The sequence below is a fragment of the Paramormyrops kingsleyae genome, chromosome 2, assembly GCF_048594095.1.
Source record: "Paramormyrops kingsleyae isolate MSU_618 chromosome 2, PKINGS_0.4, whole genome shotgun sequence".
NCBI classification, from domain to species: domain Eukaryota; kingdom Metazoa; phylum Chordata; class Actinopteri; order Osteoglossiformes; family Mormyridae; genus Paramormyrops; species Paramormyrops kingsleyae.
Genome location: NC_132798.1, coordinates 28,254,477 through 28,398,655, shown reverse-complemented (window position 1 = coordinate 28,398,655; position 144,179 = coordinate 28,254,477). Strand labels below are relative to the sequence as shown.

Below are 144,179 nucleotides of genomic sequence, written 5' to 3'. Positions count from 1 at the left end.
TACCAGAGAAATAAACTACATTCAGTCACTAATAAAGGAAGAAGTGACCTGATCTATTTAAAAAAAAAACATGTTGAATGTGCTACAGAGAAGAAAGAGGAAGTTATTTTTTTTGTTGGACTGTTTAACATAAGTTTGTCAATTTTTATAGTAGATGTACATATCTAGATGATATAGGCCATTATTTACGCCCTATATCATTCTCTTACTATATTTCTTGTCCTTAATACAAAATGTTACAATTTTTATGCACATATTCAGTTAATTAGAATTTCCGGTTGATACTTCAAGGTCTTCTGACCTTTTAATCATCTTCAGTTTTTGGTTTGAGATCCCTCTCTTGTTGCCATCTCACCTTCTCTTCTTTTTGCTGTTAATCATGGTCTACATCTGCGCTTCTTCAGATAACTTGTATCTATCAATTACAAGAAAAAATGTTGGTACAGTTGTCTGGTAAGTGTAGTTAAAATAACATTTAATCCATTCTATGGATTCTTAATGGAAAATAAGGATTACTTCATCAAAGACGTTACATATCATAAAAACCACTTTGATTTCATACATGATTACACTTTACTTTCACTTGGATATGATTTTAAAATTTGAATTTTGGGATAAGTATGTAGCAGCATGCACAATCTTTTATCGCTTTTTCTATGTGCCAATTTTTACTTCATAAATAAGTCATGAATTAAACATTAAATGAAGAAATGTAACTGTAGTATGCAACCAGCTGGAATTTAAATATTAAAAGTACACAAAATGCAATCAGATCACTGTGAGTTGCCACTTAATTATAAACATATCTCATCTGCAGTGAAATCATATTATTACATGAGCAAACATGATGATGAAGAGAAGGAAGAGTATGTCCTCTTTCAAGTTGTCTAGATGCCAGAAAGTTTAGATGTGATAATCTCTTCTTTTGCCTGGAATTCTGTAATTTGTTTTGTGACTTTTGCAACATGTTGAAAATGTTAGTTTTGGTGTTAAATATCTTTAGGTAAACAGAAACATTTAGCCATTTTAGTATACTTTGAAACTTCAAAGTCCCCATCATCAACAAAACTGGGTCTTTTGCTGGACTTGTTTATATAAACAGTGTTTCTTAATCAAACTTTTAATATTACATCATCCCTGGGTCAATACAAGAAACAACAAATATTATCAATTCCAGACAACACAGCAGGCAGTTATAGCTTATTTGCTTTTGGTATACTGTTGGTATGAGCAGCACGGGTCTTGGCATAAGTGAAGGCATATTAATATTACAAAATAAAATCACCAGCTGCATTGGGTTCCAGTAAATTGTCACATGATAAACAAAATATTAACATAACAAATGGGAATTATCCGCAACTGTACCTGTAATGGCTGTATCTTATAACATTATTTAGGTAGGTAGAGACCAGCCCCCGATATTGTTATTCCTTTGAAAGTAACAAACAAATCATAACTGAATGCATATATAAGGTCTAAATGTTATTATAACATAACATAATAATCATATAAATAAACTCTAAAAACATACACATCCTATATTATATGAAGAAATTGTAGTTTATTGTCTTTGAAACACAGCTCATTCATATTTCATGATGTTAACTTTATATTAGAATTTTCACTGATTCTAAGTATTTTAATTGTCCTCTTTCATCTAAATCCATTTTGTTTATCTGATTTTTAAAAAGGTCATCACCGATACATTTCATGTTACTCAAACATGTTTCACAAACAGATAAAGAGAAGAGATAAGAGTGAAAAAAAATGACTCAGGGGGCTTTAAACATGCTTCTTTTCTCTTCAAAGTACCTCCTTGAATATGAATGTGAGGTTGTGTAAATAAATAAATCCAACTATAACATTGCCTTCCTATTATTAGAATTGCCATTGATACTAACAATATAATGTAATATAATACTAAGAGAAATATCACGTTGCCATGCTACTAATAAATAGCTACCATTCTAAGGATCTAAACATTTACACTAACCTCAGTAATTGCTATCTATTATGAATGAAAAATAACCTATAACAATAACCTTCCTAGAACCTAACAAAGAAAAACATATGTAAACGTTTAGAACTAAGTATGCAGACGAACATGCTCTTGTAGTAGACAAATCTTTAACTAACAAACAATTAAGCAAGCTAGCAGCTTATTATTTTGGATCATTCCTGGATATGTTAAGGTGGCTCAACATAAAATGGGGTGATTTTATTGTGTTCATTGCAGTTAACAGTAGTAATCATAGAGTGTAAGAAATTTATTGTCAAGGCTATTAAACATTTGTTGGTTGATGTCTTTTGATTTTCTTTTTTTAAAATACTCTTAAAATAGAGTTGGAATGGACAAATACATAAATTTGACAATATTTTTTTTAATCCCCCAAACCCTTAATCCAGCCCTTAGGATCATGTTCTATGACCACCAAGGATTTGCAGATTGCAGGCTTTTTTCCATTTCCTATTTACTGCTTTTACACACATAAATGAACCATTTAAAATAATAAATCATTAAATATAAGCACATAACACACAGAAAATATGCTGCTTCTTTCCTCATTTCCTTCTGTCTAATTGTTATACAGTTCCCTGTGGGTTGAAGCATTTGACAGTGCAAGATGCTCTTCAGACCCCTCCGGTCCTCTTAGAAGATACAAAACCTTTAGAAGAGAAGTGTGTATGTCTAATTTGAAAATTTATCTTTCTGTGAAAATTATGCATTACATCTGAAAGGACATGCTCTAATTTGAAAAGCTGACTTTCGAAAAGAAGTTCTGATTTTGCTAGTTGAATGGAACCTCACTCTCTCCCCATTTCTCCGCTTGCTATCTGCCTTGTACATCTTGCTCTCTTCAGTTCCCTCATCAAGTGCCATTGGACTGCTGCCTAGAGCTAGCAAATGAGAACTCTTCAGCAAGCTGTACAGATGGGAATGCTATTGCATCCTGGTCTCAATACCAAAGGTTCCTCTTTATGCTCAAGTGATATAGGCTGCTTAGATATTAACAATAATTATCAGTGTTTAATATGCTGTACATATGCATTGTCTGTTTCTATAGATGCAATCATCAGAAGTATATGATCAGCTAAAAATAAAAAACAAAATTTCAAGTAAACACCGCAATGCGCTAAAAACTGAGAAATATCCCGCATAGTAGCTCAGCTACACAAAAGATAAATAACAATGTTTTTACAAAATTGTTTTCAGATTTTATATCCTTCGAACATTTTAAATTGAGTGCTTCATTAATGAATAATCTGATGAATTATTTTTCAACAAGACTCATTGATCAATAGGTGGAAGCAGTAACTTTATACTAAAGAGTCAAATGAAACAGGATGCTGGTAATCAAGGACCTTGACCTTGTTGTCATAGAGTCCAGTTGTTCATTGTGGAGGCATGCATCCATTTCCCAACTGCTACCAATACGTATGACCACATGTCTAGGAGGACACTGAGGGTACATGTGAACACCACCCACACGAATAGCGGCAGACTCTGAACCACCAATGCTGTACATGTGAGACCATTATGCCACCCTGCAGGGACATATAGTACATCTTTGTGAAAACTGTGATTAATATGAAGTAAAACAATCCAAAGCATTTTAATGTGAAAACAATAAGTAATGCATACAATAAATAATAAAGAACCATCCATTTTCTGTACCCACTATGCAGGTTTGCAGGGATCCAGAGCCTATCCTGGAAGCTAGAATAAGCAGAGAATAACTCAGGACAAGGCAGCAATCCACTGCAGGGCACACACACACACACACACACACACCATTCGACAATGCCAATTTACCTTAGCATGTATTTGGACTGTGGAGGGAAACCAAACAAAACCCCATAGTAACACAACACAAGTAGACAGACAGACACTCAAACCATATGGTCCCAGAGGTGTGAAGCGACAGTGTTTTGGTTCTTTTTCTGCTGATGCACCATGGTGTTAAGTAAAGGTTCCCAAAAGAAGTTTCTCTAGGTAAATATAATGAAAGGGGGGGGGGTCTACTAATAGAGGAACTAAAGGATGCCTTGTACTTGTGCTGCACCAGCACCACTCCAGCCCACTCAAATCAACCTGTAAAAATAAGTCAGAAAAAGAACCACGGTCCTCAGAGGAAGAGTGAAAGAACAAGGGCAAAAATTGATTTGGCAAAAACCACACCGCTCATACTACAGAAAAATCAGTGTTTTAGACAGAACAGTCATCCCTTCACATTCATGAGGGTTAGGGAGGAAGATGCCTGTGAATGTGAAAATTCACGAATAAAACTTGTGCACATTATTAAGAATACAAAATCAATGGGACTGAAAAGTTATGCAAGAAACGTGTGTTTCCACGGTCACAAAGACAGCTAACGTGAGTGAGGCTGGTTGCCGAGACAAGGATGCGTGGCGGACCCAAGGCAAGACTTTTAAAAACAAATATATAGTATAAATAAATAGCATTAACATTTACATTTTATATGATTTTGTGTGATCCAAATCATTTTCAGTATTGTTTATTTATTTTTGGCTTACTCATCATCTGTGAGTTTGTGCAATCTTTCAGCAAGCTCCAAAAATATTCCAATTGCACGGCCAGCTTGCAAATAACCAAAACTCCAAATGTCAAATTCATGAATCTGGAGGGGTGAGTGTACAATACTTTGAGATTCCTTAGCCAGGAAGAGAATTAAAGTAATTTGTCCCATAAATATACTTAAGTACAATTCAAATGAATTATGAATTACGACACATTAGGACATCCATCTCATACAATATGGAGATGCTTTCATCCTCAATATATTTTTCTTGTCCTTTAATAAATTCATTCATGTGTACCCCAGAAAGGATGGATGGATTTATTTTATGTGTCAATTTAATGGATACAATATGGAGAAACGGGTCACACTTTGAACCAGTCCTGATTAACCAAAATGATCCAGAAATGTTATCCAAAAATATGCTTAGGTCATACTTCTTCTATATACAGTACATGTGTGTGTGTGTGCGTACAGTATGTGAGCGGGTATACCTTACCTTATGGGGACGCAATGTCCCCACAACGTGAAGAATAACCGTTTTTTCCTGGTCCCCATAAGCGAAAACTCTATTTAATAAAAATCTGTGACTGCAATGAAAAAAAAATAAAAAATTCTTATATTTTGCTTGGTTACTTATGGTTGTGGTTGTCATAGTTAGCGTTAGCATTTTTCCTATAGAAATAAATGAACGGTTCCCATAAAGATATGTTTATTGATATGTGTGTGTGTGTGTGTGTGTGTGAGTGTGAGTTTAAGTCAGATAAAGCAATGTAAGTCACAACATATTTCTGGTTTCAGATATACAGTATGTCCACCAAGTAGGTGTTAGTTTAACCTGATGGTATTCCTATGCATTGCATTTCTTTGTCTGAGGGCTTCCAGAGGTGTTACACCAACAGACTTTACTTTTTTTGTTTTCAGAGTGGATGAGCAAAGGGGCTGTGTGGAGCACGGGGGGGGGGGGGGATGGGGGGTTTCGCACCAGGAGAAAAATAATAAGGCAGTTTTACGGTGGATCGCTGAAGAATGAGTCCCAGGAGATGAGCTCTCCGTCTGCATTGTATTCATTTTGCAAAGTCTGCAGCTCAAATACTTGCATCCATTGTCTGGGTTTAAACTTGGTTCTCCACTTCCTCGATTCAAAACAAACACACACTCATTAACTGGAACCCATGTTCAAAAGCAGTTATGCACAATATAATTAGAAGCATCAATGAAGTTTTGACCATAGGAGGCAGCCTGGAGGAAGTGAACTGATATTCCCATATTGCTGAGAAAACATGGGGTGATGAAGTTGAACCTGTAGCATAATCACCAATAGATAATCTCCACTCCTACCTCAATCACACAACTTTAAAACTAATATAGGAACTCAAGTGTGCTTTATACTTATACTATTCACAACGACCCCTATGGAAAGAGACACTAAGGACCATATGACCTCGTCTCAATTTGGAAGACCGGGGCCCCACCTTGGTGGCCAGGTTTCTACCCCCCTGTGAGCCCACCACTGCACTGTAGATTGGCAAATCTGATTTCAAAGACATGGAATGTGAGCTCTCTGGTGGGAAAGGAGCCTGAGTTGGTGTGGGAGGTAGAGAGATATTGAGTAGATAGAGTCAGGCTCACATGAAAGCAAAGCACAGGCTCTGAAACCAAACTTTTGGAGAGGGGCTGTACTCTATTCCATTCTGGAGTTTCCTGGCTGGGCAGGTGTGGGTCTACTCATAACCCACCGGTTAGGCACTAGTACATTGGAATTCACCCCAGTGAAGAGAGGGTCAGCTCCTTTCAAATTTTATTTCATGGGATAGGCTCTGTTTATCCGGCCTTCTTGAAGACCTTAGATGAGGTGCTGGTTGGCTGGACTACGGTGTTTCAGTGGAAGACTTTATTGCTCATGTGGGTAACAACAGTGAAACTTGAAAGGGTGTGAGTGGGAGGAATGGCTTGCCCTATCTGAACGCAATCAGTGCTCAGTTATTGGACTTCTGTGCTAAACTGAAGTCACTGAAGTAGTCAAAAAACTCTTTGGTGTTAAGGGTCCGGGAGTGGATGAGATTCGCCCTAAGTTCATGAAAGTTCTTCATGTTGTTGGGCTGTTTTAGCCAACAACATGGATTTACTAGCTGATCTATGTTCCTACCCTTGCCTATGGTCATGAGATGAAGAACTTGGATATTCAAGAGGAGCTCAACGTAGAACTGTTGGTCCTCCACATCGAATGGAGTCAGTTGAGGTTGTTCATGCATATGTTTAGGATGCCTCCTGGATGCTTCCCTGGGGAGGTGCTTCAGAGCATGTTCAACTGGGAGGAGACCCAGGACAGACCCAGGATGCCTGGGAGTGCCTTGCTATTCCCCAGATGAGCTGGAAGAGGTAGCTGGGGAAAGGGCATTCTGGGCATCTCTGCTCAGACTGTTGTACCCATGACCTGCCCCTGGATTGCAGAAAATGGATGGATTGATGGACTTTAACACTAGAACTGGACCGGACCCTCTTCAATCTGGCATCAAACCTGGGCACTCGACTGAGCCTGCCCTCCTCACTGTTATGGATACTCAAAGAGCTGCAAGAGCTGTATCCTGGTCATCTGTACTGATCCTGCAGCCTTTGACGCAGTTAATCATTATATCCTCCTGGGTATCATTTCTCAACTTGGCATCATGGGGACTGCTCTGCGCTGGTTTGGCTCATACCTATCAGACAGATCAGTCCTAGTGTTTTGTGAAACAGAGGTGTCCAAATCACAGCAGATAACAACTGATGTTCCCCAAGGCTCTGTTCTTGGTCCCATCTTCTTCTCTCTTGGTATTACTTTTCTAGGTCAGATCATCTAGTCTCATGGCTTCTCTTATCATTACTATGCTGATGACATATAAATCTACTTGACCTTCTCTCTTGACAACACCACAGTCTCTGCTCAGATCTCTGCATGCCTGGTTGACATTGCAGTCTGGATGAGGGACCATCACTTCCAGTTTAATCTCTCCAAAATGGAGCTTCTTGTCTTCCCTACCAGCCCTACCATCCATCTTGACATCACTGTTCAGCTTGGATAATCCACATTGTCTCCATCAAGGTCAGCCTGGAACCTAGGGGTAATGATAGATGACTAATTGTTCTTTACTGAGCACATAAAAGTGCTCCCCTGATCCTTAAGATTTATACAGTATGACATCAGGAAGACCAGCCCTTTTCTATTAGACTATGCAGCTTAACTTCTAGTCCAGACATTTGAGGGCTCAGGGCTAGACTATTGCAACTATCTACTAGCCAGTCTACGAGCTTGTGCTATCAGACTACTGTAGATCATTAAAAATACAGCAACACAAATGATATTAATTGAGCCTAAATGTTGTCATGTCACAACCATCCTTGTCTTTGTTCATTGGCTCCCTATTGGCATTTGCATAAATTTCAAGTCCTTGGTGTTGCCTTACAGTCACCGTTCTCCATCAAAAGGCTCCTCAGGAACTATGTCCTATGTCACCATCTTTGGTCAGCAAACAAATGCCATTTGGAGCTCCCTCAATCATGTGAGAAATGCCACTCCAGACAGTTGTCTTTTATGGTTCCTCAATGATGGAATGAGTGGCCAAACCACATCATACTCCCTCTCCACCTTCAAGAAATGACTCACGATTCATCTCTTCCACAAATTCCTCTACTGGTCAAATGCCTTTACAGTATGTTCCTTGAATCTTCTTATGATGCATCTCTGGTGCTTGAATAGTCTTATTAGGTTCTTGCTTCGTTAGAAGTTGTTGTGTATCTCCTGCTCCAGTACTGTTTACCCTTGTACCTGGGCATTCACTGGAAGCTCAGCCTAGCTGCACTTATGCCTAAATGACTCCTTTACAGCATATATATTTTCACTGTACTATTTGCCTGACTTATATGTTGCTTTGGACAAAAGTGTCTTCTAAATGTGTAAAACATAAATGTAAAATATAATGTGCAATGGTTAAAAAAACAATAATAAAATCACAGCCAATCTAAGCAAGATCAGCAAGCATGTTTATGTGGCAAAAGTAGAAATAAGGGAAGACTTCCTGTCAATTTAAAAATTACGGGGATCCCAGGGATGACACCAGTTCTGTAGCAGCAAGTGATCGGGAATCAAGATTGCTGGATATCCATAGCATACATTCTAAAATGGAATTAGCGTAGTCTAAAATGGGATGCAACATAATGCTAAATTCCAGCATAATTTCTTAATAGACAGCCAGAAATACACTCAGTGACAAAAAAAGTTATGCACCCAGACGGAGCGGGGAAAATGAAATGAATCTACACATGGAGAAAGGTCATGTGACTGTATCACAATGATTATATTATCAGATCAAATGGACTACAGAGTTTGCAGTATGGGCATACTGCTGATCCCATGTCAGTAAGGTTTGGCACCCCCTCGGGCCATGCGGCGATACGGTGCGGAAGAGAATCGTTCAGCTGTTGTATCCTGTCCAAGCTGATCCCACACATGTTTGATTGGGGAAAGATCGGGGGACCTGGCTAGCCACTGGAGGACCTCAGCATGACGCAGGCAGTCCATAGACACATGTGCTGTGTGTGGACGAAGATTGTCTTGTTGAAAGACTGTACCAGGGTGCTGTCTCAGGAGGGGTAAGTCAAGCGGACACAGGAAGTCACTAACGTAGCGCTGTGCCGTCAGGGTCCCCTGAATCAACAACAACAACAAATTTATTTTTGTATAGCGCATTATCACAACATTACATCGTCTCAAAGCGCTTTACAGCATCCCCACCCAAAGCCCCCAGTGAGTAAGCCATAGGCGACAGTGGCAAGGAAAAACTCCCCAGAAGGAAGAAACCTTGGGAGGGACCAGACTCAAAGGGGGAGCCGATCCTCCAGGGGCCGGCAGGGAGAGTCAAATACAGTAAATTTTGAGACACAAACGGGGAGCAGGGGGGAGATGACAAGCCGGTGCCAACGCTCCCTCCAATCGCCAGGCAACTAGAAGGCAGGGAGCGGGTCATACAAGGAAAATGACACAGGCAGAATGGCGAGCTGGATGCACAGACGTCATTGGTAGAGGCGACGTCACATGTAGCAGGGTGTGCTGGACATCTTGATAGATTGAGGTCTCCAGGCAGCACCCCCCCGGAGAAGTAGGGGAAATAAAATATGCAATCAGTCAGAGTATGGGAGACTATAGGCAGTGCTAACAGTTAGGTGAGTGCAATATGAAGTGCAGTGTGCAAGCTCCGGCAGATTTGGCTGTGGCAGCATAAGTAGGAGGGAGAGGCAGGTGGGAATGCAGGCATGGGGAGTCCCTGAAATGACAGCACTCCAATCCCACAAGCAATTGTGAAGCTAGAGTGACAGCACTGTCAATTCAGTTTATCCAAAGCCAATGGCACCGATCCCCACCCAGCTCTACAACTCACACTATAGGTTTAACTGGGAGTGAGGAGTTAGCTAGAGCTAGAACTAGTGTCCCCATAAGCTAAACTAAACAGGTGTGTTTTTAGTCTAGACTTGAATATTGAGAGTGAGCCTGAAATCCGCACATCCGGTGGAAGACCCTATGGCTCCATGTAAACCCCCAATGCAACCCTTATCAAACTCTGTCAAGTGCTGGTAATGCTGTCTAATGCACCTACGAGGTGTCCTCTGTGTCTGCCGATTAGATGTGCAAATCGAATCATTTACATACTCATCGCTGGTCTGCACATGTGCCAAATTACATCCAAATCGGACCATTGCTTCAGTGTGATGTCACTGAGTATACTTCATATCTGAGAGACAATTTCCCTAACCAATATTCTCATTGCGTTTTTTTCTTCAAAATGTTTGTTCCACACTATCCACAACAAAAAAATATTATTCATTATCAAAGATTGATTTAAAAAAAAAGTGAATGGTCACCACTCAAAAAACAGCAAATAGAAATGTTGTTGGCATATATGGAAAAAATATAACTTTACAAGTCATAAAAAATGTGGAATGTGTGCATTAGAATTATAACAGCCAGTTATAGACAGTTAAACTGAGGGTGACTCATTTTCTTCAAGTTAAACAACAGCTCTAAACAATTGTGAGGTTTTCTGGTAGTAGTTTAAAGCAATGGGATTTGAGCCATTTGTTTTAAAGACAATATAATGTTATGTGCACATTTCCCTTTTTTGCAGTTCATAAGCCTGTTTTTGATTTCCTAAAACACTAATTTGAATCCTTACAAATGCTACTTTAAAGTACATAAAATCAAAGCATATTATTATTTAGGTAATAGAAGTGCCACAATTTATTGAAGATATTATGTTCTGCCACATGACAACAGGCGCAGTTCTCAGCAGAAAACACTGTTGTAAGCAGGTGTGGTCAGAATATCTTTGGGTGTAGGCTAAGAGGGAAGGAATCCTCGCAGGGGTAGACGGGAGTGGTCAGAAATTTTGCAGGTTTTGTGGCTTGGAGGAGACTGTCTTGCCTAGAATTGTAGGCATTAGATTCAACCCAGTTTCATTCACTGTCAGCTACCACTCCAGGGTCATTAGAGTTACTAGATTTCCCAATCAGAGTGGGGTTATGTTGTTGGAATTCTATACAAAGCTAAGCTTTTGCTCTTGACTCTGTTGAGCTTAGCTGTCTTTTTCTAGTGTAAGATGAAAAAATGCAATACATAGATACAGAATATTTTTCAAACTATAATGCCTGTCGTAAGTGTTAGTTCAACTATTTGATTCCATGGCTATCCAGCTGCAAAACTGGAATGAACTACAAAGACAGGCAGAAACCATAATTAGACAGTGTACTAAATAATAACCTTTGTGTTACCAGAATTCATTCCTTTTTGTTGATACAGGGGCAAGGGAGGGGACTTTGCTGTAATTGTTACATTTCACACTGGCATGAGACATGCAAGGATATGTAAGCATAAATGTGAAAACATAATTAAAAAGTAAGTGCATCTGATTGATATTCAGTGTCACCGTAAACATTTCAGTGAACTAATATTAAATTATTAATTTCCACAATAGTTTTACATATGCACAGATTTTGTTATATTGTTCACAGTAAAGATCTGACTTATTACTTAAGAATATCACTTTTATGCTTTATGAATGCATTATGAAGTGGTGCTGAATGTTCTATGAATGTTTTGCAAAGGCATTATGAGGGTTATGCTGAACACCTAGTGAGATCTTTCAAGACTGTCATAAATCCCATAGCGTCTTTGCCCCTGCTGTGGGCTCAGAAACACAGACTGTCGATTACCATGAACTGCAACCTCCAAGGCTGATTCCGAGGCACCAACACACACCCTGCTTATTTTGTCGTGTTCAACTGCTGCTTGTAGTCAGATAAAAAGACTGGAGTTTGTTGACAAAGGAGTACAGAGTCTAACACCTTGTCAGGCTCTTCTCCAAAAGCCAGGATTTTCATCTGCCTAAGAGACATGCTACATATATTCATTGTCGATAACACATAAGAGTTCCTCTTGAACATTTTGCCCTAATAGAGAAAACACTCTCAAGAAAAGTTTTAGTTTCTTCAGTTTGCTAGGAACTAACTATGAATAGACTACATTGCCTGAAAACATAGAGTGTGTTAAAAGCTGCCCCGATCTATGTCAAAAGCAGCACCGACTACATTTCTTGAGCAAGTCACATTCACATGATACAAAGAAAGCCACAAAATACAGATTTTTTTTTGTAACACACTCAACAGAAAGGCCCAACGCCCAAATGGTGGCTTTATGTTACTCAAGAGACGGCTGCAGCAACATTGTGCGGCTTGCCAAACCAAAAATATCTACTCTGGTCATTTTGTCTTTTGCTCCAGCTGCAAACTCCCTGAGCACTGTTTCCCTTGTTGCTACTGGGCGGAACCCAGATACTCCCAAAAACAAGGTGCAGAAATAACATTTGTCAAAGCAGCTTATCAGAATCAATGAAGGAAATTAGGAAATAAAAGTTATCTGCGTTTTATTATTCAGTTCAATTGCCTTTCCCGAATTACTGCACAAGAAGAAACAAAAATCTCCAAAAATTCTTCTTCTTCTTGGTTTAAGAGGAGACCATTGTAGGTGAGGATTTGATTCCTATACAGAATCTGTAGAAAGACTGTCCATAGCCAAGGATATCTTTTTCTTTTTTAAACTTGTATTTTCTTTGTTTGTGTAGCTGATGTTCAAATCTAGAGCATTATATGGTATTATATACTATGTATTATATTATAGCTAGTGTAAGAAGTATGTAAACACTGAGTAGGATCAGAGCTAACTTTGGACAAGTGGCAATTCCACCCTTTACCAAGACACCTCCTGTCTGTCTCACCCAGTCTTTTCTGCCAATTCAGCTTGTCATTTTGCCTTTTTTTTGGTGAACCGATAAATGTCATAGGTTAGCTTTCTTGCGAAGGTGTGGAAAAGTCCATCCTCAGCAATTTACTGCTATTCCAGCTTCAGACTTCAAAGTTGTTGTCGACGCCCTTACATATACTCATTGTGAACCACTGCATGCATTTCAGGGTTCCTTTCCCGAAATATGTTTCACTATTTCATTATTATATATGAAAGTTTGATGAATACTTTGTACTGTTGTAGTTCTTCACTTTCTAACAGAACATCTTGAAATTAAGTATCTGAGTCTAATATACATTATGAATCTAACTGGGTCATCAAAACATCCTTCAAAACGTCTGGCCTCACAGCATGTGTCTTTGTTACTGATTTTTTATACAGCAGGGAATGTCGCATCCACTATAGACCAAACTTCAGGGTAATAATTTCATTTTAGAGTTTTAGAGTAATAATTTACTTCTCTCGTAAAGTTGTAATTTACATGCAATTAATGTAATGTGGCCATAGCTAGCTAACTATGTTCAATATACAGAAGTGTCACACATATCATACAAATGAGAAAACACAACATCTTATAACTCATATAAGTAATTATAGATCATTTAATTTTCATTCATTTTGAAAAGTGAGACGAAGACCCTGCATTCAAAAATACCTAGACAGGTGTTGGCTTGGATAATATTTTACAAGCTAGTGGATGTTGTCATACGCCTGTCATATTAAATTAGCAAAACAGAAAATCTCTACAAATTAATACACTAAAACTCAGAATAAATAGCACAGTCAATCGAAACAATGAGATGGATTTTTTTAGCAGAACAAATGGAAACTTTTTAATCTAATTATTTGGATGATAGTGTAGAGAACAGAAAAATTGTTAATGACACCTGTCCACACAGTATGCACCTCTATTTAGTTTATTAAGATAAAACATGTTCATTGTTGACTCAGAAGGTAGTTCCAGTGCCTCACATTTCCAGGGTTGGATTCGTGAATCCCGTTTCCCCTGTGTGTGTGTTTGCGTGTGTGTGTGTGTGTGTACGTGTGGACCTTGCACATTCTCCCTGTGTGGTATGGCTTTATTCAGGGTACTCTGCTTGTGCTGTAATGTGATGCATTTTCCATAGCGTACAGTATGTGTGTTTGTGGGCTGGACTGATATCCAGCCCACGTCTGTACCAGCCTTGTGACCCATACTGTTTAGTATAGACTCCAGGCCCTCCTGTGACCCTCACCAGGATAAGCAGTTCAAAGATGGATGTAGATTGCTTCCTCATATTTAAAAGAGGAAATTTGATCCTGAAGCATGTCTCTGTTTGGTAAATGTTACTTTTAATCTTCAATATGAACTTGACAGAATGAAAAAAGAAAAAAAGCTGCAGCAACCATAACATCTTGGACTGAAATTTCTTCAGTTTATTGTTAAATTTTCATTTATTTGTTTTATATACATCAGCCACATAACACAATGAATAACTCAGCCTCCAACATCTGAGACAAAATTAAATTGCCTGGCTGTTGCAGCGCTCATCATCCAAGACAGTGTGACTGGCTAAGTTCCCTCTGAGGTTGGTGCCCTATATCATGTAGCTGTTCTGTGCCAGTACTGCAGAGGGCATGAGTACTTCTCGGAGCTCAAGGACAGCAATTTTGCTTTATCTCGGTTGGTATATGCAAATGGAATCAGTTGGTTAAGTTGGCGTCCCTTTGAGTACAGTTGAGAAACCACAGTGGTGAATCTCTGAAGGCACAACACATTGTGCCTTGAGGTGAATGAACTACAGCAGCAGAAGACCACATTGGGTTCAGCTCCTATCCCGAAGAGGACACTGAAGCTACAGTGACCACAGGCCCACCGGAAAAGGACAGTTGAAGACTGGAAAAACATTGCTTGAATTCTAATTTCTGCTTCCACATGCAGATGGTAGGGTCATAATTTGGTGAACCCAACGTGCTTTGTGTCAACAGTCCAGACTGGTGGTTGTTGTGTAATGATGCTTTCTTGGGATGCATGTCTTGGCACACATAGGGCCTCCTAATATAAATTAATATTTTTGCATGAGATTTGTTGCTGACCATGTGAATTACTTGATTGCCACAATTAACCCACCATCTAATGGTTCCAGCAATATACAGTAATGCATCATGTCACAAAGCACAAGTCATCTCAAATTTATTCCTTGAGCATCACATAGAGTTCAATGCCTCCCAGCCACCAGCATCTTTGGCAGGTAGTGGAGCTGGAGATTAGCTGCATAAATGTGCAGCAAATAAATCTGCTAGAATTACGTGATGCAGTTATGTCAACATAGACCAGAATCTCTAAGGAATGTAAGGAGTCTACGCGATAATTTAAAGTGCATTTGACAAAGATTTCAGGCTGTTTTGTAAATGCGTGAGCAGGGGGTCCTACTCAGTATTATAATGGTCTTCCCAATAAAGTGGCTGCTGAGTATATATTTTTTCCATTGTTCTGGGTAAGTTAGAACCTGGATAGGTTGTGTACCATTTTTCTCTTACTCTGACAAATAATGCCTCTTGGGTTATTTCAGGTCATCTCACAAGGGCTGGCTATCTGTAGAAGCAATTTAAATGTCCACTCTTCTGTCCTCTGGTTCTCAAAAGTGCCCCACAATGTACTGGATTGCAGCTGAAGGCTATGGACCCACCTCTATTTTCACCTCTAGTGTACAGCTATTTCCATCCTTTCCAATTGGAGCTTCTAAGACCCCCACAGTTAAAAGGTAATAAATGTGATTCTTAATATAAGTATGCTCCTTCTGCTTCATGTGGCCAAGGAAATTCTTGGCTCAGTATATCTTAGCTTCATAGGGATAACTTAACTCATGGGACTTCTTCTTCAGTACCCTTTTCCATGCAGCACTTACTTTTGCCTTAGGCACGGCAGCCAACAGGAAACCTGTTGGAGGTTCTACTCTCTCTGTAGGTAATGATCATAGATAAAACTCTCCCTCCCATTGTCTCTTTATCCCATATTAGTAGTTGTGCAATCTTTATGTCATACAGGTCTTCCTGCTTCTACTCACTTCAGCTTGACATATGTGCAATTCAAACACACACGTATATATATATTTATATATATATATATATATATATATATATATATATATATATATATATATATATATATATGATGGAATGTGCAATAACCATTCATAAATAGGCAGTGACCGTCACCCATTTGATGTCTAAAAGTGTGATGGTGCTGGGCCTTCGTTAAGGGGCCTATAATTCTGTTCATGATGTTCAGCCAGATCAAAATTTAAAATGGTATTAATGGTCATAAACTTAAACCAGTGTTCTTCCTCTCAGGGATTAACTTCCACGTTTTAATACCCACTAGCCAGATCGAGGATGGCGTACCAGGAGAACTGCTGCAGGCTTCTCAATTACTCTGTCATTTTAGAATGGACAGAAATATTCTCGTGTGATTGCTTTTAGCCTCAATTGCCTAAACAGTCCCCCTATGCTTCCTGACAGAAACCTCCAGAAGCCATTGACTAGAATGTTCTTTGGCAAACCTTGCGTCCAGCATAGAGTAGGTGACTTAAGTAAACCCCAGAGTAACCCGAAGCTTGCTAGGCCTCTACGGAACTAATGACAATTGAAGTTATTAGGGAGACTCAGCGAGGCAACTTAATTAGTTACGGGTTAAGACTGTGCAGTCAGATGAAAAAATGTCCTCCTTTTGCCCACACCATAATGTGATCTCACCAAGGCCTCCTGCTAGTCTTTCCTGCATCCCATTTATGGTGTAAAAATTAGTTCACACTTAGTTTCTGAATAAGTTTCTGAAATGCCTGCCCTAAATGCAATATGTGGACTTTAAAATGTAGGGGGCACTCTGTCACAGTGTCATACTTTATTGCAGCTGGCCAGTGGCACTTTCACATTTTCCTTTGCCATTTTCCCTCTTACTCACTACAGGGTTAATGTGAGCCAGAAAGCACAGAGCATGAGGCAGAGAATACACTGCTTAGGATGCCAGTTCATCACAGCGTACTCAATCACACACTAAGAGCAATTTAGAAACACCAGTTCACCTAACATGCAGGTCTGTGGAGGGCAGAAGAAAACTAAAGTAGCAGATGGTCCATGCAGATGCAGGGAAAATATTCAAACAGCTGAGAACCCAGGTACGAATCACAGTTCTATCCAATATGCCACAACACCTCCCACGTACTGTTTAATGACATTGAAATATAGGGCATCTTAGGCTTAGCCTGTTGTTAGGCCAACCATTAAAAGACCATTAACACTGCCCTGAAAATATAGACACTTTGGAAGTGTGTATTTGCAATGGGAACATAACACTTCAGCCAATGAAAAATGCAGGTAAAGCATTGTGGATTGAGGAACTTGCAATTTTATAAGAAATATATTACACAGGCAGCCAAACTGTGTAATGGATAAGCAGTATAGAAGGTGGATGGATGAATGACACAGCTGTTAATTTAACTTTAAATAATTAACTGTGTGGTTTCAAAGATATAAAACTACTGTATGTGACATATAAATAAGACCAATGGTATACTGACCTTGTACTGACCTGTTGAAGACACAAGTTAAAGTTATCCAATATGGCAAAAATTACAAGGAATAATAATAATAACAATTATTATTATTATTATTATTATTATTATTATTGGCCTTACTGCTATAAAGTTAACCCCATATTCACTCCTGAAAATAAGAATGGTACAGTAGTTGGACACTTTATCACTAACTCACAACAGGAATATCTGACAATTTCATGACATGCATAAGTCAAAATGAAATTATCCATGACTAGTTTCTGTGATATAATGATGCACTTCCCTTGCTCAGAGAGTCAAAGTGTTAATGTATACTAGAATGCCAATGGACTTTCTCGTATGATTTCCTCATCAAAAAAAAACATGTTTCTCTATTGAAATATGCCAAGGGAAATTTTGACATAAATAATATATTTATATCTAGTATTTTCATGTTTTTTTCATTCTTGGTGTCAAATAGAACCCCCAGCTACATTGTGTTTGGAATATTAAGGTACGTATAATAAATTATCTGTACATTTGTTTTAAGTGAACAGTTTTCTTTTTTCTCTGTAATATAATGTAGCTTATGAAGACAAGATTTTATTTAGCTGAATAATGCAGGTACATAACCTTAACCCACTAACCCACTGCTTAAGGAGATGCTACATTCCTCACAGAGCCCCTAAGGAATATAAGAAGTCTGTTCACACTCTTAGGTACCTCTCTGTCATGCAGAAAAAATGAGAGCGAAACCACAACAGACTGGGCCTTTCTTTAATTGCTCAATGCTGTATTTGTCATTACAAATATTGTGCCTGCCTCGTCATCCTGCAATATTTATTGGAAAATAGTGTGCACCAGCTATCCAGGAAGACAGCAGACAATTCATACCAAACAAAGACAAACAGCTAAGATTACATCCCTAATGGTAGAGGATTAAATGTTTCAAGTGTAATGGTGCTTTTTTTCTCACACACAGCTTCTGCTGCAATCCTAACTGTTATTGCCATTTCTGCAGGTATGCATTCACATTGTGTGTGTGTGTGTGTGTGTGTTGGTCCAGATATACCTTACTTTGTGGGGACAACATGATGAATACCTGTTTTTTTATCTCAATGGGAGCAGTTTCCATGGTTATAGTTAGCATTAGCATTTTTTCCATGGAAATGAATGGGCGGTCCCCATAAAAATATGATGCGTGTGTGTGTGATGTATTAGGGAACAATTGGTTTATCTATAGAAACACCTGGAATTCCAAGGTGTGCTAAACTTAGCTAGACAGTTAGTTTTGGTAGTTTAGGTAGTTTCAAAGCAAGAAAACAGAGACATTGATTGGTCCATGGGTTACTGTTAACCCGTTTGCCAGCACTAACTATCAGTCCCCATACAAATATTTCTGAGATCTTGCCAAAAACAATTGGCATTGATCCTTATGGTCAGGTTAACATTGTTTTCCCACCCCTTTTCTCTTTCTCTCTCATTATCACTCACAGTTCAGTATTTCTCTCTGCTTTCGCACAAACTCCTACATCCTCTGTGAGGAATCTGTGAGGTAAGTGTTGCATTTATGTTTGTGCCTTGTTATTTCAGCACATAACAGAGAAATTGAACAGCCCTTACCTAGGTGTAGAACCTGGTAAAACTATATTTTCTATCAAAACATAGATTTATTATTATTGTTGTTGCTGTTGCTGTTGTTGTTATTGTTATTATGCAAATATATGGTTCTTCTGTAGATTAATTAAAGATATACAAAGAATTTACATTCATCTATAAGTACGTAGTCAAAAAAAAACAAATACATGTGCAGTCAAATTCAATCTAATAGTGATAACAAAAACTACACCAGTGTACATATGTAGACATAAATGCTCTCCTAATTCAGGATTATCTCACCTGATGATCACTCATTAGTCATGCTTAAGAAAATCTGCATATATTAAACCACTATGATTCAAGGTGTATCAAAACAATGCATTCAATTATGAAAAGGAAATGCATTTCTGAAAATAATATATATTTTTGTTCTCTGTACATGTCATCAGTCTTATTTAGGTACCATATAATTGTCATATATTTACTATGTTATATAATGTAAAACTATATTTTGTATATTTGTAATATTTTTCGGCTATCACCATTTCTTTGATAGGAATTCTTATTCTTTCTCTGTGTATTATCTTGTGGGTTAAATACCAAACAGGTGGTATATTTTCATGCAGTTTGGTATTGTCCCAAAAGTTTTCTTTTGAAATATACTACTTGAACCACATGTGATGTCATGTACACGCCTTCCTTTGAAATAGACACAATGGATGTTTTGAAAGACTAATAAATTTAAAATATTTTGAATAAACAAACATGTCACTTGATCGGAAATGAAAGGATAACTGTGATTTTAAAGATCACAATTTTCATAAAAATCTAAAAAATTGTCAAGGTCCAGTGCTCCTTACAAGGTTTTACTGTGAACCTGAATTTCAATGTTGTTGTTTTTTTTTTATTTTTATAAATGAAGTATGAAAAAAATATAGAGTGAATTTTGAGTGCTATTGTTATATTGTGTGTCGGGACATTAATCCGATTGCTCATCCGTATCTAATGAATAAGCTTCAAATGTTCCCAGCAATATAGGGGCATAATTAAGTATCAATTGCAGGTTTCTGATTATCTTTTTTCCCCTCATCTGCTCATACTGGCACTCAGTCATTTGTAGAGCCTATGGCTTGGAACAGGTATTTTGGATGAAACAAAGTACATATGTTTCATTTTAAGCACTTCTTCAGATGTTTAATGAATCTGAAAGTTAAGTAATTTAGCAATTTGATTTGCCAATGGAAATGGGCCATCAGACTTGTAATGAGCTTCATTAGCTAGTCACATTGTTTCTTGGTGTCCATAATGAGTGCAAGCGCATCATCGCCTCCACTGTTGCTCTTAGGACTTCTCCGTATTTCATCTGTAAGCCACCCCCCGTATATAATGAGTCATTGTTATGAGTGTTTTCTTTGTGAATGAAGACAAATTAAGCCAAAATTAGTCATTATCATAAAATGAAATTTGCTCAGTAAAAGCTGCTGCTTCCATTTAATTATCAAAATGTAGTTCAATAAAAAAAATAAGATGCTGTACTGGATAGCTGCTCCCTCCCTGTTCTCTACAAAGCTAAGATATTTTAAGGCCGGGACATGTCATGTTATTACTTTTATTTAATTATTTAATGCATGTTTAAATGACATGTTAGCTAAGTGGTAAACTGTCTATTATTTCAAAAGAACTACACTCTCTAAATCATCCCAGAAAACATCCATGATAAAGTTGAACAATTAGGAATTATTAGATTTGAGTGGAGCATAATCACAGTTATTATGATTTTCTGCAGTCGTACAATGTATACAATATGAACAGAGCAAGCCAAATGGGATAAGGATAAAATAACATAACTGTTACGGATTACAAGCTATGGATGTATTTTTACATCATCTACGCTGACTTTTTTCATAGACTGATAGGTACTTTTACCTAACCGACCTTAATGTGCAACCCGGAGGGAAAATAATTGCTCTCCAAATCCATCTGCCTTGACCTTCTTCACTTTAATTGTTCCAAGAGCTGGCCTTTTATCATGGCCAGTGCTTGTTAGACCAAGGACTCCACTTCACCAGGAAAAAACATAACCAAACTAAAAAAAAATAATCCCCATTTAGACCTAAAAATATACACGGAACTGAACACAGAAGGAACAATATCATTTTCTGAGAAGCATATTTTCTCATTCTGTATTCTCTGTATTTAACCATATTCAATATCTGACTCTATAATTGAATTAGAATAAGAATTACTATATCAATTAATATGAATACATATTTTTGCTGAATACCACTTAACTACATTACTAAGAATGTGAGTATCTGAAATGTGAGAAATTCATTAATAAGTAAAGGTTACAGCCTAGACTAGGGATCACAGGATGCCAGTGACATGAGGGCATTGTAGGCAGAAAAAAGGGGACTGAAGAGAGTTTCAGGCTGGGTAGAGCACTCTTCTGGTACCCACCGATACAGCGTGATGGGGTGATTTGTCAGCCTGCACCACGGTGAGCAACAACGCACACGCAGGTCTCTAGACAGATTAGAAAATGACTCAAATTGTAGGGTAGAAAGGTATAATTGAAGATGGCAAAAGACTGAATGGTAGACATTTAAAATGACTGTTCTGGACTATTAAACGCGTGGGGCGTGTGGTTGGGGCCTTGGAGGGAATGTTTAAAATGATTGCACTTTCTGACAGAGCTCCAGGATAATGCCTGTCTCAGAGTGCTGAACGCTGCACCCAGGCAAACAAGCCGCGATTTAATCACGAGCACCACTGCTCCATGACCGTGACAGGAAGTAATTCAGGGTACACAAGACACCTCCTAATGAAGTCCTAATTAACGTGGCCTGTTGTTCCGAGCAGGAACTTTCAGTGTCGCACAATGTCACAGCCCCATTTTTCTGGCCATGACAGGGACCTCTGATCATGGGCCAAGTCTTGCCATTTCTTTAGACATCTTTATAGGGAGACAGAAATTATGGAGTGCTGAAAAGAGGAAGAGGGAGAGCGTAATGGTTTACAGTGTCCTAAACTGAATCAAAATGATTTTTTCCCATGCTTCTACTGAGATAATGTAGCGCTGCCCTAATGACATGCACTGTTGGATGTCAGATGTCTGCTATTATGTTTTGCTTTGTTTCATGAAAAATTTAAGAGAGAATCCTAAACTTCTATGTTGAAACATTAATAAATTTCACCAATATATATATATTTTTAAATCAACATACATTTATTGCTAAATAAATATAATTTTGACATGCTCATTTGACTCTGCTTGTCTATGTCATAATAAAGATGTTAGTTTACAGATTATGTGATCATGAAATACACAAGGAATAAAGTGTCATGCTTGTATTTCCTCTATCAGTGTATGAACAAAATTTAATTCCTGGGGGTATGAAACAATTAACAGATTTTTAGAAGTTTAAGAATAGGTGAAGCTAAATCATTTTGGCAAAGGTCAAATTTTAATAATCGCACAAAAGTAATGTCTAGCATGGGATTTACAAGTTCTCTATCAGCTACAAGTGTAACAGACAACAATTTATGGAATGAATATGATTAAACGGTTAAATACTGGTTTTCACAGAACTGTGATTTCTACTGCATATGCTGGAACCAGCCAGTTATAATAAAGACACTAGGTATATTCAATAAGTCCAAAAGGATTCAGGTCTCTTACAATATCATTGGAAGATGCCAATTTATATTGGCCAACCTTATAACACTGACAAAATGAAGATAAGGAATTGAGAGTAATTCCAGAGACATTGCAATCTACGAAAAGATAATTTACATACAATGTTCAATGCATAGTACAGTATATTCATACTAAACTGACAATAATGAAGAGCAAATGGTGAAATAAATGAATACCTCACTGGGAGACAATTACTTGGAAACTGCCTGCACAGCATGGTGAAAAATGTTTCAGAACAAGAGTTCAAGGAATATTCATATTAAAATTATGGGTAAGTTTGAAGGTAATTTTGAAATACATACATATTAGTAAAAACATAATTTGTGTTGCATGTCTGCTTAAATTTAGTATTCATGCATGTACATACATACGTATTAGCCACAGTGCATTCATTGATACAAAGTATTCACCTTTTATTGTCAATGTCCTTTAAAGTGAAAATGCAAAATAAAAGTGTATATTGTTGTATTTATGGGGGCTTTTTATGTAATAATGTGTAATCTATAATCAAATATATGAAGTCACAAATAATTTACCGTCACCCTGTAATAATGATAGAAAATGCAAAATATTTACTGTTCGTTACATTGCAATACTGCATGGTTATAGTGATAGCAGTAGCAATACTCAAATCATAAGTCAGAAAAGCAATTATTACGTTTCTACTGTACCTTTGTCTGTTTCCTTAATGCAAGCTAATTTAATGTAATACTTTAATTAGTTTTTAAGTCTTTTAAAATATTTTAATATATTTAATATAGTTTTTCAGCTCAGTGACTTTAGGAAAAAGCTTACAAACAAACACTGGAGCTTGAGTGAATTCTCCTTGGAAGTGGATAATGTGCGCACCTTCCTTGTGTGAAGAATCTCTCTGTTACCCCAAATAGGTTCCAAGAGATGTGGCATGAAAGAGATCTGATGAAGATTCATTTCATTGTAAGAGTATCAGTCCCCTGCCTTCTAGACTTTTTGGAATTGCAGATTCACTTTCCCCAGTGCTTCAGCCACTTTCTAAAATGGTAAGAAATGTTTTGACCAGAAATATTACCTAAAAACATCAAATATATAAAAACAACATGGAAACTGGGCTTTTTTCCCCCTTTCTGCTATTTAATCCATTATTTTATTTTGCCAGTCCCATAAAATTCTTTAAACTACTCCTAATATAATACTGTCAACTAATAATGTGAAAATTCAGTGGAATGATTCAGCACAAAGTAAATTCTTTGAGAACTCATGTATGACGTTTAATATAGATAATGGGGAAGATACATGAGGAAATGGTCTTACTGGTACCTTTTTAGGGCCACCTTTACATTTATTACATATAAGCTCTTATTTATAGTGAGCTACCCCAGAGGACCGAGACAAATATATTTTCTAGTATGGGGAAGTATGTTCGTTTCTATGGACACATAATCCACTAAAGTTTAATGCTTGGGAAAAGCATTATATCTCCATCTTCAAACCAGTTACCCTGGACCCTATCCCAAACAGCTAAGGACACTGGGCTAGGGTACATACAGTATACACAGACACACACATGCAATTACAGTATATTGGTGGGATTTAAATCCTGGAGGTATGAAACTAGGATAAAGGATGGAAAATAAATAAATAAAATATGACTATATACATTCACTGGCCACTTAATTAGGTTAAACCTTGCTAGAACTGAGTTGGACTTCCTTTTGCCATCAGAACGGCCTTAAATCTTCATGGCATAGATTCACAAGGTACTTGAAGCATTCCTCAGAGACCTTGGTTCATGCTGACATAGGCAGCCTGACATGAACAGCGTGTAGCTCAGTGAGCTAAGCCTGTGTGCCTGTAATCAAAAGGGTGCCAGTTCAAACCCACCCTCAGCATGTCTATGGGTCCTTGAGGCCTTTAACACCCAACTCCCTGGGCGTCTCTACTGGTGGCTGCCCTTCACAGGCAGCTTACTCTACACAGAGCATGTGGAGGGAGGTGTAAGAAGACTCAGGTAGGCTGTGGAACTTAAACAATGTTCAATTAAGGGTGCATTTTATACACAAAAAAGTGGAGATTTTAGGTCCAGAGAGTACAAATCCAGACCATGATTTTGTTTCAACCACCTAGTTGAGTACAAAGAGTCACAGAGTACTCAGTTGGTTGGTTGAAACAACGTTTGGTCTGGATTTGTACTCTCTCAACCTGAAATCTCCACCTCTGATAGAAAGACTTTTGAATTATTTGTGCATATAATTGCAAATTCATGTAGCTGAGTGGGAGGTGTCCCTGATTTATACCTCCATACCAGAATGTATATGAAAGAAACTGTCATCTTGACAATTACAATCCATTCTTTCAGGTGAATGTTAAAGAAAATTATCTTTGAAATAAGCTGAGTAAACACTGGCTAATCCTTGAGTCTAACATGTTAAGATCAGTTAAGCCTCATGGACAGCAATAGCCATTCAATAAAAAAAACATTTTTGAACCCCTATAACAGCAGCTGGTGGTCTTAGTAGCAGTAATTTTATGATCTTGCTTATTCTTGTCTTCAGGAATACATTCATGAAGCTCATAGCACAACCTTGTATGGAGAGGACTATGCAACTGCACTGCATTGTACCTATACCAGTGTTTCCCAACCTGGTCCTCTGGAACGCTCAAACAGTCCAATTTTTGATGGATTCCAGCAAAAATGTGCACTGTCTGTCAGGGAGCTGGCAGGGAGCAAAAATGTGCACTATCTGGGACTCCCTGAGGACCAGGTTGGGAAGCACTGACTTATACCAGAATTTGAGACAAAAAACAGAAAGTCTCTCGTGTACAACATTTACATCAGAGGCCTGAAATAAAGGAGATGTACAGTTGCAGTAATCCACAAGACAAAGGGAAATAAGAATGCTATGCTCCAACAAGACTGGATCTGCATATTCAATTCAATTTATTTTTATATAGCGCCTTTCACAACAGAGTCATCCCAAAGCGCTTTACATGGATGTGTTGTGATACATAAAACATCATTAAAGAGAGATACAGAACGGGAAAAAGGAAGGGAAGAAATTAAATAAAGAAATGCAGAAGCCAACGGAGGAGAGGAACCAAAAACTCCCAAGTAATGAGAAAAAAAACTTCTGGGGGTCCAATGTCACCTGGCTGCCCCCCCCCCCACCCACCTCCCCAGCGCCCTAACATTACTGAAAATGAAAACAGAAAAGAGTGGACATGCTTGCTAAAAGGGTGGTATAAGCTGTGATTAAGAATGAAGACTAAGTCCATCAATGAGTCCGTTGTCCATGTTGGCCTTTGAAGGGTGGCCAAAGTCCATCAATAAGTCTTTTCTCCACGCTGGGTTGTGTCGGGTGGCCATGAAAGCTGTATATATAATTCCACTTGTAAAAGTAATAGCAAATGATATGGAGCAGATGTCAAAATGAAGGAAGATGCTGAAAAACTGTCTGAATACCCACGGAGACGCAATAAGTAAGTCACTCCCTGGCTTCTACTTGGACTCCTGCTGTCCATTATAGGGCATCACTAGCACAAGGTCCTTGTGCTCTTCCACACCCTGCACAGATATCCAAACAACGGGCGCAGTCTCTTAGTATGTGGCCTGGTGAGGTGTGGCTGCCTGAATCTAATCCCATGTTGCCTCTGACACTCACAGCTTAGAAGCACCAGGCAGATTCACATGGGATGTTGATCACCGAATGCAGTACAGACAGAAGGCTAAGACTCTGATTGTTTCTTTGCATTGGTTGTCTAATATTAGGAATCTAAGTCATTGCATTACCTGCCCACTGTTAAGGCCAAACAATCATAATTTATATAATAATTATATTGTACATTCACATTTGCCTTTCTAAGGTGCATGGCCTCAAAAAGCAGATGCAAGCAATGAAAACACCGAAGTATGTCAAAGTACATTACACAGGACATGAAATGATATTTTGAAGCCCAATATATTACTAGTTGTGGATATCAACATAATTACAAAATATGCACTGTTTGGTAGAATAGGATTTTATTGCTAAAATATTCCTTGAATTTCTCTCTGTGGAAGTACAATTGTTAGACATGGTGAAAAAGTATCTATGAAAATCTTGACAGAATTATGTAAAGCACTGAATATCCATTTTCCTTAATTGCCTTCCAAATGCAAATCAACTGCAAGTGTTGTTTTTTTTTTTTAAAGCCAGTAATTCTGGGACAAGCATCAGCTTTATCAAAATTGTGATTTTTTTTTCCATATTCTTCTGTGGTTTTATTTGTGGTTTCCTTTAACAAATTAATAAAAAATATCTCTGGCTTTGGGCATGGAAGTCATTTTTCTTGCTCACAAGGATGAGATGTCCCTCCACCAACCTAGAGAAACACCCAGTTTTCAATATGGCCATCAGTTTTTTGTTCCAAGAGGGCTAGCAGCATGCTTTTAGGGGCAATCATATGACAACACTGACAAACGCTGGGGTGTTACTGATACCTTTCAGGACTAAATATACCAAAGAGTGACAGTACCAGCTGCGAATGGCCTTGCCAGACACTTGTGCTGCTAGATCAGAAATATCAGTGGGCAGAAGGGGGGGCGGGGGGGTCACAGTGTTCAGTGTAGAGAAGGAACGGGGCAAAACACAACCCAAATCGGGTTTTCTACTCAAAGCCAGCTGGTCTGGCTTTATTTATGCTGGACATTTTTTTTTACTTAATTTTATTTTTTTCCCCTGTGAATGTTTGATTAACCTGGCCCACAGCAGGTGCTGGAGGGTGTAGCTTCCTGGGGAAGCAAGTAACGGCACTGGTAAGTGTTTTGGGTATATTCTCTTCCTCTTCTTCTTGAAAGCATACTTGTGTGAATCTGGACTGGGTTAGCCGTTTGCAGCATGCTCTCTGCGTCCCTTTCACTGGAGTTGACAAACCCATATGTGTCTTATGTTTCTCATCATCAGTTTAGGGTATTTTCCTGCTGAGATTTATTATCCCTGACAACTCTGGGTGTTTTGTGGCTGTCTGAAACAATCTTAAAGCAAATGTGGCATGATGTTAAAAAATATAAACAACACAGAAATAGTTTTCATTGGGAACTTTCTTATAAGTCTTCAATAAAATCATGACATCCACATAATATACTATAAAGACAGGACAGTTCTATGTCAGCTAAGAGGAAAGGAAACTGATGTCAAATGAATAGCTCCTGAAAACACCTTCATGAGAAATGTCATAAAAATTTTGTTTAATTTTAGGTTCTATTTGAAATAATTTCATGTGACTTTCAAAAAAATAATTTTTCAAATTGCACGCAGAGTCTTAAAGGTCATGACAAATAAACATGGAATAGCATTAAAACCTTCTGTACAAAAAGTGTTTTTTTTTTCTTTTTAATTTCATGCTTTATAGTTTCAGTATGTTTTTCAGATCTTTTTTAATTCTCCTTAGATCAAACTACTAACCATTCTTTTTTCTCATATTAGGACTAAGTTCTTGATAAAAATAATTGTATCTTTTTAAAAGTATTACTGATACTGGTAATAAAGACACAGAAAAAATGATGAAGCTACTGATTGATTACTTTCCATTTATTTACATAATAAATTTTGCGAAATTTCTATGAATTTGTAATGTATACATATACATATCCTTACTGTCCACACACACACATACATATATACACACCATGCTATATATAATGTAAATGCATACATGCACACTATATATACTATATGTATGCACTATATATACCATATGAACCATATGTATGCACTCTCTCTAACTATATATATATATGTATATATATATGTGTTTGTGTATGTGTGTAAATATATATATATGTATATATATATATACACAGATATATACACACACATATATATATTTGTATATATATATATATATATATATATATAGATACATATGGTGCGCATAGTGTGTGTGTATATATATATATCTTTATATATATATATATATATACAAATATATATATGTGTGTGTATATATCTGTGTATATATCACTTTACTTTAATGTGCTTTTCATTCTAATGGGACATTTAATAACTAAAATCTAGAGGACTATTCCTATCATGTACAAACATTTTGCATGCAATAAATTTTTTGAATTTTAGCATTTTATTTATATATACACTTTTATAGCGAGAGGTAAAAAGAACATTTTGTTTTATGAATATTCCTTGTTCAGTTCAAAACTATATCTGTTGTGCGCCAGCTCTACAGTTGGTTTAGCCATTAGTATCAAGGTTTCGAGTTTATTTATCACCAATCCGTTCCGGGAATCATGCCATCCTGCACAACTGATGTCGCCTTTTAAAGCAAAGGGGTTGCTTAATTGGGTGGCATGAAGCTCGGTGGGAAGCAGTGTTGCCTCTTCCATGCCCATGCCCAAAGCCCGCCCCTGTTGTTTTACAGTGCTGCACGACTTTCCTCTGCATTCTCTTGTATCCTCCAACAGTCCAAAGATATTGATTTAGCCTTAACTCAAAATTACCCATAATGATACTATGTAATTGTGTTTGTCCTGCATCTCCTCCCACCCAGTCTTATGCCCTGTACTCTTTGGGTTTGGTTCCCAAACTGTTTAATGGAGTCTATAGTTCGCAGTATGTTTATTTATTGTTTGTAAATAATGGTCAAGTTTTGATAATGGCTGACCAATTTTAGCATGCGTCTCACAATTACAATAAAATCCTTTTCAGTTTTATTAAGTTTTTGCATGTTTGCAATACACTAAAATATATTGCTTGCATTAACATATAAATGCCATCGAAAGCTGTGTTATTATTCCTGTTTTATGTTTACAATATTATACTTTTTTGCTTTTTGAGATTTTTTTTCTTTGTTATGTGACCCTCATTGAGTAGTCTAAACTGAACTGATATTTAAAAAGTATACTTTTATTATTTTATATGAGGATACAGGGGATATGCAACTACAAGCGATTTATAGTATTTAAGATGCTTTATGAAATCACTGGAGAAACTAGCATGTTGTTTGATATCTGTCTGTCATGTTTCCATGACAACACTTCCTAGCAGCTTCTCTGTAACAATTTCTGGCCCAAACCTCCAGGTTAGCAAGGTCTTAAGGTTAAGTGTAGTCTCACCCTAAGGAAGAGCACTCTGCTGGGGTCATTGAGGGGGGTTATCAGCACACTGAACTCTTCGTTGTAATTATGGATTTGGGACAGTTTTCTCTCTTCCCACTTCACAACTATGCCAAGGCTGGCTGGGCTCAACCACTACAGTATTTCTCTCTACCTACTTTTTTCAGCTGCAAGACCTTTCATTGTCCTAGACACAAAATCTCAACTACCTTCATTAAATTACATTTTGGGCTCAACTAAAGGAATTTGTTCTTGATATATACTACCAGGGAGAGATGGATGAAACATTCACACTGAACGGAAATTATTTTTTCCATAAATATAATAAAGGTTGGATATGTCTAAAAAGAACAAGTGTTTTTAGTTTTAGAGCAAAGAACAATAATATAATACATACACTGCATGTGTATGAGTGGGTGCATGTGCGTGTCTCACCTTGGGACTGTGGAATTTCCCTTAATGCATTTTACAGCTGATTTTAAATGGTGTGGCAGAGCACGTACATAATTTTATTGCTATTAAAATATACACCCCCTGTATAAGACTTCAAAAAATGCCATTTGGCACCATTTGAGCTTTTGCATACATAGTATTATTTACTCATAATACTATTCAGCTATTTTAAATGAAGCAAATAAATCAATTTTGTAAAACTTTGTTCACAAGTTACTGAAATTGCCTATGGAACATGAAAAATAAAATGATTATCAGTTGGACATCTCACCTTGTCCAAATACACATAGCTTACCTGTACATAATTTACATACATAGTTGTTAGTATTTACAAAGCGCATATTTGTGAGTTTAAGATTTACTGGTCAGCTGTACTTCAAATACTTGCATAGCCATATTTCAAAAACACTGAAAAAGGCTATACAGCACCCCAGATGGAGAAAGTTTGAATTGCAATTGTTATTTAACAAAAAAACTGAAGCTGTACAACTGCTTTAATGTATAATTGCTGATTCTTCTTCTTCTTATTATTATTATTATTGTTGTTGTTGTTGTTGTTGTTGTTGTTGTTGTCATTGAAACATGTATATTTGCACAATCTTTAATTCAAAGCAACTCACATTCTTCCAATCAGAAGACATTCCAGGGATCAGGGATCATCAGTACAAAGATCTAGTACTTAGTTGCTTAGTTCTGGGGTGCAGTATTATGTCATTATACAGAATAATTGCCTTCTCTTTTACTTGCTGATATGTGAAATTATGAATATGTATATGAAATTATGTACTGTATACATATTAAATTGTTGGTTTTAATGTGCCAATGGGAGAAATTTCAAAGAAATGGATAAGCTTTTCATTCAGAGGTGAAAGAAAAGTGACCCTTTCTGATGTGACAATAATTGTACAAATATATATTATACAGGGGTATTCAAAAAAATCTACTAACTTCACTCATTTCATTCAATAAATCATTAATGGATACAGACATATGCACTCAAACTCTTTCCTACCCAAGCATGCACGTACACATAGATAAGCATGACTATATCTGAAGAAGTTTTATTTCTGCTTCTGTGCAGTCGTGTCAAGTAACAATTCAAGGAGATACAATACCTACCTGGATTCATTACGTAACAGGAGACAAATCTCACTTTTCTTTGGTGTTAGATTTTTTTAAAGACTGAATATATTTGCAACATTATCAGCAGTGACAACCAGATTTTAAAGTAAATTTCAAGTCCTACTAATAATTTAATTTATACTTAAATTATTGTGCAGTTGCATCATTTTCCCCCCAATAACAATCTGATAAACAGATTAAAAAGATGCAATGTTGTGTCAGGTGCAGCAGCTGCCATATTTGTCTTGTTATTGGTTTGAGTTCATAAACATTAAAGATATTTATATATGGCCTGTACTATCCATAAGAAACCATCCTGGAAAACTGTACCAGATTTTAATAGCCTTTAATTTCCTTAATAAAGTTATTAGAAAGAAGCTTAGTAAACCATTCATGCCAAAGATTTAATTTCTAATATCTACAATGCATACTTGGCAGTGTCAGAGGAAATTTAACCGGAAAGCACTCCCTTGAGAGAGGTTGTTTGCCTCTTGTTTGTGAGAGGCAGCTTGGAGTGGGGTTGGATAAGAGGAAGAATGAAGAGGGCTATGGGAAATGGTCTATTTGCAGTAATTTTGTTATCATGCTTTCCATGTTAAACTTCTTTACTTGAAAAATTGAGAATTTGGAGAAAAGTTATTTTTCTCCAAAATTTCTGGTGAAATGAATGCTCCAGTGAACATCCAATGTCAATCAAAGGCTATGCAGTCTAGCATAGAGTTAAACTCGGTGATAATACATGGCATGCATTTGAACCTGGACATGTAATTACATGTAGGGCTTTTATTACAAGGAAAGGAGCTAGATGTTATGTAGCAATGGTATTACAAGAATACTAATGATTGAAGAGAAAGTACATGTCCATCCATCCATCCATCCATCCATTTTCCATAATCATTAATCTCTCATACAGTGTCACTGTAAACCCAGGATGCACGCAATGTGAGACATGAGACACCCGGGTCAGGATGCCAGTTCCAAGTACTGGCTTAGTCACAAACTGAATGCATCCACTAGACAAAACATATGTTCCTCAGACTGACTCCTTCTGAAAAACCACACAACAAAACCACATCCATGAAGCCTTCAACAAATTTGCACAGTGGATGCTTTATTAAACACATCCATTGTTTAGGTCTAACCAGAAAATTTGTCATTTTTAAAATGGGCCGCTATTTTCATACAGCTAATTTTTTTGCATTCAACAAGAAAACTAGACTGTTAAAAATTGTTGCCTGATAAACTACCTGCATCTACTAGATGGTATATTTTATGCTAATATTTCCTCACGAACAACCTGTATTATTTTTTTACTGCAATTGGAATCCTATTCCCAATTAGGTATACCTATTCAGTTGAGGTGCATGTGATAATGTTTGGGTCACATTATCATATGTAGTGTTCAAGTTAAGCACAAAGTGTTGCCACGGTGACGCCGCACTAGTTCTGTCAAGCTTATTATACAGTTATTCACTATCTATCATTATTCTCCCATCACTCACTGGCATGAAATTTGTGGCATTTTTCTGATGAAGACATAAACTATGATAAAGAATCGTAGAAAGACAATACTGACATACTGAATGAGTATGAGTACATATATATACTGGGATGCTTATGTTCACATTTCCCATCATGCTCTCCTTTGAGACATGCACACACAGACAGGTGAGCGAGAGGGTTGGGGTCCAACCACAAGGTCAACCATTTATCTGATGCCCCTAGAGCATTTTGTGGGATGGTTAAGCATCTTGCTCAAGGGCCCAGTAACAATGTAACAGTTCTGGCAAGCGTGGGATGTGATCCAGCAACCTTCCAATCGCAGCTGCAGAGGCCGTACCAGCATTGTGCCACAGACTGCCCCAACTTGTATATGTCGTCGTGTATTCATACATATATAGAAATTCCAAGACTACACATACCAACTAAATAGCTGCCATCTTTTTTTTTTTTTTTACTTAGGTGCCAATCAAACAAGGAAGCACTGGGATCTGTGAAGACACTTGTGATAAAGCGTCAAGTCTACACACTTGACAGAAGGCTCTGAAGTTGAAGTTGAACTGAGAGAAATGTGAAGGTGGTGGGTAGAACACGGCTGCAGCTGTGTTACTCTGTATATTTACGTTTTGAATAAAAAAAACAAAAGACTGCTATCCAGTAAAAAAAAAAAATCACATAACCCTCTTTTAAAGACCATATGTTATATGAAATGTGACATTCATATATTGTGATATAATAATAATAATAATAATAATAATAATAATAATAATAATGGTTCTTATTATTGGACTTTTATAGCTTTTACTAATATAGTTTATCTGAATGAAGACAATTAAGCTATAGCTTTAATTCAAACAATACTTTTAAACAACTGTCACATCCCCAAGCATTTAGAAGCTGAAATTAACACTGGTTAGGATTAAAGTTACACAAAAGCAGTGTACTCATATAACTGTTATTGTACAGCTGCTGTTTGGAGCATTATGTTGATTAATGAATAAGTTCACGCACTCATTTGATGCTTCCCTACAAAATGACCAGGTATTTGTTGTCCATATTCTTTATTCATATATACATACACAAATATGTATCCATACACACATATGAACATATAGCACACTTACTTACGTATATGCACTGCACTTATTTACTTCTTTACATTTTAACTGGGTTTATAACTAGGCCTATCGTAAAATAAAATTAAGAAATAAACAGGATTCAGAAGCAAAGCTTCCCCTTTTAAAAAAAAATGAAATATATTGCAAGTTAACAATAGAATAGCATGGTTTACGTTGGCTAACAGGCTGTGTTTTTATTGAGAAGATATGTATACCTAGTTCATTATTTTTTCGTGCATGCAGCAGAGTACATCGGTAGTTTCAACTGCCTACCCGCTGTAGCAGAATGAGATTTGAGATAAAAACGCATTAGGGCAATGCTTCTTTCATTAAAATACTTGAGAGATCTGAGCCCGCCCCTTTCAAAAATGATTATTTCTATCCGTACTGGAGGAGGGTGAGGGAGAGACACGGCTGGGATTGTGGGAGAGAACAGGAGCAAACCTCAACAACATCATCACCAGTCACTTTCAGTTCAGTCCTTCCTGCCTTTATCCCCCAAACCCCAGAGAAGACTAAAGCACACGCATCCATCTGCTTAAGAGACACTATACTTGGTTTCGTGTCAGACAGAAGACTGTCTACTTTCGTTGCCATTGTGAGATTGCGCTTCGTTTTGCGTTTGTCGTCTTGGATTTTAAGTGACTTTTCGCGAAGTCCTCCAGAGCAGTCGGCTTTCACCAGTCAAGACAAAAAAAATCGGCTGAAGTAGATGACTTTTAACGGACAGAACACATGCATAATAAAGTAAGTGTTACTACTGCAATCAATACATGGCCGTTTCCAGGTGTAATATCGTGTCGCGTACTGAATGTAATGCCATGCTTTGGCTGGAGTTAAGGAAAAACTCGGTTGCTTGGTGGATAACTCTGGGTTTAGTGATGAAACATGTTTCCTGATGAAAAAAAGATGTATTAACTGTTTTGAGAACAAAGACCCGGCATTAATGTAATAGCTACTAAGGGAACTATAAAAAGAACTATGTGAGCGTAACAGGAGAGGTTTATCTCATAACTACAACCGGCATCGGGAGAATAGATATTGCCTTTCTGAATTTTCCAACTACCAATCAACAAAAATGTACTATCCTAAATGACCAGACTAATTCCGACAATTAAAATGCTGTTGAACTGTTAATATATTTGCCTCTGTTGTAATGTCTACACAGTTGGCTATTGTTAAAAATAGCACTGATATGAGATGATCTTTTCATTTTGCCTTATGTCAATGTGCCTAATATTTATTATGTAGATGTGTAAGCCGCAGTATTGTGTATGAAGTAATTTACATTTTTATTTGCGTATTTACGTGTTATCAGAATAGCAGCACTTAAAAGAAATTCTATTATTTTCGCAATACTTTGTTGTGTTAGAAATAGTATTGGTGAATGTTTTCGGACATTATACATGAATATTACATTTTTAAAGACAGCTTTAAAGTTTCTTTCAGTTTAAGGCCGACCACATGTTACCCGGCAGTATCGATCTGGCAGCGTGGCGTTATTATCTATCTATTTATTTTTTATTTAAATTTTCCCCCCCATTATTTTTATTGCTTAGCACGTTGCTCAAAGAAACTTTCCATAACTTACGTGCGTATGAGGTGTGGGTAGAAGAGGGAAAAATAAGAGTGTATAAATAGGCTGTTTTGACGATATTAAACTGACTTTCTTGTAAATGCAAAGATTTTGAAACTTAACCGAAGTAAAGTGTTCAGTTATTGGCACTACTTCACACAAATTTGATCCTTATGGTGGTCATATGGTCAGGATTCCAGTGCAACATATATTTCATATCTATGTAAAAAAACAGCTGGACGTTTCATTTATTGTGTGAAGCTGAATATAAGGAATCACCTCTTTGCAATGTATCAGGTCTAAATCTGACATAAAATGTTGCTGCAGTCATTGGGCAAATATCGTCTTAATGTTCCATAATAATAAATATACGTAAAATGTAAAACTTTTTTCAATAACTTACAGACATTACCACTTGTATTCTAGTTTTACCCCTTAATCTCAAATTCTAGTAATTTCTAGTGTGTTAAAATGCCACTTCTGGAAACATGAATCTATTCACTTCGTTTGATTTATTTTACCTGCTTACTGTGTTATGGAATAGCTGTGAAAAAGCATACACCTGTAAAAAATTTTTGCGTTTATTACAATGTAAATTCTATACAACACAATCTTTGGCTTTTTACTGAGCTTTTCTTGTTGACTTATGCAATCCATATATGATTGTCATAAAAATTAACTGAAGGAACAATTCCACTGGTTCCTAAAGGCAGAAAAAGTATATATTTTTTACAGTTATACCCCATGATTTATAAAGCTAGTTATAGGTTGAATTACCCTCCATCTGAAACAGAAACTGTAAATTCTTTGTTGTGTTTGATTCATCTTGACATATGCCTAGTTGAATTTTTAAATAAACATTTGCCAAAGGGCAGAACTTCCTTTGAATAAGAAATATAGTCAATTATTATTAATTTTTCCCCATGTGCAGAATGCCTGTTGCTGTGGCAGGATTTGCTCTTGCTTAATCTCCTTAAATGTGAGGTGAACATGCCGCGTGTGGACCGACGATTACACAGGGGACCTCAGCCAAACAGCCTAATCTCAGAGTCACACCAAGTGTAACGTGCTGCTTAATTTCATGTTTTCTGGGACCTGTCGTCTGTGGGAATTCACTCTGGATTTCGCTGTCGATTCACAAAACTAACAATGACAACATGGTCTTATGTGGCTTGCCAAAAAGGATTAGGTGGTTCGTGTGTCACTCTGATTGGCTGGAACCTTGAGCCGATTGTTGAGACATGGCATTGGCATGCTCTGGCCCAAAGCGAGGACGGGGGTGTTCTATCGCCTTGCGTACCTTGCCAACAGTACACTGGCCCAAAGTAGCATCTTTGGTCTGTAAGATGAAGTTCTGCTGTCTAACGCAGGCAGGATTGTGCTGGAAATTTGTTACATGTTTTCAGAATTGTTTGATTGACACAATTATGTCTGTGCTGTTTATTAATAATGTAACTGTTTTAATTCAGTCGGTTTAAGATTTTGTATAGTTCCAATTGCTTTACAGTGTTTATACAGTTCTGCTCATAGAAACTCTAAATGCATTGCTACATTTATGTTTCTTTTTCAACCTGGAAGTATTTTATTAGACTTTCTAAAAAAAGGTTACTTCATGATTTCATGTGATTTAAATATACTGTAGTGCAGCTGGTGTCCTTCTTCTGTTCTGTTTTTCTGCAAATTTCTCCTTCCGTTTAACCAGCCTTGGAGGCAGGTGACTCCATTACAACTGCAGATTTTGGCAGAATTATATCAGCTCATTTTTCATGCAATGAAACACCGGTCATATTATAGCGACTTTTTTGTTTAATACTTTTTTCGGTGAAATGTGAATTGATTAAATAAAGGCTTAGAAAATGGCATGTAAAGTACATGGAAGTGAAAACATTTTGTGATCAGTTCAGAAGGTCATGCCGTATTCTAGTATCTTGCTTGAAAGTACTCTTAAGTAGAGAAGAATAAATGCTTAGAGGATGCATGAATGGTAAATCATATATTGGTGTAAATAAAACGGAATAAAAATAGAATCTGCTTCAGAAATGTAAAAGTTAATATGAGAATACTTATCCCGAGAAAAAAAATCGAAGGGTACTGTGAAGACTTTATTCATGAGTGTATTTAAAAACCACAGTGGAATATCTGCCTTTGATGTTTAATTGTAATTGTAAAGTACATTTCAGAATATGCCTACATAATATTTTCTGCATAGCAGTGTCATATTGTATTTCTTTGTGTGAGCAAAATATCTTTCTTGGAAAGGGAGAACGGTATAAAGTCTTGAAAGATATGGCTGTCTGGCGAGTCATGTTAAAAGAGCTAGTGTCATGCATCTTGGAAAATTGGGCAGACAGAGCAGGGCTGTACTTGCAGAGTTCAGGGATTGAGAGAGAGAGGGACCGCACTCGTTCCTTGCGTTGGGCTGGGGCATGCTGAATCGCAGAGTGTGAGAAGCAGTTCTATACACATGGCCTGTAAAGGTGGGCCAGTCATCTGTCAGGCCTGAGCTGCAGGAGCAGCTCCTGGTGCTGGGTGGTCTTGCAGGGGAGACCTCTTGGCCAGTCACAGTTGGTTTATGTCATCAGCTGTGGTCTAGCCAATAGACATTAAAAAGTTCAACATCTGGATGAGAATTTAGGATTTCCTCACTGGATTATTTGGAATATGGATGGAGCAGGGAATAGAGGCAGGCTAAGGTAGAGGATAAATAAACAGGCATAGTTAGTTGTGGTAGTCGAGTCCATATGTTTCTGTCTAGTACTTACAGATTACAAGGTGATTAATTTGGAATTAGGCTTTATTTTATTTTTAGTTTTATTTTCAGTTTAATGCCATGTTTTTTTCAGTTTTTGTATAAAGCAGGTTAATTATTATGGCACTTCAAAATATATGATTTCATTTAAAAGAAATCCTGCAGTGATTTAAAAGATTTCAAATTTTGAACATGTAAATCCACAGCTCTTTTATATAGAAGGCATTTACCGTGGCGAGTTGCAGACTCCCATGTCCTGTAGTAGAGTCTGACACGGGCCAAAACTGAAACATTTCCCAGCTAATGTAATTTGTCTTTGTCAATGAAGCAGCATTCCGGGTCTTTCCCTGTCTGTGAGGGCTGCAAGCACACAGCCAGCCTTTACTGCTTGTGCCACACATAACACTCATGTGAAAACTTAGTGTGTTCACAAAAGAGAGGGGTCTCACGTGTTTCAGATTCAACCAGACTATCGCTAAGTGCTTCTCGCACAAAATTACGCAATTAATAACATTGCTAATAATCATGAAGTCACTCTTTGAGAATATTATACACGAGAAATGGAAATAACGTTATAGTAGGGGACAGTTTGTGTCTTGTGTCCTGCATAAAGCTTTGCATTTAAGTGTCCAGTCACCCTGTGCAGAAGTGCTCTGTGAGATCTAGCCAGTACTGCTGAGAATAAGGTTAATAAACAAACCAAAAAAAATCTCATGCTGCTGTATGCCTGAGCAACGTAACAAAAATCCTGCGTCTTGCCAAGGTACACAAATGCATTTTTTTTCCCTCTGTCATCTGTCCCATTCCCAACAGATGTATGCAATCTGCTCTACTGTCACTAGCAGGGTTTTGTTTATTAAGAGAATATGTTAGAACATGCCACTATGGTCATTCGATGCACTTGTATCAGACTGATTGAGAGTGCGCTCTCAGGGCAAGCTGTGCTTTCCCACTGCAGTGAAGGATGATCTTTAGAAAAAAGTACTTCTTTACATCTACCTTTAGGTTTCGTCTCTGACCGAATGTTTGTTAGCCTGAATTGCATTTGTGTGTTTGAGTTTACCACGAAGTAAAATGATTGCTGATAATAACTGACGGGGCCCGCTTTTATTTTGCAATAGAAATACATTTCAGCTCATTGAAATTATTTTATTTATAAAGCTATGTTATATTGTAATCGATAATCATTTAAACAGTTAATCTTAAAATGTACGCTATGTTAAGAAGGAATTCTTATATTTATAGAGAAGCAATAATTCATTTTTGAGTAAACTTAAAAAGTGACTTGAAAAGTGATGCTCAATGAAAGCTAATTTTGATTATGTCGTGGTTATTGTCAAGGTGGCTCTGTTAGCCATTGGTGACACCCTAAATTAAAGCGGGGAACTGCCAATCAGCTCGTGTGGTCAGGAACAGTACATACTGCTATCTTGCTTATGTGGAGGAGAGATGTATTTATATTTTTTGTTATTGCTGTTTAATTTTCTCAAACAATACAATTCAGTTTTAACAACTCATTTTTGTGGCCCAAAGTGAGAAAAGGTGGCTGTGTGGAAGCGGTAGCACCATTTGAAAACCATTTGGAGAACAATAAAAATGCTAGGATCTTATATTATTTGCAAGATGCATGAATGTTGATTTTCCTTTGCTCTCTGAGCCCTTTAACATTTGTCCCCTAGCTATTACAGTATAACAGATAGACAGACACTAAGAGCAAATGGATTATTAAAGATTTTTTTCCCATTTAGAGTTTTTCTGCAGCGTACGTTGTTTTCTTTGATGTATGACTTTTCCTACACTAGTTCCTCCAAAGGACAGTCAATGATGTCATTAATTTTCTCATATTTTACAGATGCACTGTCTGGAACAGGGAGAGAGAGGAAAAAGAGAGGAAATTTGCAGCACCGTGTTGCATGTATAATTAATGGCAGCTGCGCTATATTTGAAACTTCAGATCCGCGTTGCACTTCAAGGCTTGCTAGACTGTGCGCGGTCGTGGATGAAGGAGTGCGCACATGGATGCTTTTACCTGACACGGCCGGAAAACTTGGTAACAAAACAAATAATCTTGTCCGACTGATCGGGCAATGATCAGGTGTGCGATTTCAGCGATGACAGAGCCTTAAAACATGCAGAGTTCAGTGAAGGCTGTTTGACATTAAGAGGCAAACTGGTCCCATCACTCTAGTATTGAATGAAATAATTCAGAGGCAAAATTTACTTTAGGTGTATTAGTCCATGGATATGTATGACCAGGCCTATTTTAGGTGGGCTTTAGACTCCCTAAAATGTTTTTTAGCCCCCAAAACTAAATGTGGTTTGTTGGTTTAAGTCATAAATAGTTTGCCATCAGCCCCCCCCCCCCCCAGTAAAGACTCAGCGCCCCTATCCATTCATCTCTAATTACACTCCTGATTTACATGTATCAGGATCATACACACACACACACACACACGGGTTTGTAATTTTATCTTAGTGGGGACTCTCTATTAATTTCTATAGGGGGGAAACTATTCCCAACATGACAACCTTAATCCCTACTTAACCATAAGTAACCAAACAAAATATGAGACTTTTTCCATTTTTACTTTTTTATTGCGTTCACAGATCTTTGTGGGTACCTGAAAAATGGTCAAAATAACAGATTTTTATTATATTGTGGGGGACATTTGGTCCACACAATGTAATATAAACATAATCCACACACACACATAGACACACATCACAGTTTTTGATGTATAGATATTGGAGATTTTATTCTCCAATTTTATTAAGTCAAAGGTTATTTTTCATTCCATAAGAAATTACAAAATTGTACTTGTAACAATATAACATGGCAGTTTGTGAATGCCTGCCATTTTGGCCTATTTCTTTTTCTTTTTTCCATTTTTTCCTTCTCGGCTCCTTTTTCCACTTACATCTGGCTGATGCCTTTTATTAACACTACAGTTTTGACCAGAGCCCCTATTGTTATTAACCTGTCGGTAAAAATATTCGTAGCCACGTTACTGCGACCTTCTAATGTTACTTTTAGGTGAGAGTACTGTAATAATACATCTGAGTCACAAATCTGGCACAAATATTTTGTCATTCACAAAACACGCATTTCCGGTTGTATTAAAAACAAACAAAACTCTTCACTGTGCTCAAACTAACAAGAGGATCCATAAAGTATTAAGTTTGACCTCACAGAAAAAGCACTTTAAGACAATAACTTCACATTAAAATTCAATTCATATGCATTGCTCCATTTTGAATTAAAATTAGTGCATGTTATTATGTGCAGTTGTCATTATTTTATTAGCAGACCATCTGTAATCCATCAAGCGCAAAATGAAGATTGTTTTAAAAAAATACACTCGAGACTATAGGAAGCATTCACGGTGTTTTCCCCTCACCCTTTACTTTACCATCTACAGTCTGCCCTTATCGTGTTCTCTGCCTCTTTCGCTAATCAGAGGAGAAATGCTGGAAATGATAACAGGGATTAGCTTCCGATGCTCGCTAGCCTCCTCGGTCAATTACACATGTAATGAGATGTTTGTTTGGGATAATGCTCAGCGGGGTGGGTGCGCACCACTGAAGCCAGGCAGGGACGGGGGAGCGGGGAGAGGGAGCCAGCGGACCGCGGCCGCCCAGCGGAGGTTCAGCCTTCCAGGGGCTGCGCAGGATCACCTGAGAGCTCCAGCTACTGGCATCACAGTAGCACTGGGGGAATGGAAAAAGCCACGGGAACGGAGTGGCGTGTTTTGTTGTCATTAGCCGGGGGGACGGCCGGGGTTATGTGAACAGCGCAGCTGCAAGGGGAGCCCAGGGACCGGGGAATGTCCAGGCAGGCAGACCCTGAATGTTCTGGCTGCAGCAAAGAAAGCTTGTGAAAGTGCCTCCCTCCCACCCCCATCCTGCTCCGAGTGCTCGCCTCCCAAACCAAAAATGCTGATTACACAGATAACCCCACAAGCAAAAAAACAAAAAAAAAAAAACATGTTCACCCCTAATGAAGTCCACAAATGGCAGATGGATCCTCAGCGCAAATTCTGACTTGCATAGTTGTTCATTATTTGAAATTTCAAAATTAGGCCTTTTTTTGTGTCACTTCACAGTGTTAAAACAAAATGTTAGCCTGCCTCTTGTCGCATTGTGACAAGAAGCCACACCTCCCTGTCACATCATGATCATATGCTACAAGCTGTCTGATACAGCTGTAAAGAACAAAAAAGCAACGTGAATGCATTTGTAACTGACAAGACTGGGGAAAAAAAAATCTCATCACAGGAGTCCATCTACAAATGATGTTCTATGACTTTAAAGTATGGGAATCCTATACAATCAAGCAGTAGAACTTTGTTTTAAAAAAATATATAATTGAAGTGATACATAGCACTGAATATGCAGTGTGTATTATAGAGGTATTTAAATGAACTAGAAAAAATGTTGACTTGCCATTCAGTAAAACATAAAACAAATCATATAAAACAGATAAACAACTGGCAAGCAGTGTTTTGCCAAAACACACATTTATTTATCTATCCTTATGATTTTCTTAAAGTCAGTTTGAACAGCTGAAGTATTCTGCCAGGACTCAGTCCCCTGCTATATAACGCAGTATAATTATTTTTTGATTTTTACCATTTATTTATCTTCTCTTTCTGAAGCGTTAAGTAGGAGGGAGTATTACTGGATTCCTCAAGCTCCAGTTGAGGTCTCTTTGAAAAGTGTGCAGTTTTGATTTTCTACAGCTGCATAAACCCTTTAATCATATCTTTTTGGAGTCACCTCAACTATCCAACCCCCCTCCCCCAACATATGTTAATTGGCTGCTTTCTGTGACAAATTATGAGCACTTACTTTGATGAGGTTCAACTGTGATCATGCTGTAGTTGAGTGTGTGGTGTTGCCAGACCCTGCTGGTTCCTCAAACCACTACAAACTTGCGCACGTCACCCGGCTGCTGAGTAATGAGAGACTGGCCTTGTTGTAGGGCTTTCATTTTCCAGTCTCCTAGACTGAGATGTAACTATAGGTAACCAGACAGTCTTGAACAGTTTGGTCTCATTAAGCTGGTTGACTTGTATTTAATCAAATCGTTCTGATCTTCAGAGGCTAGTGCTTGAAAAACTGTGTACATGTGCAATTCAGCTTGGAAACAGTGGCAATAACATAACAAATAGCAATAACATTGACCAAAAAACAGAACAAGTAATCAGTCTTCAGTCATTTTTAAGCTTGCATGTAGCATTGTTACATTTTGCTGTATGGCTCAGACTGCTTGGTTTTTCTGGGAACTGCTACAATTAAGACTTATTTTATTTCTCTCTCTTTGCGGTACATGATCTGGGTTACTCAATTTCCTGATGGAGCACAGGGAGTGAAACCTTAAGAAGGTCAAATTTATGAAGGACATTTTTGTTGAAATGCACGACCTTCTAGTTCTCCGTGAAATATTCTCATATTGGAAGGTAGACATCACTAATAGTTAGGCCCATTGGTTGCTCAGGTTTGACAGGTGTATATGTTCGAAGTTTTAGCTGTAACTTATTTGTGACTTGGGTATAATGGTAATACGTTCTGAGATACAAGTTGAATGGTGTGGACAGTGATATTTTTCAGTACTATGATGTACTGTGAAGAATCTGTTCATTTCAGTCCTAACAGCATTTTGTGCTGAAAATCGGCATATTTTTTTCAATGAATTACTTATACACTCAGCTGAATGAGAGAGGTTTTTTTGTGGGGGGGGAGGGGCAGTTGTGCAAATAATGGATAAGAACTGAGAGCTGAAAAGGTTAATTTAATGGCACACCTCTCTTAACAGGAGTCGTACAGAAAATTTAACAGAACAAATTTAAGACTGTAAGCAGTCTAAGGATACTCAGAGAATAGCATGTCTTTTAACCAGCTGCTGCAGATAAAACCGTTTCCAACTATCTTAAAACTTACAACTTCCTCTTTTTTCACCACATGCTTAGCGCATGCAGGAATAAAAAAAAAAAAAACTCAATACATCACATCAGATCAAAAATGGACAAGTATTAAATTGGTGCCAAATAAAAAAAATGGGAGGAGAGGAAAGGAAGTAAGTTGGCGATCATTTGAATCTGTGAGTCCTCTAAGCCTCGAGGCCTAATTGGGGCCAGCTGGGAACATTTAATAATTGCTGTCAGTAGATCAAATTTAATTCTCTTCTTCACAGGGCTGCTGTAGGGTATAGAGAGACAAATTGTCATCAGAGATTTATATACGAACAAAGCTTTAATTAGGCTGATTAGGATGCTGGAAAAGTGAGATGAAGTAATCAGCGGACCATCTAACTATGCATTAAGGGTTAGGGTCCCACTTGGCTCCGCCTACATTTTTTTTCCCCAAGAAGAAGCAACATCCAGCATTTCCATTCCTGGGCAGATATGTCAGATTATTGTTGTTGTTGTTAGTTCTGTTGGCTACAGACTGAACCCCGAAGTTTAGAAGAACTTTTAAAAAAAATAACAATAATTAAATGCACCAGGTAGCGTGTAATTTGAAGCGTCTGAGACCTTTGGTATACAAGGACTCGTGAAAGGTTGTGTGAGCGTGTCACACCTGAGCTGTGTGAGGTGAGATAGCGGCTCAGCTTTCACCCTGCACATGCAGATGTGTCTGCTGGAGGACTGTGGGGGGGCGGAGCCACAGGGCTGTTAGAAACGGCCGTCGGCTGCAGCAGAGCGAGAAGAGCAACAGAGCTGATTAGCAGAGCTTCATCGTCGCTACCACTGCTGCCCCCATCCCTGCCATCGCCAACCCCACACCCCTCTCTTCTCAATCCTCGGCAGACCTTAACACTCCAGGTGTCTGGTCCTCCCAGCTGGAAAGTGTTTCTGACATATTAAATCATTCTGTTGATGAACAAGCACACTTACAATTCATCACATTTTTTAAATTATTATACAAACATTGTTAATTTCTTGGACGGGTGGCATTCAGCACATGATTCGTCCACATTTATGTTTTCTTGTTAATGGGACCTCTGCTGCTTCATCCAACAGCGATAGTTGTCGTCCTCTTTTATGAATAAAGTGATCTTTAGTTATCTAATAGCTGGGAAAGATTCAGCATGATCCACAAATTAATCCATACAGAAGATCTACCTGATCCCACCACAAATTATACAAAACGAGTGAAAAAGGTGATCACAGTATGAATTTGTGGTAGTGTCTTAGATTTTTATGCTTGCTACATCACGGCTACATCTCAGGCATCCTTTCAGAGGGGCAGACACAATATTTCACCTCCTTTTGTCTCCTGGAAGTTCTGTGGTTGGTCACGAAAAGATTGTGAACAATACAGCTTTGGCTGCTGTTCTCACGTGGTTGTCAGAGCAACCAATGAATGGGGCAATTGCTGCCAGTGACACACAAGAGGTGGTGACATCTCTTCTGGGTCCTTCACTCTTAAAAACAGCTGTCATCTAAATTTAATTAAAATAATCCATTACTGCAATGTAAGCTATTGTTATATGTGTGTATTGATTCTGTTATTTGGATTTTGTTACATGGACACTAACACAGCTGTATCGTGCTTCATAAATTTTTTAAAAATCGGTAGATAGCCATGTGCTGCTTTTCAGTTTCCATTTTAAAAGTCACACAGCGTCCAGCATCTTGTTCTGCGCAGTTTTACTAGTTTACCACTGGTCACAGAAGGAGCAGGAAAAAGAAACTGTGGTTTCACCTCTGAAGCAGTGCCCTGTAACTCATAAATAAAAACTGTTTTTCCCTAATGCTTTAATGTAGCCTAGTACCTCAAAAGAGCTATTCACTGAATGTAGCCATACAGAAATGCATTTCATCTATAATTTCACACACCGGCCCATAAAGCCTTTAATTTTAATAAGGGGCATTTACTGCTTCAGATGCGTAGTTCTCTATACAGAAGAGTTGACAGGGACACTTTAATTTTGCTGTCATGGTCATGTTGTTGTTTTTTGTTATTTTCTTGTTTGCAGTGAACGTAACAGAGCACTTGTGTAATACGATGATTATCTGTGTACAGCTAACAGGTAATTGAAAAAGATAATGGGAAGGCAGCTTATTTTGAAGGTTTTTACAACCTCCGGGTCGTAACTACTGATGGACTTGCCTCTGAAGAGGTTAGCTGGCAGATCATCAGCACAAATAGACAAATCGGATAACAGCTTCAGTTCGGAGCAGGAAGTGGAGGAGTTCTGGGTCCCAGTTTGCCCACTCTGGGACACTTCAGGGAAGGAAGCACCTTTACATCTTTTATTGTTTGGAGCTGCTGATGTCACCTCCTTCCACAAACACGCTGTGCATGTTTCCTGCTATTCTGTCTGATGGGGGGAGCAAAGATTAAATGTGCAGGGGCTCGTTGACACTGGAACAGGCTTGTGCTTTGGTATCACGCTACCATTGGTGGCCATTGGAACTGAATGCTGGAGACTGGGACATTTCTGAATTGTACTGTTGTACTATGTACTATATTTCATAACTATGCATATTTTTTCACCAGATGGACAGTATAATATGATCACTATTTTTGCCAAATTCATATATGAAATTTTTAAGTGTATTGCAGCCATTGCATTCCTCTCACCGCAGTAAAAAAATAAAAAACCATAAGGTAATTAAGGTACAGGAGTATTTTCCCACATTTTATGAGCAGACAAAGAACAATTGTAAGTTTCCGTGCCGTAAGTATCTCATTTAGACAGACTGGGTTAACATGTGCTAGACTTAAGAGCCCGTGACTGTAATGACATTAGACATACAAAGAGCCCCTACATGCCCTATTGGCTGTACCCTCCTTCCTTTGCTCAAAATATTCCCATAAGAGCTGTTCTGTGGAAAAAAAGTAAAATGCATGAAATGAGATGAATAGATAAGCATGTGGCAGAATAAGGGTAACTAGGAGAATCCAAGCTTGAAACAGTGTCTGGAATATATACTTATATAGAGATTGTCTGGAAACTATATTAACACTATTATTTATTCAAGGAAATTGGAATTTATTTGATAAGAGGGAGGGTTTATTTAGATCACCTGAAAAGTTTATTTACTGCCTGCAATATGACATTTTAAATCTCTATAAGCACATTTCCTATGAGGGTTGAAGGCATTGCCTTCAACATATGTTGTTACTAAATGTATTGCAGATGTGCTGAGAGAAGCCACACAGTAGGAGTAATGGCCCAGTAAAGTTTTAGGGAAACAAATAAAGTGTTTAAAAAATCATGCCACATTAATTTACTGTCTAGCTTATTTACATAAACATAAGGCAGGATTCAACATAAGACAAATTAATGTTCCTGATCAAAAATAATATAAATATGCATAATACTTTTATAATATGCGAGTGATTGTTAAACTAATGGCTTTAAAAGGAGGATTATTTTTTCATGAGGCTATCCGAGAATTCAAAGAGCCCAGCTGAACACTTACCCAAGTGCCTTCAACCAGCAGTATACTAACTGTGAGAAATATACATAAACAAACAAAAATCTCAAAGAAGTGAAATGATACTGAATCGTGCCTCATTCAGCTTCCCAGTCTAACATCTGAGAGCGATATACAGTGCCTCATTAGATCGCAAGCTTTTTTATTTTCTCCCTGAATCTGCAGGAGGAATAAAAGGCCTGATTAGCAGATGGAGGGGACAGCAGCAATGCTCTCGCCTTCCCAGGAGAGACCATATCCTTGTTTGACTCTTTTCTGAAACTCGTCTTCTCAGCCCCCTCTTCCCTCATGCAGAAGATGTGTGAAGTCCGTCCCATTCATACCACCTCCTTCCCCACCCTCCCAGACCTCCCATTGAATCAAGGCTTACCAGAATTAGCTGACAGTGGTATCAGGTTGACCTTCAGAAGGAAAGGAGATTTTATCCCTCTTTTTCCTCTCTCCCTCTCTACCTAAAATTTTGCCTGTGGACCAAAAGTCTTTTCAGTTTCTGTTCCTGCTGCTGCTACCGGGTAGCTGTTCCTAGCGAGGAAGTGGAAACACAACAAAAATCCTCTTTGGAACAATGTTCATTTATGATTATATACTGTAAAAAATATATGATGTTTTTGTTCTTTTTTAGACTAGAGCTTTTCCATTTTTGGTGTAGCAACTTTATCTGAAATCTTTTGAATTTCACTGTGTAAGATATAAAGTCGAGATGTGCCCAACGTTGTCACATCAGTAATTAATATGTCAGAATTTTCATTTACATGTGTTCATTTAACCTTCGTTCTTATCCCTAATACCAGATTAACATTGTTGTAGTTTTTAACATTTGTAGAAACAGCTCTTAGTACTCAGATTTAGGGTCTTATAACCATTGCTTCTTTTAAGGCCAATAGAGTTACTTCTGATGGTGTCAAACTTTAGTAAACAATTACTACCAAGGGAAACCGATGACAGCTCAATCTATCCTAAGTTACCACATAAAAATCCAAAACTAATCTGTAATATAATGACAATTAAATTAACACTGCTGTTCCATTATTGAACGTTGAAAGTTGCTGGTTTTGAGACACTGAATGTTTAGTTAACTGGATGGTTGTCTGTGTTTTTCCCCCTTTTCTTTAGACGTGGAAGCTGGAAATTGTGAATTGACTTGAGCAAGTACAGTAAAGAAAGTGTGTTCGAGGATAGCCTGAAAGAGTGAAAGAGGTAAATAAAGGAGGAGAGAAGAAAAGAAGGAAAGATGGGGAGAAAAAAGATTCAGATTACACGGATTATGGATGAACGCAACAGACAGGTAAGAAAATGGGGGAAATGGGGCTCTTGATTTCAGAAACCATGGACATAGTTGCTGGAAATTTCGGGAAATTGGATTTACTGTTGAAATCCACTCCACCATGAAAGCAGCAAAGTCATAGCACTTCCCACTGCCTTGTTTGTCACACAAGACAAGTCAGGCTCTCAGCAGTGGAATATTACTCTGGTGAAGAGGGGGCAGGTGGAAAAACACAAACAAATCAACCAACACAAAAGTGATAAAAAGCAATTGGATGTTGGGGCATTCCTTAAGTATAAGTCATGTCATTGTTGTTAACTACAGTAGGCTACATTTTGTTTTGTGATGCAGAAATGTTTTCCAAAGAAGTATCTGATGTCAGTTCCATTGCATCTGAAATGTATGCAATTACGAATACCAACACAATAATTTAACTACATTTTGTGATAATGATTCTGCTTTACTTTCATTTTCCAAGCTGTACACCAAAGTGTACAATTATTGCATTTATATGTTATATATATGTTAGATAGGAATGTTATTTTCACAATATCTAAGAAGAGCATTATTTATATATTTTAAATGGGAAAATAGCTTAAATACAATTAGCTTTTTGCTCCTGGAGAATTCTTACTTTGTACAAATATTAAAAAACTGTCTAAATCATAAAAAAAAAATCCTTGCACAAGTATGACATAAAAGCTGAAAAATATTTTTATATGATCGATTACTTATTTTGAATGTGAATAAACATTTGGGAATATTAATATGTCAAATGTTTAAATATTACTTAAAGTGTTGTGAGTAGAAAAAAAAGTAATATGAGGTCATTAAGAATGAATTCCTCAAAACAGCAATTCACCTCATCAATTCACAGAGTGGGTGGAAAACAATTACTGTATTTCTTCCTGTCTGATGAACAATTAAAAAATGTAGTTTGGATTGATGAATGAAAAGCAGATGTTGATGAGGTTGATGGCACCACTGTACACATACATTTAAGCTACAGTATATAGGTTTTGGAAATTATTTATTTTGTTGCAGTCTTTGCAGAACAAATATATATAGCCTCGTATGCTGCAGAAAACCTTAGCATATCTTGCTTCTATCATAGGGCAGGATATTGTGGCACATATATGAATCATTGTGAAAACCTAAAAAGTGTGACACTAAAATGTGCGGCAAATTTTGATCTGATAAAACAACTACTAAAATCTAAGATTTACAAAAAAATGTAACACCAATATATACATTTATGTGCTGCATTTCTCAAACATATGTTTTTATATCTATTTACAAAATACTGGTCATTGCTTTTTTCATTCTCAGTCCAGCAATGATCTGCTTTGAGCTGTGTTTAATATGCATTTATGCTATGGATTATTCCGACAGCAGCAGTCAGAATCCAGAGGTTTAGTAATATTGAGTAATTAGGACACATGTGCAATGCTGGCATACCATAAGAATTTTTTCTGCTAAATGTAAATACATTACAGCTAAATATTAAGTCTACATAACAAATGTTGAGTTATTGCAAAGGGGGCAGGGAGGGCGTGGGGGTGACTTATTTTGATTGGTATAGGAGTTGAATTTTGTCATCAATATTGATTTTATCTTTGGTATGCATTTGAAGACTCTTTAAAGAAAAGTTTATGTGTTTCTATCATAACATAGTATACATTCTGATAAGCATAGAGTACCCATAACCTAAACAGTGAATATATACAGTTTTGCTTTCCAGTCTATAAATTTATGAAACTGGACTTGAGATACAAATATCACTATCTGAAAATACTGACACAAACATTATGATTTGAGCCACCAGACAACAAAGAAAGAGGGAATAAAGAAAACCTATAAAGAAAACAAATCATTTGTAAGAATTAGTTCTTTGGATTATTGATATCTTGCTATTTTTTCACAGTTGCTATTTTTGAATTTACCAACTCAATGTAAATGTCTCAAAGTTTCACAATCATCAATGCTTTTTTCAATTCATATTATATATATGTAACTAACTCTAACAGTCTATATTTCACGGGTATTCTATGCTTATGGTATTTATTTTTATGCAGCTTTTTGTCATTAGCCCAATTCAAACAGTTACATACTGGGGTAAAAAAAAATCATCATTCCAGACAATGCTAATGTAATTTGTGGATGGGGCAGTTTACATGCTGGCAGAACTTTGGTGGTATCACTGCCTTGTGCACAGCAAATATAGAAGGTTTCTGTAAACATCTGAGTCTGGAGGCTTTTTATGATTCTGCCTATAAACCACATTTGGTTTGTTTGACTGTGTAGCCTGAAAAGTGGACAGGAACAAGCAGACCTTTCACCTTTATGAATTTGAAACATTTTAGATTAATTAAGCAACTTTTGACATTGATTGATCAATTTCAAGACAAAGAAATATTCCACCTAATATTTGAACAACAAACATTTGAATGATAGCTTGTATGGTAGTACAGAAAATATGTTTCATTTTCTGATGCTGACGTAGTACCACATTAGACATCCAAAAGTTTTCTGATGGTCCAGTTTATTTTTGTGTTGATTGCTGGCACTTTATAGGTCCACATAATCGCACACCAGTTTATCTATTGACATTCCCAGGACACACCCTATTGTGGCAACCTTTCTGACAAACTTGTGGATGATGTTTTGAAATTCACTCCATTGTTTGCTCACATAGCAGTGTCAGACGAGGGCAGAGGGGCTGTCTTGTTGATCTAGGTGGATATCTGCAGACTCCTTCAACAACCTATAATGGAACTGTTATGCGTATATAGTGCAGGTCCTTGTTAGAATAATACTGCGCATCCTGTCATCCTGCCTTCCTCTTTCAGGGCTGAAAAACACAACTGCGGGCTCATGCTTACTGCTTTCCTAACAAGCCGCAAGACATTGTTTAGCACAGCGGTAAACACAGGATCTCTGGGTGAAGCTTCATGGATTCAGTTTATCACAGGTGGCGTAAAAGTTGGAAACTGACCTCCTCGTAAGTTATGTATGTAAAGCAAGAACAACAGCGTGGTGTGTAACAGGCTTATAACAGGGAGTACAAAGGTTTATAAAAGAATGAAGTCAATATAGATTATCTTGTATAGTCAGCACATGAACCCTATCTTCTGATGTTGGCTCACTGCTCAAAGGTATACAACCACTCAGCCCCCCCTGGCTACACCAGACATTCATCGTGTGGGGCAGGCACTCTAGACTCCCTCCCAACACTTCCACCGTGTACATGCATATACATTGGGCCTCCATGGTGTTGACCGGCTGCCCAGAACACACACAGGGCATCAGTGTGTGAGTCCTGGCTCATATCCTTATAGCCACTCAAAACTCTTTCCTAAGGCTATCACATGAAAGGCCCTCTATGCCATAAACACACTGACCATAGTTGGGATAAGCACACACCTGAAAACGGTTCCAAATTGGATCAGCAATGCATTGTTTGCATCCTGGCTCTTTCTTTTACAATCGGCTTGAATTTTCTTGGTTGTGTCTAATTTAACATAGTGACACGTCTGCTGCTTTAGCTCCGAAGGGTTCAGGAAGGTCAGGGACGGGTGAATGGGTAAATGCCTATGGCTGAATCATCCCTCGCATTAAGCAGTAATAGGGCATTACAAATGGTCCAAGCGCTTTACCAGAGCCTCCAGGAACCACATGCAGGGTGTGTTTTTAAACACATTCGCAAGTGAAGGCAGGACCATGCAAAAGAGAGCAAATTGATCTGTCTGTGACCACAGCAGCTCCAGTCAACAGGATTAGAGTGTGAACCAGTTCAGCTCAACTGTACAGCAGGAGAATAATGAGGCCCCTTGGGTATCTTATCACTTCTTCCATTTTTTTCCTGTAGTCACCCACAATTTCATGACTGTTACCCCTGAATGGCACAGTGTAATTTCAGGTGCTGTAATTCGCTGTCAGTAGCCTTACATTGGCTGGATTTATGCAGCTCAATTAAATATGTATTTGTGTTTTTATCTTAGAGGCTTGTATTGATTCTGTTCTTCATAGCTTAATTTTCCCCCTCACTTTAAACTGACTGCTATGCCTTCCTGTATTTTAACAGATGCAGGTTTTATCTCAGCATGCTGAAAAAAGTGTTATGTTGAGCAATCATATAGAAAGCACTTGCTGCAGGCACAAATAGCGTACTATAACACCCACGTCTTCAGCCGCTAAGTTTGGCACTGTTTAACTTGTCATTTTGAACTGAACCAGGAACATGTGAAGTAGTCAAGCTGTTATGCTTTGAGAAGTTTTCACTAATTTATTACATTTTGTAGTACATAATACATAGATTTACATTTTTCTTTGTTGCGGCTTATTGTCTGTATGGTTTTTTTCTCAGAAACAAGATACAAAGTCATATTTCCTTTCTGGTAGCGTAAAATGCAATGCAGACGTCTGAAAGCAACTTCAGTATATTTAAAAAAAATAAAGTGAAACAAAGGGCTCCTTGACGTTTACCTTAATCAGTCTTAGAACAATCTGAGGTACTACTTGAAGCAGTTGTGCACGAGTCGGTCCCCAAACCTCTGAGACAATGGGTTAGTGTTCCACACAGAAGCACACACAGGCCTGAAGCACATAAGGGCTCTTGTTGTCCTTATTTCTCTCTAGAGGACCCCAAGGGAATGCGACTAGGAGGCGGGAAGCAGAAACGAAGCCATTGTGATAGGGAAGCAGTCAAGTTCTTCCTGTTATGAGAGGAAATGCATACAGATGTGCTATCTGACCCCTTGCATGTCAGGGAATGTGCTGTTGACATTTTTCTGCTTTTCCTTAGTCTCACTTTCATGTGTGGAGGTTTGACTTTTAAGCAGCCTTATAAATTTAGTTATCGTTTGATTAAGAAACCACTTGCAATGAAAGGCAAATGAAGCTGACCTCAAATAAGCCACTATTTGTTGTAGGTGTGAAAATCAAGATAATTTCTAGGATGACAAACACATTGTACATTTAAGTTAGACAAAACAGCAGTACTAACAATGATATGCCCAAGTTATTGGTGCTAATAACAGCCCCCATTGATTAATTCTTTCACTTTAGGCCTAAGTCACACAACATCAATCAGAAACATAAAAGTAAATGTAGCTAGTTTAAAAAGCAAGGCCTGTATTTAAGAGAAACAGGAAACTACACTATATGGACAAAAGCATTGGGACACACCTTTTAATCACTGAATTTGGGTTTTTCATTCACCTAATCACGCAGTCAAGTTTACAAACAATTGTGAAAAGAATGGGTCATTTTGAAGAGTTCAGTAAATTCAAACGTAGTACTGTCACAGGATGCCACCTTTGTAATACAGTAAGTCGGTTCGTGAAATTTCTTCCCTGCTAGATATTCCACGGTCAACTGTGGTATTATTGCAAAGTGGAAGCATTTAAGAACAACAGAAATTCAGCCATGAAGTGGCAGACCACATAAAGTAACAGAGCGAGGTCGCCAAGTACTGAGCCACGTAATGTGTAAAAGTCACCAGCGCTCTGTTTACTCAATAACTGCAGAGTTCCAAACTTCCTCTGGCATTAACCCCAGCACAAGAACTGTGCACTGGGATCTTCATGGAATGGGCTCCCATGGCCGAGCAGCTGGATGCACGCCTCACATCACCAAGTGCAATGCCAAGCGTTGGATGGAATGGTGTAAAGCACCCTGTCACTGGACTCTAGAGTAGTGGAAACATGTTCTGTGAAGTGACAAATCACGCTTCTCTGTTTGGCAGTCTGATGGACAAGTCTGGGTTTGGTAGATGCCAAGAGAATGTTACCTGCCTGACTGCATTGTGCCAACTGCAAAGTTTGGTGGAGGAAAGATAATGGTATGGGGTTGTTTTTCAGGGGTTGGGCTAGACCGCCTAGTTCCAGTGAAGGGAACTCTTAATGCCATACCAAGACATTTTGGACAATTCTATGCCTCCAAATTTGTGGGAACAGTTTGTGGAACGCCATTTTCTGTTCCAGCATGACTGTGCCCCAGTGCACAAATCAAGGTCCATACAGACAAGGTTGGGTGAGTTTGGTGTGGAAGAACCTGACTAACCTTCACAAAGCCCTGACCTCAACCCTATCAAAGCGGGCCAGGCCTTCACATCCACCATCAGTGCCTGATCTCACAAATGCTCTTCTGGACGAATGGGGAAAAATTCCCACAGACACACTCCAAAATTGTGTGGAAAACCTTCCTAGACGAGTGGCAGCTGTTACAGCTGAAAAGCAAGTACAGACTCCAAATTGATACCTATGGATTTAGAATGGGACGCCATAAAAGTTCCTGTAGGTGTAATGGCCAGATGTCCCAATACTTTTGTTCATATGGTGTATCTATGGTCTTTACTCATGAAGATGCAAAGGTTCACTGTGAGGATTTGTTTTTTTTTTGTTTGTTCTAGACCACCACTGTGGTGAATGTGATCTAACTGCCAATTTCCTTTAATTAGCTCATTCTCCTTGGAACAGAACAGGCAGAAGTAAATGCTAACGATGCATTTTAGCTAAAGCAAAAAACTAATCCAACAAACCGGTGATAGTGGTTTAGCACTGCAGATCATAACGTTAGAAACATCACTTAACTGCCCTCTAGATCTTCATGATTCTCTCGGTGGTTGAAACAAGTGTGAAGCCTGAATGCCATAACCTGATAAGTCAAATGCAGTGTTGAAGTTCTTCTGAGGGAAACAGTAAAATGAATTTATTTTGTTGGACTTTGTATTTGTAAAGCTTATAAGTACTGAATCAGAAATGGTCAGATCCGTAATACTGTGTTCCATTGCTTTGTTTTTATTTATCATTATATATGAACATTCTTTGTAAAAAGATAGTCGTATATAACATAAAATACAGCCATATGTGTCAGTGTCACATTATCTTCTAAATCAGAAACCAATAGATGTGCATATGTTATTTATGTAGATCGGTGTGTATGACAGGGTGCGAGAGGTATTTCTGTTGTTTCTGTTGGCAATCACTGCTGTGTGAGTACGAAAAAGTCTTGTTATCTGACTTTGTGCCCTGCTTTTGTGTTGTTATTTTGGCTTTTTTACGTATTTTGACAGCATATTGAATGTGATTTATTTGTTTAGGTCTATATCTACTGTGAGTGTGGTTCTATGTATCAGATCTTTCCTGTATTAAATGGCAAGAGACAAAGAGAAAAAATATGTTTCTGCTTTGGTTTTTTTAGCCATTTGCATGTCTATGTTTTGTTTCTAGGTATGCTTGCGTCTACATGTTTATGCTAAATGTCTGTGCTTGTGCATGCATGCAGATTTGTGTATATGTACATGCTTACATGTATGCATTCATGCAGATTTGTGCATATGTACTTGCGTGTTTGCACACATGCAGATTTGTGTATTTTTACATGTTTGCATGCATGCATGCATTCATATTTGTGTACATGTTCATGTTTGTGTGTAAACACGTTTGTCTTTCTGTGATGCATATGCTTGTTTGTGCATGTTTCTATGTGCAAGTATACATCTTCGTGCGCACATGTATGTTAGTCATTTGGCGTTACTCTGTGTGCATTTTATGCTTTTCCCTGTGTGAGGAGTGAGACTACATGGACACAGTTTTTGAAGGTTCTCTTTCAGTGAGTATCTGAGCAGTCCACTGACTTCTTGGGCTGGAAAGTGGCATTTCTCCCTGCATGACTACCTGAGCTTCAAAGGGAAACCAGGCCAGCAAGGGAGGCTGTAGAATTAGAACTGCAAGAACAGCTTATAAAAAAAGGGGTAAAGAATAAAAGGAAGCTGTAGCGTTAGTGTTCTATGCAGGGTGCTGTTTATTTGCTTACATAAAGTGATAAAGTACTTCATCACCTCATGTGCGGCCTTACATTTTCACTATACTCTTAGACAAGGCAGCAGACCTGCCAACCTTCTGGTTCTCTTGCTTATTGCTCCACCAAAAATAATTGACTTTTTTTTTTCTTTATTTTTGAAATAATCATATTGTCCGTATATTTTTTGTTTGCATATACAGCATACTGTAACAAAAGTAGACCCTAGTTCAAGGCATTATGACTTGTTAGAAAGAAAAGTGATGTAGAAATTCAGAAAACAAAGTGTTTCAGTATATGAGAGTATTAATATATCTTTACCGAACCATAAACAAGGTTTATATAACACTATCCATATATTAGTTATTGCTGTATTTTGCTGTTAGTTTTCAAACATGAAAAGAACCGTTAGTTATTATTATATTTATTTTTCCCATGACTGACATAATACTGTAGCAATAGACAGCAGGTGAAGGAATTTGTTTCGTGCTGCAATTTACAATTGTATGTACTGCAGTGAATTTGACCAAGGTTTAAGTTTGGTATTGACCAGTGCTCACTAGATATTTTACTTTGATCTTCTATGCAAATTTTGGAGTTAAGTACAGTGATCATCAGAGATATATTTGTGCTCTTTCAGCTCATTGATATGGATTTGCCTCTGGGTTTCTATTGATAAGCTGGTCGATCTTCTCTTATGATGAATTTTATGCAGACAATTCTGTCTTCAGTGAGTTTGTTACCTCTTGGTATGCCAAGACTGAGGTGTCACATTTGAAACGGATGTGCTTTTCTAACTTGAAATGCAAAATGCTATTTTATGGAAAATATTCAGCTCCTAGGGTATATTGATGGGCTGTACAGTTTCTGTGGGATAAGACAAGTGTCCCCATAATGCATGAATTGTTACAAGTTTGTATGGAAGCCCCTGTTTATTTTTTAGACACTGGAGGTTTCTAATTTAATTTTTGAATACATTAAAAAAATGTGGTAACACTATAAATGAAAGAATTGCTCCCCTGGGATCAATAGAGCATACCATATGTTATCTTATGTTACCTTATGTTATTTATTAAGAATCGATACTTCCAATAATACCAATACTAGTAATTACAAGTATATCACATCAGATTTCCCACTGCAAACTTCTTAATATTCTTTGGGAGGAAATATTTGACCTAAATCACAAACTTATATTTAACGCATGAACAAATAGATTACAAATATATATAAAAAATATAAAACAAAAATAAATAACAAACCTAAAGATAGATGTTTAAATTAGTGCATGGATGTAATACAAACAGGAATACTACTGTATGTTTGAAATATTTTTGTTTGCAATTTTATGATATGAAGTATTTTTACAAAATAGTGTTGTGTCCTCCATCTTTTTCAGGTGACGTTTACAAAAAGGAAGTTTGGACTGATGAAGAAGGCCTATGAGCTGAGTGTCTTATGTGACTGTGAGATCGCCCTTATCATCTTCAACAGCACTAACAAACTGTTCCAGTATGCCAGCACTGACATGGACAAAGTGCTACTGAAATACACTGAGTACAATGAGCCACACGAGAGTCGAACAAACTCAGACATCGTTGAGGTAAGGTCATCTTTAAACCATCATGTCTACAGAATGTTAGTACTCAAATACAGAACACATTTTTACTTAATAAATATTTTCTAAATACTCCAAAAGCAACAGAAGTTGGTTTGCTGGTGAATGTCTTAAGCAAACATGGAAGACTTTGGTTACAATGTCTGCAAGTAAACTATGAAATCACTCAGTAAGAATGGTGTAAGACTTTTCACATTTTTGACTGTGATCACTTTGTGTTGTCCTTATTTGTTCCTATGACACATGGAGATATGCAATGCTTTCTTTTAATTGTATGTCAAGTGGTTCATTTCATGGACTCGCGAATAAGCAGGGTTCATGGGATGTTAAATGACAGTGGCAGGTGAAGCAAATATCCGGCAGGATCCTTAAGTGTCAGATGACCCTGTTATGCAACAGGCTTTGACAGACGGGGGTGTCCTGTAATGCGAGGTGGTCTGCTGAGGGGCTTAACTTCTCAAAGGGTCAAGGACACTTAAGTGGAAAGTCTTTTTTTAAACATCTGACACTACGAAAAATCAGAGAGCAGATTATGTAAAAGCCGTGTAAGAGTAATTTTTAAATATCATTTTGCTAATGCAAAAAATACTTACTGCCTAAAGGGTGAAAAATTGGCATCGTATTAGAAGATCCTCTATCATGTACATATGTTTATTCATAAGTGTTAATATATTGCATTTATTAGAATCAATAATTCCAAAATGTCTACAAAGTTTTGATGGTTTAACATCTATCTTTTCAACTTCTTCTCCTGGTCTGGGTTGCAGGCTTCATGGTTTACGGTTTTTAAAATATATATCTTGTCCGTCTCTGTACTACTTGTCAGCAACTGGTGGAGGGATCGTTTGTCTCATGACACCAGCACATTTCTATATATGGGTTACTGTTTATGTGCATGGAGGAGAAATGACTGGGCGACAAATTACTGTATGTGGTGACTCCTATATATACACACAGACATAGATTGCTTGTGAAAGAGGAACAGTGGTTCTAATTTTTCAGTCATTTTTAAAATATTTTTTATTTGGTGCGTGTCCATAAATAGCAGCGCTTCATATTAGCTGGAAAGGCTTCACCTTTCCTAGAAACATCAATGTGGAAAAACTAAATTATAGTCAGGGGTCGAGTGTTTAATAGTTATGAAAAATGACACGTAAGCAAACGATTTCATACTTTCTTGCTCCTCAAGCAGGGCTCATTGACACTTTTTTGCCCTAGTGAAATATACTGTATCTAATTAACTATAAGGGGAACAAAATTGTTAGCCGCCTGAACATGCGCTACTCTTTGTTTTCGATGTGGTTTATGAAAAAACCTCTTGCTTTCTGACTTGATTACAGCAGCACCATACTCCCGAGCATCCATTTTGAAAGAATGTTTAAATCTCATCAATCTGTCACACTTACGTATCACATCTCCAGGTGCTGAGTTGTGCTGAATCACCAAGCCAATGGTTTCAACCACACCTCAGAAAAAGCTGACCCGTTGTGTGTTCAGGAGCTGTACTGCTTCCTGTCTTTCACAGTGTCGGTAACACTGCCCAGTTTATCTAGAAGACTGATGGAGGCACAGTGAGTGAAGGAGGGGCAGGCCGCGCTGTGCGGTGCGTGGGCAGCTGGGGAAGTGCCCCGCTGCATTAGCAGTAAAGCTCTATGCAATTAGCATGTCTTTGGTTGATAATTAGCATTGTCGGCAGAGTGACACATGATGGCTGCTGAGGCTCTCTGGATTGTTTATGGAGGGCTAGAGACGGTTTTCTTCTCCAGATCTGTCTCAGAATGCTGATCCTTCAGAAATCTGGGTTGGGTTGGAGTTAGTCTTTATCTCGTATCTGTCTGGTAAGCTCATTCGTTACATGTATCCACAGGTGAATTACAATAGCAGAATAGGAATCCTGAAAAATTGTTACTAAATTTGCACATATATTCTTTTTCATTCGTATTATAGGGAATTGGTCATTATTCGATTTCTTGCACAAAAAATATCTACAAAGTCTTTTTCCGATGTCACCAACGGCATGCACTGCATCTGTCAGTTTGCCGTTTTAAATCATCATTGTTATATTTTTTTATTCACATTTAGGGACCCGCATTTTCAGTTTCTAATATTCATCTTAGCATGAATCTTATGATGTATAAGCAGGGTAATCTCTACAAAGAGTTGATCCATATGGATGCACATGTTTTCTCAAATAGAATTTGAGTGATGTTATAGCTACCACAATAAACACAAAGACCAACCCACTGAATTACCAAATGCTGGTTGAATTCCCCTTTAAGGAATCTGCTTAAAACAAACAGAAGGACACACCCAGCATTCGGTGTGCAACAAACTGTGATAGGGCATTTCTGGCTACATTTCTCCCTGTGAGGATATGGCATTTCTCACCACAGGGCATAGGCACCATGCAGGCGCCTGACACATCCTCAGGAGGTACTTATGCAGTCGCAAGTTGAGAACCACCAAAGTACCTCTGGTTTCAGGGAGATAATAATGTTCCTTGTGCCACTCCTGGCTATTGGGATCTGTTTGGAATGAGCACCTTAGCTTGCTAATCTACTAGGAAGTCCACGTTCTAATTATATGTATATTGACATGACCTTAGTGAGCGCATGCAACTGCGATATGCACATGAAGTAGGCATTCTGCTTGTTTTGTTTTTGAATGTCAAGATTGGTCCTCTCCATAGAAGCACTCCAGCATTCAGCTTCCCCGAGACTCTCATTAAAAACATCCTACACTGTAGCAGCAGACCTGAGACAAGAGGTTCAGATAATTAAAGCTAAATCTCGAAATTCAATACATTTTTGAATCTTTATAAAATCGCTTTTTTTTTTTCCTGGTCCCATTGTAATGCATGTCTGTGGCTGACAGACTTGTCTTATTGGGTAATTTTGGCTAAAGATAAAGAAGAAACAAGTCCGTAAATTGTTCTTTATTCAGCGCTAGGTGCTGTATTTCCTCAACACGTGAATTGCATTAGTGACACAATGAGAGAGTGTAACTGCTCCAGAATGTCTCGACCGTGTATTTTTGCCTTTCTATTCTTATGCAGAATAGATAAGATTTAAGATATTTATTTCTTATATGGTTTTATATTTTACTATATGTGCGGGGGCACCACTAGAGATTTTGGACCCCATATCATATTGGGCCCCCAGCCCAGAAAAATCCAACTATGTTCCAAATTTTTTTAGACCTCCTGTTACTCAGGGGCTTTTGAAACCATCCTAACCACCCCCAGCACCCCTGTATATGCGCAGCGGTTAGCACTATTGCCTGGCACCTCTGGGACCAGGATCTGAGTCTCTGCCATGGCTCCTGGTGTGTGGATCTTGCATGCTCTCCCTCTGTCGTCGTGGGGTTTCCTCCAGGTGCTCTGCTTTCCCCCCACAGTCTAAAAACATGCGGAGGTTAATTGGAGTTACCAATTTGCCTGTAGGTATGCATGTATGAGTGAAAGGTGTGTGAGTGTGCCCTGTGATGGGCTGGTGCTCTGTGATGGGCTGGTGCTCTGTGATGGGCTGGTGCCCTGTGATGGGCTGGTGCTCTGTGATGGGCTGGTGCTTCCTGGCCTTGTGTCCGTAGATCCCTGCAACCCTGAACAAGATAAGTGGTTGCAGAAAATTGATGGATTTACATATATATGTGTTAATCATTAGACCTATCAATCAGTGTAATAGCAGAAGTGAATTTTTACATTTGATGAAGTCGTAATTCACAACAATATATGTGCTTGTTTTGTGTGTAGACTGTGTGCTGTGTAGCATGGTATTCCAAGCGACTCTTGGGCAGGGAAGTTACCCATGTGCAGTGGCATCATTAGATAAGATTTGGGCATGGTGTGCAGGTGGCAGTTCTGTGGCTCACATGGATGCAGCCCCCAGTGCAGTGTACTGAAAGAAACCCTGCAATCCCATTTGCCCTGATTAGCTTAATCGCAATATTCTCCCTTTAATCTTAAATAGCAACAGGACGAGGCAGCCTCCTTTCTTGTCTCCAACTGGGAACATCTGAATGAGGGGTAGAAAGGAAATTTGGGTAGGAGGGTAGAAGTTGTTAATTTTTTTCAAAGTTTGCACTGTAAATGACGATCTGCTTGGTTAATGAGGTTGTGAAATGCTATGACGGATGTGTACGCTTCAGCGATTGGATCCATGCTGAAACGTGCAAGGAGAAATGGATGATTCCATTCTTGTGGCTAAAATTAATTTAAAAATTGGTGAAATAGGTGTTTCATTTTCAAATTTATGAATAGACAAAATAGACGAGGAATTCAGGCTTTTGCCCGTTTTTATTTCTTAATAGTTGAATTCAAGCAAGTTGGTTATCTCCTTTTTCTGAAATTGTAACATTACTAATTTAATAGCAATTTTAAGGGACAGAAAAAAATGTTATTCATTAATATAGGGAATTTAACCGCTATAGACTGTACATCCTGAGGTGTACTCTCTTTGTTTTGCAGTACATGTGGAGTAACCGTGTCTGTGGTAATAGTAGATTTTTCTCTAGGGCTGTTGGCTCAGAGCAGGCCTGAGGGAGATCCTGCGCTTAATTATTGCAAGTCAGTCTGATCCTACTGTACAGGCTATGCTCACACATTACGTTGCCAAAGATCATAAATGCGTAAAGTAAAAGAGCACAAATGTTGTTACTTGGAAGGAAAATTGCCACGTTATTAATGTACAATGTATCCATCCTTGTAAAATCTTGCATCGTTATTTTCTCATTCACATTTATGTTTTTTTCTTTCTTTTCTCTACATAGTCCAGAGTTTCTGATGAAGCACAACTTTAAACTGTGTGCCAGTGAGCTGGATTATTTATGAAATTACGTTTCTCTTTTTTTCCATTCTTTTCACATTAACAGCAGATGAAATGCCTCAGTGGGTGTGTTAGGGGCTTGGGCCCCACCTCCCTTTGTGTATTTGGCATTCTTTCCTAATAAATGCCTTAAAACTGCTAGTTGTCTAAAAATAGAAACCGGCAGAGCTAAAAATAGTTCTTGGCTCGAAGTTGTGCCAAGAAAAAGGAGAAGAATAGGAGTGGAACACCAGTCATGAGTAACCGTGCTCAGCTCATTCTGCTCCTTCTGAGCCAGTGATGAACTGCCTGGAGCTGGCAAAGGAACGAGGCTGGCCTTCCATGCTGCCGGTCGCCAGTAAACATCTGATCGCATGGATAAAACATTTAACTGTTGCTTACTTGCGCAAAAATTTCTCCTTCAAGTGAAAAAGGGAAACATTAAAAACAGATTTATTGATATGTTTGTATGCTTGTTGGGTGTCCAGCTGATCGGTGTGAGGAGAGGAAGGAAATGAAGGGGGGCCTGGAATGGATACTCATCTGTTTTGTTTAGCAGTTGGGCCTCAATCCCCTTCTGGTCATTAGGATTATGGATAAAACCACAAAGAAATATATAAAGCTGGAAAGAAATATTACTAAATAAAAAGATGGAACATTCACTGCAGGGAATGTGTGACCGAATGCATAAAACAAAGACAGATAGCACAACTTATTTTTTTCACCTTATTTAAAACTTGTAAAATGGTATCTTACTTATTGTGAGGGGGACCTTAACGAAATCCATTATAATGTTCCTTCTGTCTGTAAATATAAATAACAATACTTTTGTATGCAGTACTTTTATTCATCCCCATGGGGCTATTGCGTCATGCATCCCAACTTCCTCTCCATGAAAGATACAGACACACAAGTTTATACAGGCATGAGTGAGTTTTGGGATCAGAGCAGAGGGTCAGTCTGCATCCAGTGCTTCTGAAGCAGGCTAAGGGCCGAGCTCGTTGGCTAACAGTGATACAACTAGCAGCCAGAGGAAAATCCCACGAATATCCCAACACAGGCAGAGGTCTCTAACCTGATTAGCTATACCGCTATGCTGGCCTTACACGGCTATGCTAAGAATGCTGTACTTCCATCCAAAGAAAATCCATATCAGAACGTTGGTAGCAGTTGTCTCACGGCTTTAATACCATACCACAAAATTCCCTTGGCTGGTTGCTCATAGCAATGTTTTTGTATTGAAATATCTCATAATATGTTCATTTCATGCATGGTTAAAAAAACGGCTATTTCTTTGTGTGGGATGACACATATTTAGCAGATCCACCTTATACTGAATATCCACGGCTTTCTTTTTCCTTGTTTAGCTCAACCTATGTGATCTTCAGACAGCTGTAATTACATACTTAAGTGCATTATTACCAAATACATGGGCACTTTACTCTGGGTTGTTACATCAAATGTCTGTGCCTTTGATTCTTGATTATAGTATGTGGGAGCTTCAAAGGAGCAAATTACAGAAAAGTCACTAAGGCAGCAGTTTGATGCCCAGCCATGGCAGTCTGAGCTGCAGTTGATCAGACCACTGGAAGCAGTTCAGTGTCTCTCACATGGTGATAACACAACTGCACACCCGTATCGCAGATCTTCACTGGCATCTCACAGCATGCCTCTCAGTTGGGTCTGGCTTGTTCAAATCGCGCTCAATAAACTGGTGGCCTTCCCTTATCAGCCTCCCATCTGCTACCAATAAGCAAAGCCAACCCTGATCTCTCTGATGTTCACTGCTGCATTGAGAGCTCTGAAGACCCTTGACTGGTCTCAGATACTGTCATAGCAGCATCTTGCTGTTGACATACCTTTCACTCTGGGCCACGTTTTCAGGTGCTTTTTTTCAGAGAAACCTATGAACTGAATAAGTTCTTAGGTATGTTGGTAACATTATATAATAGTTTGTTTTTAAATCCTTTTATTGTGAAAGGCAAGGGTCCTGCAAATGTATGCTGACCCTGGCATGCTGACATCTGGACTGTTCCACTGTGGGGGCTCTTTAGGGGAGCTGCAGAGGGCTCCGTGAGCCGGTGGCATAGTGCCGAGTGAGCTGATGGCACGAAATTCATGGGGTTGGTGTCAGCTGTCCCCACTGAACCCCTTGCAACCTGCCAGTAATGCACACTCCCTACTACAAATCTTCAGCTGAAGGTTACAGATGATGAGGGTATGTAGGACGCTGTGTCTACATTCTTCTTGGCACAGAGAAGTACTCTGACAAGCCAAGCCAGGAGGGAAAATGATGAAGAAGTAGTTTAATTAGGAGCAAGCCTCAGAAGGGGCTAGGCAGAGGGTGAATGAGTCGAGGCTGTTTTTTTTCTCCCTCCGTCTCTTTTCCCTCCTCTTTCCACAAAGCACCTTTGAGACATCCAGTCCTCTTCTTTCCCGAGCTGACTGCTCTTTGTCAATAACATTTGGACTTCTGGATCTTTTAGTCACCCATGCAATTAGCATGACAGCATAGCATGTTCAACTTCCTGCTTTCCTGTTGTTAGCTATTTTAAGATGAACAAGTTGAATGCTCATTCCTAGGTCAAAATGCATTTTATAAAATCATTTGTGAAATTAGATGCTTTCTCATAAGTTTTCATTTTCCTGACCTCTATTCAGTATCATTTTATTACGCATTTAACTTTGTTGAGGGTTTGATTGGTATTTTTTTTCTCGTCCGTGTCGCCGCTCTTGCCTTCGAGCCTCGACATCGGAGGACGTGAGAGAGCAGCTTCTGACTGAAGGTGAAGAGGTGGTGCGGGTAGTCAGTGTGTCGCAGATGGCAGCACACACAGGGTGGGGAGGGGCCAGGCCCGGGCTGTACATTGAGCGAGAGGGCCATCTATGGCTATCCCCAGAAGCCGAGTCACGCGACCGGCTGCCTCCGGCCCCCTTGTCCCTGGCGGCGGGGCAGACGACAGGTGCAGGCACACTGACAGGTGCGGATGTCTTGAATGAGTGGAATTGCCGCCGGCTAGCGATGTGGCCCCATGCTGGGTCGTAAAGTGCTGAGGCCCAGCGGAAAGTCAAGCTAAGCCGCATGCCTTCCCATCACTCGAAGCCTCGCACTTTCCAACGCGACGCTTCCCGTGAAGATTTCAACTCCAGCCACTCTCAGCTCCTTGCCAAGGCGCTACCACCTACTATCAGAACCTTCCGGAGAGCTTTTTGAAAGGTTGCCATCTCCGAGGAACACTATTATTTGGCAGTTATGATGACTTTACCATAGAAATCGCTTCTCTTGCACTGTTTCTAAATCACCAATACGGAGTTCAAAAGCGCCAGTCTCCCGGCCATGTTTGGTTGCTTGTTTAGCGTTTTTTGTGGGGAGGTGCGGGGTGTGAGATTGTTAACTGTGTTTTTCCGAAAAGCTGAAATGCTTTTCTACCCTTTCTCCATCCATGGCTAAAAGAGCAAATGACAAAAATAAATGATTTGCTTCCTAAAACCCTTCCAAAAAATGTGTATATAATGTATAAAGCATAATTTTACAGAAGATAAAATGTTTAAGTTGCCGCAAATAAAAAAAGCAGGTGAAAACCACTTGCATTTATCACAATTATTAATGTGAGAATGTTACGCAAATGAGAAGATGACAACAGCGTGAGACTAACCTGACTGCATTCTCTCATTCATTTCATATCAAATTTTAGCTGCCTCAAAGTAAATTTAATTACTGTCATCTGATGAAAGCAGATAGCTTTCTTAGAGGCAATCACTGAGTAGACAGTTAGTAGGCCTTTTATTATTCCCTTCCACTAATCTTCTTTTATTAAAACCACTGGATCTGAAAGAGCGAGCTTTGATGGGACATAGTCTGTGTCTGCCACGCAAAGTCAATTTGAGTAGTCTATGTCCATACACAGATGAGAAAATAACTTAGGAGCCTGCTGAATTGCGTTTCAGAACGGGTTAAAACATATATTATATATTATATGGATGGATATATATCCACCCATGTTTTGTAACTGATTGTCATAGTCTAATAGTTCTTATATATATATATATACACACACACACTAACTGTATATCCCGATGCCTCCCCAGCCTACAGAGGAGGATTTCTACTAGAAGGTGGCCATCAGGTGGCTGAATGGGAAATTGCTCATTTTCTTTCCATGACATGGGCTCCATACAGCCAACCATCTCATCTTTATTCATATACATATCACCATTAAATGTTTTATCGCAATACGCAATGTTTCAATTGGGGAGTTGCCAGGCTGATATAATGTGCGTAAATTTGTTGATTTTCGGCTGGCTTTTCGGAGCACGTTTTAAAGGATAAAGTTTGTGACGTGTCCCTGCCATAAGACATACGCCTCAGCTGCATGCGATTACTTTGTCCACAGACCTTGAGAAAAAAGGGCTTAAATGGCTGCGACAGTCCCGATCCCGATGCAGACGACTCTCTGGGCCACAGCCCTGAGTCCGAGGACAAGTACAGGAAAATTAATGAAGACATTGATCTGATGATCAGCAGGCAGAGACTGTGTGTAAGTATGCCTGAGCCCCGTCTCACACCTCTCCCTCTTCTCTCTGTCTCGTTTTTCTTTTCTGAAATTGTCCGGGGGGAACCTGACAGGCGTTGAGCAAGAAGGAAAACAAAGGTTGTGAAAGCCCAGAGCTCGACTCCTCTTTCGCTCTCACCCCACGCACTGAGGAGAAATACAAACAGATTAATGAAGAGTTTGATAATATGATCAAGACTCATAAAATACCTGTAAGTACCTGTAAGTCATGGCAGTTGGCTGCTTTAGTCGCTACAGTAACCTTTTTAACCCTTTTGGTGTGGACCCATCAGCTTGCAAATTAACTTGGAATCCCAATGATATTTTCCCACTTACAAAAAAGGACGACTAGTTCAACATACCATTGTCCCGAAATCAGGATGAGAATTATTTGGATTGAATTTAATTAAATTTGTTGCTGATATAAAATTACGAAGACCGCATAATTCATAAAGTGAAAAAGCAGCATGATATTGCAAATATAAGCCGAAAAAAAATCTTAAATCCTTGTCACACTGATAACGATGACATCAGCCATACTGACGGGGTTAAAACTCAATTTTCTGTGGAAGAGATTTCTCTTATTTTACCCCAAGGAAGGAGGTGTTCCACGATTGCCATCCACCTCTAAACTGTGTCTTGCCCTTTCATCTCATTTTCTTAACAGCTACCTTAACGACACGAGCTTCTAACCAGCTATGTCTAATGCCAGCACATCGCACAAGAAATCACGCCTGCATGCGCTTGCACACGGCCTCCGTGCTCAGCTCACCGATATGAAAAAAAGAACAGACACGCATCATTCCATTCTCCATCCATCTAGTCACTGTGACCATCTGCTTAATTTGAATCTTAATTATAGCTCATTTTAACAAAATCGCGATAGAAATTGAGTTGTGTCAACCCCTTACTTACTTACTTTTTTACAGCACATGAGTGAACCATACAGAAAAATGGCAGTTTATAGGAAATGCTTCTGTGCTCTTTTACACATAATTGTGTAAAAACTTCAGAAATCATTGTTATCTGTATACAGGTCAACTAAGAAGAAAAAAAATCTGTATTCAAAAAAAGGAAAATAACACCCAGAGGATGGATTGTAGGTTTGATAATGAGAAGGAGAGACTCAGGAAGAGAGGGGTGGGGTCTGGGGGAAAATGGCAGCGGTTACAGTGACTGTGCACATACAAGTGGCAGTTCAGAGTGTGGTCACCGTGGTTACCAAGTACAGGGCCAGCAGATTTTGAGGATGGAGAGGATCAGCACAAACAGGAAGGATGGCACCGTCAAAATCAGCCCAACACCCACGCAGCCATACACCCAGAGGCGTGGTACGGCCATCTCCTGTTCTCTCTTCCCGCTCAACCACAAAGCAGAGAGTAGCAAGCGGGAGGAAGGGGGCTGCAGACAACCAACATGTAAGATGTTATTAAAAAAGGAAGCACTTGCCAGGCAGCAATTAAAGAGAGCTGCTGCACAACTGTGACTGGTAGATAGCTTCTCAAACAAAGACAAGGGATGTAACAAAAAAAATGTAACAAAAAAAAAAAAATATATATATATAGGGGTATGTTAAGCCATAACACACAGACCTATGGCTGGTACACTTAGAAACAATATTTGCTCTGCTAAAGAAAAATAATAGACTACTGCTTTTTAGATATTAAAGAGGGGTCGGATCTTTCTGCTGGGTGTTCTTAAATGGATATTTTCATGACTGTAGAACACATGGCAGCGATTACAGGGCTACCTGTCCTTTCCAAGGATAACACTGATTAAGGACAACCTCTATTGTGTTCCTGTTTTAAGCCAGTGTGAGAGTGGCCAATAAATGAAAACTAGCTTCGTTTGAACACAGGGCTATTAAAGACCGGGTCAGTCGGCTCTTCTCGGACATCATACCTGGTTTCAGACATTTACTTTCTTGAGCATCATCCCACCGCCCAAGAGTAAACATGGACACAGACATGGTATAGCTAATTTAAGATTTATGTAGGAAGAAAAAGCATTCATAAGTGGTTAGTGCCCACTGGAAGAACAAGGCTCCTTTTAGAGTGGAATTTCTTGCGGCAGTACCTACAGTCCATTTTAGGAGTGGCATGCACAAATACATTCTGAAGCCCTGTCTCTCTGTCTGCCGAAGGGCCCTGACCACAGCATCAAGCTGACGCCTTACTGACAGTGCTGCCGTTTAAAATTTGTGCTAAAGTTATGAAATGAAGGCGATGAAGCTCGTGGCAGAACATGGAGTGACTGTACCTGGACATTTGTTGGGGTTCAGCTTTTGCTGCTGTTACTGACCTTGAGATATTAAGAAAAGTGCACTGGCTATCACATCACCAACACCATTGTATATGCAATATTTCTTGAGGCCGCTTATAGGTTAAACCTCATTGAATGGGTTAATTTGATCTATTGCTGCATTTCTTTATGTTTTTCTCCCTTCCTATACCTCCTCCAGCAGACTGTCCCCCCTTCAAACTACGAAATGCCGGTCTCCATTCCAGTGAGTAACCCCAACAGCCTGATCTACAGCCATCAAGGTGGCTCGCTCGGCAACCACAACCTCCTGCCCTTGACCCACCACTCACTGCAACGGAATAGCATGTCACCGGGAGTCACGCACCGGCCACCCAGTGCAGGAAGCACAGGTAACGCTACTGCTGCTGCTCTGAGCATGTCGCAACAAACATACTGTAAGTCAGCTAGCTCAACTGGGTGTTACAATGACTCTCCCTGCAAGACACTCCTCCTTGCCGGGTCCACAAAACCGCCGTCACCTATACGACACTGATCTCTGTTTGCCCACAACTTCAGGTTTTAAAACTACCTCTGCGAAATTGCTCATGCACTGCACTTTATACAAAATCATAACCATTCATGAGTATGATTATATTGCACTAATTTACCAACACCTTATTCACTGTGAATGTGTGTATATGTGTGTGTGTGTGTACATATTTTATTCTTTAGATTTTATTGTAATTTTTTACTGTGTATCTGCTGGCGCGCTCCAAACGAAATCTCATTGTACTCGTACAATGACAATACAGCATCTTTATCTTATCCTTCTCTATAAAAATTAGATCAAGTTTTCACCAATACGTCACACCCCACTTTAAAAATATTTTCAACAGTGATCCTTCACAATCCTTTACCACAAACAAGCACTTTTACTGTATGTCTCCGTTGGAGTTCTTTTTTTCTTCATAGAATATTTGCTTTACAGAATATGTATATTATTTTAGTGTTACTAAAATGTTTTTATTGTCTAAATGCTGTAGTTTCCTTCTGGTGAGTTGAGTGCTCTTTGATTATCTTTGGCTTACAAATGCAACTTGCTTGGTATTACAGGGGCAAAATTAAATATGATCTTTGGCCAAACAAGCAATATACAAACCACAGAGACTGACTTTAAAAATATCTAATTTTTCATAGACTATGTTGTCAACTTGCTGAACTAAATCTACCCAGTAGTAGATTTCCTATCTTTCTCACTCATCAGAATATTATTGAGTGACAGAAGACTTATTAATATGATTAGGTTAGGCTTGTCGTAACATGGGGGATTGTACTGGAGGGGGTTGAAACTATACTTGTGATGAAAAAACCAAGGGAGGAGGAAAATCCCTCAAGATCTTTTTCTTTGTTTTTCTCTTTATTCCTAGGTGGCCTTATGGGTGCAGACCTCACAGCTGGTGCAGGCACCAGTGCTGGTATGAATGATTTATCATTTTTATAAATGTGTGTTTTAATGCATATGCTAACCCACTTCATTTATATATGCAGGAAGGGGGAAAAAAACTGCAGAACAGACACGTCACATGTTGTTTTAGTGGCATAAGGAATTCCACAGCGGAAATATATCGTGATCGCCGCGCTCGGATATCCTGCTGAATAGCTGAAGAATTCAGATGGCTAGTAAAAGAAAACAAATTCTATTTAAATTATGAAAAAGTCTCAGGCGTAGGAATTCAGCAGTATCCGTGGTTTTCCTTCTATAGTTGTGTGAGACGTACAAGTTTCCAGTCTCTGGCATTTGGGATGGCAACAGCTTTATAATGTATAATGCTAATTTATAATTATTACTTAATTATTAACTGCGTTTAACTATAATTTTTATGTTGTTTCATATAACTCGAATCACTAATGTTGAGTTCCTTTTACCGCCGTAATTTTGATTTTAATTGCTAATTCATTGACGATATTCTCTCCTGACTCACTAATTCAGCTACCATAATCATAACCTTATCTTGTTAGTTAACAAGGAGGGGGCTCCTGCTTTTTCTCTCATCTGGCTGATCGAATAATTGTCAGACTACAATTATTTGAAAGAGTGAATAACTTAAGATCACGACTCCTTCTTTAGTCAGAAGCCGAGGACGGATGCCAGGGGTCAGCAGCGGATCCTGCTGTCTGAGTCTATATTTCTGTTTTGGGCGTAATTTACATTTGTTGTGGGTTGTGTTTGGCCACTAACATGCTGTGTAGCACACATTAAATGTAGTCTTTGTCTAACCGGGGTGGGAAACAGTGGTACCCCTATGCACCCTGCACCATCAAAACAAAACAAGGATATAGTCATGTACTGTAGAACCTTGAAAATTCCATTCGAGCCATTCATAATTATTCAAACAAATGATCTAATGAATTTACCTATTCTTTCTGGGATTGAGTCTTTGCCTTAACTAAGCATTTCAGTACTTAATGTGACAGTTGTCAGATTTATCCTGTTCTGCTCTAATCAGAAATTTATAGTGACATTTTAATTATAACTGTACATTTAGTTATATTTCAAATAATTTCTGGTAATTTGTATTATTCTTCATCTGTATGTATTTTAAATTTCTTTTTTTAAATGCTGTTGAAATTATGATTTAAAATTATGACTGTTTGTGAATAGCTACCACTTATAGTGTGCCATACCTAAAGAATTTATCAGATGTATAAATATCCAGATTTAGAAATGTATGTAGAGTTGTGAGATAGGCAAGACTTTTGTGAGGCATAGTGTACTTTTATTTCTTTCTGAAACTGGACACTTCATTTGCTGTTGCTTCATTTTCATTCCTGGATATGTATATTCCGTAGATTTATTTCAGTGATGACTCACTGGACCTTTGGGCTAGTTTATTTTGGGTCCAGGCATGCTGAGCTCTCAGACACTCTGAGGTGTGGAGCCGTGGCGTTTAATGCTGATTGTCTGCTATATGACACATGATGGCAGTTTGATACTGAAGGAAGGTTCAGCTATATTTCTGGAACGGTGTGACTCTAGAATCCAGACATGTTAGACAAGTGAAGGTCAGCACAGTATAGTCACATCCAAATAACATATATTTTTATCAGGTGGATCATATTAGCTAAATTGTTGTCCAGTAGATCCGTTCCACATGACAGTTGTATAACAGTTTTCAGGCCACTAACATTTTAATATGAGTCCCGAGCTGAACACTTAGGACTCAAGAGGTCGAGTTCATGCTAATCTGATTTATTTTGCACTAGGTTTTACATTTCTAATCAATATATCAGACTCATGATATTTTTAGGGATTTTATTTAACTCTTTCTTTCAGACTACAGTACTGAAAACCAAACACAGTTTTCACTGACTACTACTGTATCTTTGCTTTTACTCTTGTTAGCTTACAGAGTGATGCCTGAAAATCCATAAGCATCCTAAGGACAATCAGTTGTTATGAGTTTTGAATATCTGTGGCAAGGAGCCTTTCTTTTGATTTTGCTGTATTCCACACTGATTATTTAGTTTTGCATCTATCTACAATTATCTGAATGGGGAGCATTGGTAATGTAAGTTATCTTTTTCTGCGAAATTTCTGTGAAATATGCTGAATTATCAAGAACAAGCTGAGACCATCCTTACAGCTGGGAATGAAATATATATATATATATATATATATATACATATATATATATATATATATATATATATATGTGTGTGTTTTGAATGGCTGTTTTGAATTTCCTTAGTGAAATACATTGTCACTAAGTGGCACTGTCAGAGTCAGCCAGCAGCAATGATTGCTGTTGCTTTCAGCTTGTGTTAATTATTCTGCTAGCTGATAGTTTTTTTTTTGGTAATTTATCTCAAATTGTCCTTCTTCTATTGCTGCCTAATACTTTCCTAATTGAACTGCTGTAGGAATAATTCTGTTATCACTGAGATAAATAATCACCATGTTAAGCTCACCAAGGTATCATGCTTGATGCTTTGCAGTTACATTATGGCGGCATTGTGTAAAGGGAAATTCACCCATTGAAAAATAAGTCATATGGGCTGCACAGACAGCATGAGAAACAGGCCTCGGCTGTTTCCTGCCCAAACTCTAGCAGCCCCCCCCCCCCCCTGAGTGATCCCATCAGGATTGATACTGTAAGCATGGCCAAGGTCAGCTCTTGCCACTAAAGTGTCCTGCAGCCATATATTAATACTGGGCTAAAAGCTATGAGTGGCTCTAAAAATACCGTGGCAGGTTTTCTTTTGGATTGGTGGCAAATAATTATTGCCGGTGGTTTCGGCGTATCTCCCTCTGTTCTTGTATATTTCTGCATCTGCCAGTGATTTCCTAACATCCTGGGCTGCATGGCACACCGGTTAATTTAGGAAACCACTGCCTGCTGCTTGAACTAGTCAGCAAAGAGCAGATTAATCAATTACAGTTGTTTTATAAACTTATATTATCCTAACACTAATCACATAACTTAAGTTACCAGCTGACCAGTGAAAGAAGTTATTTAAAACTGAGCATGTAAACTGTATGTCATATTTATAATGGAATAGCCATGTCATGTCAAACTACCTGATAGTTTTTCTCCATTTCCCCAGATATAGTGAGTAGGACTGTCTGTGATATATATTGTGCTATAATGAAGATGTGTGAGAAATAGCCACCTAATCAAACACTATCTATTGTACCATATATTGTCATGGCCACATCTTCGAGAACCGTCAGCTTTGACGGTCTCAATTCAAAATACAAAACACATCTAATCTATATAAGACATTATATCCAACAACTTCACAAAAAGGAAAATAAAAGTCTTTACTGACTCATGACAAAAATTTATTTAGATTTGCAGATTCTAAGTGATTGTGATAATAACTGCCAGGATGAGTAAATGAAACTTGTTTCTTTGAGTAGGATCTGACTTTGGTTAGGTCTGGGCTGAAGAAAATGTTGATGATCTCAGAAATGCCTTTGTAGGTGATCTTGTTTATGAATCCTATGTGTCCAACCTTAGTCACATTGTCTGACTGAGATGAATTGTCTGACAGATTTTACCATTCAATTAAGAATGTATGCTGTTAGAATATGCAGATATTCTTGCTGTCAAAAGTATGTTTTATTTGGAAATTCTGAGAATAATTTAAAGTTAGGATGCATATAAATAAGAATGGTTTCATATGTATTTTTACAATTCTTTTTATGTTTCATTGCTTTTTAAAATTTCCAATAATTTCAGTTTCCATAGCTGTTTTGCAACTGGTAGAACTAACATCCTTTTCTCCCGCTATTGGTAACTGCCAAATGTGGAAACCAGAAAGTTCTCTAACTTCATGTACTGGCACGATCAATAAATCAAGTACCAAATGTATTACATATTATGTAAGTGAAAGGGTCCTTTTAATAATAAGTTAAAAATCCTATGGGCAGGATTACAAACCTTCTTGTAGCAGTTCTTGTAACATACCGTGCTCTGTGTGTGTGTGTGTGTGTGTGTGTGTGTGTGTGCGTGTGTAAATAAATATATATAATATAGGGAGAGAGATGTGTTTTAGTATATTTATATCTATTTGACCCAGTTGAGTAATAAAACTGCAGCACTGTTTATGCATTATGCCATTTATAAAGTGGTGTGTATCTTCGTTCCTATGTAACTTTGTTAATGTATAAAGTTGCATAGGCCGCTACAGTTCTCACACAGATTACTATAGTGCCCCCTGCTGGAGTTCTGATAAACAAATATACAGTATACAAATTTGACAGAGATGCAAGAATTGGAGGCCAATTATCATTTAAAAAAAACCCACCAAACTCCCTTTTTTCATTCATCTATGAAATCTTCAAAACAATAATAATTCTTCTTTGTCTTTAAGAGCTTCTGCTGCAGCTGCACAAGCTTGTCATGACTGAGCCAGTCAATTCGGTGTCGCCAGGAAATGCTTCAGCACAAAAGACTCGCTCACATATATGTTTTTCTCCATTATGAAGTACCACTTCATTTGCTGCCAGCTGTGCCATATGTTCTTTTGATAGAACAAATTGTGCCTTCAAGACTTTCATTTTAAAAACAAAACCATGCCTTAAAATTTTACAAAGATCTCCAGTGAATTTGGAGACATCTGTGACTCATTCTCTGGCGGTATATGATTAGGACATTCATATATGTCTAACATATAATTCTCGCCCCTCTTTTAAGTGGGAAAGGCATTATGGCACTTTGCATTCTGCTCAAGGAAAATTTAAGTGTTACTTATGCAAAAGAAATGAAAATGTGCAGTCTCTTCTTTTCATTGCTGAAGAAATACAGCGCTTCTCTGCTTTTCACTGAGATCAAGTTGGTTGAGAGTCAACAAGACAGGGAGTTTGTGTCTTGATTTCATGCATGGTCTTTGTTGCCTTAATACCAGTAATTACTTACATGTGCTTGATATTGCTTTAAGAATGGTTGGCTCGTCCAACCATGGTTGAGAACTCTTTGATTTATCGTTTACACAGCTTGCTTTCTGGATTTGGAAGATGTGACTTTAACTATTTTTATGAAAGGAAAAATAAAATATATTGAAATCATTTCAAAGCAGTGTAACCTGGTTAACCAGCAGGTCAGCTATATCATAGCTATTAGACTAAATCACCCACCTGCTGTTGGTAGATGGGTGGCATATGCTTACTCATCTAGAGAACCGGGGTGTATTGATGGTGCAGTAGAAAAGTCATTATAAATACTTTTGATTCCCTTTTTCTGTTTTCATTGTTACAATAGTCCTTACCCCTTTCTGTATAATTCTTTTGCAGGCTTTCTTTGAAGGATGAGTAATGCTATGATTATTATGTTTATATACAGACGCTCCTCTACTTACGAATGAGTTCCATTCCGAACGGCCGTTCATAATTTGAAATGTTCGTAAGTCAACATCATTTTAAGGGTATACGCAAGTACAAAGAAGTAGGATGCTGGGAGTACGCACGCTACGCTGCTGTGCGGCAGGAGTAGCGGCCAGAAGTCCTACTACCCAGAATTGGTGCGCAGAAAAAAAACATTTGATGTTGCCGACAGGAAAACATGAGAGCCCAGTGAACACAATTTGAACTTACAATCCTCTTCGTTCGTATGTCTGAAAGTTCGTAAGTTGAATGTTCGCAAGTAGAGGAGCGTCTGTATATATATATATATATATATATACTGTATATATATATGTATATATATATATATATATATATATATACATATATATATACACACACACACACACACAGTAAAATAGTGGATAAAAGGCAGACAGATAATCAATAGTATAAATATTTTTTTTATATGTATGTACAGTATGTGTGTTTGTGTGTGTGTGTATAAAGTGTGCATAAAGTTCATATATATTGTATGTAAGTTTAACAAGTGTGTGACCCTTTTGGTACATTGAAAGGTTTTCCAAAAGAGGCTTGTAAAGATATAAACGTCTGTAGCAGGCTTTAAAAAAGAAAACTGCTTTTTGACCTCAAAGCCACAAGAGGAACTTGTGAGACTGATCATTTGACTTTTTCTAAAGATATCATATGAGATATGAGGCCCAACCTCAATCTGGAAGACCATAGCATACCGCAGCACATGTACATTACCACTGTAGCTTGCTTTTTTAGTCAGAGAAAGAGCAGTAGTTTTTTTATCATTTTTCTATTAATTGTTAATTTTCTCAATTTGATGCATTTGAATGCAGAAATTAGGCCTTATCAAGTAAGCTTTGCTGGTTTTTGACATCTGTCAGAATTCTAAGCTATGGTTGTTGTTATTGTTACATATTGTGTGCAATGTATAGTATTTGTTTTTATATGTGTTCTTTTTTAAATTAACATATTTTAAATCTAAACAAAACAAACTCTTATACAGTTTTTCATCCATAAAATGCTTTTACAATGTGGAATATCTTGAGTATTTAGTAAGCAAAAAATTTAATTACAGTTTCAGAAACTTTACTGGGTAACTGGAAACTTAAGATTTGCTACTAAGATAATTTTTAATTTAATAATTTTTGGAATACTGGGAAAATTGGAAAGATAGTCAGAATAGTCTTGCACCATGTTTTTGATCAGTGGGAAAATATAAGTTAATTGTAGCTACAGATAATAACGTAAGTAATGGGGGTTGCGTGATTATCTATGACGAGGTGCAACGCTAGCATTAAACATGGCCACAGTGTTTGTTTGCTAGCATTACTATCACTTTTCCCCACTGAACAGATATAGCCTGCTAGTACTAGACTTTCTGTGAGAGTTTTCCACCAGTAAGTGACCTGCGGGTGCTCCTCTTCCCCTCCAGGCAATGGTTATGGAAACCACCGCAACTCCCCCGGTCTGCTGGTCTCTCCAGGGAACATGAACAAAAGCATGCAGACCAAGTCCCCCCCGCCCATGAACCTGGGAATGAACAACCGCAAGCCTGACCTACGCGTGCTGATCCCTCCAGGCTCCAAAAACACCATGCCCTCCATAGTGAGTCATACTCCATCATCTACTCCAACAGCCTTCAGCAGCCTCCCATAAACCTCCCTCCCAATTTCCATCCACTGATCTCCAATCAGGAACTGATCACTGGACAGGTTATCTTTTTTGTTTGGTTGCCTAACGGTGGCTGTAGTTATATTTGTGAGTTTGTCTGTAATACAATAACATAGTTTTCAGAAACCCACCACATAACACATAACCAGCGACTTACTGCCATTACATATAATGTACTACACCTATGTACAGTTTTTAGAAATACCTGATTCTGAAAACTACTCACTTCCCTCCACAAGGCATCCATGACACTAATTCAAATTTATTGACCCCCCCTCCCCTCTTTATGCCACCAGTCTGAGGATGTTGATCTACTGTTGGTAAGTGGGTCTCTCCTTGAATAAAGAAATAAAATAAACGGTGGCAAAAATACCATTCTTTGTTCGGCTGTTCAGATTGTTAAGAGCCCTACAATAGGCCTACATTAACATCTCTTGATCTGCTGCATGCGATTCACATCTGGATGACATTGAGAACTTTTTAAGAATCAAGGGTGACACCTACTGGCACTTAGAAGTAAACGTGTAGTTTGACGGTCTCAACGTTGATTTTCCTTTAAAGATTATCACATGCATTTTATCCCACTTTAAATATATGATTCTGTGTCAGATTGTTTTCTTAAATGCTTAGAATTTATTCAAAGCCAGAATAACGGTACTGAAACAAAAGATTTGTATTGCTCAAAATTTCCAGTATGTGTACTCACTGCCACAACAAAGGGGCCGCGTTCTTCCTGCTGATTCTGTTACCTAGGAGACCATACTTTAAGGGTTACTATAGTGACGGCAAGACTTCAGAAGCTTTGTAAACGATAGGGTTGGCAGTACAGTGGAGCTGAATGTGAAATGATTAATTTGAGATATCTGGTTGATTTTTCTAGGAAATGTGAAAGAGAAGATATACAGTATTATAGCACACTTAATGAAATTATGATATACATGTTCTTGTTTTTATTATCACAGAACCAGAGAATAAACAACTCACAGTCAGCACAATCACTGGCTACCCCTGTGGTATCCGTAGCAACACCCACTTTACCAGGACAAGGAATGGGAGGCTACCCATCAGCAGTATCCACTACGTATGGTACTGGTAGGTACAATAGTTCATAATCAGTACACAATGCACAAATTCTCAACCTTGTCTGTAGCCAGAAAAATGTCTGGCTCTATCAGTAAGCTGAGTACTCTAAAGCTATAAATGAATCAAAAATGCCTATTTAAGTCTGGTTTATGTTGCAAGTAGTTATAATCTGAAAAACATCATTTAGCCTATGTTTTTAGTGGCAACAAGACGAGAATGCAGGGGATTGTCAATAAGATCCCTTTCAAATCAAATAATTGTCCCAGGTGTTGAATGACAATTAATGCCATGTCATTCACTGTGAGTGTTTTATGCTAATTATTTAGCGAGCAATTTTGGGTAATCATTTATGAGTTAGTTAATGGATTGTTAATAAAGGAGTACATACTATTAATTAAAAAGTACATTTGTAAAGTATCACTTATTGAATTATTAAATTATTATTGAATTATTAAATTACGGTGCGACTGCAAAGCACAGTTAAGCTTCAAAAGTTGTTTGTCAACTATAATAACTAATGGAACATGCAGCTGTTATGCTGAAATCACAATTCATCTGAAAGAAAAAATTATCACCAGTGAAACAATTATGAAGTGAGGAGGAGATTAATAATGGGTGGATGACGAAGAGTATGTTGCTTTTTCTGTTTAGAATACTCCCTCAGCAGTGCAGACTTGTCGTCGCTGTCAGGCTTCAACAGTGCCAACACCCTGCACCTGGGCTCCATGACAGGATGGCAGCAGCAACACCTGCAGAATATGCAGCACTCTGCGCTAAGCCAGCTGGGGTGAGTGCAGGCTAAGGGTCCCGCTCACACACCAACACCTGCAGAATATGCAGCACTCTGCGCTAAGCCAGCTGGGGTGAGTGCAGGCTAAGGGTCCCGCTCACACACCAACACCTGCAGAATATGCAGCACTCTGCGCTAAGCCAGCTGGGGTGAGTGCAGGCTAAGGGTCCCGCTCACACACCAACACCTGCAGAATATGCAGCACTCTGCGCTAAGCCAGCTGGGGTGAGTGCAGGCTAAGGGTCCCGCTCACACACCAACACCTGCAGAATATGCAGCACTCTGCGCTAAGCCAGCTGGGGTGAGTGCAGGCTAAGGGTCCCGCTAACACACCAACACATGCAGTGTTTCAGCAGCACTCAGTGCATGTTCTCTTCATCACAGTGAGTGACACTTTCAAAGATGTCAAATATCACTGGAGAAGGAAGAGCCCACAGGTTATTACGCATGTGAGATTCTGTTGATGCTTTTAATCAGTGCTTTGCTCTTTTTTGCAACAATGTTCATGCATTACAAACAGTAACATTTACAAAAGTCTTACATGAAGCACGTGGTTCATCGTAGACATTTCAGCTCAAAATACTGGCCGACATCTCCACTCAAGCCATGCTGTCCTCACTGGCAACACTGTGCAAATGATTAAGTAGAGAAATTGACTGTATAAACATGGTAATTTTTGAGGGAGTTTAAATGCATATTTTTATATGTTTCATATCAGTCTGTAGAGATTATTTGTATCTCCCCTCACAAATCCTCATAATTTCAATATGAATTTTCCTGTTCTTTTTAGCCAGTGACCACTGGTGCCAACTTATTGGGGAAAACATCTACCTACATAATTCAGTGTCAGGCATCGTATGGGCTATTATCTATTACTTTCCAAAAAGTACTGACAGATGCAGGATCAGTTCTGAAGAGAGAAAAAACATGTATATTTAATCCATTCAAACCATTTATTCAGTTTTTGCTTCTAACCACAAGCTAACAATCTTCACCATCTGTGGACCAGACAGACACTGCCTCTTTAATTCTGTGGTCTTATATTTTTGTATGATGCTGTGACTACTTGAATATGCCACAATTTGTGCACGTGTGTCTGTGAGCGAGCGTGTGAGAGAGAGAGTGCGCTAAAGCGCGGGAGTTTCCTCATCCTGTAACTGGGTTTCCTTTCCTCCTACAGAAATTGCACTAGCACTCACTTATGTCAGAGTTCAAATCTCTCCCTGCCCTCTGCTCAAAGCCTGCACATCAAGTCCGAACCTGTTTCTCCTCCTAGAGATCGCATCAGCAGCACCCCAGCGGGGTACCCGCCGCAGCTGCCCCAGTCCCGCCAGGACTCGGGCCGCTCGCCAGTCGACAGTCTCAGCAGCTGCAGCAGCTCGCACGAGGGCAGCGACCGAGACGAGCACAGGAATGAGTTCCACTCGCCCCTGGGACTGGTGCGGCCGTCTCTGGATGAGCGAGAGAGCCCCTCGGTCAAACGAGTACGCCTGTCAGAGGGCTGGGCCACATGATTCACCCCCCATTACCTGGCCGCAAGTGCGATACCGCCCTTACGCCCAGGAGTGTCCCCTGCCCCTCCCCCCCTTTTTTAAATTCAACTTTAATATATTGTTTTTTTTTTGCGGAGTGTGTGTGCTATATGTATTAAAGTATATATATAAGTGGTCAGGGTTTCTGGAAAGGTATAACGAAATCGGAGAGGGGAGAAAGGGCTGGATGGGGTGTTCTGGCAAAAAATTATGCATTACTTCTTGCCGTGTGTGAAAATATACATATCTATGCATATATAAGTAGGCACTTACATATATGCCTGCTTATATATGTGTATATGCTGTGTATATATATATATTTACAGTAAAGTCAGGTACTCTGTTTTATAAAAGTACTTACAACTTGCCTCAGTGAAAATAAAGTTTAAGCATATATTGCTAAGAGTACAGCCTAGCACTTGAGCTGTATCGGTAATACACGTGTACAGGTTAGGTTTTATCAATCCCTTCTGTACTCCTTTGCAAAATGTAAGTTACAGTAGATGATGTCATGTTGCAGGTTCAACGTATTTATGTAAATATAGGTTTGGGAAGGGAGGGAGTGGGCAAATGCTGTCAGACTTCTCAGATGAATTGCTAATAAAAATGGATGCTGTTATGCAACATTAGGAAGATTGTACAGGAATACCTGCAGACCCGTATAAAAAGGTGGCAGAGACATATGACAGATGGAGTCAATGGAAAATATGTTCCTCTTGATGTGTTGTGCATACAAATGCCAGGACTTAAACGCATTCAGTTAAAAGCAGATCGTACTTTAAAAGCCATGCTAGTGTTAACTAAGACAAATTGGGGTCTTGCATTATATATTAGAACATAAAAAAATGTAAGATACATTTGCTTATATTTTCATATAAAATGAATAAAATGCTAAGCTTTTGTGTCTTTTTGTAGTTTATGTAAGCCAAAATGTTTTGATAGTTTTTCCAATATTGAAAGAGGTAGAAACATAAGAACTGAAAGAAAAGAAAAGTTACTAAAATTTATGCTTTCATAGACTATTTTGTCTTTGTAGAGGCTTTTCATTCATTGTGTATTTCTGATTATATATATGATACTAAGAATCTGTGAAATGTTCATGCTGTGTATAGCTTTGATTATACATATATATATATAATCTATATATAGATTATATATATATAGGTATAGCAAATGTTTTTCTCTAATAGTTGGGTTGTACGTGCAGTTGCACATTTTCTCTGCGCTATATTGTTTGTTTTCATTTTTTTTTCCTGAACAAAACATGGGTGTAGTTAGTTTAACCTAACGAAACATTTGGAGTGATTGGCCCATATATATTTAAAAGGAAAAGAAATACCTCTTCCAATGTGACAACCATTGAAGACATTGAATTTACATACTGCAGTTATTATTTATACCCAAGTGGTACAAATTTCTGTTGTTCAGCAGGCAATCTGTCAAGTGTTTAAAAAAAGTATTAAAAGACATTTTGTCACTTTTTAAAGAAAATTTTGTACTAATATATATGGTAATTAGTCTATTTTCATCTATATTTAACATGTACCTTAAGAGGTGTTGTGTGTGTTTTTGATCATCTTCTGGATGGTTGTTACCTTATTTTCCTCCGTTTCGGGTGGGAGCTGAGCTAACAAGAGCATGAAACACAAAAGCTGGTTAAAACGAAGCACAACTTGCTTCTTTTTCTGTTTTGCGATGTGTCTTACTTTGTTTCTGCCTCCTGTTTCAATTTGCTATTACTCAAATTTTTACAGTATTACTGTGTGCAGTTACTATGAAGTTACAGCATAATGTAATTAGCATATGGGGCGGAGCCCCAGATCTTTTCTTTTTTTTTTTGTTAACCATCAACTATGAATTCAGGCAAGTTATGATGTCAAACCAAAGCCAGTGGCATTGCCGTTATTCTGAACATCAATTTTATATGAATTTATGAAACTGGCATGAAATTAATGAACATTTGTACTGAAATGCGTATATGTTGCACACGTACAATCTGAGGAATCCATTGCACGTCCACCTTCAATGAATTAAAAAATTCAATTAAACCAAAACCTGAAGAGTAGAATAACATGCATCCATACAAATCCCAACTTATTCTTGCTCAGAAATTCACGGCACAGTAGCTAAAATATGTTGTTTCCTTTGTGATAAGAAAGTACTAAATTGGCTGCATTCATACTCTGTTAGAGCTGTATCCTGTGTCTCAAAACAAAATTTTGAACCCAGTTGTGAAGTGTACAATAAGTACACATAATTTTAAAGCACAAGTTGTCAGACATGAAATTCATTTGCTTCTAAGGTATATTAATCAATCTAACTGGGATCCTGTGTCTCTGCTTCTGCTTGTGCCGCTTTTTTGCTTGCATCCACTCGGATTTTCTGTAAAATTTTGAATCATGGTTCGGGAGCAATCACTGGGATTGCTGTTTTTACATATAGGGTTCCTCAAAAAAATTTGGGTAATGGCTTTTCATATTTTTTTTTAACCAAAGACACAAAGCAATCTTTTTTTCTTCTTTTGGGGGATAGGGGTTAATTCAGTGTTTTTCACTGATACAGTGTCTAAAGAAATTACCTGGTTTTGTTCTGTAAGGTGCAGGTACCTCAAATTGACCCATCCAGTACCTCAAATAATCTATGAATGAGTCTGTTTGATGAGAGAGGGTGTAAGATGACCCAATTGCATGTCAAAAAAGAGTGTAAAACACATTGTATTGGTCTGGGATACATTGTATAATCAAAACAAGAGACTCTTGTTGTTCCATCTGGTTTGCTGTTTTCTTTTTTCTGAATAAGTTACCATTAAAAATAAATATATTAATAAAATATACAAAAAAACAGTAACAAATGTAGCTTGTATAAAACTAAAAAGGGGAATGTTTAAAGTCAAAAGTAAAAGAGGCTCACAGCGGCATAAGCTGGACTTTGTCGCCACTTGAAGACAAGATGTTATTAAATTAAACCACATCTCTGTATCTCAAGGGACTTCATTCAGCTGTCTGTAGTGACAAAATGGAAATTAAATAAAGTTTCTCCTGCTGGAAAAAGGTATTTGTATTTTGCAGAGAATTCAGTAAAGTTACTGGCTTTCTTAGTTACCATGCGTTTGTGTGTGATTTATTTGAGTTTTGTCAGTTTACTTCATGATTATAACAGGTGCAATATATTTAGTTTAAACAAGAGAACACTATAATACAAATACACCATAGTGATGTAATACAAGTTACAATTATTCATGTATGTGATACATTGCACCAGGCAGTGGACACTTTGCATATCATGCTAGTATATCACTGTGTGCACACACACACACAGTTACACAGTCAGAGCAAATTTAAAGCTCACCCAAAGCCAAGGGCAGGACACAATCCTGGAAGTGTGAAGCCACGGTGCTATATCCAGTGCATCACTGTGTTTCCTCCTCATTCATCCTTTTCTTATTTTTCTTATTGCACTTTTTATGTCTTATTGAAAAATTTTATATTAAGATAAAAGTTTTGGTTCGTAAAAGGAAACCTATTACATTACATCAGACAGTCCACACAGTATATTCTAACAAGTTTTGTTCTCAGTATTCTGTTATAAAACTGCATCTCATCAGTAAGAACTTGTAATTACTTTCTCAGACAGAAACTGAAAAATTGTCTTTTCAAACTCAAAAGTTTTTTTTCTTTTTTTTTCCTTAAGTAATCATTTAAGTCCTATCGTGTGTGTGTGTGTGTGTGTTAGTTAGTTAGTTACATTTATTACTGTGATAATGATTGTCATGTTCTTCCTAAATTGTGATTATACCAAGGGTCTGCCATTATATCTATTGCAGGATATGCAAAATACATCAGATTAAAAAATGGTCAAGGTCAAGGTAAGTATCTCATCTGGGGAGGAGCACATAGCAGAACATACAGGCTGATCCTCAGAGATGGGGCAGTGTTATGGCCATTTTACATACTGTATCTGACACTACATTACTTACAACCCACCAAAAAATGTGCCCATCTGTGGCCATAGGCCAGGGCGGAGGGAGATGGAAATAGTGTAAGTAGGTGCCATCCAATCAACCAACATGAAGCTGGACTCAGTGGAAAGATATGGAATGATTGAATTAGGATTTTTGTATAGCCTTATCGTTATCATTACAGGTTTTCATATATATTTGGGTAACAGGTAATTTGCCTGTTTGCCTGAAACATGTTTTCTGGCATCAAACAAGAGCATGTTGAGGAATTCAATGGTCACCTCATTGGCAGACCTTGGAGCACATCATTCTGTAGTTTGACACATGCCTACCAGCTCCAAGAACCCTCAGATAATTCTCCTGGGCCCGACCATATTCAATCCAGCTTTACGAGATACAAGGCAGCCATGCATCATTTTTTTCACTTTTACATAATTTAGATATTGATAGAAAGGAGATATTGTAGATTTTCTGTTTCCACCACAGCAGATTTAATATGTCAGAGGGTTATTCGTTATTTCGAGCGTTTAGCGGTAATGGAGATGGTGTCCAAGTAGGCTCTGGGAAATATGCTTGGCTGCACCTGCTACCCATGCTCTTGGGGATTTGTCTAAGGACACAACCATGTTATTAACCATCTAAAAATAACATGATATGTGATATTTGCTTTAAATTAAATTTGCCTTTATTATTTCAGCTCATTTTCAAAAAAAAAAAAAGAATGGAGAAAAACTCATGACAGACTGAGAATGTTATTGCATGAAACATTGAAGGCATTGCACATTTGATTAATATATTCATAAATTCATTTATTTATTGATTTACTCAAAGTGTGGTTGTGCTGTGGCTCTGACTGTGGCCACTCTTAGGAGGGAAATGTAACAGGCACTTGAAATGACATTTAAAACCTGTTTATTAAGTCCCAGTATATCACATATTGGAAGTTAGATAATAAAGAATGCAACACCAAAACCCTGGGTAATACTACAAGCAATGGCTAAACCAATTTGGCCCTGCTAGCTGGTGTGACCTTCTGATCCATGTTTTGTGCTTATGCTTCATACATAAGTGTTTTTGCAGTCAGGGTGGGACCAAAGCATAATGTTAGAAAATATTCACGGCATGCTGAGTGCAAAACAGTAAAAGAATGATTTACATTATTGGCAAAATAGGGGTAGCTCAGCTCACCATTACAACTGTATATTATAAGATGGTAATATGAACATCAATTCAAGAACCACTTTCTATATCATCACGACATATATCTAAACTGTGATTCTTATGCTGGCAGTGGGTAATTGCATCCCATTTTTGCATTTTCAGTGTGTCAGCCTTATCTCACTGTATCTCTCACTCATCTTTCAAAGAGGTACTTAAAGATTAACATAAAGGCATGGACATCAGCTGATGAGAGAGGATTTAAACAGCTATGTACCAGTTATGTAATGATGAAAAATGGACATATAAATGACAGTTTTTTGCGGTTTTTTTGGCTGGTTACATGCTTTGCTATCTGTTTAAATTCTTAATAGTAATAATAGTAGAATTCTGAGCTCTTCATGTTTTTACATTTCACATTTTCATGTATCACATACTGTAAATCTTTGATTGCAGTGATGCCCATCTTGTAGCTACTGCTTGTTTTTAATTAGTATAATGTATATATAGTTTTTTTCCATTTCATATTCTATCCATCCATAAATTTTACTCCATTCACAGATTCGTCTTCCAACCTTTTTCCAAGACAAAATAGCATGGCCTTTTCATATTGCACTGTAAAAAGCCAAGTTATCACGTTTATCAAATGACTTAGCTATTTATGTACGATGACTCCAAACGTGTTTTTTACGCACAAATTATGGGCCTGGGAATTTTACTGAAAGTCCCCAGTTGGAATTAAGTGATTATGATGATGAATGGATGGATGGATGGATGGATGGATGTACTGATGAGCATATATTTATTTCAAATCCAGTCTGTAAAATTGCCTAATGAAACTGACTATGAATGAATCAATGTTATTCAATGTTATCTGGAGAATTAAATTAGAAACTTAAGAGAGCGCAAATGGAATAATAATCCACTAATTACTTAGCTCAATACCTCCTTAACAAACAAAAAGAGAAAATCACACGTAACTTAACAAAATGAGATTACATATTACTCTTATAATCAATATAGGCTACTTAAAGGGGAAAGGCAGTCGTTGATTCAGGATTAAGCTAAGCAAAAAATTAAAAAATAAGTTTAACATTTCAGGTTTCCTCTGCATTTATAAAGCACAGCTGCTTAATAATACAAGTAATATTAATACAGGATATAAAACAAATTACATTATAGACACATATGTTAGCATGTGTTATGCGGGTCAGATTCTGAACGGACCCTTTTTTGCGCTATATATCATTCTGTCTGTCTTTCGGATCTTTCGGTTATATACATCTTGTACGGCGCACGGAATCTATCAATGTGATTAAACAAAAAAGTGTTTTATGGATTTTGGTTTTTAGGCTTCAGTGAATATATCCAATAGCCAATATTAGTATATGTGTTTGACTGTTTGTGTGTGTCTGTGTGTGTATGTGTGTGTGTGTGTGTGTGTGGATTATGTTTATATTACATTGTGGGGACCAAATGTCCATGTAATAAAAACCTGTTGTTTTTTAAGTTGTGGGGACCATTTTTCAGGTGCCACAAAGATCTATGAATGCAATCAAAAAAGGAAAAAACGCCAAAAATGTCGTATTTTTCTTTGGTTGTTCATGGTTAAGGTTAGGGCTGGGTAGGGGTTAAGGTCGTCATGTTTTGATTAGAGTTTTCCCGATAGAAATGAATGGAGAGTCCCCATAAAGATATAATTACAAGTGTGTGTGTGTGTGTGTGTGTGTGTGTGTGTGTGTGTTTGTGTGTGTGTGTGCACCCCTCATGGTGAAACATGAATTGGTTATACATACTGTACATACAAATACAATAAACACATGTCCACAACACAATAAAATATTATTTATGTGTGTAGCTACAGTATTTATTTCGTACACTATTTATAACAATATAGTGTACAAAACAATTTTTGCGAGTCTGCATTGTAGTCTGCAAATGTGCAGTGTAGTGATTTAAAGAATTAAAATCGCAAATATAACGCAAATTATGCATTATGATGATTAGTTAGTCTTTTTGATTTTTTTTGTGGGGGGGTGCTTTTTAACCTACTGTACAAAATGATTAAGGGTCCACAGAAAAAAACAACAAATGTATAGATTTCTCGAAATTTAATTTATATGTGCAATTATAATTGAGAGTGTTTCTTGTTGATGGCATCAATACTGATTTATTATTAACGAATATTTCAGATCATTTCAAGCAATTGATTTGTGATGCATGAAGTTCAAAACACTTAATCAATACATTCCAGTATCATTTTCATTTATTTTGTTGCGAAATATACCTTTCTTCACTATTTATATTTTCTGCGCGAAGTTTTTGTGCCTGTGGCCACACTAGATGTCGCCATCTACAAACGATTCGTTTAAGCATCCTATACAACCTGAAGATTGAAACACAACTTTCACCTAAACGATTTCATGTAAATGGAGAGGCAATTGCAAAAAAGATATAAAGACATATATACGCCTCTAATGGAAACCCATCTACTGTATCTATCAATCTATCTATCTATCTATCTATCTATCTATCTATCTATCTATCTATCTATCTATCGGATCTTTATTAAATACGTCTTGCACGGCAAACGGGATAAAGTGTGGTGACGCATCACATACGTATACAGATAGGCCTACTTTAAATTTAAGTGTATCAGTATAGGCCTATATATGACATTACAAATACGGTAAAGCTGAAAAGAGAGGTGTCACATATAAAATCCGTTACGCAGTAAACTAATGTATTCTGCTTACATTGAAAACAGATAAACTAATGTAGTTTTTGTCAGATTTTCGCAACAACAACGCCAACACGAAGGGACAGTATTATTGCTATGACCATTTAATAATACCCAATTATAGGAATTTAATGGAAATTAATAGCACACATAAATCAATACTGGCACTTTGTTACGATGGTTTCCTCTGTTGTATCAATTACTAGACAAACTTGTTTGTCCTTATTATAAGAATTCCAGATTTATAATTTGATCATCATAGATGCATATCACCCCATTCATGTCACAACGAACTCTTCTATGTCGTGTACGAAATGATGCATATAGATGTGGATACATAGAGTAAACCGAATTGTTTAAAAATACTTGGCAAAAAGTAATTCTTGCAGTATCCATAACCGCGATAAAAGCGCTTTGTTAATGCTCTATAAGGATCAAATTATAAGTCTTCAATAATGTTGAAAAATCTTGTAAATTTTGACAAATGCCTTTGTAAAAAACAACTGCAACAATACCACCAACAACAACGTTAACAACAACAACAACAACAATAATAATAATAATAATAATGTATAGCACTTAGCAATATTTTAATGAATACAATAATACTTTTACAGAAAATTACTCTAAATGTGTATTCCTTTTACGTTATAATTAGGCAATAGATATATGCATGCGAATATTAAGAAGGAATGTTGTAGGTTGTGGTATAGGTTTTCCGTTCACTCAACTTGAAAGGTAGGTACCGTGAACTGTGTAGGACGAAAGTGAATGGCAATAACTGGACCCCCCGCCCCCTCCCCACCTCGGATAATATGTTCATAATCGCCGTTATTCACTCGATTACTGTGCGTAATTGTGGGTAAAACAATAGTGTTATGTATACATTTATTTTCACAGTATTACATTTGTAACTTATATGCATTGAAATTAATTTAATCTTAGTACAAAGAATAATAGTACAATAACTCCATAGATTTGCACGTTAAAGATCTGCACCTCCATAACAACAACAACAACAACAATAATAATAATAATAATAATAATAATAATAATAATACACACTCAGTAACCAGATGGCTTTGTGAAAATGGCGCAGAAGACGTTTCATTATGCATGGGTAATATCCACAGGAAGTACAGATTCATCAGCTTCGTACCACATACAGGAAATATTCTGATTCAATAAAAATATAATACATTTTAAAAGATAATAATTATGTAGGCTATTTGGGGGTACTCCGCGAAAATAAAACGAAGAGATCATCCACAGTACAGAAATTTCTCCGGCTGGTAGAGAACCGATTTACATATTTAAATGCACTAATTTCCTTGTTGTATTTAAATACGACTGTACGTAGTAGCTATGCATGTCTACGTCACTGAACCTGACCTCACTATAAAACGTGTATGCAATTGTTAAGTGGATAGTACAGTACTTAGAATGGGCATGAAACGTTTGAAATTGAAGCGCAATATTTTGGTTGTAGTTATTTTCGTTTAATTGATATCATTGTATGTTCTAAACATTACCCTTACATAACTTCACTATAAAAGTTCAACTAACACATCAAAAGACCGTTATACCTGAAGAGAGAGTATAGTACTCTAGTATTACCAGAAAGTGGACATAACTGCCTTAGGCGTGTCTTTTTATTATTACGGGTGTATTTATAGCTCAGATAATTCAGTGGCCTTCATAATCAATAAGGACTACGTCGGACAAAAAACGTTCGTTTTATATCCCGCTGGGCGAGTCCCGATCCATCACCTTCATGCACTTTTCTTGCTATACTGATCCTATGCGGAACTGGTGTAATATACAATTATCCAGTTGGCAAAGACATTTAATAAAGGGTTCGCCAGTATTCCTGATTTGACACAGCCAAGACTTTTTTCCCTTTTATGACTGTAATTTCTAAACGTGAATAATAACTGCTTCCCTATCTTAAAAAATAAAATAATAAAACGGGATTAGTGACCTTGTAGATAAAGAAACGCTATATTTTTCGGAGTGTAGGTGCGTGGATAGCAAATACAGGCCTTTGTGCGAGTATGTGTCTTTTATTTTACTATTCAGCACGGAAAGAAAATTCCTTTCTGTTTGTAAGTACAAGTTGTAGAACAGCAAATTCGTTGCATATTTCACTATAGAACTTGGATTAGAAAAAACGCTTAGTTCAATACAATCGATATACAATAGATGTAGAGTTTATATCCAACAAAAGAAACAAAGTTCTTAATATTTCAGAGCACGTCGGGTCTCAGACACAGGGTAGGACCATTCTTCGGGAATCCCAAAAACTTGTAGACACTCCAGCCTCGTTGTGCAGTACTCCATTCGGTGGACAAGGCAAAATCGTGTGGGCAAAGTTTCTGTACCGGCCTCCTTACACCCCGGCCCCGCCTTTCCTCTCTACATCATGTGGGTGGAATATGATTCTGTTTGACTCAGAGCCACTAAACAAGTATAATGGCTTTAGTATTAGCGGCAATTTTAAATGGAAGGGTGGCAAGGGATGGCTGGATATTTGGTGAAGAAGGTTAGTGAGATCCACGTACATGCTAACATGGCTTTTCCCCGGGGTGTTTTTTGATTCTTTACAGCACCTGCAATATAACTTTAAAACATTTGGAAAATGTAAGTATTTTTTCCTCAATCTTTCATACCTTCTGTTTTAAGTCGTGCCAGGACGCAACCAATCACAAGGATATGTAAACCCTTAATTGTCACGAACTGTGTGTTATAAACTATTAAAAATAGTCGATTACAATACTCAAAAAATGTTGTGTTGTTTTGTAGGCTAAGTACCACATTTGATTTATTTATCAAATATTATGCTACAAAAAATAATAGTAGGCCTATTTGATTTTTATTTTTTGTTTCTCGAATGGGACTATTACAAACGTGTGTTGTGTGTGATCTTTCTGCCAGGGCCATCAGTACTGTAAACCCTGCAATCCACTATAAATGATACTCCATTGCTAAGCAGCCCACTGTACTACGGCTTTCCATCATTGTTGGCTAGTATCAATACCAAACAATTTTTGCAAATTGCGTGAATTAATATGGATAGATTTTTCGGTACTAATGCAACATTCGGCCATTGTTTTGTAGAATGCAGGCAATGGTTTTGTAATGTTTTAGACATGTAAATTATTAGACATCCTTCGATTAAGTATGTAGTTGATTTTTTACATTTTAATAGCATAGGGTTGGTGTTATACGCAGGCTAAACGGCAAATAAAATATATATTTTAAAGTGCAATAATTAGCTGTTTGATGATTGTAAGTAAAATGCCTACCGCATGTGAAATTGATCCCGTTTCCTTACTGACGTCACGAAGCCGTGATTTAACAAACGCCTTGTTAATTGCATCGCATGTTTCAGGAAATATGTGAAATACACAGCCCTGAAATATATGCATATTCAGTTAAATTACATTTTGATGTTTGGTTTGATTTCAAGAAAGACAAAACAAAAAGTAGTATAATAGTATAAACATGTAGCTACTAATACGTGGGCATGATTTGAACCATTATAAGTCATTATTGAATAATTCATTGGTGTAGATACAGTAGTTTATACAGCCATTTTCCCCATTCTTGTAATGATATTCTGTCTACCATTCTGAAAGTGGCACCAATAAAAACCGAAATGAGGCAGCAACCTCACTAAAGATGTTTCATATGCACTTTTAATTTGGAATACACCTGCTCTTCCTGGTCGACTCTAACTGGTATTCTACTGTTGTCTACATATTGTTGTCTCTTAAAGAATATGCATTTCTGATGTGGTTCGTTATATTATGTCAACAACTGTAGTCCTTACCCAATGCTTTTGTTAATTTTAATTGCAAAGGAAGATTACAAAAAAACAATCCCAAAATTTGAAATGGGTCCAGGGACGCAATATTTGTGTATGAAGAAATAATTCAGTTGGTGGATTCGACGGTCAGTAAATTGCCATCACCCCACCTCTGAGCGAATGGAAAAATTGTTATAGCTATGATCCACAGTTTCATGAAGGACATTAAAACTTAACTCATAAATATGTAAAATATGATTGGATCTGCCATGTACACGTTCGTAAGGCATCGACGTATATCTTATGTCCATATAACAGGCCAATCTGAAACATACCGGCCGGCAGGTATGTATTTCGAAAGCGGTAGGCTATACGTTTTCATACAGACCGGAATGGATAATTCTATTTCCTTCATTTAGTCACATATACAGTAGTACGGTATAATGAAATATGGCACAAGAAGAACAACTTATAATCGCGCCTCACTGCGTAAATAGTGCAACGGTTTCGCGTCTAGGGTGTTAAATTACGTTTTTGGTTGGGTTTCCAAGGTGGAAACGACACTTTCAAGAGTTTTTTTCTTCAATTGCCAACAAACTAAAAGGGTATTACGGATCGTATGTATGCATACTTCACATGCATAGCGCCTTTTCCATCTCACACGTATATTAAAAACGTTCATATAACGTTAATATTAATGATTGTAACCGGCAGAACAGACCCCATGCATACATGAATACAGTGTATGATTAAATTTAGATTATTTTTAAATTTTAGTTTGCTGCTGTACTGCATGAGAGATTGCAGCTGGATCATGCGACCATGAGTACCTATACAACACTGCCGATGCCGTCTATTGGTTTAAATAAGCTTGCAACATATTGCAGCAATCAAACAACAAAAACAAAACTGCCAGTGTTACAATACATCGACTGACAGTACTATTCAAACCAGCTTTTCCACTAAAGAGACCCGGCTCCATGCCTCAGCTTTCTTATCGCTGACACTGAGAAGGAAATTCAGCCTGGCACGTTGCACTGTCCGATCCGATACGTTATCCACCCTTCAAATGACTTTTTTTGATAGTCTGGACATTAACACGGATCTTCATTGGCAACAAAATGAATATTTTAAGGCTATGAAATCATTTAATCTCCATCCTCTTTTCTTCTTTGCCTTTCGAGAATGCTTGTAGGGCAATTATTCCAGCGCGGTTGATAATGGCGGGAGGAGTATGCTTTTCCCTTGTACATATAGATATAAACGTGTATTTAAGGCATCTGATGGCATCATCATTACCGTATACTCCCGCGGATCGAGACCTTTGACCTCATCGGGTTGGTCCAGATTTTGGCACTGCAAATCCCCCTCCCCCTCCTTTCAGTGATGGCCCTTTTTTCCTTCTTTCAGACCGTTGGCAGCGGCAAGCCAGCAGGACGGCATCTTCGTCCTCCCAGCTCTCGTGGCTATGTGAAATAAATGCTGTATTTCTCACAAAATCATACGGTTCTTTACGTGCAAGCTGCCTTACGCCGTTTAGCTAAACGATCTCTGCATAATTTCAAACGATCGCTGTTTGATCTTTGTTCGGTACTTTTTTCTGGAACCGGATTTTTTCTTCATATAACCTCTTGGCTGGCTATGCTGGATATTGCTGATGCCACCGCGACTTAAGCGAGGCAAATGGAACCTTTGTGAGTGATGCAATTTACAATGCAAATGCAGGCCCTCTGCAAGGATTAATGCACATTGCTCAGCTGTTTCGTACTGCATCCCAGCACTTATAATTAATATGCGAATATTGTATGTTCTGTGGAATTATGCGTCCTTTTGGAATTCTGTTTCCTTTAGGGATTCTTTGGTCCTGGGAATTGGGGAGGGGAAAGAGGGAGTTAAACTTCATGCCAAACTTTAAATGGACGTGGCCCTAATGTTGGGATTTTGAAATTATATTTTCATTTTTGGAGAAGGTTATTGAAGCTGCCTTGGCTTTAACTGTTTCAGAACATTTGGGCAAAATGGCTCTCCAACATGGAACTACAACCATTATTATTATTGCATTGATTCATAACTTTTGAGAGGAATATCGATGAAGGATGGGAAGTTAGTTGTTATCTTTGGTTATCTAGCTGTATGAGTGTGATGGTCTTCATAAAGCTAGATAACCGAAAGTAAAAACTGCTTCCAGGATCATCGCGGGTGCTCAAAGGATGTTTAAAACTATGAATGAAGCGCGTGTTACTGCTTCCTGGCATCAGTGTTTCAAAGGCAACTTCTGCAACTGGTAAACATATTAAAATTGTGACGGTCATTCCACACCATATGCATTTCAGTGCGTTTATATTACATGAATAAATGGGCCTGCTGTTTCTATAATTTGTCATGTAATTACAAAAAAAGCGCACAGGCTAAAATGTAAATCTGTCGATTGCGTTGTCTAAGTGCATATGTTATTTTAGTAATGCATTTCCAATGCTTACATCTAACCTAAACGCATGTGCATTCGAGTTTTTTTTTTTTTTTTTTTACTTCTACTCAGCGGTGCTCCAAATGCAATATAGTGCTGAAAGGATGCAATAAATGGTTTGCGATCTGTTTAAGATATCTTCAAGCATTAAACAGATTAGAAAACTGTTACAAAGAGTTCCAAATGTTCTGTCTCACAAAGTCGTAGCATCGAAAATGAAACAGACAATTACAGGAGGAACCCACGTGTGCGCCTCCCCTTTTTCAGGCATGATCGAGTCTATCCAGGAAACGCCACTGGCATCCCAAACTGAAATAATTAGGTCGTATATAGACCTGACAAAACTGGGAAAGGGATGGGGAGTGGGCAGTATGGGGCTGGCCTTGCTTAATTGATTCCGTTAAACGTAATGCAGGAGATGTGAACGACTGGACGCTCTCATTCCCACGCTCGAGGGCAAGTGGCAGTTCTATGTTCATAGCGGATATGACAGACAGTGCTGTCAGATCTGGGGTGGAGGAGACGTAGGGTCATTAAAAAACATCAAGTGCACTAGACCGATCTGCATGACTTAAAGTCTCGACGTTTTCTCAACCTTGGCAATCCCAGCCTTACAGAGGCGTCTCTTTTCAAAATCAGTTTTAAAACCATATATGCCCGGTTATAATTTATAACACGACCTGTTGACTCAATTACACAAATGCGTCGACCTTAATGGCGACTGCTCGTTCATCACTGAAAACCGCAGCTCCTCATATTAAACACGAAAAAGTAAGATTTATCAAATACATGTTTTGAAATGTTTTCTCTGAGAAATGTCTGCTGGTTGTTGAACTTGGGTTTTTTTTATAGCCATTTCGTATTTTTTCTTGATCTACCTTATAAGATTGCTAAATTGTACAGATTTTTAGTTCAGATTTACTGACAACTATAAAATTGCATGTCTATATACTGTATACTGAAACGGTGACATTTACATACATACTTATTAGAAAGGAGATGCATTTGGAGATACAGTAGCCAAGTAAACAGCTTTTGACATGAAGGCACGTGCCAGGCCCTGTGGTTAAAGAGGACTTACCTAGTAACTTAGTCAGAGACATACAGCTTATGTTCACTGCATTATTATTATTATTATTATTATTATTATTATTTGAGTACACAAGAATTGGTTAAATATGCCAGGGGTGCTCAGTTGGTAACATACATTAAACAGTAGTGTCTAGTTCAGAGTTAAGGTTGGTGGTATTTTAGTCTTTTATCTCGAAATTGTGGAGGTTACCATTGGCTACGACAAGTTAATAAAGACCATTAAACCGTATTTAACGGCTGCTGGTGCTTCTGTTTTATAATGATTTGTGGTATCTGGCACTTGACAAAAGGTCAATATTTTAAATTCGATTCGTTTATATTTTGTCACAGTGTTAAAAGCATAACAAGCTTTGCCAGCGTTAATGATTACATATTCCCACATTGTGTAAACGTAAATTACTACATTTAATCGTGTCTGTGTAAAACACGACGTTATTCTGATACTCATGGCTGTTATGGAAAATAAATATGGTGAACTCAGTGGCAGATCTTGGTTAACTTTGCATTTTTGAACTAGCAATTTATGTTAAGTAGGATGAACTTTGGGCCACCTCTTGCCCACAGCAGCGTAAAGGATTCAAGTCCAATGTTAAAAGCATCTGAATTTAACACCATCTGGGAGAAAAGGTCCCACCCCGACTTTCTCACACCGTCAGACAAAACTAGTGTCTCTTTTTCGGGTCCTTGTCTAAGCTGGCGTACAATGCCGGGTCATTATACATTTGCTGAGAGAAAATTTGAGAACACAATATGGCTAACCAGTGAAAGACTAAGTTTCTTTGTGCCCGGTTAAGTCGATTGAAATCTTCGTCGCGAGCCTGTGAATGGTGACATTGTTTTCCTGACTGGGCCTGCAGTAAATGTCAGCGCATTGTAAAGAAAACCTTAAAGTCTGCAAATAGCTCACCAAATCTTATATTTCGCAGTAGAGGAATATGATTGCAGTAGCTCGGAATAAAAAAAGCATACCTTTTTATTGGATGTTAAGTTTTGCAATGGTTTTCACGATGCAATGGGATTCTTATTGTTATCATTTAATATGACTTTTTTTTTCTTTAAATCAAGCACAAATAAAGTTAAACAAATTGCAAGTTAATCATGCGAGATTTTATGTATTTGAATAGACCTATAATAAAGAGTTGGAAGTCGTTTTTGGTGCGGTTATTATTAATTGTTACAAATACAAATGTTTCTTTATTTACACTTTTGTCCAGCAACAGGATTTTATTAGTCTCATATTATTTACAGGATATAGGTACAGTGTTGTTTTCCAGTGTAAGTCTGAAGTTATCTAGCCAGGAAAACTGGATTCAGTTGTAACATATTTAGTATATTATTAGAAATAAACACGTTTGTATATATTTATGTATAGTAATAAGCATGATAATGCAGTTGGTAAACTCTTTTGAAATTATTCATGTAGGATACATTTGTTTATTGACATATAAGCATGTTTTCCATGTACCTATTGGGAGAATTTTCATAAATAGAGCAACACTAAGGATATGAAAATATGGCTTGTCTTCAATGCTGGGTCATCCTTTTCTAAATTTTGCAATAGGTGTAATTTGCTATTAGGAAAGTGTGATGTTTTTGGCTTGTTTCTTTGTGTATAAGGTAAACTGTAATTGTGTTGTTTGTGCCATATGTACAGTCTTAGGACGTCATTATTGTCACGTGATCTGTAGAACAGCATAGTCACAGAGATAGGAGTAGTCATTGTGAAGCATTTTTTCTTTTTACAATGGTTGAGCAAGTGTTCTGTTTCTCTTTATTGAAGAGGCTCATTCTGCATAACTGCAGAATGGCTCATATAATGCATCACAGGATGCTTTAAGAATGGTGTACTTTGCTAGATTACATAGTTTGTTTTAAATGTGCTGTTACAGTCGGGTGGTTTTCTTGTTTATCATAAATAGCAGTTGGTTTATGGTTATACATATTTTATATCAGAAATTGGTATTTATACCAAAATTAGTGCAACATCTTGAATAGTAATATTAGGATTTTGAAGTAGTGCACGAAACTAAAAGGTGTATCTTCTCAGACTTGTTAAAAATTTGGTGTAAATTTTTAGAATTACAGGAAATAAGGAATGCAGTTATAGTCCCTCACAGGCATCGAACCCGGCATGTAAAAACCAGGGGGAGTGGGGGTGGCATTTTCCTCCCAAGATTTAATTTGACTTCAATGTCCTCCACAAAAATAGACCTTTACATATTTAGCACAAACCTGAACATTAATGCCCATTCATTATCATATTCACATATTGGGAGGAATGCAGCAGTATTGCAGGACAGCAAAATTTGTCAGCCATTAATGGCACGATTGTCCCAATGTCAGAGGGAAGTTCTGTTTTGTTGTCACAAGAAAGTTTTTTAGAAATAAGGAGTCACTTTTTTAATGAACACATCTATCGTGCCGATATCCTGTTCTAGTGCAGAGACCTGATAGAGATAAAACCTATGCCTTATCTGGCTGATAAAAGTTTGAAATAGACTGTTTTTGACTAATTTTGATGCATTTTTAACCTGCATTTATGAACCCACTAACCTTCAGTTTCAAGTAGGTAGCAACAGGATGACTAGAAGCATGCATTCTGAAAAATAAAAAACAAAACTATATGCAGATGTTAAACAAGCTGTGAGAATTTTTACACACACTGTGTTCGGGATCTACTTTATTGCTTGTAGAGGGCTTTTCCTCCAATTGGTGTTGCCATGGTAACAGGAGATGAGCTCACAGTGTGCTCCCTTGCATCAGCAGCACTTGTGTATGTAATTGGGTAAAGCTCACAATCTGGTTCTTAACTGGTGCTGAGGAAGAACAAGTTGCCAATAGTATGTTTATATTCAGTACATCTATGACTAGTTTCCCTCCATTCATCTTCTAGTTATGTATCTTAGTTATGGACACTAGGGGCCCTGGAGCATATATCCGGCTGCATAAGGCACTGGGGTTCACCCTGGGTACACTTTGGATGACCAGTAGGAGAGATTTCATAAATCAAAACCCATCTGATGGCAAACCTTATGTTTTGTCTTTAAGTTCATCATGTTCAAAATTTGTTCAGTATCAGCACCACCCATAATAATCCTAGATCAATAATTATGATTCATGTGCTCTGGCTTATTGTGTCTCCTCACAATGTTTTCTCTGTACTCTTGCTGCATGAAAATGGTTTTAGAATAATGTAGAATTGAATTTCACTCTAACATATTCGCTCTTACCCGTACAGCACTTTATTTTTCTGAAACAATATTGTATTCATAGCATATTCTTAATAAGTATTCCTAAAGAACAAATTAACAGAGGAAAGGTCCAGATTATCTTAAAATTGTGGAAAGCCATTTAATGGTATCATGCACGGCCATTTGAACTTCTGGTAGGTTAGAGTGGGGATTACTGAGTGTCCATGCTGTGCCTATATCGCTTGTCTTCCTTCAGTCCTCTCGTCTTGGGTGAATGGGCTCTCTGCATGTTGCTAGATGGTTCATTCTTTGTATAAAAATGTCTCTTTATTTTTTTTTCTAAAACTTATTTATTGTTCACCAAGATGTTATCATAAATTTTCCTTTTCTTTCTTTTTCTTTCTTTCTTTCTTTCTTTCTTTCTTTCTGTTTTTTACTTTTATACTAATTTCATGGATTTTAGCAGTTTTCTGAAATTCAATCGAAGTTTTTACACAATCTGATTTATAACTTCAAAAAATACTGCCATGATTTCACCTCCTGTACCATTGGTATTTAACCCCCAGATGACAACAATCTCTTCATTGTAAATTTTTGAGTTCAAAACTTATTTGCGAAGAATTCTTTGTGACTTACATTGGTAATATAGGAAATTGAGCATATATAATCACATTTTTTACTTACTGTTAGTCTATTTTTAAGGGTTTTCTTTTTAATTGATTTTATATTGTTAAAGTAGTAAGAAACATGAGTGTTTGACATTTTATTGAGCCACCTCACTTTCATTATGTAAATATCCATCTGAAAAATAAATTAATTGCCTTTCAAATACTGAAATCCATTTTGTGAACAACATCTAAATAATATATTGCAAATCAATTCAACCGTTATTTGTACGTATTAATGACCAGATAGCAATGCATCATGTATCATGCACGTTTACAAGTGAAATCTTGTAAACTCTTAATACAGTGTATTAGGAGAAGACTTTCACTGATGTTGGATTACTTCAGTCTGTGTTGAGTTGCACCTAAATTTATAGCCAGACAGCAAAGCCTGACATAATCACTTGTACTCCTACAGGCAGCTTTTTGCTTTTAAAGGTTTGGATGTCTGCCAGACTTGAAATCTGCATTTCACAACCAATGTATTTAATTATTAAATGTTAATTTTTTTATTGTTGAAGAATCACAGTGAATGTCTTCTGCTGAATTGAGAATTTCAATGCTTTTTGAAAACAGCATTGATAACTACCCCTCACCCACCAGTCAGGTATCAATGACAAATGAATTTGTTGCCGAATTTTGACACCAACTGCCATTACACATAAAATAGATGTTTCCAAATTCATATGTTGCAAATGTATTAGAAATGTATCACCTTAAATATGGATTTCAATAAATAATAAAAGATTCACTTATAGAAATGCTTAAAATAGACAGATACTTATACATAATTACTACAATACACTGAGGCCTACAAAAAGTCAAAGGAAAATAAGGATGGTTTAACAGGCAAGAACTCTATTATTATTTTATAAATATATTAATTATACATTCCGTGAGAAAAAAAAGACATGTATGTGCATACCTTTCTATTATTTGAAAATTTATTTTAAAATAACCTTGTGAGAGTAAAGGATAAAATAAACGTGATACTTTGCTTAGAGAGTCAACATTTCTTTATGGTGCCTCCATCTTAAGGCTTTGCAGCAGTCAATGTGACGGCATAGACCTAAAATGTCTGCCTGGTTTGCATGTGTCAGTAAACAATGAGGGAGCATGCTGTGAAAGGCTATTATTTAATTACTGCCCCCGCCATCCATGCATAGCAAATGGCACATATTCAGCCATAATTCCCCCATTCGCTGTCACATGCATGGTTTTGCTCACGGCACCATTTGCCATGCTGTCTGCAAACACATTTGTGTACCTTTGTCATTCGATGGCGGCTAAGCAGTCGTATGAACATACATGAGATCCGGTGGCTTATGTATGACTTAGTGTTTTTTCTTGCTTATTGATCTCTCCATATTCCATGTTGCACACACATTAGTTTCATTGACGGTTGCGGAAACTAATCATTTGAATAGTGTGTCTCAGGCCAGATATTAGCTATTCTTGATTTGTTTTCTGTTTAAAGTTCTGTATTATTTACACCTGTTTTTTAAATCAGATCAGCATTGGATATATTTTTAATGTCCATAATCCTGGGGGGCATGGGGGGGGCTGTTGCTGTACTTCTTAAAATCTGCTGAATTGTTGTTTAATTGTTTTTGATACTAGGTATGGGACAGCTAATTGTGTTTCTATACCAGCTAGGGAATGGTCTGCTTTATGAAATATTAAAATAATAGTTAATCATCAATAAAAGATTTTTGATTAAACTGATTAAATGAATTTAAAAAAGAGTATAGTGGTTAATTTTAAATAGATGTTTGGATACTGTGCAGTTTATTCTATTTTTCATATCATAATTCAATATAATAGCCATTTGTTTGCTCTTCGTGCGATTCATTTTTTTGTTGCTCACCCAAAGTTAATTTGTTTAGAATCTGAATTTAAAGTTCTGCTTTAATTTAACAGTTAATAAGCTTCTAAATTGGAAAAAGGTAGATAACTAAGGATGGAAGTGGATAACGTACAATGGTGATACAATGCCAGTGCATTTCCAGTGGAAACAGAGGACATTTTAATATCCTCCATCCTTGTATTATCTATCACCTACAGTTACTCCACATAACAATCACATAAAAGAAAATATAAAAAGTTTATATTTATGTTATGTAATTAAATATGTTACCATTGTTGGAACTTACCTGTCAGAATGGACTTAATCTCCTTTTTTACAGATATGTGATATATGGCTTTAACAGAGAAGGGCTAGCTTTGCATCAGTGAGGTGTTGGCTTCCTGTAATAGAATTGTATGTTTGGAGCTGCATGAAAAATGTGGCACCATATTTTTGGCTCGATTTTGTGAACTGTTGCAGAAATGTAGCTGTCATGCATTTTTATTTCCGCATATTATGCCAGCTGATTTTGTTTCAAGTATTCGGAGGTTTTCAGGCACTTACCCTTAACTGTGTTTGTGTGTGAGACACTATGACTAAGAGAGCGCCAAAATAAAGAGCACTAATAAAAACATGGAATAAAATGCTAGGTGACGGTTCACAAGGTGAAAGTTGCTGCTGCATCAGGAAACACACCCCAGACTGCTGAGGCTGGAAATTTTAGAGTATAATTAAATTTTTGCATGTCTCAGGCATCACTTGTCATAAATGCATTGACTGTACAGTAAGTGCCTGGTCTTATGTCACATTTGAGATAAGTGTAATTTAAGACGTACGGTAAAACACTGACGCCTACTTTTCAGTGTTTTTAGCCTATTGTGAACTACCGTCTTGGGGGATGAATGTTGACACATCACATAAACATTTTTGCCTTTAAACCTTTTGTGCACTTCAGGTCGCAGAGGGTTATATGTATTTTTGTGATAGTATAGTTTATCCCTGATGTGATGCTGCGTTTTGTTAGAATATTTTTTAGCTACATCATGGCACATATAGTAATGTACTCACCATTTGTGTATGTTTTCTGTGTGACATATTTATATCCTGTATAACTAATAATGTCTTCTAAAGAAATCTGACATTTGATAAGTTGTATGTATTCTGTTTTAATTTCTATACAATGCCCATCTTCATTGGTGTGTATCCGTGTCTTCTCAAAATTTAAGTGTTTCAAGTCAGTGCTGGTGAAAGCTACAGTTATCCTTGCCATTCGTCAATAAAATGCAATGTGTAGTACATGTGTAACAAAAACCAGAACTGATGAGGGACTTGCACAAGATATCATTAGACAAGCCACATAGGAAAGGCCTGGGTGGTGGAGAGTCTTCACCATAAGATCTCGAAATATGCTGATACATACAGTCTGGGCTACGTGAAACACATAGCACAAGCATTCAGGTAAATCATTCTGGCACAACTCACGTCTCCTCTTTTCTTTTCTAACCTTTCTTGATACCGAGGTCTGCTCCACCTTCAAGCCAGCTCTTAGTCCTGTGACTGTATCTTGAAATATTTTCCTGGATCACAGATCCAAAGTATTAAACTAACATAATCATTGCCGCCCACGATGTTCTGCATTCTACCACATTCTAACATCAACCGTAATTAAATTCTCACTGTTGGCTAAATCGCAGTATTCTTAGGAGCATTGAGTAGGAGCATTAAAGTTTTGGTTATTTTAGGATCTTGTAATGCTTGTATTGAGTATCATCCACTGTCTGATGTACAGCCAGCAGTGAGGGTGAGCATCAACTGTAGTAGAGCATAGTTTCCCTGTCATCTCTGATTCATTTTTGCTGATAAACAGACGTGCTGCAATATTTCTGCTCATGGGTGAGCATACGTCTGAATTCAGATCGATGGCTGCAGAGTATATGGAAAAGTAATTTACTTTTTCATTCGTCAGTTTGTCTCAGAAATTGTTGCCGTTGTTTGCCAACTATAAAATGCACGGTCAGCTTGAGTTGACACTATTTGCACATTTTTGTTTATACATGTTGCATATGCCACAAACCACCATAATAATAAAGTATCATGTTATTTTTGGTGCATATAAGTATCAAGAGTTGAAAAATATAATAGCCTTTTATTATTTTAAAATCATTTCAATAAAGGCAAACTGACAATTGTAACTGTTTCTTGAAATATGTACTATCTGTATGGTCATGTTCTGAAAGCATTTGGTTTTAGGTGTTTAGGTGTTTTATTTTATGAAGTGTGTTTGCGTGCGAAGTGTGGAATTAAATTAATATTATTGTGCTGTATAGTGGTTGTGACCTGTGCATTTATCAAACTGTGGAGTTAAAGTCTAAAGTAAATGGCCAAACGGGATTTCATTGAAAAGTTCAATATTTTTGGTCATGAAGAACCACAAACCTTTTTAGATGACTTATCTGCAGTGCACACTGTGCATGGGCAGCCAGGAGGCTGTTATATCTGATATTAACCATTATTTTGAGACTGTCTTGGTGCCATAAGTGGAAAATGAATATCAAAATGACAAGAAGACCTATAGGGAAAGATTTTTGTGGAAAAAGTATGCCAATTGAAATTTTTTTGTAGGTGACATATAGCCTATAGGTTGCATTTTAAAAGCATGCTGTTTAAGCCTGTCATTTGGTGCTTGCAGCCAAGGAAAGGGTGATGGCTCATTGGAAGAGAAGAACAAAATAGACCCATCTAAACATTTCCCTCAACAGCGACAACAGTTAGGTGAGTTGAGGGTCTAATGTTATGAAAACCTTGATACATTTTTGTGTTTGAATGTGCTTTGCATGCATTTGCATCTGTTGTCACAGTACAAGAATTGGTCAAAATACTGGACAAGACTGTCTCTGAAGGTCGCTATTAATATGCAGTGGCTTCTTAAGGAAGTTTTGTTTTCCATTTATTACATTTAATGCACGGGAAATTAAACTAGTCAGGCGTTTTCTGTTTCTATAGTGTATGCAGTTCTGGTTCACTGTATATCTGTTAACCATGCTATTTCCAACAATCTAATTGCTATAATCTGAGGCTAATATTGTTTTTGTGGTTTTGGAATTTAAGACCCTTATCAGCTAAAATGTGTGAGGTGTTGAAATTAGCAAAATTGACTATAGCCCTTCATAGAATAAGCTTATCACATCATCCAATAATGGTCTCCATGAAAATACTGACAGCAACAATAAAGATATTAAAAAGGTTCATGGTCACTTTTATTTACCTTTCAGTACATTTACAGTTATAATTAACAGACATCTTATTACTGAGTAAGAAATACCTAAGGTACAGTTTATTGCACATAAATTGGACTGTTTGAGATCTACGTGTTGAACTTGAGGAATTTCCATTAGGATGAAAGAAGCTACATGCAATATAGTCACAATGCTGTGTGTAAACATATCAAGCACCTTGCCTATAAGAGCATTTTGAAATGTCACACTTTCTCCACACAAATACAAGTTCTGATTTGATTGACTTTCTTTTACTTGTTGTAATATTCTGTACTTAAATGTAATTGACCTGCAAGGGAATAGTATGCTACTGTATGTAACAGTTTTCCTTGATCAGAAAAGGTGTTAGCTGTTTCAATAGTTTTACAATAAAGGAGAGAGAAATAATCTTTTATTTTTTGAATATTTCATGACTTTTATGATCACATACTGCAAACTTGAATATCAAATATGAAACTATTAGTTCAATTATATGAAAATCCAGATATCAATGCATAATATATAACTATACAAAGGAAATTTTTATGTAACATTGTTTTAAAGTTATATCTGTAAAATTTGCAAAATAAAAACATGGATGCAATATGCTTGTAGCATGCGGGGAAATGACGACCATTAGCCCCTACAAGTCCTGAACCAATTATTTTTAAATGTAATCCAGATAAAGTGCATTAGGATTAGAAAAATCCAGGTAATTTTTTATTCCACACCTATATTAGCCAAACATTTACGGTAAATGTCTCACCCCAAAGGACTGCAAATGAGCAAAGTAATTCTGTGTTCCTTTTTATCCTTTCTTGACTTCCTTCCTATGAAACAACATACCAGAACAATTGTAGGGTATACATACACTGGGGGTGAATGATACATGTTTTTGAAATGAAATTAGCCCGAAAAAAGGACGATAGGATAACACTTTTACCTTGTGTATATATACAACCAAACATTTCAGGCATATAATATTATACAACATCTGAAAATGTTTATATGTGTCACAGAGTCTGTAACATAAGCCATTTACCAATTTTTTGTTATTGTCCTTTGGGTGTTGAATTCAGCATACAGCTGACAGTTTGTTAGTACTAATGTTGATCATTAAAAATGGTAATACAGGATAATGAACTCTAGAAAATTCTGTGTTAAATTCAAATTGATCCAAGGCAAATCTTAGCTTCTATGTGTCCTGCCACTGTGTTGACAGCTTTAAAATTTGGACAAAGTACAAAATAAAATGTAATCTCACAATAATGATGCGGGACAGTGTTTTCAATATTGGAAGTAAGTACATATTTATTTGTGGATGGGGTCTTTGTGCAAGCCGCAGGTACTTAAACGCAGCAGCGCGTCTGTGCTTGTTTATGTTCTTTCTTCCATTTAATTCACTAGGAAAACAATGTATTTTTTTAGTGCTGTATATATTTCCATAAAGATCAATGATTTGTTTGTAGCGCCACATGAAAGGGAATGGAACGTTAAAATGGCGCGTCTGCTGCCATGGGAATGCATGATGTGTTTGTGGGGGTGCGGCACATGAGCAGGGGCCTTGCCGCAGCCACAATATGTTGAGGCCCCTGCACAATGAGGGCCAGGAGGGATGGAGGGATGCAGGCAGACACTTACAATAATGCAGAATACCGTTAACATTCCTGCATGTCTAATGGAAGTTCTGCAGCAGCAGCGGCAGCCCTCACCCGGGGCGATAGCAGAAGACACTGACACCAGACAATGACTGGGCTCAGTGAGCGTTTGTGGCAGGCCATCAGCATTAAGCCCAACCTTAATGATTTATTAATATGCGGCGGCCTAATCTGCATATCAGAGCCTTAATGCATCCATCCACAGAGCGGCAACGCCGTCTGGTGAGCTGCAGAGAAAGTGGCTGCGAGACCTGGGACACCAGCCTGGTGTGCAAGCTCTTGGTACGCAGGCCGCCTCGTGACTGATGCCGCCTTCGTTGACATTTGTGGAGGGATGAGGAGGGGGGCCGAGCAGCTTTGGGGGCGGGGGTAGTTCGGGCGACTTAATGAGGTGAACAGTTTCCACTACTAAGACATGTCTTTGTGTTGATTTGCATATCTATGATGGTGGGTTCTTTCTGTTGTTTTTTTTTTTTTGTGCCTTTCGATTGTGGTTATGGTTCGGGATTGAATTCTCCGCTATTCCTCATCACAGTTATAATAGAGCAGTAAGAGAGCAGCAGATGTGCTCAATTTTATGTGAAAATGCGAGGACAAAATTTCTCTGTGGGAGAAAATGACAAAAAAAAATAAATAAATAAAAAACGTGTCTCCCTGAGGATGGGGTGAGAAATCTGTTTCTGCAGGCATCCACTGTCAACTTTAAAGCTTGCCTGACATCCGCTGTGTCGCGTGGGTCTGGAGTGGATTTACGTTATCTATGCCTTTTTTTTTTTTTTTTTGCAAGCTTTGAATTTTTTTTCCCCTGCTTCAAATGTGAAGTTAATTTCCAGGGTACTATCAGTAGTATGTTCACTTGGTTTATATGTGGTATGGTCCTTAACATACAGACGGAGAGGCAGGGGGTGAGGGTACAGCTGGGGGAGGGGGCAGCTGGAGACTGAGAGGCGAAAGTACGTATACAGTATGCCAGCACCAGCAAATTGGCCGTCTCCTCGACTTGGAGGCTAGGGGATCCTCCAGATTTCATTTGCATGCAGCACAATCTCAGGGATTAGACCCAACTGGTATTCATGGAGGATTTATACCTGAAATGTATTACATGGTTTGTGAACCCCCAACCACTTACAGATAAAACAGTATATGTGTGTGTGCACGCATAATCATTTAAAAAAAATAAAAACATTTACTTGTTCTTCGCTTTAATATTTGAATAATGTTATGTGTGTAATAGCGCTGTGTAGTATTTGTATTATTGGTGAGAAATAATTTTTCAGTTTTATTTTGTTAGCATCATACAGTTTTATTTATACCGTTTATGTTATTATTTTTCCTTTCAATTCACCTGTATACCCACATAAATTCTGTGCAGACATAAAAACCTCACAGCTGCGTCCTCGCTATAAACTAACTTCTTACTTACCTCTCTCCCAGGCAATGAATACTTTTGGATCATATGCAACTTCAATATTTATAAAAGGACTTTATTTCACAGATTGGTATATTTAGGTCAATACATCAGTTTGATTTTCTTTTTTAGAATCATAGTCAGGAATATTGGCCAATTATGTTCACAAATGCAGGGAATTTGTCTCCGGTTGTCAGTGGCTCACATACATACAGTGAATTTTATTGGATCTCTACAGAATATTTTCCCATCATCTGCCATAAAACCACAAGAAACCTAATTCCCAACATGCAGCCAGCATGGATTGGCATGACCTCTTGGAGTAACAGAAATATGATTTTTCTCAATATAAAACATATTATGTTTGCTCTCTAAGTACATGCTGCAATACAAAAAAACTTAAAAACCAAATATTTTAGATGTTGTACCATGTTAACTATAATTGCACAAAAATCCATTCAAATTGATGAATAATATATTCCATCCTCCATATGCAAGCATGTGTGCAGTTTCAGAGCAAGATGAGATTCAAACATACATATATATGTCTGCATTATATTTACATAATGCTAAAATGCTTTGATTGGTAGATGGCGTGGTGTGTACATTGTGTGCTTTAGACATTGTGGCATGTTTTTCATAAAGCGAAAAGTATTGTGCTGTTATTGTCAACTATTGTTTGATGTATTAATGCAACTATGAACCTATTTCTAAGAACCTGATTATTTTTCCTCTCTGATTGTATAAAGGCATATACTGAAATTAGGCATATCATCTTTAAGGAATACTTCATAAGCTTCTAAACTGTACTGTGATGAACTTGTTGGGTGTGGCAGTATGATTTCTGAGGGAGACTAAACAATTAAGTTTAACAATCAGTTCAAATGACATATTCAAACATAGGAACACTATTTAGTCTGCTAGCCCCTGGGTACTGAAGATTGTCTGGTTGTCACTGAGCACTCAAGATTGCTGGTAGATTGCTTTGTTACCATAAAAAAAGAAGAAGTAGCTGAAATGTTCTAGAATAAGGATCCCCAGGGCAGAGATTAAGCCACTCATGGACAATGTGCTGCATTATTTTTCATACCTTTGAATGTTTACATCTATATGGCCTATGGGTTTAAAAAGATATGAGATTCTTACAGAATATGTGCCAAAATATTTGTTTGTAACAGACAGTTCTTCTCAGTAAAGAAGATCCTGAGTTGCACCTATGCTTTGTAAATGAGTTTACTTCTATTCCTCACAAGGACATATCAGGTTCTGCATACCCATAGTTGTAAGCTTCATCTTATTATTATTTCTTTGCATATTACAAAAGACCTGTATAATGTTATAATGTGCAGAAAGGGATTATGTATTTGTCAGGGCCGCTTTCATTGACGTATGCTTCTGCCCTACAAATGTCACGTCGTATAATCCAGAAAAATTGCACCCGCCCGTATTTAATTATGCATATTCATGATGCCTGCTGCCATGATGTTTGCATATTGCTTGTTACCATATTCATCAGCATTGTAAGTAATGCATAGATGTGACAGGATAAAGAACTCAGTATTCCTTAATGCAAATGTAGTACTTTGAAGAGCTTGCTGTACTACAGCATTTTATTGCTTGTTTTCTTTGATTTAAGGAGGCTACCACAAGTCTTTTCTGACATCTTACAAATAGACGCCATACATCACATGAAAAGAGAAAAATATGAATAAAAAATTAGTTTTGACTTGAATTATCAAGGTCATTTGAAAGAAAATACAATTTTGATGCATAATCTTTTGTTCTGTACCTCTCTTAGTTTTCCCTGTCATGACAGTTGTCTCTCTCTCTCTCTCTCTCTCTCTCTCTCTCATATTTTGGTCACCAATGCCATACCATGGATTGGATTTCTTATGCATGGGTATTTCTCAGGCTGTAGTTGAACTGCATGCTAACCAGAGTGGGAAAGCTTTTGCATTAGAGATGAAGATGAGGACTTAGCCCGATATGAGGAGGAAGCGTAGGGCCAGGGTGTGAAGAGTAGTGGGAGCAAGTGGCTTCCTCAGTGGCTCAATGGCCCTTTGTGCTGGAATGGAGAGCAGAGTTAATTAGTGGTTCTACAAGTAATTAATGGCAGAATTCGGACTGAACCACCGCTTGGGTAAACAGAGTGAGGCAGCAAACAGAAGCTACAATGGCAGCATTGTCCTGGGTCTCTCATTAGAGGCCGACTCGCAGACGGGAGTGGAGGGGCTTGCAAGCGGGTGGGAACCTGACAGGAGAGAAGTGCTGAGGAACAAGTGTCTCCTGATCTTATTACAACTGGATCTGGCTTTTGGCATCAACCGTGCCAGCTGTGTTCACAGAAGCCAAGACTGTCATACTATCTTCCCATCAAAACCCTATCCATGCCTGGAAGGCGATGGTGAAGGGGGGGGGGGGCAGATGAAGGCCTGAGTTTGGGCTTTGCTTAACGAACATTGAAGAAACAAAACAGAAGAGAATATATTACGCTCTGCCTGTAGAGACTGTCAACAAGCCACAAGAAATCTTTGCAAACTGCTTTGCAGCAAATGCTATTGACAATGTAATTCAAAATGCAATTCAGGTTTATAGGCAGTTACGGCACTGTTTACTTATCTTGTGATTCTTTAAATTTTGTTTTGCTTTTAAGTAAACTGATATAGTCATATAATCGGGACATAAGTTATTAAAACTATCAAAGATGCTGTAAAACTGACCTGACAACATATAGGTTTTTCTTTTAAAAAATCCCATTGCAGATTTAGAAAATAATTCAATATATGCCTCATATGCATCTGTATGCATTTACACACAGATGTGCACCAATTTCTTATTATGGCATGTATTTAAAGAAAGGATGCACTTATAGATTTTTATTTATACATCTTGTCTGTAACGTCTTCCTTTTTCTGCTGTTTTTCCAGACACTTTTAGAACTTTGCCTTTGTATTAACACTGCAGCTGTAGTGGCAGGAGCAGTGCCACCTCATGCTGAGTTGCCTATAATAAATAATTCCTGTGTAGTTTCAATCTGTTCTGATCTTTAGGTGTACACTTCTCTGATTACACGCCTTTAAGCACCCCGTGTGTTGTGCATGTACACGGGTTTGTTTAATCATATATTTAGACTGCTGCAACGTCTGACACTTTGGGCCATCATTACTGGTGGAAAGTGTCTCCAGTGGCTGAGAGAACTGTCTCGAAATGAAGCCTCAGTGGAGAGATCCCACCTCAAAGTTTCTAGACAGGAAATCAGCAAAGAGACAGAGGCAGGCTCTTGCCATCTTCTTAATGTTCTGTACATCTGTTACGCAATTGTTTTCAAAATAGTGTTTGCAGCTATAAAGAAATCCACAAAGCATAATTAATTATTGTCCTCAATATGACAGTGGAAAAACTAGGTAAGAGTCTCACAGTTTTGTCTTTTAAAGTTTCTGATAGGATGCAGTAGAAGACATGTGGAATCTCATGTAATATACCATTTTATTTAGAGTGGAATGTCAGAATCTTTTTTTATTGCACAATTTCATTTGCTTTACTTTTTTATCAAGCAGCGTCATATAAAGATGCAATTAAAAATGTTCCCCCTTTCAGTTTGCCTTTTTCTTATATAGTCCTGACAATGAAAACAATCCACGATCTTTTACCCTGCAATATTCAATACCATCCTGCTTCAATTCACAAGGCCAGGACTTATTCAAAATGTAAAATGACACCTCTGGGTTATCTCTAGTTTTTTCTAAAAATTTCTGCAAGGAATGATTGCTGAAATAAGCACACATTGGAATAGCCAAGGATGGAAGAATGACTGCACATTTATATCTAGCTGAACACTTGAACCTGGCTAAAAATTGTCTTATTTTTTAAAGAATGAGTCAAAGGTCTAGCTTTGGAAATGATGGTCGAATTTGCGAGCCTATTCCATTTATTTGAACCATCCCCTACCCCCTGTCTGAATGTGTAACGATTTTCTCTTGTGTGGGAGTATTCCCCATATTCTTTCCTCTGCATCTCAGATTATGGTTTTTAATTTCATATATATCCTTTTCTATAAAAAATGTGCAAAATTGGCCAGTCTGGCTAGTATTGTTTATAATAAGCTCAAAATATATAATCAACAACATATTATACATTTATCTTGAATCGGAAGTTGCGACAAAACATTGAATATTCCAGGTGCAAATCGATTGGCAATATTTAATCCCATTGCACCAATCTGATTCCACAGTCGCCAGCAGAAACAAATACTGGCTGGATCTCTAGCAGATTCTTGGAGTCTGGTGACAGCCGCCTCCCCCCACCCGCCCACCCCCACACATACTGACAAAACGCATGCGGTCATGCCCACACAGGCACACACATGCGCACAGCTCACATGACTGCAAGGCATTTTTTTGTGGACATTGAACAAAGGAAATAAGCCATTTTATTTCTGTTGCAGCTTGTCTAAACTAATAACTTATCTTCTGTTCAATATTTGTAATAGGTGGCACCTCCTTCAGATGGGCCTTTCTCAGAATATGCTGGGTTTCATAGTTATATTAAAAACAGGATTCATATGTATACAGTTTGTTCCATTTTTATTTGGAGAAGTGGAGATACTTTATACTGGCTAAAAAAAACTGTACTTAATATTTTTTATCACTGTGAATCATATTTAATGCTTATGTGTGGCAGTCAGGAAAGCAGAGCTTACATATCCTCTGACTTAATTTAAAAATCAGGTTTAATGTAAATTTAGGGGGAAATTGTTCATTGTCAGTAATTATTGCATACATTGCCATTATATACATAATATGTTTGACACTTATTTGTATGACATATGTAATATTAAGTTTTTAACTATAAAGAACCTTTATTCAGTACGTATTTATACATGTGGGCATGGAAAATGACTGTTAATTCTGACCTGTCCATTGCTGACGGAAAACTGGCTGCTGTTGTGTTTCTAATTAGACAGATCAAATAGGTATCCTTACATCATTTTTACATTTTCTGCTAATATGAACCATGTTGATGTTGTGCGGTTCATTATCTTTTATCACACAGTCCTTGAAAACATGCCTCAAGCTTATAAACAATAGACATAAGCTTTGTGTGCTACAAGCACAAATGTGTATGATGCAGGCTCAACCTAACTTGCATTACACTCCTTTTGTGCAGCTGAATGTCCTTGTGGTGTCTGAATGCCCTTTGGGAATAAATTCCAGTGGAAGACTTTGGCAGATCAGTTAACTTTTAATTATGTAAACTCCTATTCATAAAACCCAGACCTGATGGTATTATTTACTATTTCCATTGAAAGTGTATACAAACTATATTAAGTGACAAGAAAGAAAAAAAAAGAATCTTCTGATAACTGGTGCTGGACTTGTATTTCTACACTATGCTCTGATCTTCTGACCTGCTGTAGTGAGGTAAGGTGAGATATGTTTCCTTGACATAGAACTCTAGTGATGAGAGCAAAGTGGGGACAGATCTGAGATAAGTATAGCTCCACATTTGATCTGCGTGGGAAAAGGCCACTTTCTACAGGGTTGCTTTTGTCTTCTATAATTGTTCATGTTTTCTGGCTATGAACATAATTTGTTAAGCCTAAGCATGTTCCACTAGTTTCATGTAACGGACATAGGTGCTTTGGAAAGGTGTCTGCACGTGCCACGTATGAGGCCCCTTGTCCGGTGTTGAATGTTGGCACCATTTCTGGATTTGCTGCACCTGCTGTGTGCCCTTTCTTGCTTGTTTCCATAGCAATCAAGATTCATAATGCTTCATTATCACATTTATGGTCTTTCGATTTCACACAAACCCACACACCCCCATTTAGTAATCATTGACAGAATACTGGTTTCTTGCTATTTTTCAGTTTTATGTAATTAAAATAGCATGAAATATCTTTGATTTATTGTTGAATTATCTAATTATATATTTAATTATATAATAATAAATTTAATTTATTTATAATTTCTGGCTTCGTGTTTACAGTATATTATGTCAAAATATATCTATCATTTATTTCATAGATAGTTTAATTACATGGTAATTATTTCAGCTTGTCTTTGCACTGTTACAAATATGATGAAATAAATATTTGAAATAGTAGCCTATTTTCACATATCTATTTCAAGGTGTATCTCTCCTAGAAAAAAAGGAATATTTAAACTATGACACAATGTAAAAATATTACCTTTTGTTTAGTTTTTTTTCTTCTTTTGTTAGCCCAAAGTACCAGCATAAGCAACCACACAATAACATGATTCTTTAGTACCACACAGTTATAGTGAAAGTCTTTTGTGCCCTTGGATAAGGGAGGCTGAAGCTCTTCCCGCAGCATCCTTTGTTTAACAGTTGCATTTAGAATTCTAAACTACACTTAAAAGACTGCGCACACACGGTGAGGATGGAGGGGGAAAGGACACCACCAGAGCTGCTCAGCAGAGCACAATAAAAATGGCAGAAGGGACATCTGAACTTAGGCTGAACGTAATAGCGCCACAGCATCCAAATAATTCCGTCATATCCCTCAGTGTTGAATAGCATCAGCCAATCAGCTCACTCTGTGGTGCATGATCCCGCCTACCTTCCCCTGCAGCAAGCAACCCCCTCGACCTCTCCCTGCCTTCTGTGTCGCTCCTACTCTTCCATCTAGACAGCAGATCCTCACATCCAAATGTGGAATCAGACAGCAACTGCAAACAGGATGGAGAGGAGTGGAGCTCTCTGAAGCTCCAAATATATCTCTATTATTATGTACATCCACTGTTCACCACACTCACACAACAGTCTCTGCTCATCTCCAAACTGCTGCTCAGTATAGTCATTCTGGTACCCGAGCATCTCAAATAGCCATGGGATTTACACTGGTGTAAATTTACTACTTTTACTGATAAGTAAAAGTAGTAAAATAATGTAAATTCCAAGATAGAATGTGATTTAAATGGTATTTATATCATGGCAAATTGATACCCTACCACCCCCACACTGTCTGTAAAGACACATTCATGTGCTGAGTGGTTGGGGGGGGGGGGGGGGCTCTCAAACAAAGAAATAGCCCACACTGCTGATACAGAAGGCCCAGCTGTGATGGCGGAGCCATGGGAATGAGAGCTGGTGGAGTTCAAGGTCATCTCCAGCACTCAGCCGCTAGGGCCACATTGCCAGTTCCCGCCACTACCTTAAGACTCTCAAGGGTTCTTCCGTAGGACAAGGGCGGGACTAGCCGGTTGATTCCATTGATGCTCAGCATGTGTCCCAAGCACTACAGTGTCATAATGCAGCTTAAGGTGATGAAAGGGGTAAACTAAAACCAAGTGAGATGTCGTTAGTCTTGGATTTGTGCGTATTATTTTTGATTACGTTGTCAGCTAATGTGACTAATGATGGCACTGAGCAAACTGAGCAAATGTATTTCAGGGCAGCAGCTGGAGAAAATGGGGATTATGGTTGACAAATTATATTTCAGTTAATAGGACACTAAGGAAGGCAAAAAGTACTTAAATTATACAGGTTAAAAATATGAAATCTATGACTGGGTCAAGGAGAAAAATTGGAAACGTTACATTTATGATTGGGTCAAGGAGGAGTCTATGATACCCTTTGTGTAATAGTATATAAATGGAAGCACAAATGGCCATCCTCTTGTATGGTCTAAACCTGTGTTTTCTCTCATGTATTGCAGTTTCAGACAGGGAAGATGTCTGTACGCTTCATTTTCGTTACTCTGTTGTTTAACTATGTACTTGAATCTGCACTCAGTGGCGTAGGACAGAGTTTGATATTGGGGTTGGGGTGGCACAACTTAATCACTTAAATGTAAAGTTATTTTTATTGAAGATATGAATTAAGCCAGATTAATTATTGGGGTTACATATCACCCTGATAAAACTTAAATAAACTTTATACTGATTCTAGATGGTTCTTGTCTCATAAAGGTATCTATAGTGCATAATAGATGAGAGCTTCATAAGGCAGTCATAATGCATAATAAACATGGCTATAATTTATGCCTTTTTATAAATGTCTGTTTATAATGCTTTAATAATGCATTATAAGCATTATGAATGTGTTGATAAATTACCAAAAACATGGCCTAAATTGTTACCAAAATCTGATTGAATTTGATATACAAATTATTTTTTCAAGGTGAACATGACTAAATCTGTTAATTGCATATGGTGTTTTTGTACAGATATAGAAGTGTTATTGGCCTTTTGGTTTCGTCTCTGTGACATAGAGAGGATGAGATATTTTCTTGCTATTCTCCTTTAGATAAAGCTCAGGGCCACCCATCATCCCACGGAACTAAACACAATCAAGTCTGACATATTTCAGCTTTGGTTGGATACAAATCAGTAAGACAATGGTAGGGAATTTTGATGTACCCTCCGCCCAGTTTAAAACTGAAACTTCCCACATTCTGTGTGCCTTTCAAAGTCCTTTGTAAGAGGAAGAGGATGAATGGAGCGTACGAGAGGATAAAGCTAGTTTAATTTGAAAATCTCACCGGCACATTAGATGGTGTGGGCTCATTGTGAGCAGAGGTCGACCTTGTGGTTTCCTATGGTTTGAAGCTAATTGTTTTCGTCAGGACAGGCAACGTCTGCGAGTCCACTGCAGTGTCCCACCAGCAAGGCTCCAGTAACTGAGCCAGGCTGTGTAGAATGGGCCCACTTTGTAGCAACACAGCAGGCTCAAACACCACCTATTCTGCTCTTCAAACTGTCATGCATAACAACTTTATTGTGCTAAATTAAACTTGAAAGCAAGCAAAGACCAAGGGATAGAGAGGGTATGAGAACAGAGTGCTGGCAGCACCGGAAAAAGGGAGTCTTGGAAAACCGAGCTTGAATAAGGAATAAAAGACGAGGCCCTAGGAACCCAGCATATTATTTCATTCTGGAGTATGATTCCCATACTAGGGGATGCAGCATGATGGAAATGGTGAATGGGATCTACATTTATTCAAATAGGGTTTTTTTTTTTATTATTAAACTTTTGCTTTTAGAGGGTCTCAGACATCTTGATTTCATAAAAATGTCACTTCATTGTTTGATGATTTATGAAAATGAATCTGCAAGTACCAGTAGAGTTATTTGTGGTCAGCAGGGCAAAATGGTGTTAGCCATCTTAAGAACTGATCCCCAGAAAGAACTGCAAGTGTGGGAAAAAGTCAGTTTTAATACATGTCTGCTTTTTTCCTGGTCGATGACCTTCCCTACATAATGAATTACATAACTTTCTTTTTATATTAAAAATAAAAAAGATAAAGGCCCTAGGTTCAACTGCTGGTCCACACAGTGTTTCTCATTGTGTACTCTGCTGGTTTGCTAATACCCATCATTAGCTCCATGGATCATGTCCTCACCCTGATCACCTGGAGGGAAGAGTTCACCAATCGCGTTAACTTAGACAGAAGCATGATCTCTGAGAATGGCGGGCACAAATCTGATACTTGTCTGCAGTTCTGCAAAGAATCAACAAAGGCTCAACTCTACCCATTATATCCCAGTGTGCTTCCCACGAGAGACCTGCAGTACAAAAAAGTGTATCAAATTTCTTGCCCGTGCACGTTTACACAATTTTTACATAGTTTTCAAATGAATGTATTATCTAAATCTAAAATATGTTTGTGAATTTTAGCATAAGTATGTCACACCTCCAGAAATTTATGCAGTCTTGCATTAAAAGCCTTCACATAATTTCTTGAGTGGCTTGTATTTTTTGTATGTTTACTGCAATGCAAGGGCGTAACTTTGGCTGGAATATTGGGGTTTTGAGGTCTCCACCCATTATGGGGGAAACATGATTATTGGAGGGGTTGTATTAGCTGATTTTGATTTATTGGGGGGGGGGGATACAACCTCCCCCATCCCCCCCATAATTTACACCCATGCTGCAATGTACCATTTCTCTTCATGTTTACTTGAACTTCTTGGAGAATAGCAAAATACTTCACTAGTTTATGTAGAATGTTTATGATAGGTTAAGCAGACAGTACTTAACAGGACTACAACCACCTGGAAAATGGTGTTCTTTTCTAAAACACAATGTAGAATTTTGGAGGGAAAATCCCTCTTAGCTCAGCCTTTTGCTCTTTTGAAAGTAAAACAAAATTCCAGTTAAAGTACTTATGCTTAGACTGAGTTTTAACACTCGCCATTATTCTGCTGTAACCAGACTCCCTACCGAAGGGTTTGATCTACTATTTGGAGATGAAAGGGTTTTCCTGGCAGAGATAAACTAAGGTCAGAGGACAGGCTTTCCTCTTGTGTACCTGTTGCAAAAATGTCTGTCTGGAACTCAGGTGTGAACAAAAGAGCTTGATGGCTAATAGTAGCTGATGACAGGAATGAGGAGATATCAAAATAGTGTATCTATGTTTTATGTATTGCTTGACAGGACTTTAAACATAACTCTTTGTACATATTTTTTCTTTAATTAATTTTATCCGTTGCAGTTTTTTCAAGTTTTAGGGCTGCAGAATTTTCTGGCCCCAATCTTTATAGTAGTACTTTATTTTTTTTAGCAGATGCTGTTAACAAAAGCAACATATAAAGCATGAACAAGCAGGCCCTGAACCAAATACAGCTTAAGGCTAGGGCTACCATATTTGGTGAGATGAAAAAGAGGATGTGTCCAGAGATCAACATTTTAATGAGATTTCATGTTCATCAACCAATCAGGTAGTGCTACCCTTATGAATATTAATGAGCTTCCCCTAACCACCCTGTAAAACGAAAATTTGCATCTGGGAAAACCCGGATGTATAGTAACCATATAGTTAGCTTTAGTTTTACGATTTATTGACACAATATATTTGTATATAAGTCTTTTTCAACAAATGTTTCAAAACGCTAAGCTGAAGTTTGTTAAACTGCAAGCAAACAATATTGACTGTTCACGAAAAAACAAAAATAAAGTGTCAAAGTGCCAGTGGTTTCTGGAAGTTGACGTCACTCTTGAGCAGTGCGACATTTAGGAACGTGTATATCATTTAATCTTTCTAGTAATGAGCCTTGCCACTTAGTGGCTGCCGTATATTGAAAGTTGGTGCCTTTTTCTTCACTTGATATTCCACTGTATCTTGCAACATTGTGTCATATGGATTGCAGCGCTTAACTCAGACAAACTGCTGTTTTTTTAAAAACCACCCAGATGCCTGGACAGGGGCCCAAGACATATGATAACCCTACTTAAGGGCTTTGCTCAAGGCCCAGTGGTGAAAATACTCTGGTGGCAACCTTCTGAGGACAAAGTGTATGAACCTGCCTGCCATTTACTGTTTTCACTGAGTTTAACATAAAGTTATAGAAATGTAGGAGTAGTGTTTTGCTTTCCCTCCTTTGTTCTAGTAATGTTTAAATACAGTATGTGCAATGTGTTTTTTCTGTTTTGGTGACAATGGGCACATTACTATACTGGACAATGAAAATGTCCTACTTTGTGTCTCATAGTTTTAAAAAGAAATGGGTAGACTCTTTGCCCTGCTTATGTAATGTGTCACCATGGTTTCCAAGAACCTGGCACGCTGACACTTCCATTCTCATTTTTGTATCCGTACAGACAGTACCAAGAGTAAAGCATTCGGTCATCCCATTTAACAACAAAGCTTTGCCAAACTAAGACACGACTAATGTAGCTGCTTTTTTAGAAAATAACAGTCTCCATCAAATAGATTTGCCTGTGACACCTTGAGTATTACAGCTTGCAAAAATAGTATGCTAATGTCTTCAATGCATCACGCGGCTTCCGCTTTTGATAGACTTAAACATGGAAGTGTGAGTCTGAGATTTTTATGCGACCATTTCTGTTGTGATAAACATACTGCATTTACATGAGAATAATTACCACATCGAATTTGCTGTGCAGTGGCCATGGGTTTTTTATGTGGGGTTAGCACAAGCAGAGAATGCTGTTATTTAAAAGAGAGAGAGAAAAAGAGAGAGAGAAAGGAAAGAAACAAACTAATGAATGAAGCAAGTTCAACTCTTTATTTACTAGCATCAGTCAGACAGTGTCATTTCGTGTTGCAGGATGTGCAACAGAAATACTCTCCATTTGAGTAAGATCCCAACTTTTGTTTTAATTTCCGATTTATTGTTACTATTTTGCTTATGATTTTGTTATGATTTATGCTTTATGTGTTCTGTACATTGTAATGTATGAAAAATTGCTTTAATATTTTTAAGACATACTTAATACAGTGGTACCTCGGTTCTCGAACTTAATCCGTTCCGGACTCCGGATAGAATCCTAAAAAGTTCGAGTTGTGATCGAATTTTTCCCATAAGAAATAATGGAAAACCAATTAATTGGTTCCCGGCCCCCCAAAATTAAACCTAAATATGTTATTTATTTATTTATTTTAGCATTTAAAAATAAAATGAACAGGATAAAACAAGAAGAGCATTTTTTCTTAATGGCTTCCAAAACGATGAAGATCTTATCCCAACATTATCCCTGTCCTGCCCCGATTGTCCGCTCCTTCCGTGTGCCACGCCCCCTCGTTAAACTCGTGTGGGATCCCCATGTGATCAGCTGTTTCTGGTTGTTGTCATTAGTCCTCTGTATTAAGTCCGCGTTTCAGTTTGTTTCCCCAGTCCGGTCATTGGGTGCGTTCGACTTGCTTACAGCGCTGGCTTAAAGCAACACATTCTGATCCTGACGCAATGCATTACGGTTAGATGCATTGCGACTTCTCACCCGGCTGCACAAACTGGAACCGCCTCCGTGACGACACACCTTTGCCCTTATTGGCTGAAGAGTTTAGTTACACGCATGACGTTTGTATCCCAGGCAGTTCCGGTGCGTAATCTGCTATTTCTCCGGAATATCACGTACAGTAAAGCAGTGAGAACTGGTTTTCAGTTAATTTACCTGGTAAAATAAAGTTTAAATAAATGACATAAACGCTCTAATAGTACACGTAAGTTAGTGGTTTATTTATTGTTAGTTACTGTAATGTTGCGCTGCTTTATTTGGTTAATCGTGCACTCTGTGAAGAAGGCATTCAAGTAAGAATTGCTTTGTAGTATGACTCATTTCCTGGCACGTGCAATATATATTAGGTCAGCGTTCACGGTTCAACTTCTGATATTCAGATCGAGTTCTAGGTCAAACTGGTTTGTTCGACTTTCAGGAAATTCGAGTTCTAGTGAGTTCGAGAACCGAGGTACCACTGTACTTAAAGCCATACACATAACTTTTTTCATCGCAAAGAACACTCTGAAACTGTTGCCATCCACAAAAATCCATCTGTATGTCTAAATAATTGCAATTGCATTAAAAATTGCATGATTTCCCCATATCTCATTGATATCATATTTTGAAGCTCATACTTTACAAACAGTGTAAAATTTAACTGCTCCAAAGGCTGACCATTATGATGCACCATGAAGGTTTTTCTAGTGCATTACAGATGAGAGCTTCATAGAGCATTCATAATCCATAATAAAAATGGCAATAATGTCATGCTTTTTTATAAATAGTTATAGCCACGTTTGTAAAACTTTGTGAATGCAATATAATGCATTAAGAAGGTATCTATAGTGCATTATGTTGACTGCTTTATTAGTGATTTATAAAGTGTTACAACCTAATTAATAACCTGATAATAAACCATTCATAATTCATTTATAATGATCTGTTTTAAAGTGGTACCAATTGATGAATGCCTATTTTCCCTGTACCATTTCCTATGAAGACAGGAAGGAGGGCTAAAAATGCATTTAAATTTAATGAGAAGCAAAATGCTTCTTGAGTTTTTGTTGTGCTTTAACATCGTATCCAGCCAGAGAGGGTCAGCAGGCTCTGTGTCTGCCTTACAGAGCGGCATCATGTGCTTCTGATGGTGTATGTGTCTCAGAGTATCCATGACAACGGTCAAGCATGCCAAGGATATACCAATGCTATTCTGCTAAGGGCAAAGGGAGGTATTTATAGGATGCAGAATGAATTATAATAATTACAAATTATTTACATTTTATCTGTTATCTGTTTTATCCACACAGTTGGTAGCCACAGTATTTTTAACACTGTATCATATCACATTTGGTATATGTTTAATGTTTATCACATATTATTATCATCTAAAAAGATGAAAATCAAGAATGGGTGAACTGGGACCAGGAAAAGAGAAAATGAGACCATTTCATCAAGCACCAGGATTAAGAAAGCATATAATAACAATAATAATAATAATAATAATAATAATAATGCCGAACAACCTTGTACTGCATAAATGGATATGGAAAATAGATGAATGTATAATGAAGCTTTATGCCAAACAACCAGAAACTGCAAAATCATAGAGAAGAGTGAATGGATGAATGAGTAACTATAAGCAAAAGTCAGGATTTGTGTTAAATTAGTTCACTCAATCCAATTTACAAATAAAATGGTTTATCTGTTTTTAACCTCAATTATAAATATTCATAATGTACCTTTCACTGTTCTGCTTAAAGTGTCAAAAAATGCTCATAATTAGTTGAGCCTGAATGGGTCTAGGAGCCTCACATACACTCTTGTGCATGGCCTTGCTGTCTGCTATACACCATCTATAACAGCACTGATGCTAGACGCTTATCAGGCACCTTGGTGTCTCAGTGAGTAGCACTGTTGCCTCACCAACATCCCAGGCCTTATAGAATCATCACATAGGATTTCATGTTTAGCCAGATAACTTGTCAGATTTAAGGTATTCTGTGCTAAATGTAAGTGAATGAAGATAAAGTCCATTTTAACTTGGAAACCTTAAATCTGACAAGTTATCTAGCCCTTTGTGTATGTGGAGTTTGCATGTTCTCCTTATGTGTCTGTACCCTGTGATAGACTGGCTTGCTTTGTAACCTGTGCCCTATTTTGCCTGGGAAAGGGTCCATGACAATGAACAATCAGTGTTGTTGCTATTATTTATAGAGCATGGATGGTGTTGTGGCTCCATGAATTGTTCAGTTGCCTCACTCGGTCAGAGTTGGATGTTTTAGTCCTACTTTGGTTTGTGTGTTTGTAAGGTTGGGCCGGGCAGTTAATCAAATTTTAATCTGTTATGATTTGGGGTTTTGATGATTATCGAGACAAAATTATTATTGTGCCGCATTTCATTTTGCGATGATGCTCCATTTTATACCCCTTCCAGCCCCTTTTTATTTGTTTCTCACTTGAATTATATTTAGAGTTCAAGGAAATCCACTGTTAAAAAGACAATTTTTAAAATAAAGTTTTAGTAAATGCGTGATATTTCCAAAGTGAACGAGTGATCATGGTAAATAATCATGATCTCATTATTTACCAAAACAATCGTGATGATTTTTGCCATAATCATGCAGCCCTACTGTACAGTTTGTAAGTCCTTCTTAGGTGCCAGTTCCAGATCTGTCTCAACCAGGAACCTTTGTAGCCCCTGGCCACTTTCTTGTGTCACTTTCACATCACAGAACAGGAACTGGGACCTTTATATTAAATAAGCACGGAAGACGCAAAAAGTCCTTGGGTTAAACTTCTCACATAATTTCTTACAACAACAACACAACTTCACCAAAGCAATGGAGCATACATACATTGTTTTGTTAGTTATTTGTTAGTAACTGGGGGGATCGATTGCGATCAAAATGAGACACAGCCTTTTATTTATAATTTAATTCGGCCTTTATGACCCGCGACATGTTCACGATTCTTATTAAATCTGGGCAGTAGATTGATCTTACGTTTTCCACAGAATAAAAAAATTATGTAAAGTTGTCCCACTAATAATTAAAAATAATGGCAGCAAGTTTCACTTACAGCATCAGTGAATATTAGACAAAAATGATAAGATTGTCTGTATATGCCTGCCCTGCGATAAGCTTGCATCCACAAGGGGATGTGTCCTGTTGTGCAAGCCGCCTCCTACCATGATCATGGTGTGTGGTTAGAAGATGAAATATAGAAGTGATTAATAGTGCAAATTTTCTTTCAAAACAACATGCAGGTTTGAAGTCTGTTATCAATCCATCTTTAAAAACCGCCGGCCCTGAACTGGGTGACAGCGTAACGTTCCGGAAGCACAAGGCAGAGGTATATGATACCCTGGATGGGATGTTGCAGTGGATGGGCACATGCTCAGAAACTGATGGTGATTTACCTGTCGGCATGTTTTTGGACTTGGGGGGGGAGCCTGGAGTACCCTAAGGAAACTGTAAGAAACATGGGGGAAGTACTCAAAAATATTTAATCTATAAAGCCAGGCATCCATTTCACATTTAAGATTTAATAAGTTTATAGCAATGCCCATACTGTTTATATTGCAAATAGGCTCTATGATGTCCTGCACTTGATGGCCAAGGGTAAAATGTCTTCAGTGAAGCTTTTCATTGCTAGTTTGGCATTATTTTACCCCCATTGCCAAAGGCGGTGGAGCACAGAGATTGTGGAAAATTGAGAAATATAACTGGGGTATATCTATAATAATAATAATAAATAATGGGGGTATATCTGGTAATAGAATACATATGTGTCTGTCTGTACATTTTGATGTTGTTTCTGTTAAATACAGAAGAGAACATTTTGACATAGATTCCATGTATGATAAACCCCATTTCTGGAAAAGTTCAGGTATTTTCTAAAATGCAATTAAAAGTATGTAATTTGAAAATTCTCTCTGAACCTCAATTTAAATGACAAAAGTACAAAGAAAACACTTTTAATGCAATGCTGACCAGTTTGACTGTATTTTGTTAATATAAACGATTTTTGAATTTGATGCCTACAACACTCAAAAATAATTGGGACAGGTGCAAAATAACTGTGTAAAGTTCTTAGAGAATTCAAATAAAACCTTTTCAGAACATTCCATAATAAGCAGGTTACTTGGTAACAGTTAAGGCTGTTATAATTTGGAATGAAAGAAGTATCCATCAACAGCTCAGTCTTTGCCAAAAGGATGAGTTGTGCCTCACCACTTTTTGTCAAACTTTATGAGAATTTTCAATCAGTTCAAAATAAGCATTTTAAGCATTTAATTCTTTCACCATCTGCAGTACATAATATTGTGAAAAGATTCAGGGAATCCAGAAAATCACTGCTGAAGGTGCGTGATCTTCAAGCCTTCAAACGGCATTGTATGAGATACCATCTTGCTACTGTGATAAATATAGCCACATGGGCTTCAGAGCACTTTGGAAAACTGTTGTCACTCAACACAGTCTGCCTCTGAATCTAGAAATGCAACCTGAAATTCTGTTACGCAAGGAAGCCATGCATCAGTTCTATGCAGAAACAATGCAAAGTTCTCTGGGAGTTCATGTGAGATGGACTGAAACACATTGGAAACATGTGTTGTGGTCAGATGAATCCACGTTTCAGCTTATTTTCTGGGAAAACGGACACTGAGTTCTCTGTGCCAAAGACACAAAGGACTATCCTGACTGTTATCAGGAAAAGGTGTAAAAGCCAGCATGTATTATGGTATGGAGGTGCATTGGTACTCACAGTGTGAGTGACTTGCATATGTATACCATTGATGCGGAGGCGTATGTTGGGATTTTGGAGAGAAATATGTCGCCATCAAGGCATCGTCTTCAAGTGGGATGTCCATGGTTATTCCAGCAAGATAATGCCAGGCCACATTCTGCACACACTAAAACAACATGGCTTCATATACACAGAGTATGTGCGTTTGATTGCTCTGCCAGCTGTGTAGATCTGTCTCCTGTTGAAAATGTATGGTGCATCCTAAAGAGGAGAGTCAGAAAATGGGTACAATGGACTGTTGAGCAACTGAAGTCTTGTATCAAGCAAGAATGGGCAAAAATTCCACTTGCAACAATTATTATTCTCTGTTACATTCAAAAGTGCAATTAAGAGGAAAGGTGTTGTGACGCAATGGTTTACTTGACCCTGTCCTCATGTTTTTTTTGAGTATGTTGCAGGCATCAAATTCTAAATTTCATATACAAAAAACAATTAAGTTGTTCAGTAAAAACACTGAAATTTTTTTCTTTGTACACTCAGTTAAATAAAGGTACAATTGGGGTCGATATTTTGAACTACCTAACTTGCTCATTTGTTTGGTTTTAATTGATATTACGGCTTACGGACAACTGGCACTTATGAACAGACCGACATACAGCCTATTATTATTATTATTATTATTATTATTGTTGTTGTTATTATTATTATTATTATTATATTGTATAGTTATTACTCTGACTTACCTAAAAATTTGACTTATAGACAGACTCAGGGAATGGATCTCATTCATAACCTGGGGACAGTCTGTACAGCATCACAGGAAGTCTATTAATTGAAATTCAAAGGGATTTCAAAAGAAATATAAGACATTTCACACACTACATGCTGGTGGAGAGAGCAAAAAAAAATCATGCATTGCCATTATTATGCACTGCCACATGTATATCATGGTGCTATCATCAGTTTTTACTGATTGGAAAGTTATTTGCCCAAGGTCAAACAGCAGATCGACATATGATCTTGCACCTCTCCCCCAGACATCTTTTAATCTGTCGTCATTTTATTTTTCTTCAGGGCATGGTATTTTGGGTGGGGGCAACTGGTATGTTCATTTAAAGGGAAACTCTTTGCTGTGTTAAGTGAAATATTACATTTGGTCTCACCTAGGAAGACAGGGAAGGCATGCTCTCTGTTTCATGAATAATAAGGTACCTGTTTGACTGTCAGACATCTGTCACATTGTTGTTTTGCATGTTGTCGTGCTTTCATTTGCATTTTTTTTTCTTTTTCACTGTTATTTATAAAATGTAAAAGGATCTCTAAGCACACTTCTCTGGATCAGCTTTTTATTAATCTAACAATGTAACTTTCAAATTAACTAGTGGACAAACAAACAATTAAATGAAATGGGGAAACATCAAATTGCTAACATGCATCAAATTACCAATGTATATAACTTCTATCAACAAATTTGCCTTTGCTTTTTCTATAATCTACAAAAATAGATTTCACATTGTACTAATGGCATGGCTCATAGTTCGAAGTACCAGGTAATGTTGCGGACCTGATTAAAGCAATATGAGCACACACTAATTTTCCTTGCATTTGTTTGCTTTTATTTTTGAATTGTGCATTGCAGAGCTGACTGTCACTCAGTTAAAAAATACATTAAAATATTATTTCAGTTTGTTTTTTTAAATTATTTTCAGTACAGTAAGAGCGACATGGAATGATGAATGTCATGCATATTGTAAAGCATCATGAAGAGGCTTCCTTGTGTACTTTTAAGAAATTACCCATGTAGCATGTGTTACTCCAAACACTCACACACACACAAACACACACAGAAATATTTTTGTATTCTTATCTTTGTGGGGACTGTCTATTCATTTATATGGGAAAAACCCTAATCCCAGCAATGACAATCTTAACCCCTACCCAGCCCTAACCTTAACCTTAAGTATCTAAACAAAATAATTCTGGCATTTTTAGTTTTTTTAATACAGTCACAGATTGTCCTCACTCCATCAAAATAACAGGTTTTTATCACATGTGATTGGTTCAGTTCAGTAGCAGTTTCTGAAACCTTCCAAAACAATCAAACACTAACCTTTGGACTATTTGCAAGATTTTTTTTTTGTTTGCTTTTAATAGTGCAACAGAATTAAAATGCCTTCTTAGCTAGTCCAAATTCAAGGACTTTGTATGGTTTATTCCGGCTAATGTAAAGTTACTTGCATTATTCCCACAAATCAGATATTTGTGGGAATGAATATTTATGAGGAGAGATTGAAAAACCATGACCCTGTAACCTGTGTGGTGGAGTAACTTTGTGGGTAGAAGGCCTACTCTTGCAACTTTGTGGGTAGAAGGCCTACTCTTGCAACTTTGTGGGTAGAAGGCCTACTCTTGCCTCTCACCTCCTGAGTTTCAAATTCCATCTTCAATGAGTGTATGTCAGTCTGTTTGCTATCCCCATGCCACGTGGGTTTACTCACTCAATTCAAAGATACGTATTTCAACTAACTGTCATCTCTAAATTGCCCGTAGTGTGTGACTATGTGCCCTGTAACGGACTAGTACTTTGTCCAGGGGGTGTCTTTGCTTTGTGCCCTATGCTGGAATAAGTGGATTATGTAATAGATGCCAAAACTCTCTGTGAATTTGAGTCACTGTGAAAGGCATTGATAGCATTAATTATAAACTGGTAATAATATGCACATTTCATGCCTTTTCTCCACTATCAAGCTAAATATTATACATTCAAAGTATCACATGTACAGTAATTCAGTTACTTAATCACTATACTTTCATATGGAGCACTGCAAAAATGGTTCAGAATGATTTACTGTAGCTTTGTTTCTTGTCCACAGGTTCTATAGTTTCTGGAAACTTGATACTATAATACCTTGCTTGAAAAAAATAGTGATATCTGATAAAATGGCTTGTGTAGCCTTTGTGAAAAAAGTATCTGTCAGGCCCAGACGCTCTCAGAGGGCTGTTTGAAAAACTCTTATCAGGCCTTATCAGGTTAAAGAATGTCATGTAAGGAAATACATGTGAGAGCCGTTAATAAAATAAAATGAAATAAAAAGTTGATGTGAAATGTAAATAATGAATCATGTCACTATTATAGTTGACCAAAAATACCATAAATCCTTTTTATGTTTGCAGTGTTTGATCGTAAAATAAAATGATAATGATAATTCTGATGTTTGTAACTGTCAGTGCCCTGTGGCCAGTATGTTTCTTTAATGGAAGACATTGTGTAGACATTGCTGTCTGTTTTATCAGTAACCCATGGGCTAGCCACATCTTAAGTATTTATTTTTTGTGTTTTGTTTACCACTTCCCTGTCCAGACCTCCTTATTCCTAAAAATGACACACCCCAATAAATCTTTCCTCCCCTGTCCAATTGTCATGTCATGTACTTCTATTTTCCTGTTGCAACCAGAGGATTTCTTACACAAACAAATTGTTCAGCTGACATGAGTCATCGCAAACAACCAAAACAGAACAAGCTTCACACCAAGACAGGTCCACATAAGCATGTGTTGCCGTGAGATTTCTCAGATGCATATCTTCTTTCTGCTGCAGGCTTCCTGAAGGTAAGGTGGCAGCAATTCAGGAGAGGGAGACCATGAGGACTGCATGCTTCTCAAGCTTTTGATGGAAAAGTGCAGCCTTTTCACACTGGGGATACTTGTAAGTGCACCCAGCACTTATGGAGGAAACATCCTCAGTTGGTTTCACTTGCACGTTGGATGTAGACGGAGGGCACTCTAAAATGTGCTGAGTACACTTTCATCTCTGGAAGTGCAATGAGAATAATGGTCTTGTCTTTCATAGTGTTCATCTGCAACAGCATTGAGAAGACAGGCACTGATTTTCTTGAGCTGAATACTGGAAAGTTTTTCACCCATGAATGAAAGAGGCGTACACAAAGATACTACACTGACCAGCTGTAACATAAAATTGCTGGTTTCTCAACTGAGTGGTGCACTAGAAAAACTTTTTTTTTCCTTTCCCGAGTTGTAAATTAGATTATGAACTGATCCTGTCTATTTTTACTGCAAAGTGGGCCTCTTTTTTTGTCCACATTTCTGGTCGTGAAAAACAGATTCGTAACCACTTCACAATGTCGGGATTTACATGGTGATGTATTTCATTCATTTTTTGTATTGAAAAAAAATAAAGGTAAGCAAAACACCATTCCACTGTTCTGGGTATTGTTCATTTTACTTACTTTTATGTAGCAAGTACTCCTTTCAAACCCTTTGCGATAAATTTCCAATTTGCATTTCTCATCAGAGCAGTTGTGTGATTCCCATAGTCACATTGTTTCACTTCAGATTTAGAATTGTTAAATGTGATCAAAGTTTTGACCTGGAGCTCCTATCCAATTTGCATTAGTCTGTGTGCTAAGGTTGTCAGATATGATTCTTCATGACTCTTTGTGGCACCAGCCCATTTTCACTACCGTGTCATTAATTGGTCCATGCCATATCATGTACAGCAACTGGATATCTGTGATGAGAGATGGTCTGATGCATATGCCACATCTCCTTTTCTGTGCCCATATGAGCTCCTGTCTTGCTATTATATTTTCTGTTAGATTACATCATATTGTTGATTACCTCACAGCTGTTGGATTAGCCGCTGTGATCAGAATGATCTATATAGGCAGGACAAAAGCAGGATTGATTTTTGTGGTGGTAACATACTCACAATTACACATCCTTTGGGGCTGCAGTATTATTCCCAGGATTAAACAGTGTGTGATTCTGTATCCGTATAAAATGAAAAATACCTGCACACAATATCCAGGTATTGATTTTTCTGGTGAGGTTAAATAGCAGTCAAATATAATGTGGTCAACTAATATAGTTTTAATGTATATGCTCACTATATATTATATGGTTTTACATTTGCAGAAATTCAAGACTTTAGTCAAGTATGTCTCAAAGAAAACCTATACAAGCACATGACAAGCACATGACAAGCCAAAAGCTCTGGTCAGTATATTTGGATGAAGTTCTCTTTTACATTACTGTATCTGTGCCTATGTCTAAAACTGGAAGATCCATCAATAGCTCTCCTATTAAAGAAATTGCAAAGGTAATGCTTCCACAGCAAAAGTGATAATAACTCAGCTCACTACTTTTCCAAAATACTTGATGTCTCCTTCAGATTTTCTAATACAGTTTTTGATAAAACATTTTTAGAATATAAATATCTGCCTAAATATTATTTCACTAAATATATTGATATTAAACCAAGATTTATTGAACATTTTAGATTAAGAACCCCACCATTTAAATAAGAACTGCAGAAACCACTGTTGCATTTCTCAAGAACAACTGAATTGAAATAAAGACATGACTCAGCACTGGAAATGGGCACTTTATTACAAAATCAGGTTGGATTGATCCACAGTAATATTCCTAAAAATTATAATTCTTTCATTTCAGCACTTTTAAAAAATTCTTGATGCATGAATTTGACCTTTGGGATGTTAAGCAAAGTCTATCTGACCTATGCTGAAGGTTTTAAGAAAGTTATGGATTTTTGATTTGCCACAACAGAACTTTGATTGAAAACAACTTTTGTGCTAATAACAATAGGAAATCCTCTGAAGCAATGAAATAAGCTAAAGAAGTGCATTTTCGTTACTTCTTACTAAAATGTATTACAATGCCCTGATAGATAGTATTGTTTGATAAATGCATGTCAAAACTTTCCACATTGAAATTCTATTTCTTAAAGTGAAGTGAAGAATATTATTGAGTGTCTAGGTAAAAAATTTAAAAAATAGTAAACCATAAACTAAAAATGGTAAATTGTATAGATGACCCAGTTAGTATAGCAACTGCTCTTGAGATTTTTATTTGAGCAGAAATTACCTCTAACTTAAATCATAGGGCTCAATATAACCAACAGGACAAATTGTTATTTTTATAGGTGAAATAACTATGCTGGTGCAGTCACCCTGCTAAGCCCATTCTCACTTTATTTCATTTATTAAATCTTGCCTAAAATAGCCATATCTGTCTAAAGGCAAATCACGGTCAGCAGGAAGCAAATGTGTTCAAGGTGGAAAAACTGTGACAGAGAGGTCGCAGGTTAATGTGCTAGCAGTGGACCGATTTTATGAAAACTCTGGAATAAAACTCTTTACTGTATGTAAATGGAACTTTGGTAATTAGCAATGTAAGCTTAAAGAAAGCATCACATGCTACGTAAAATTATTAACCATCTACTTTTACCATTTTATTGTTTTATTTTCCATGAGGAACCAAGAGGAAGGACAACTTTGCCCTCAAGAACTCTTGTGTGTATCAAAAAGGCAAGCTCCTAAAACCAGCCGGCTGACACTGTATATAGTTCATTCTGTCAATTTATTAAAAAAAATGGGATTCACAAACCTCCTTGTTTGCACTCTCAGCACAGAATGAACAACAAAGCCACGGGTGCAGCCTCAGTGAGCTGAGATACAGAACATTGAAAATGCATGTGCTTCGGCCTTGTGATAGACTTGGAGAGGGAGCGCTGGCTGGGGCACATCCTTGGCTCTCCTCTATTAGCAGTGTCACATCTCACTGTTTAACCCCCTCGCTTGGGAGACCCTTTTATTTTCCTGGAGAGCCCTGCAGCTCCGTGGTTTAAACAAGTGAAATTCTTTCTGCCTTTCAATTAATATGCTCCCTGCAGCACTGAACCCAGACTATTTCAGGGTTAGGCTACAGTGAACAGTGAGATTTTTCCAGCAGGGCAGCTTCTATCTATTCATTTGTTTTCTTATATATATTTTTGTTACATATAGGTACATGTGTTCATGTTTCAGGTGATAAATTGTAACTGTTTTCTTTTTTTTTGTTAATCAGTGGCAAAATGTGATAGTACAAATGGCAGCCACGGGATGGAAATTTGCATCTCAATAAATACTTTTCCTAAAAAAATTAAACAAAAATGTCTAGACTTTTAATTTTATAAAGTACTACCATACCAACTTCAGTTAATTTAAGCAAACATCTGCAAATGAAGCATATTTTGCAAGTATTTTGTTACTCCTGCATTTTGACTGATTTTGATTCAGAGAGAAGCCAAATATTCTCTATTTGGATGCACTATTTTTCACCCTAAGCCTGGTTTCGGTGAGGCTTGCCCTGTATTTTCCTGTCCCTAGTACTAACCAGAAGAGTGCTGTGTGTCCAAGTCAGGTTCAAATGTATGTATTCAAATGGTCAATATGGCACAGAAGAACAAAAAGAAACTGTCTAGACGCTGCCATATCACTCCGCTCAGATTTGCATGGTATTTCCCAAAGGGGCTGTAAAGCAATTGTTCTGATTCTTGCGGCCACTCCCCTTGTCCTGCACCATGACAAATATATGTAATCTTAAATTCATACTACTTCTAAAGTTGAATGACAAGTCAGTGAAATAAACTGTTATAGATAGATAGATAGATGAGAAACTCATTGTAGTCTAATGGCAGCTAGCAGAAAAATCCTCAGGTACGGTTCCCAAGAAGAGAACAGTTGGCTGAGTCCGTTGCTGAACATGTTCTTTTGGTTAATCAGGGAATTATGCAGCGGGTGCGATTCATTGTCCATTATGCTAAGTAGTTTGTTAATTGTCCTTTCCTATTCATCTGCTACTAAAAGGGATCCATGTCAATTCCCAATACAGAATGACATACTACAGTGTAGAAGATTACCCTAGCAACAACAGGCCTATTTAGATAAGTCGTTCCATTTCATGTATAGAGCTCACTACTTCTACAAATACTGTAAGTATTTTGCATTCAAGTAAAAATATCTCAATATCTCAATTGCAAGCACAATGTCACACTGTAAACATGGTATCTATACAAATTACATCACTAAAACATATTTCACCAATAAATTTAAGTCCTTTACTACAACCAAATATCCAGCTTGCATTTCCTCCTATGTACAGTATTGTAATGAGCTCACAGATTACTGTTTTTAATCAATCCAATTTTTGCACTGCCATATAAAGCACTTCAAAAATGACAAAAGCATGTAATATTTACATTGTTACATTACATTGTGTGACCGAGTAAACCTAGTTATTCAGTCATGCATGTGAAAAAGCATAATAATAATAATAATAATAATTTTCACAAATGTAATACCTACATTTCTTGCATTAATTAATCCATTAACTAACTAAGTAACCATCCAATGGCATATGCTTTCAAACTGATGCACTGTGGTGGCTATTTAGGCAGTTCAGAAGGTCAAGGGTAGTAGTGCTGCATTTAATTTATTTGAAATGTAATATTTTATAAGTGAAGTACAGTGCCAAGGTCACAAAAGTAACTAAATTAATCCTACTATAATGTTAGCATGAACCATATGTAGAGAAAAAGCTAAATACTACAGTAAATGACAAATTGTAAAGCAATGTATTTGTGAAGAATTCTGCCAAACGTTATCAAATCCAAAATGCTTAAAGTAGAAGCATAGGATTGGAATTAATTACGTGCTACATACAAATTTTTAGGCAGACAGGCAGGCAGATGATAGATAGATAGATAGATAGATAGATAGATAGATAGATATGTAGATAGATAAATAGATAGATAGATATGTTTGCCATGCTTAAATTAGAACAAGTTCAGGATACATACATACATGCATACATACATGCATACATACATACATACATACATACATACATATAACCCAGTTTAGATTCCCCATTGCCTTGACTGGGGGTTAGGCATGCTTGAGCAGTTTTCACGTTCAAGTTAGAGAACAATCCCCAGGCCTGTTCATCCCAACCCCCCATCTTTTCTCAGACTCTCCTCAGTTTTGTTGATATTCAAACATTTCAATTCAGAGGGTCGTAGTCTGCAGCTGCCCGTCTTGCTTGAGTGAATAGAGGGGACTTTTTTGAGATGTGGGGGCAGGGAGCTGTGAATGCTTTCCCAATAAGAGATGAGGCATATTGAAAACTATATTAAATTACCCTGATTAACAATTTAGCCACGAACAGGGATGCTGTGGAGGATCTCTATAGGCAGGCCTGGGGGCTATTCATCCTGGGAACTCCGGGGTCGAAAGGTTCCCCAAGTTCACAGGCTCTGGGTCTTTGTTATGCTAACACACAATCTCAAATCAGCTGCCTAGTGGAGTGTGAAACAGGAATGATTCCTGAGAACTTTCAGTAAGTTGTCATCCTGTGTTCCCCAAACACTATGCTGAAGCTCGTTCTTCAGTATGAAACTTTTTATACAAGGATGGGGGCTGGGGGTTGGGTGGAAAACAAAACAAACGTGGTTGTAGTGAATAGCTTTTCCTGCTCTGAGCAACCAAGTCATTGACTCCCTCTACTTTTGTAATTCAGTAAGAGTTTCAAGAAAGATTGTTTTAAACTCTAAAGCATAACAATAATTTTAATAATAATAACGACAAAATTAGTGGAAATATAGAAGAGGAATCCTTGAGAACAAAATTAAAATAAAGTGAAAATCAACGATAAACCATAAAAAAATTGCTAATGACAAATGTACTTTTAAATATCGTAGTCTATCTGTAAATAAAGAATACGCACACTGAAACAAGAATAGATCACAGCGATCATATTTCTGTAGATTTATTGTTAAATAATTGGCCATCATTATAGATTTTATCACATATATCCCACATGTATAAGGTCTACACCGATTTGACATCCAACCATCTGCTATAGTTCCACTAGATGAAACATAGACACAAACTTAGCGGATAATAGTGCGTTATAAAACAAGCGGATAAAAAAAATTTACTCTGCGGACGTTTATTCTCCATCAGATTCATAGTGTCTTGTATTTGTAAAACCCCAAACTTCGGACTATTATTTAAATAAAAGAGGCGCCTTACTTATCACATTAATCAGCTAACAATATCTATCTATCTATCTATCTATCTATTTATCTATCTATCTATCTATCTATCTATCTATCATAAAGCACAAAAATTACAGAATGTCAGGATGATTAAACGAATATCAATGATTAGGCCTAATTCAAACAAAAGGTTTGGGTCTATCAGAAGTCACTGGGGAGAGGTAATCAATACACGTTAACAAGCAAGGAATGATAAGATAACATGTATGTTAGGTCAAATGTCAAACACCGGTCAAACACTCTTAACCCATAGGTCATGGTGTTAACATGGTCCTGGGGGATTTCCCTGAGAACTGTACTATGCTTAGTCTTTAAAAGTAAGCTAATTGTTTGCAAATAAGTGAATCAATAACGCAACTGCAACCTACATTGCTAACATTAACCAAAATCCAACCATTAATACAAGCCTATAAACAACTATTGTGCCGAAAAAATAAAATATTGCCTTCTTACGTAGTATTTCAAATTGCATTTGAAAAGTAATAAGTAATGTATAGCAATTTTTATGTAAACTTGTGCATATTTACAGTCATAAAATGTAAATACAATTAATCCTTTAAAGCGCATGCACACGCGTGAGCAACAACATACCGTATACCATAATATTGTAGAAAAGTATGCAAATATTACTTGAAAACCTCATGGAATGTGTAACGACTTTGAATAACATTTAAAACTGTCTGACATAACTTTTTATTAAGGAAAGGTAATGAAAATTTGAAACTCTTTTTCATATATTTTGTCGTGAAAGACAACATTTCTAGACCGATTAGAAGGAGAGAGATTCTGTTATGTCCTACTCTTAGAGATTCAGCAACGGGGATATTAATGCAATTTTATTTTGGTGTTCTGGTGTTGTAGATTTCGTCAAAAGAATGGCAAGCAGAAATAAGGTGAGCTCAAATAGTTTTAATATATCTAAATCAATACAATAAAAAACAATATTTAGCTAAAAGATCATAACCAATAAATTGCTTATACAATATTTCCAACATTATAAATGATCATTTACCTAACTTGTTTTTATAACAAAATAAATCATGTGGGTTTGTACTTGTTGGAGCTTGGTTTTATAATTTTAAAAGGTTTCATTTGTTATTAGAAAACAGTGTCAGAGAAGGTTTTGTGAAAAACAATAAATAAATAAAGAAACAAATCAGCAAATGCCAAGCGATTCACCACCATTAACTTTTACAGAGGGATCTGCCTGTGATCAACAATGTTGGGATCTACCAATAAATGACAAAGACAACTGAGCGACAACACTTGAAATGTCTGCACTCCTCCCCATTCATTAGGCAAGCCCTCCACTGAAGCCTCAGGTTAGGGCACAGAGGGTGGAGAGGTGTGAGAGTTCTCAGCAGGGATCAGACTGACTCAATAGGCCCACAAAGCATCCCACTCAGGCTCTGCCCATCCCATTTCGGCTTTCTACAGCAGGCATTGAAAATGCTAAAGCTCCAAGTAGTTAAAAGAACAATTAGATGTTCTTGTTAGGTTCCTTGCATTACCCATTGCTTCTGAATGCTCCACGCACACATATATACAACAGATTTGTATTTAGTAGTATTTAGTAACATCAGGTTTAATCCATTCTATACCAGATGAGGAAAAAAACAATCACACAAATTAAGTTAAATTACAATTTATTAAAATGGTGCAACAGAAGAGACAAACACAGTACAACCCAATCCCAAAGCTTAAAATATGACTTTATAAAATCTGTTTCAATTAAAAAACTATTTTATTTCAGAAAAATAACATAGGAATTAAAAAGAGACAGAAACATTTTGAATAGATAGAAGAATTTCTTCAGCAGTATAGGACAATGATGTCAGCAATACCTATTTATTAATGTTTTTATTAGCAGAAACCTCCATAACAATTTATACAAAAGGTGAAAATAAATACAAAACTTAATAGACCTGTGTCTATTCATGTCGTATGTATAGGTTGTGATTATTTGTTACAAATCATTGTAGACATCATTATATATAAGTACATAGCCCTACACACAGACACTCACATACAATATATTGACAAAAGTATTGGGACACCTGCCTTTACACACACGTGAACTTTAATGACATCACATTCTTAATACATAGGTTTTAATATGGAGTTGGCCCACCATTTGCAGCTATAACAGCTTCAGCTCTTCTGGGAAGGCTGTCCACAAGGTTTAGGAGTGTTTTTTATGGGAATTTTTGACCATTCTTCCAGTAGAGCATTTGTGAGGTCAGGCACTGATGTTAAATTATAAGGCCTGGCTCACAGTCTCCGCTCTAATTCATTCCAAAGGTGTTATATCTGTGTTGAGGTTAGGGCTCTGTGCAGGCCAGTCAAGTTCCTCCACGCCAGACTCACTCTTCCATGTCCTTATGGACCTTGCTTTGTGCACTGGTGCGCAGTCATGTTGGAACAGGAAGGGGCCATCCCCAAACTGTTCCCACATAGTTGGGAGCATGAAATTGTCCAAAATGGCTTCAAATGCTACAGCACTAAGAGTTCCTTTCACTGGAACTAAGGGGCCAAGCACAACCCCTGAAAAACAACCCCACACCTTAATCCCCCCTCCGCCAAAATTTACACTTTGCACAATGCAAAGGCAAGTACTGTTCTCCTGGCAACCGGCAAACCCAGACTCGTCCATTGGATTGCCAGACAGAGAAGCATTCGTCACTACAGAGAACACGTCTCCACTGCTCTAGAGTCCAGTGGCGGCGTGCTTTACACCACTGCATCCGACGCTTTGCATTGCGCTTTGCATTGCGCTTGGTGACCATGGAAACCCATTCCTTGAAGTTCTCTACATACTGTTCTTGAGCTAATCTGAAGGCCACATGAAGTTTGGAGGTCTGTAGCAATTGACTCTGCAAACAGTTGGCGACTTCTGCACGCTGTGTACCTCAGCGTGCGTTGTCCCCGCTCTGTGATTTTACGTGGCCTACCACTTTGTGGCTGAGTTGCCAATTACTTCCACTTTGTCATAATACCACTATTGACTGTGGAATATTGCTGGTTCATTTGCATATTTATCATGCCAGCAGGGTGTGTATGTCCCAGCATACTCCACAAGTAATTGTAAATAGCCCCTTGTGTGTATTTGTTGTTGATAAGTTGTATTTCCCTATTGTTGCACGTGTGATTTCCCATGTCTTGAGTTTTGCCCTGTGCCCCAAGTCCAGTCCGGTGTTTCTTGATTTCTTGGTTCCTTTGTGGTCTGGTCTCTGTCCCTTCTGTTCGGTTCCGGGTCTTGACTGGTGGAATATCTAGCAGGGAATAAATTTCACAAACTGACTTATTGCAAAGGTGTCATTATATGACAATATCATGCTGGAATTCACTGACCTCTTCAGAATGACTCATTATTTCACAAGTGTTTGTAAACCTGATGCATAGCTAGGGGCTTGGTTTTATACATCTGTTGCAGTGGGTCTGAATGAAACACCAGAATTCAATGATTAAGAGGTATGTCCCAGTACTTTTGCCTATATAGGTTATTTCAGTTCAGAGCGAACCAATGTATACAAAAATACCATGTCGATGGATAGCAGAAATTTCAACTGATGAAAACAGAAACTAATATTTCAGATATGGGATATTTGGCTAGTAGAGTTGATCCAAAAACTGGAAATAGACGAGTGGAGTGAGATCTAAAATACAACAAAAAATGAACTCTTGTCCACTAGACCCAATCCCCACTCAACTTCTTAAATAATCCCTGGGAGTTCTGGCAAGACCTATAACTGCTATAATGAATGCTTCCCTGTCTTCAGGCAATGTGCCTGACCAATTTAAAGCAGCAATAATGAGACCACTACCGAAGAAACCAAGTTTGGATCCACAGGAGCTCAGCAATTATAGACCTGTCTCTATTGTGCCATTTTTGTCCAAAGTTCTGGAGAAGACAGCCGCTGCTCAAGTTCAATCATACTTGGAGACACACAACATACTGGATAGATTCCAGTCAGCTTCCGCCTGGGATAAAACACTAAAACTGCCTTATCTAAAGTCATGAATGACGTAACAATGGCAACTGATGCTGACAATGGGACTGTGCTAATGCTTGTGGACCTTTGATACGGTTGATCATTGTAATATTTACATACATAAATATTTAATATTTACAAAGACTTATATTTGATGTTGGGTTGTGTGGAATGGTGTTGAAGTGGATTAAATGCTATTTGAGTAATTGATATTAATATGTTTAAGTGTCGAATAACTATATTCTGTCGTCTATGTCACCAGTCAAATATGGGGTACCACAGGGATCAGTTCTTGGTCCTTTATTGTTTTCTCTCTACATGCTGCCATTAGGTAACATAATGAGAAAACATAATGTTGTCATTCCTATGCTGACGATACTGCAGTATGCATTTCAGTTATGGCTAATGACATCTTGTCTATTGTCACTTTAGCTAATTACTTTAACAAAGGCCTGGATAGGTAAAAACTTTTTATTACAAATGTGCAGAAAACTGAGGTTCTGTTGTGTGTCAGCAAGTCTGCGGGTAGGAATATTATAATCTCCAAACTCCACTCTGACGGGCTGAACTTTTCCCTCAGCAGCTCAGCTTGTAACCTAGGCATCATCTTAGATACAAGCCTCTCATTCAAATCGAATGTGGATGCAGTATGAAAGGTGTGCTTCCTACAGCTATGTAACATTGCCAAACTATGATGATTTCTTACTATTCAAGACACTGAGAAATTAATACATGCCTTTGTATACAGTAGGTTAGACTACTGTAATGCTGTATTATATGGGAGCACACACTGCACTTTATACACTTTACAGCGCATTCAAAATGCAGCAGCTTGAATTGTTATCAGGAGCAGGACGTTTGAACACATAACCGCTGCTCTTAGTTCCTGGCACTGACTTCCTGTTAGGTTCAGAACTGACTTCAGAGTTCTCCTACTTACATATAAGGCACTTAAAGGTCTAGCACCTGTCTACCTAACAGAATTACTTCAAGTTAATAAGCAACATCATGCACTCAGATCAGAGAATGCAGGTTTCCTTGTCATTCCACATATAAATGTATAAATAATATAAATTAGTGACAGTTGGTGGTAAAGTATGCTGCTATAGGGCCCCTATGTTCTGGAATGGTTTGTCAGTCTATGTTCGGAATGCCAGGTGGGTCTCAGTCTTAAAATCTCGACTGATGACCTATTACTTCAGTTTAGCTTACCCATAACTTAACACATAACACACTGTAACTATGGCTGCTAGTGCATGCTGCTGTACATGCCATTTCTATCTATTATGCATGTCCATTATGTGACTATGCATGTTCTGACTGCCCATGCTCTCTGCCTTCCTTCCCATAAGTTCTGGATAGCGCCATCTGAGCTGGTGTCCTGGTTCAGTCCCATGGAAGGGTGACATTGTGAATGCGACTTACGAACTGTAACATCATGGGTGCATCCTTCAATCTGCCACGCTATACAGGCCAGCATGGAAAACTGACTCATTGATGGACTTTGGCTTTGACTTTGATCATAGTTTACACTTTGCTTTTAGCAAGCAAGCCAACTGTTTGTTTTTCAAATATGTTAGCATGCCCTGGAGGTGGTCAGGCTGCCAGTTGACCTTGCGCCTCCAGAATTTTTGGTTCCTCTCCTTCGTTGTCATCTGGCTTTCTTTATGTTTTTTTGTCTCCCTTTTCCGCTGTTTTTCTATTATTCTGTCTTAATGATGTTGTATCACAACCCACCTGTGTAAAACGCCTTGGCACAACTCTGCTATATAAAAATAAATTTAATTTAAATACATTGCAGGTATAATCTGTAATAGAAAAACTGAAATCAGTTGAGCAGGCTACCAGTTATTGATTTTTGGTTGGTAAATTTTGGTGTTGTTATTTGTGCTATTCTGGACTATTTGAATTACATGCTACAGTAAGTGGTTTGAGCATGAGATTTTTTTTACTACAAAAACATGCCTTATTTATCACTGAAGGCATTCATGTACAGTGGTACCTCAGAACTCGAACTTAATACGTTCAGAACTCCGGATCAAATCCTAAAAAGTTCACGTTCTGATCAAATTTTCCCCATAAGAAATAATGGAAAACCATTGGTTCCAGGTCCCAAAAAATTACACCTAAATATGTTTTTTTTAGCATTTAAACACAAAATGAACCAGATAAAACAAGAAGAGCATATACTGTACTAAACGCATCTAAGCACATTTATCAAAACAGTAATTTGTAAAGTAAGAAAATAAATGCATCCAAACAATGTGTAAAGTTAAAAAAACAATGTGTCCTGCCCCGATTGTCCGCTCCTTCCGTGTGCCACACCCCCTCGTTAACCCCTTGTGGAATCCCCGTGTGATCAGCTGTTTCTGCTTGTTGTCATTAGTCCTCTGTATTTCGTCCGCGTTTCAGTTTGTTTCCCCAGTCCGGTCATTGTATTGTCCGTCTGCGTTTTGCCTGCCTTACCTGTAATTAAACCCCGTATTTCCCGATACCCTGACGTCTGCGCCTTTGTCTCCGTTCTGTCCCCGCTCGGCACAACAATATTATTATAATTAAATGTATTAATGGTTTATTCTTATTAATTATTTTAATATTAATAAATCTTTATTTTTAAATGTATTTTATTATATAATAATTACTGTTACTGTCTACCATTGTCTAAATGTATTTTTACTGTCTAAATATATGTATTCAGCTAGTATAAACATGCACGATGCTATCACAGCGAATGGGAGGCTGAGACTGAAGCATTACCCTTTGTTTCCGCTGAGAGACGTGCCGCGTGACTCATTTCCCCGCGCATACAAGTTATCTTTGATCGGCGTTCACGGTTTGACTTCTGAGATTCAGATCAAGCTCTAGGTAATTTTTCTTCTAACTGGTTGGTTCGACTTTTAAGAAATTCGAGCTCTAATGAGTTCGAGAACTGAGGTACCACTGTATAGATATTTGGCTAATTTTTCTTAATTGTCACACACTGAGTTCTCATAACATCACTATTAAAGGATGGAAATAGTTGTAGCGGAAAGAAAGTGACTGAACACTCATGGGGGGTGGTTATCTCTGTCAGCCCCCCACTAGCTTCATTTTGCCCCTGCTTGGCTGAGGTCAGGAGGACAGAGTGAGATAAGTGTGCCCATGCTGGTTTAATTTCCCCAGCCTTCGGAGGCTCTTGCAGCCTTGCCAACGTCCCCAGAAAAAGATCAGTCGGTGTACTACCAAAGTGTCCAGAACAATTTTCTAAAATTGTCTGTGAATACCATTGGCACATTTCTCTGGTTTTTAGGCAAAATATCCTGTAAATGTCATGCAGTTGTTAAAATGAACATTGTAAAATTGTTCATTGCTTAGCAAATTGCCTTTGTTTGAATTAATGTCTCTAGTATGCCATTAGAATGATTGTTTCAGTCATCATTCAATGTTGATTAGTCTGTAGTAAAGTTTTGTTTATCCATCCTTTCTTTACCATGCATCTTCTATTGTGGATTCATCAGTAGTTACCAGATTCTGTTTGAGCAACACATAATAATAATAATAATAATAATAATAATAATAATAATAATAATAATAATAATGT

At 37.6% G+C, this 144,179-nt stretch overlaps 1 protein-coding gene and 1 long non-coding RNA gene across 16 annotated transcripts; both read left to right on the top strand.

The window, feature by feature from the left end:
• Window positions 1-27,268: 27,268 nt before the first annotated feature.
• mef2cb (myocyte enhancer factor 2cb) lies at window positions 27,269-85,093 on the top strand. 13 transcript variants are annotated; one of them, XM_023834782.2, is made up of 12 exons: window positions 27,269-27,475; window positions 33,326-33,440; window positions 48,869-49,040; window positions 58,222-58,425; window positions 67,637-67,780; window positions 67,870-68,007; window positions 70,257-70,446; window positions 71,464-71,511; window positions 78,349-78,521; window positions 79,550-79,679; window positions 80,322-80,457; window positions 81,641-85,093. In XM_023834782.2, exons 3-12 carry the CDS (start codon window positions 48,987-48,989, stop codon window positions 81,972-81,974), a joined length of 1,551 nt encoding a protein of 516 aa, XP_023690550.1. In that variant the 5' UTR covers window positions 27,269-27,475; window positions 33,326-33,440; window positions 48,869-48,986; the 3' UTR covers window positions 81,975-85,093. The 13 variants fall into 13 exon arrangements, with proteins under 13 accessions (XP_023690550.1, XP_072564981.1, XP_023690553.1 ...); XM_072708880.1 differs by having other exon boundaries at window positions 33,326-33,443; window positions 70,260-70,446; window positions 81,737-85,093; XM_023834785.2 differs by having other exon boundaries at window positions 33,326-33,443; window positions 70,260-70,446.
• A 7,058-nt stretch (window positions 85,094-92,151) lies between these two features.
• Window positions 92,152-133,510, top strand: LOC111855628 (uncharacterized). Of its 3 annotated transcripts, none has more exons than XR_011989237.1 (5): window positions 92,152-92,488; window positions 130,287-130,394; window positions 130,539-130,886; window positions 131,624-133,035; window positions 133,135-133,510. It is a non-coding gene; the product is annotated as an uncharacterized lncRNA (long non-coding RNA). The 3 variants fall into 3 exon arrangements; XR_002840938.2 differs by adding an exon at window positions 105,607-105,689 and having other exon boundaries at window positions 131,624-133,510; XR_002840937.2 differs by having other exon boundaries at window positions 131,624-133,510.
• The last annotated feature ends 10,669 nt before the right edge of the window (window positions 133,511-144,179 follow it).

Coding starts and splice junctions, on each gene's coding strand:
- mef2cb (XM_023834784.2), top strand. CDS start 48,987: ATGGGGAGAAAAAAGATTCAGATTACACGGATTATGGATGAACGCAAC. Junction 78,522..79,549: donor AAAACACCATGCCCTCCATA/GTGAGTCATACT, acceptor TTATTATCACAG/AACCAGAGAATAAACAACTC. Junction 80,458..81,640: donor TCTGCGCTAAGCCAGCTGGG/GTGAGTGCAGGC, acceptor TTCCTCCTACAG/AAATTGCACTAGCACTCACT.